The sequence below is a fragment of the Melospiza melodia genome, chromosome 29 (genome assembly GCF_035770615.1).
Source record: "Melospiza melodia melodia isolate bMelMel2 chromosome 29, bMelMel2.pri, whole genome shotgun sequence".
NCBI classification, from domain to species: domain Eukaryota; kingdom Metazoa; phylum Chordata; class Aves; order Passeriformes; family Passerellidae; genus Melospiza; species Melospiza melodia.
The window spans coordinates 2451252-2552828 of record NC_086222.1 but is presented as its reverse complement, the minus strand read 5'-3'; the positions used below and the strand labels follow the sequence as shown (position 1 = coordinate 2552828).

Below are 101577 nucleotides of genomic sequence, written 5' to 3'. Positions count from 1 at the left end.
TGTGTTTGGAACATTATTCCAAAATTCATGCAGGTGGGAGCAAACGACTTGGAGGAATTCCTGAGAACCGAATGGAATGGTTTGGAACAGAAGTCTACCTAAAATCCAACAGAATTTGGATTTTAATGTATCTTCTCAAGGCTCTAAGAGCATGGGGATGTACAGTAAATTGGAAATAGATTATTGGAAACAGCTGATTTAATTTTATTTTTAATCTCTTTTGATCAAGGGGCTCACAAACCTCTGCAAGCCTGGACTGAGTCATATAACTCTGAAGGCAAAATACAAATTACAGCTCAGCTCCCAGGAGTTAATTCAGGAATTCCTGGGTGAAACGTGCAGGCTGAGGTTATGAAGACAATCAGAGCTCACTGTTGAAATAATTGCTGATAATCTATGAAATAATTTGAGGTTTTCACAGTGGAAACGAGCTGGAAACTACAGCAGTGCAGGGGTTTGGGTTAATAAATGTCCTCGGTGATGGGTGGCAGGAGAATCAGTTGGGATGTTCATAATTTCCTAAATTCTGCAGTTTGGCACAAATTGAGCACTGGGAGAAGGAAATTGGATTTTCATCACCATTGCCTATCAGGGATCAAGTCCTTTCTCCAAAGTCATGCAGGAAGTAAAATAAGACAGAGTAGCCCAAAGGTTCAGATCAGTGTTTAAATTTGTCCTTATCTGCTAATCTTGAATACCCATATCAGCCAAAATTAATTAAAAATAAAGGAAAAATAAGAGTGGAATTGTAACCATTTGCTGTGAAAATTGACATTTCCTTTGGAATCTTATGGAATTCCCAAACACTTCCACACACCAACCTCAAGCAACAGTATGTGAGCACAAAAACAGAGAACAGGAAATAAATTCCTTCCAGCTCAAAGACCAGAGAGCATCTCAATAATAGCTTGTTATTATTTAGTATCAGATAAAACCCAATAAAAGAGGAAAAAAATTAAAAAGAGAAGGTCAAGACTCATTTTCATCCCATTCATTTGTGTAAATCAACACAAATCCCAATTTCCCCCAAGGTTTCCAGCAATAACAAGACCTGGACACAAGTTTTGCAAAAGACAATTTTTTTTTTTTTGGTTATTTGTTTGGTTTTGTTTTTTTTTTTAAAGGAAAAAATAAGAAGGCTCTAAAATACTTAATTAACAAAAAAAAAAAAAAAAAAAAAGAAGAAAAATAAAACAACAAAAAGCACCTTTAGAAAGGGAGCAGGAGCAAAGCAAGCGGATGGAGAGCCTTGGGGGCAAACCAAGGCTCCCACCCAGCCACGGGGCTGCGGTGAAATGAACTCAAACCTCGGCTCAGTTTGGGGGCTGTGCGTGACAGGGACAGCAGGAGGGACCCTCCTTCCTTTTGGGGACCTCTGGGACGGCAGTGGGGACAGAGAGAAAAGAGAGGCAGAGACAGAGAGAGGCGAGTCCTGCGCAGGAGCCCTGCCCGGGAGGATGCGGCGCTGCAAGCGGAGGAGCCATGCGAGGACAGCGGCAGGGACAGTGCCACCGCGGGGGCTTGGCCAAGGGGACAGTGCCACTCTGGGGGCTTGGGGAAGGGGCACAGTGCCACTGTGGGGCTGGGGAAGGGGGGCAGTGTCACTGTGGGGCTGGGCTGCAGTTTGAGCCCCGGCACAGCCCCGCTGCTGGCGGATCCTGGCGCAGGCGGCCGTGGAAGGCACTGGAGGCCCCGAGCATCACTCGTGGGTGCTGCACGGCCTGGAGGCACAGCTGCTCCTGCCCTCGCTGCTCCAGCTCTCAGTGGAGGTAGGTGGGCTGGTTCCATCGGTACCAGGAGCTGTGGGCAGCGTGCAACAACAAATAAATGAATAAATGGATAAAAAGTTCCATCTCGGAGCGAAAATCATCCTGATTCTCAACCTCATCACAGACATATTTTATGAAAAATCCTTTCACCAGATCTTTTCTTCTGAGAAGCTTCAGCTTCTCCATGTTTTGCTGCTTTGGAATGTGATTTGGAGAATTATTAAATTGTTTTTACTCAATGACCAATGACAGCCACCTGTGTCGAGGCTCTGAGCAGCCACAAGATTTTATTGTCATTCCTTTCTATTCCTTTCAAGCCCCCTGATGAAATCCCTTCTTCTATCCTTTAGTATAGTTTTAATAGATCATTTTCTTTTAATATAATATATATCATAAAATAATAAATCAGCCTTCTGAAAGATGGAGTCAAGATTCTCATCTTTTCCCTTGTCCTTGGACCCTCAAACACCACCACACAACCTGACCTTGGTCAGCACATCCTGCAGAAATCACATCCTGCCACTCCTGAGCATCCCAGAATATCCTCAGCTGGAAGGGACCCACTTTTTTTTTTTTTTTTTTACACAAAATCTTTCAAACCTTTGGTACATTTAAACCTGGCATTGCATTTTGCACAGAACCTGTTTTTCTAAGATGTTGGATCAAATTCTGAAGCCTGACCACTTGGGTCAGACTCTGAGAACTTTCACAAGAAGCAATTTTGGGTTTTTTCCCCTCTAAGAGTCACAAACTAATAGATTTTGTATGAAGACAGGAATGGGGACACTTCCTAATATTTAAAATCTGGATTACAAATCCACATTTTACAGGTTGGGTCTAGCCCACAATCCAAGTCATTTGGCAATGCTTTCTCTTCCAATCAAGATATCTAGCTCAAATCCAAATATCTTGTTCAGATATCACCAAATCCAACTTACATACCCCAACAACCCCCCCCATCCTGTCCCTGAGAGGTCACACAGGAACACCCCACACTGCTGGAATCCCTAAGGGTTTTCCTGTTCTTCCTGGAGATCCCGGTGTTTTCCCCGATGCCCTGCGTTGGTTTGGGTTTTTTTTTTTTTGTGGGGTTTTTCAGCCTTACCCTGAAGAGTTGAAGCCAGAGGAGTTCATGGCAGCTTTGGAGTTGCTCTGGGCTGTGCCAGGGCTGCTGGCATGGAGGGCACTGCCAGGGGACGAGGGCCTGCTGGAGTTCCCTGGGGAGCACGAGGATGTCACTGTGAGGGACAGAGCACCGTGAGCCTGGCAGCTCCTCCTGCCCCAGCACGCCCACCCCATCCCTGTGCCCACCCCGTGGCTCCTTGACTCCAGCCTGGGGAAGGTGGAGGAGACCCAGGAATGTCCCCTGTTCCTGTATCTGGGAACTTCTGGTCTCCACAGAGATCTGACGTTGACCCACCTTTATCTGGCTCCTCTGATTCCCTGGCCTGGGCAAGGTGGGGGGAACCCAGCAATGTCCCCTGTTCCTGTATCTGGGAATCTCAGGTCTCCAAGCAGATCTGACACTGATCCACCCTTTATCTGGCTCTGATTCCCTGCCCTGCCCTGGGGAACATGGGGTACCCCAGGAATGTCCCCTGTTCCTGTATCTGGGAATCTCAGGTCTCCAAGCAGATCTGACACTGATCCACCCTTTATCTGGCTCTGATTCCCTGCTCCTGCCCTGGGGAAGGTGGGAGACCCCAGAAACATCCTCTGTTCCTGTATCTGGGAATTTCTGGCCTCCAAGGAGATCTGACTCTAACGCACCCTTTTATTTGGCCCTCCTGATTACCTGGCCTGGGGAAGGTGGGGGGGACCACAGGAATGTCCCCTGTTCCTCTATCTGGCAATCTCTGATCTTCACAGAGATCTGACACTGACCCATCCTTTATCTGGCTCTGATTCCCTGCCCTGAGCAAGGTGGGGGGGATCCCAGAAATATCCCCTGTTCCTGTATCTGGGAATTTTTGTTTTCCACAGAGATCTCACTCTAATCCTTTATCCTTTACCTGGCTCTGATTCCCTGCCTGGGGATGATGGGGAACCCCAAGAATGTCCCCTGTTCCTATATCTGGGAATTTTGGTGTCCACGGAGATCTGACTCTAACCCACCCTTTATGTGGTTCCTCTGATTCCCTGCCCTGAGGAACCCCAGGAACATCCCCTGTTCCCCTATTTGGGAATCTCAGCTCTCCAAGGAGATCTCACTCTAACCCACCCTTTATCTGGCTCTGATTCCCTGCCCTGGGGAAGTTGGGGGACCCCAGGAATGTCCCTGTTCCTCTGTCTGGGTATTTCTATCTCCACCCTTTATCCTCATCCTTAATCTGGTCTCCACCCCTAGAGATCTGACTCTAACCCACCCTTTATTTGGCTCCAGTTGTGCCTGGCTCCCAAACCTGACCACCCCAGCCCAGGATTCTGTGGAAATGTCCTTTTGCCCGGTGTTTTCCATGGTTTCACCCCACCCCACAGCACAGCTGGGCTGTTCTAGCCACATCCCCTGGCCCAAGCCAGGGCTCTGACTGAGATTATCCTGCAGACGTGACCCAGAAATGGAGGGGTCAGGGAGAAGAGGACAAAGGAGGGAAGGGAGGGTCCCCAAGGCTCACCAGTCCCAGGCATGGTGCTGTGCACGGGATTGACGGAGAGGGGCCCCAAGGAGCCTGAGGTAGAGACCTGGGCAGGAACAGAGGCACTGAGAGGGGAGAAATCACACCCTGCACTCCCTTCGCAGCCCCCTGCATTCCAAAAGCCAGGAACTGCAGAATCTGAATTTCATCTTGGATTTCTGAAATTCTATCTCTTATCCACTGAGGAGGCTCCTGCCGCTTTTAAATGGCAAAGGCACCAAGCAACTCTTAAATGAAGCAGCAGAAAAGGAGCTAAATTGATATCAGTGCGTGCCATTCCTCATCTCCCATTAATTTGGGAAAGATTTCCTTCATCAATCTCAAGGGGAAAAGCTTTGGGATGGCATCATGATTTGACTAAATTATCTTACAATTAAACTAATCAATTCCTCCTAGGAAACTTGTCTTTTCTTTCCAGTGTTTGCAATAAACAGAATTATCGCTTAATGAATTGTTATAATTTAGCTGATTGTTTTCAATGGATGGAATAATAATAAATTATATTCATGTAAATAATAAATTATACATATATGTCATATCTATATTATATATATATAAAAAAAAAATTCTGAATGAGATTCCACTCGGGGCTGAATCCCAAGCCCCTCACCATCCCTTTCTTGGGAAAGATTTTTCTTCATTAATCTCAAGAGGAAAAGCTTTGGGATACCATCATGATTTGACTCAATTATCCTAATCAATTCCTCCTAGGAAATTTTTCTTTCTAGTGTTTTTAATAAACAGAATTATCGCTTAATGAATCATCATAATTTAGCTGATTATTATTCTATCCATTGAAAACAATAAATTATATATATATATATGGATAGCATCATGATTTGACTAAATTAGTTATCCTACAATTAAACGAATCAATTCCTCCTTGGAAACTTTTCTTTCTAGTGTTTTCAATAAACAGAATTATCACTTAATGAACTGCTATAATTTAGCGGATTGTTTTCAATGGATGGCATAATAATAAATTATACATATATATAATTAATAAATTATATATATCTTATATATATAATTAATAAATTATATATATATATATATATATATATATATATATATATATATATATATATATATATATATATATATCAAACACAATTATATATGTATATATAAATAATAAATTCTGGGTGAGATTCCACTCAGGTGGCTGAATCCCAAATCCCTCACCCTCCCTTTCTTGGGAAAGACTTTCCTTCATCAATCTCAAGGGGAAAAGCTTTGGGATAGCATCATGATTTGACAAATTATCCGACAATTAAACTAATCAACTCCTCCTAGGGAACTTCTCTTTTCTTTCCAATGTTTTCAACAAACAGAATCATCACTTAATTTCTTTTCTTTCCGCTTTTTTCAATAAACAGAATTATCGCTTAATGAATTGTTATAATTTAGCTGATTGTTTTCAATGGAGGGAATAAAAATAATTATATAAATAATTATATGAATTATATAAAATAATTATATAAATAATTATATATATAAAATTATATATATAAATTTTTATATATATATTATATATATAAAATGTTTATATAATTATATAATTATATAAAAATAATTATATAAATAATTATATATATAAAAATAATAAATTCTGGGTGGGATTGCAGTCAGGTGGCTGCATCCCAAGCCCCCTCACCAGTCTGGAGTTGTAGATGGGTGATTTGATGGGGGATGGCATGGGGCAGCTGATCCGCTTCTCCTTCTGGCGCCGGTTGCAGAACCAGACCCGAACCACTTCCTTCTCCATGGAGAGCTGCTCTGCTATCAAGGAGATCTCCTCTGAGCTGGGCTTGGGGTTCTGCTGAGAGAGACAAAAGGTTAAAAAGCCCCCAAAAAACCCCAATAAATCTGCTCTGAACTGGGTTTGGGGGTCTGTTGAGAGAGGCAGCAGGTTAAAAAAACCCCAAAGAACGCAAGGAGATCTCTGAACTGCAATCTCCAAACAGAGATCTCTCAGCTGGGATCTCTGGGCTTGGGGCTCTGCTGAGAGAGGCAGCAGGTTAAAAAAAGCCCCAAAAAGCACAAGGAATTCTCTGAACTGGGACCTCTGGGCTTGGGATTCTGCTGAGAGGGGCAGCAGGTTAAAAAAGCCCCCAAAACCCCCAACAAATCTGCTCTGAACTGGGTTTGGGGGTCTGTGGAGAGAGGCAAAAGGTTTAAAAGCCCCAAAGAACACAGGGAGATCTCTGAGCTGGGCCTGGGGTTCTGCTGAGAAAGGCAGGAGGTTTAAGAGCTCCAAAGAACACAAGGAAATCTCTGAACTGGGATCTCTGGGCTTGAGGTTCTGCTGAGACAGGCAGGAGGGTAAAACAAACCCAAAAAGCACAAGGAAATCTCTGAGCTGGGCTTGGGGTTCTGCCGACAGAGGCAAAAGGTTTAAAAGCCCCAAATAACAACACAAGGGCATCTCTGAACTGGGATCTCTGGGCTTGGGGTTCTGCTGAGAGAGGCAGGAGGTTAAAAAGCCCCAAAATTCACAAGGAAGTCTCAGAACTGGGCTTGGAGTTCTGCTGAGAGAAGCAGGAGGTTTAAAAGCCCAAAAAGCATCAGGGGCTGCCGGGAGGACAAGGGTGGGGTTGGCTGCGGGCTGGGAGGGGACAAAAGCCCTGTCTGAGTCTGAGGGCAAATATTTGGGTGAGAGATTATGTTCTGTGGAGCACGAAGTGCCTCAGGTTCCACATCAGCCCTCCCAGAGTCGGGGGGGGAAATGAATCACAGCTCCTGCCCCTGGTATTGCACAAATCTCTTCCCTCTTTGAGCTCAACAGCACCAAAATCAGAGCTGGGCTCGCCTCAACCTGGTGGCCCTGCCACCATCCAGGGGACAGGAGGTCACAAAAGTCACTGCCTGTCCCTCCCCTTTCTCATTTAGAAAGGGAAATAACCTTTCTAGAGGTTATTTCTAAAGAGCCCACCCTGCCCTGAGTCATTTATTTTCATTCCTTTTGGCTCTGTGGGGTTTGCTCAGAGTTGAAGCTCAGAAATGTCAAAGCCACCGGGCACAGAGGTGGATAATATAATCTACCAAGATAATATTCCCATTGCAGGAATTGCCTTCTACCAGCTAAAAATGAGCTGCTAAAATGATCTGATGAGGACTGAGCAAGTTTTGATAGGAGGGAAAAAACAAGGAAAAACAAGCTCAGGAACAGTTTTGATTTGAGAAGTTTCCAAGGCACAGTTTAGTCCTATTGATTAAAGCTCTCTTTGATGCCTGTAGTGATTTTTCCTGAAATTCTTGGAGCTTAAAAAGTAGAAGGGTTCAACTTTTGAATGGGTTCAGGAAAAACATTTGGAGCAAGAAGTTCTGGGGTCTCAGAAGAGCTGCTCAATGGGACATTGTGGCCACAGAGCTCCTGTGACACTTCTGCAACTCACACAGAACAGAACTGGGTGCAGAGATCAGCTTTGGCCCCAGTGATAATGGGGAAATATGGTGCTAAAATTGTAATTCCCTTAGAATAACATTCAACAGGGAAATAATTGGGAATTTCTTTAGGTTTAACACTTTACCTGTTAAGTCCTTCAAGCATTCTTTTAACCTACTCTCAAATAATTGGGAACTCCTTTGGGTTTAACACTTTCTTTTTGCTTCTTCAACCTGATATCAAATAAATACCCCCAAAAAACCTCTTTTCTTGAGAGGACTCAGTGTCCCAGGCTTGCAAATGCCAGGCTGAGGGAGAGAAGGATTTTCCCCTCACATCTTGGAATCTCTTCTCCAGCGTGGAGCGGATGTTGGTCTCAATGCTGGTCCTCTTCTTCCTTTTCCGTCCAAACATCTCGTTCACTGAGGGGTAGGAGTTGGGGGTGCTCATGGAGGAATCCAAAGGAGCAGATTCTGAGGGAGGAGGGAGGGGAAAATGAGATATCCAAGAAGATAATGAGTTGTTTTCATTCCCAGATGCTTCCTATGAAAGTAGCTGGTGTCTTCTAAAATAAATTAAATTAATTTAAAGGTGCCTTCTAAAATAGATTAATTGTGGATTGTGGATCCTCCCTCTGATGATGATTAAAATTGCTCCAAATCCATCAACGAGCTTGCCCAAATCAAAGAAGAAAAATGTTTTAACCCACACACTGTTTTTCCTTTGTGATTCTGATTCCCAGCCTGCTCTGACAGGGACACCAGGAGCGTTCCAATAAATTCATTTCTCACAGAAAAGGATGTGACCAAAGCATTTGGCTCGGGGTGGCTGAGATGTGACCGATGGCTCAGACATCCTGAAGGGTGAGGTCAGCACAGGACACCACCCCAAACCCTGCTGCCCCAGGGGATTCCCCTCTCACTGAAATCCTTCCTTTTCCAGCTGCTCCCCCTGGCCTGGTCCCTCAGCAGCTGCTCCCACAGCGAGGGGCTGAAGGGGTTTGAGGGTCCTGGATGGATCCTCTCCTGCTGCTGGTGATGCCTCAGGTTTCAGATTTTATATTTTTGATTTTCAGGTGTCAGCTTTTCTATTTTTCAGACTTTCAGGTGTCAGCTTTTCTATTTTTCAGACTTTCAGGTTTCAGCTTTTCTATTTTTCAGGTTCTGTGCTGCTTTAGTGTGTTGGTCTGGGTTCACATCAGGGGATGCTGAGCTCTGTGCACAGAGCAGGGAGACAAAACAATTCCTGCTCCAGCTGGGCACCAAGGACAAATGACCCAAATCTCAGCCCAGGAGCACAAACACCGTGGGCTGGAGAGAGAAAAACAAGCAGGGTGGGACTGCCTGGGCTAAAGCTCGGATGGGACAATGAACTGCAAGGTGCAAATGGAGCAGAACTGATCCCAGGGAGAGACCCCGGGAGCACTCGTGCATTTTGGGGCCATTTTGGGTCATCTTGGGTTCATTTTGTGACCATGTTGGTTCATCTCGGGTGCAGCCCTGGCTGGGCTCTTGTGCTGCCCCAGGTGCATCCATTGAGGAGATTTTAATAAATCCCTGCTTTATTCTTTAGCTCTGTCTAATCTCTGTTCCAGCTCAGCCTTCCCAAGGCACCAGTGGCATTTCTGCCCTGCTGTCACCCACCTGCATCACTGAGCCACTTCTCCAGCAGGGGCTTGAGCTTGCACATGTTCTTGAAGCTCAGGTTGAGAGCCTCGAAGCGGGAGATCGTGGTCTGGCTGAAGTCATTGCCGTAGAGCTTCCCCATGGCCAGGCCAACGTCCCCCTGCCAGGGACACCCAAACCCCACAGTGAGCACAGGGAAACCCCTCCCAGCTGTCCCAGCCCCAGCAGAATCACAGAGGCACACAATTAACCAGCCTGGAGAGGGCCTCTCAAGCTGAACCAAGGTTGGATATCAGGAAAAAGGTTTTAGAGAAAAACTGATAGAGTTCTGGAATGTTCTGCCCGGGGAGGTGGTGGAGTCACCATCCCTGGGTGTGTTTGACAAAGCCTGGATGTGGCATGGTTTAGGTGAGGTGTTGTGGCTGGGTTGGATTTGATGATCTTGAAGGTCTCATCCAACCTGGTGATGCTGTGACTCTGTGACCTTTGAGATCATTGAGTCCAACCTATGATCCAACACCTCCTCATCAAATAAACCCTGGCACTGAGTGCCACGTCCAGTGACTCTGCCGCTTCCTTGGGCAGGTGACTCCAGAGCCCAATCATTCTTTCAGTGAAGGATTTATTCCTCTTGTAGCCTAAACTTCCCCTCAGGCTGCTGCCAGCATAGCTTCAGCCTTGCTTCCATGACCTGCCTGCCAGGGAAAGGGGATTGATTCCCCCCAGGAGTCTGCCCCCACCTCTGAATATTGGAAAATGTGCAGACATCGAGGTTATGGTGGTGAGGTGCTAGGATGGGTTTTTCTCTTTGTGAATTTGGAAGGGAATGCTGCAAAATAACCCAAATTTACCTAACCCAGCCTTTCCTTCACCCACAGATGTCACCCTGTTTTTTTTAAGATTTTCTAAGCCTTCTGATATTGATATTCTTGTAGTGAACTTTCTCACACACTTTCTGTAAATAAATCCTTGTTTTGCATTCTTTTATGGAGGAGGAGAAAGTTGATGGACTGTTGGTTTGTCCAGTGTCATTGGAGAGGTGGCACTGTCACCCTCCAATCCACTATCACTCTTAGAAAACTATAAATGCTAAAATCAGAAAATAAACTTTCCAATCCACTGTCACTCTTAGAAAACTATAAATATTAAAATCAGAAATAAACTTCCCCTTTTCCTCACCTTGAGAGCAGCGGTGTGCGCTTGTGTTTTTTCGCGTCCTATAGCGACACACAGCTCTGCCCCAAATTCCCCCCATCCCCTCCCTCTCACCTGTGTGAACCCCAGCTTGATCCTCCTTTGTTTGAAAGTCTTTGCAAACTTCTCCAGCTCCTCCAGGTCGCTGGGCTCCTCAGATGCCCCTGCTGGGGCCAGGTGCTTTGCCACCTGCAGGTGCTGGGGGACGTCCAGGTGGGGCTCAACCGAGGAGCCAGGCAGGCCAGAGCGACCCACAGCCTGTCCAAAACACCCCAAAAAACATGCTCAGGGTCACAGAAATAAAAAAAAACCAGAATGTTTCCTGGGCCATCTGCCCTCCCTAGAGCAGCAGGGGGAGTTTGGCACGCCCTCAGGTGTGTTCTTATGTGACTGTGCTCACAGGGGTTTTCAGGTGAGGGAAGAGATGAGAATGTTGACTCCATGTTCAGAAGGCTTGGTTTATTATTTTATGATATATATTACATTAAAACTATGCTAAAAGAATAGAAGAAAAAGTTCTCATCAAAAGGCTGGCTAAGAATAGGGAAAAAAAAAGAATGATAAAGGTTTGTGGCTCAGACTCTCTGTCTGAGCTGACTGTGATTGGCCATTAATTAGAAACAACCCCATGAGACCAATCCCAGATGCACCTGTTGCATTCCACAGCAGCAGATAACCATTGTTTGCATTTTGTTCCTGAGGCCTCCCAGCTTCTCAAGAAGAAAAAAAATCTCAAGAAAAGGATTTTCATGAAAGGATGTCTGCGACATTCTTACCCACCCTCAGGTGTGTTCTTACCTGTGAGGCCAGGCTGGGTCCGGGCTGGGAGAGGAGGAGGCTGCCCTGCTGCTGAGGGAAGGAGAGGAGGTTTGGCTGCAAAGCTGAGGAGATAAAAAAAGAGACATTTCTGGTCAGTGAACACCCCCAGGGAAGCTCGGAGTGCGAAGCTCCATTTGTTATTTCTTGCCCAAAATATAAGAATTTCAGCCCTTAGGAACGTGTCTGGCTCTGAGTGGATTATGAGAAATAAAAGGTTCTTCCCGTGGCTTTTGAGCCTGCAAGGGATCATTACAATAATGGGAGAAGTGAAATATCTCATTTGCTGATCCCTGCGTGTCACTCATCACACTCAGGCATTTTAGACACCTCTAATCTTGATTTTAGGTGCCAAGCAGCAGAGAATTTTCTACATCCTTCCTGGGGATTTCTCGCAGTTCTTAATTATTGCAGCACTTAGAAAAATGGACATCTTAGTTCCAATATAAGCCCTTGTGACTCCAACTTTCAGCCACTTGATCTTGCTAAAAAAACCTTGATCCTCCAGCTAATCTCATGAGCCCTCCCACTCTGCTCTCAATTCTACATTTCATTTTCAAATGTCATTTGGAGGCCTTCTGACCCCTTCTTTCCTACCCTACTGTATTTCAAATAAATTGAATTTCTTTCAGAACGTCGCAGCTGACACGAAATGATGAAAGGAAGAAAGAAGGGAAATCCATAAACCCAACAAAAAATGGGATTTATGGAGAGGGTGTAATTGCTTCCTTGACAAACTGCCAAGTACAAGCCTATATCTCTTAGAGGGAATGTCCTACAGGATTAGGTTGTGTAGTTCCCCAGAAATTTAGTTGGTTTCAAGTCCATTGTGAGTGAAACCTATAGAATTTAGTGAGGATTTATAGCCTTGCACAGAGCAGTCAATATATTTAATTGATTATAACTGACAATTACAGGGAGATCCGTAGAAATTTATGGACTTCTGCTAATAAAAAGGAAAACAGATAATCTCCAAAATCAATCACTGCCCCCCTCTCTGCCTTTTCTTATTTAATTTAGATCTGATGTGCAAAATCCCATTTATTTACTCAGGCTGGGTTTGGAATAAGATTTCCCTAACGCTGGAACAACTTCAAATTTCACATCCAGGCTGGTAATGAGGTGCTCATTTTTAGCAGTGCAGGTAATTAATCACTGCAATGGCTTTGCCTTGGGACATGGCAGATGCTCTGTCATTTGGAGTCTTTAAAATCATGATTGAACACCTCAGCTCTGAGGGAAAATGAAGGCTGGGTTCAGGAATCACCGGTCTGACAGCTGAGATGGAGATTTCAGCAGCGACGTTCAGGCTGACAGGATTCCCAAAATCTCCTTGGCTGCTCATTCCCATCCTTACAGACTCTCCCACCCCTGACTCAGGTGTTTGGTTTCACTGGGAATAAGAGCTGGGAGTTGATCTGACAGCTTCAAAACACAAACAAACCGAAATTCATATTCTTGTGGGAAAGGTTCAGCCCCCAGCCAAGCCCCAAAATCCGTTTATGGACCCACAGTCCAAAATCAGGAGACACTCAGGGCATTCCCTGATGGCCACAGGGACAATTCTGGAATACTGGAAGAAGAAAACTCCACTTGAACCAAATTCCACTTCATTCCCTGATGGCCCCAAAGACAATTCTGGAATATTTTCTGCCTTTCTTCAGGAGGAAGAAAACTCCACTTGAACCAAATTCCTCTCCATTTTCACTCCCCACTGGCTGTGCATGCATGTGGCAAAAGGATCATTAAACCCTGGCAATCAGCCATACAAAGTGCACAAAAATCCAGCTCCTGGCCAGAATATCCAGCCCTGGTCAAGCCTGGAACTGGAAGGGGTCACGAGCAAACAGAGCTGCCAAAAAAAATCACTGAACAGATAAATTCCAATCTCTCCAAGGCAGCAAGTTCTGCTTTGCAGTAAAAGATGTTTATTATTCATGAATAAAAGCAAGGCAGCAATGAATAGATTGTCCTGACCATATTTCAAACAAACAAATTCAAAATTACTTGTAAATATACATCAAGTATCTTTATCCATCACTCAGTGTCATTTGGCAGAGAGGAGAATTTATATCCTGTCAGGAAGAAATAAATTCCCCACTTGCTTTTGGAGTGTGTGAAGCAGAGGGCTCAAGCTGCAGAGATTTAATGTTATAATCCTGAATTTTAGTTCGTGTGGAGGGAGATCTGTGCTGGGATAAATCAAAGCACGAGCAAAGGATCCAAATCCCCTTGGATCTGTCAGGTTACGAATTAAAGCCTGAAACATCCCCGGGGTGGGAGAAATGCTGGAAGAATATTGGGGGTAAAAACAGAATTACAGGGAGTTTCTCAAGCACACAGTGAGTCCTCAATGCCTTTCTGGAGCTGATTTTGGCAGCAGGGAATATCCAAATATCCAAACCTCTCCCTCTCATCCCAGAGCTGCTCCTTCCCTGCAATTCCCCTCCCTCCAAACGATCGGCCCGAGCTCTGATGAGCTTTCTGCGATTAATGAGGAGCGGGAGGGAGCAGCTCCTCGGCTGCTCTGCGGGAATTCCAGGCTGCGAGCGCTGCCTGGCCCCAAGGTGGCACTCGAGGAGCGCAAGAAGTGCCACAGCATCTCCCGCGTGGATTTGGGATCATCCCGGGCAGCATCACCCTGGGAAAAACCTCCACCAGAAGGGAGGTGTTTAAATATTTATCCATCTCTGTCGCTTTATATTTCTATGTTTTTATTTTCTATATTTTTATTTTCTATATTTTTATTTTCTATATTTTTATTTTCTATATTTTTATTTTCTATATTTTTATTTTCTATATTTTTATTTTCTATATTTTTATTTTCTATATTTTTATTTTCTATATTTTTATTTTCTATATTTTTATTTTCTATATTTTTCTATCCATTTGTGACCTGCAGTTCTTTATTGCATAGCTCTAAACTCCACACACAGTGGGAGCTGCTGCTTCCCCATTTTGGACAGACACAACAATTCCTCTCCAGGATTTCAGCTTTTCTATTTTCCTTCTATTTGAAAGAGATTATATGATATTTAATACTAATGCTACTACTACTACCAATAATAATAAATTATATTTAATGACAGTATATTATTATATTTTCTATCTACTTGTAATCCTGCAGTTCTTTAGTTTGTAACTCTGAACTCCATATCCAGTGTGAGCTGCTGCTCTCCCATTCTGGGCAGACACAACAATTCCTCTCCAGGATTTCAGCTTTTCTATTTTCCATCTATTTGAAAGAGATGATATTATATTTAATACTACTACTACTACCACCAATAACAATACATTATATTTAATAATAGTATATTATTATATTTTCCATCTATTTGTAACCCTGCAGTTCTTTAGTGTTGAACCCCAAACTCCACACACAGTGGGAGCTGCTGCTTCCCATTCTGGGCAGACACAACAATTCCTCTCCAGGATTTTAACTTTTGTATTTTCTACATGTTTGAAAGAGATGATATCATATTTAATATTAATATTAATACTACCAATGATAATAAATTATATTTAATATTTTTTTTTCCCCATCTATTTGTAACCCTGCAGTTCTTTAGTGTGTAACTCCAAACCCCACACACAGTGTGCAGTTTCCCATTTGGGGCAGACACAACAATTCCTCTCCAGGCCTGGCACTCAAGGACACCTCACTGCCTCAGGGCCCAGAGATGGAAACAAAAGGGAGTTGGGGGCAGCAAACTTGGGGTCAATGACTTCATCAGCTGAAGCTGGAATTGGAAAATTCACCCCCAAAATGCAAATGGACCAAACTTTATAAAAGTGCGAAATCCACGACCAATTCTCCATTTTTGGGTGGGTTTTATCTGCTATAGATTTACCTGAAGGCCCTTCAATAAACAGAACTGCTTTTATTCTCTCAGTTTGGTCTGACCTCTGTTTTTAGGTAGCCCAAAAAAGGAATAATTTCAACTTTTCCTTCTCTTACCTTGTTGTCCTGCCTGAGACTGGGACAGGAGGAACTGGGGGACTGACTGCATGTGCCCAGGAAGCAACACCAGCTGCTGCAGGGTGTGGAGAGAGCTCATGTCCTGCAGAAAAAAAGCAAAGGGAACAATAAAACTCAAGGATTTATGCTCCTCTCAAATCCACGCTGAATTTCTGCATTTTAAGGGGCTGCAGGACCAAAAGTTTCAGGTGCGAGAGAAGATTCTGTGCATACAGAAACCTCCATGTGGAGAATTGTCTGCTTTTCCCTGGAAAAGTTAACTCTTGGTGACATTTTTGAGCTGGAGATCCAAAGGTTTCAGGTGCAGGAGAAGAAATCTCACTGAGTTTGGGGAATTTTGGGGCTGGAGGTCCAAAAGTTTCAAGTATAGGAGAAGAATTTGGTGCATGGAGACATCCATGTGGAGAAGTGGCTGCTTTTCCCTGGAAAAGTTAACTCTTGATAAAGACATTTTTGAGGCAATCAAGCTCTGGTTGTTAGAACAGTGAGACCTCTCAGATTTCAGTTTTTTTCAGATGAAGCATTTCCAGAGCTTTTTCTTCAGATAAAGCATTTCCACCGCCTGAAATCACTCAGCAGATTGCAGCAGGCTGTCCCAGCTCACCAACACTGCTTCCCACAGCACTGTTCTGAAGACTGGGGGGAATTGAAGAATCCCTAAATTGTATCATGGATCTGAATACCCATGAAAGAAGAGGAGAAAGGATTCCTGAGCACTTCTGTGGCCACCTGGCATCCAACTCCCACTAGAATTTAACAAGAGTTAGTGCTGAACTCCACAATTTTTTACCTTAGGTAAAAAAAATATTCCCTTGAGGAGTTCAGTGCTGAACTCCACATTTTTACCTTAGGAAAAAAAAAATTCCCTGGAGGAATTAATTTCTCCCCTGGTGTAAATCAATTTGAGGCAACAAGAGGCTGAGATTAGGAGTTAATCTGGTGTAGAACCCTATCTCCAGCAATGGCATTAACCAGACACTCATGAATGAGGAAGAGCAGGGCCAGCATTATCAGACACTTCCCCACGGTGCTGTCTCAGCCTCCAATTATTCCCAGTCCAAAGGATTTCCTGACCATGGGGTGGTTTCAAACCCTCAGAGGAAATATCACCCCAGCACGTGCCCGGCCCAACTTTGAACCCACGAGGAAAAGCCGAGGAGGAGGAAGATGAGGATTCACTTTTCCACCTCAGTGTTCCTCACCCTTTCTGGCAAAAAGAATTTGGGGAGGGGATCAGGAGCAGCCCCTTTTCCTGGGATTCAGGTCACTCACCCCTGCAATTTGGCTCCCTGGCATCATGGATGATCCCTGCACGAGGTGCCCCGACCGAGGGGGGATGGCAGACTGCAAGGAGTCGCTGAGGTCCTCGGTTTTAATCTGCAAAAAGAGCAAAGGAATGGTGGAATTAGGGAGCAGGGGTGAGCAGAGGGCAGCTGGGATCCAGGAGGCTGGAGGAGGCTCCTCTCAGGGATTTTTGTGCTGTTTCCATCGCTGAAAATCAGGGTTATTCCACACTGCTGCTCCCCACTCTACCCCATGGACAGCTCTCCTGCTCTGCCAAGCACTTTGCTCAATTAAAACATTTCAGGAAAACAACCAATTTCAAGCAGCTTTTCAAAGTTTAAAGCCTTTTGTGGAGTTTTAGTGAAGTCAAGAAGCAATTCTCCTTTCCAGATCCCCGATAGGAGGGCTGGACATGGAAAACCTCTCATTTTCCCCTGAACAAAACAGAGAACGGTACAAGGGGATGGGAAAGGATGGGTCATGAAGGAAAAGACCTCAAAAAAGCAGAGTTATCTCCTAGAATTGAAAATGCAGCACTCCAGGCATCAAATTAATTTGTTCAATTTCTACCAAAAAGCAACAAGAAATTGCAAGGAAAATCTCCTTCCTCAATTACAAGTTGTGGAAAAATAACTGGAAAATTTCCACAGGTGTCCAGTGGTCTTTTTGAGCTACTTTATGTTCTTGCAAAGTTCTCATCCACAAGAAAATAATGATTTTAAAATCCATATTCTTAGAAAAAAATTTACCCTGGGACCAGAACTGAATCCTTGTTTCTGGTTTATTCCTCAATCTCTACATTCATTTCTAACTTTGCTAATGCATTTTAAAAAAAAATTTATTACGAAGTAATAATAAAAATGTGTTCCAATTATTGTAGAAGCTGAAGTCTTTTGGTATTGCTGACTGGGACAGGAGGGAGGGGAGGATTTTGGAAGTTTTTAGGTAAATTCCTGAAAGGTCAGTGAGGAGTGTCCATGCACAGGGGACAGGTAAAAGATACAGAACTCTCCTCCAAGAAAAGATTGACCCAAACCTTTTCTCAACACTGAACAAGGGTTACTCCTCATCACAGCAAGAAGAGCCTCTAATTCCCAAAAACTGGAAAAACCAGGAGGACTCTACCAAGGACCCAACTTGAAACTCCTGAAGACTCACCCTGTCTCCAAGGAGAGAACATCCCCAGGTGTTCCCACCAGATCCCTCCCAAAACATCCCCCAAAGGTGAGCAGGGTCTTTGCCCCACTGATGGGGCCTTGAGGCCCTGCAGCCTCCTGCCAGCAGAGGGGGATGAGAAATCCAGCTCCACAAACCCCATCCCGAGCGAGTATTTTGGGGTTGCAGGAGCTTTTCTGCCCATTTGAGCAAAGCAAAGAAACGTGCGGAATAATTCCGGTTGGAAGAGACCTCTACAACCATCGAGTCCAAGCTTTGATGGATCTCCACGAGGGGGGAAAACGGGATCACAAGAAGCTCAACAGCTCCAGAACAGGGAGCTGCAATGTTCCCCTCTGCATTTTGGAAGGTGCTGCTCGGAGGGAAGGTGATTACAACACCCCCTTTCATTACAACTCGAGCTCTGGCCACCGCCGAAACTCGTTTTGCAATAATCCCAGCTCCTTGCAGCAAGAGGTAGACATGCTACGAATTCCAGCTCTTTCCTACCTTTCAGGTTGGCATGATCATCCCTCTTAGCCTGGCAGGGCAGAAAAAAAAAACAGCAAAAAAATCAGGTGGAAAGATCTTCTCGATCGCTATCGGCAGCGATAAGTCACTGAACGTCAGGCAAAAAGGCTCAGGAGGACACCCCGTTACCCCTGAACCATCCAGTCACTGCAGGCACGTGGTTCTTTGCATTAAAAAGAATCCATTGGAGAAAAACAAGAAAAAAAAAATTAAAAAGTTGTTAAAAAAAAAATTAAAAATTAACTTTTGCCTGCTTCATCCAAGGCTGAGCAGTCCCAAGAAATTGAAGATTTTGGCGTCTCAGAGAGCCGGGCTGAGGATCCTGCCTGAGCTGTGGGGTGTTGAGGAGGCACGAGCCATTTCCAAACTGAAATCAATTTTTGCAGCTGCCAAGCGGGACGAGCTGGCGGCGCTCCAGGCACAAAGGGGTGTGTAGCCGCATCCCGGCATGGCTGGATGTGAGAACGGGAGGTGGGTTTGGCAGAGCACCGGCTCCCGACTCAAAAACAACAACAACATCTCCCACTGCTCCTTCCCCCGGCCCTGGAATTCTCCCTCCTGCGCAGTGGGCGGGAACCCGGGCTCTGGTTCTTGACAAATCCTTCTCCCCCTTGCACCTATTTCCATTGGGTTCAGGCTCAAATTTACCTCGCCCTCCTCTTCCTCTTCCCTCTGTGCAGCTGGCTAATTGTTCATTAGGAGGTCGGGATCTATCCAAAATTTTGGGGATGGTTTATGCAAATCCCACTCTTTTGGTTTTTTTTCCCTGGTTAAACCAGCAATATTGCCAAGTGCACATTAAAAAAAAAAAAAACCCAAACCCAAAAAAACCCCAAAAAACCACACACATTGTGGGCGAGGCCACTCAATATCATGAGACTCCCTTAAAATAATGTAAATTTCAAATTAATAAAACGAGGGGAGGAGTTGCCTCCTCCTTTCCCAGTGCATCTGCCTCAGATTTGCAGAAAATGCCTGCAAATATGGAAAGAGTTTACCTTGAGGAACCAAAAATTAAAAAACCAAGGTTGAAATGATGAAATCCTCAGAGAATCACCTCGTGGGGGTATTTGATGGGAGCTCTGCAAGTGAGAAACAGTGATTTGGGTAAAAGCAGGAGCAGATCCCACCAGGATTGCTCAGGATCTTGGTTTTATAGGATGATCATGGATGGGGAAAGGAGAACAAGAAAGTAATAGAGAGACTTTGTTCCCACCGAATCTTACTCGGAAAAAATAACAGGAAAGCAGGAAATTTAAGGAAAGCAACCTGGTTTGGTGGAAGCTTCATTGCCCATGCCAAGGAATCTTCCAACCCAAACCATCCCGTGGAAAAAAAACGAGCGGGGCAAAGAGCAGGACCTGCAAATGCCCACGGCTGGGGTGAGGTGTGGGGGCTCCTGGCTGTGAATCTCCAGCACCTTCCTCCCTTTGGGGCCCGAGGGGAGGCCCAGGGCAGGGCTGGGAGCAGGTAACGGCAGCTGGAGGCACGGGAGCTCCCCTGGGCCAGGGCAGGAATCACACTTGCAAATCTCAAGTGGATGTTTGGATGTTTTCACAGCCTCGAAACAGGGTCAGCCCCCGAGCAAACGGAATGAAAAACACAGGAAGGGTGACTGGCTGCAAAAGAGAGAGTCCCTTCCGAAGTTGGCTCGAACAGCTGCAAGGATGGATGGTTTCTTACCTATCTCTGGCCTAAACACAAAAACAAAAAGCAAAACAAACTAAGAAACACATTGAGGGTGATGGAAAATGATCAAAGCTCCGGAGCCCGCTTGCGTAACTGATTTGTGGAAGGTGTTTCATAAACATTTCATAAGAAGGAGAATTATGAAGAAAACATCTCCCAACCTGCCTGCAATTACTGCACAAACTCTTCCTTACCAGTAGGAAGAAGGGGAGAGGAAAAAAAAAAAAAAAAAAAAAAAAGAGAAAGGTACATCTGTTTTGTAACTGATCTGTGAACTTCTGGCAAACGCTCGGCTCGTGAAAACATCCTGCAGACATCTTGGAGAGCTCTGGAAAACTGGGAAATTGGGAAGAGCAGCTCTGCTTGAATTCCCTTCAGATTCCATGGGCTGGTGGTTGGATCCTGCTGGCTGGGCTGGAGCCCTCCATGGGGAATCCCAGTTTAGGGATAATCTCAATGTCTTCCCCACAAAACTCTCCTTGGGATGAGCTCCTGGTGTGACACACAGAGTGCTCCATCATCCTCCTCACTCGGCCACCAATTCAGAGCCTCCAATCCTCTCCCAATTCCAGGTCTGGATCTCTCCTACCCAAGCCCTGGCAGCCCTCTCCTCACCAGTTATCAGGCAGGAACCACATCAGTGGGAGATGCAGACACCCCCATTTGTTGTGAAGCTCCTGTTTAGCCAGTGACCTCTTTGAAACGCTCTTATCTGCCTCCACATCTGCCTTATCTCACAGTCAGAGCCGAGTTTGGGGGTTTGACTCACTCCCAGCCCTGCAGAGCAGAGGGGAGGGGAGGATCAGGTGCACACAGAGGGTCTGGAGCACCCAGAGAAGGAACAGCTCTGAGTCACCCCAAAACGCTTTGAGTCACCCCAAAGTGCTCCTCAGCACAGCAGGGCTGCCCCAAGCTGCCCCAAAACCCTTTGCCTGGGGCTCAGGGAGGAGGATTTAAGCTGGAAACAGGAATTAAGCTGGATCTGAGGCTCCTGCAGCTCGCTGAGCCTTCCCACCTTGGGATGGCGTAAGCGCTCCGCCGTGAATTACCCGCGCACGTGGGCCCCATAAAATAAAAAACACACTAATAATAAATTATGGCAATAATAATAGTAGTAATAATGGGGTTGCAATTACTATTTCCACATGTACTATCCTGCACATACAGCAGGGATTAACAGCCACCTGGAAAGAAGGCAGGAAACCTTTATGTCAGTGCCACGATATTCACCCTGCAACGTTTGTATCCCACTGAAAGCTGGGGATTTTTGGAAGCTGTCAGCATCACAGAGAGGAATTCAGCGTGGGATCAACTCCCAAACTGTCCTAAAGCTCAGCCATGGCAAATTCAAATGCAATCCCAAACCTCAGCACACCTGCATCGCCCTCCACGAGGCCTTTGAGTTTATTAATTGAGCTGAGATCTGATAGGGTTTGTCCTCAGCTTCAGCTTGGGATGGAAATGGCTGAGCTGGAGTCAAAGCAGGGGTGGGAAGGCAAAACTTCAGGAGCAACCAAGCTGCACGCTCGGCAGGAGAAAACAAACACAACCACATGCAGCTCTTGTGGGCTCTCTGATACAGCTCTTCCCTGGAAATTTTGCTTCCAAACAAACAGGGAAGGGAGAGAAAAGTCATCCCCACTTTGCTGTGCCGAACCTCAAATGATCACCTGTGGCGCAGGGAGAGGAGAACCACAGCAGAGGTGGGGAGAGCACCTGCCCTGCCTGGCCACGCTCAGGGTGACACCTGGCCAGAACCCCACTGAGCCTCTGGGTGCTCTCAGGAGCACAGAACTGCTGGAAAAACACTGAAAAAAAATCAACTTACAGCACTGTCCCTCTCAGCAGGGATACCGAGGCACGTGGTACCTTCCCTGTGGGCATCCCAGACTGGGAGCATTCAACAGGAGATGCCTTTTCTTGGTCAGAGTGGCCAGAACCTGCACTCAAAGCATGGGAAATGATTTTCCCACCATCAAGGCTGGGATTTCTGCCCTGTCTCCCTGCCAGGGCTCCCCCAGCCCTCTGTGGGTTGCAGCACTGCTCCCTGCACCTCTCTCTCTCCACATTTCACTTGCCCAACTCCCAAACCTCTCCAGGTTGGAGGGTCCTGCCCCACAGCCTGGGGAGCTCAGAGCCTCTGGGTGCTCTCAGGGGCACAGAACTGCTGGAAAAACACTGAAAAATCAACTTACAGCACCTTCCCTCTCAGCAGGGATACCCAGGCACGTGGTGCCTTCCCTGTGGGCATCCCAGACTGGGAGCATTCAACAGGAGATGCCTTTTCTTGGTCAGAGTGGCCAGAACCTGCACCCAAAGCATGGGAAATGGGATCTGCCCATGGATCCAGCCTGTCCAGATCCCTCTGCAGAGCCTTCCTGCCCTGCAGCAGATGAACACTGCCACCCAGCTTGGTGTCATCTACCAACTTGATCATTTATCAGATCACTGATAAAGACACTGAACTGTCCCCAGTACTGAGCTCTGGGGAACTCCACTCATGACTGGATGCCAGGAAGGCACAACTATTCCCCATCACCCCATGGTCCACCCATAACTTCATTGGACATGATGCAACACACATTTAAAACTCGGCCTAAAATTTTGGGAATTCATTTTTTTCATGTGTCATTATTTAAAAATAACTTGTGGAATCTGATGTCCAAAAAAGCAAGTGTTCAGTCAATCACTGTAAAATTGAAAAAAATGTTTGCAGCGTCTTAATTTGAATATTTTATGGTGGAGCACCATTTCCCACCATCAAGGCTGGGATTTCTGCCCTGTCTCCCTGCCAGGGCTCCCCCAGCCCTCTGTGGGTTGCAGCACTGCTCCCTGCACCTCTCGCTCTCCACATTTCACTTGCCCAACTCCCAAACCTCTCCAGAACTCCACCTCTGCCTACACCTCCGTGCTTATCTGCTCTGCTCCCACCCTGGGCTGCATCCCTGCCCCTTTCCTTATCACCCTGATTTCACACACACCACTCCATGGCTGCTCCCCTGCCCTCCTGCAAGCTCACACAGGTCCCCTGGAGCCCGAGCACGTTCCTGCTCCTCTCCAAATTTGCCTTATTGGGATTTTCTGGGCTGAGAATCTGCCCTGCATGAAATTTTTTTTTTTTTTAATTTGTTTTTTCCGTGCATCCCTTGCCCATGGGGAGGAATCTCTGCCTTCTGCAAACATCTGGCTCTGTGTGGGTATCCCTGGATTAATCACCCGTGGGGACAATGCCCACACTGCCCTTGGGTGGGGACACACTCCCCAGTGCATTTTAGGAGGAATTAGCTCAGAATCAGGCTGGGGCTGGCTCCATCCCAGCTCCACAGGCCTCTCCTGCTGCTCCCTGGCGCTTTTTGGCACTGGGAGCTGTGACAGGAGAGGAGCAGGAGAAGATTGCAATAATAACCACACCAAAAAGTGCAATTAGGAGAGAAAGGAAGAGTGAGGAAGATGAGAGAGTGAGGAAGAAGATGGGAAAGTGAGGAAGATGAGAGAGTGAGGAAGAAGATGGGAAAGTGAGGAAGATGAGAGAGTGAGGAAGAAGATGGGAAAGTGAGGAAGAAGATGGGAGAGCATCACACAGGGCTTCATTTTGAGTGGGGGGATGAAGTCCAAGGGTTGGGGGAGCTCAGAGCCAGCTCTCAGCTCCCAACCCCATGAATTCCATGGGCTGGGGAAGCAGCCAGGAGGGTCCCTGATGGATAAATCCACTGACGCCACAGGGAGCATCTCTGGGGAGGGAGAATGTGCTGGATAAACCCACAGGGAGCATCCATGAGGAGGGAGAATGTGCTGGATAAACCCTTTGATCCAGCAGGGAGAACCTCTGGGGAGGGAGAAAAGGCTGGATAAACCCATTGATCCCACAGGGAACACTTATGGGGAGGGATAAAATGTTGGATAAACCAATTGACCCCACAAGGAGCACCTCTGGGGAGGGAGAAAATGCTGCATAAACCCATTGATCCAGGAGGGTCCCTGCTGGATAAACCCATTGATCCTACAGGGAGCACCTCTGGAGCAGGGAATTTGCACTAAGATCTCTGGCTCTCCCTCTCAGGCAGATCTGGAGCAGGGAATTTGCACTAAGATTGCTGTGTCTCCCTCTCAGGCAGATCTGGAGCAGCTGTTCCAGGTGTTTTGCCAAGGAAACAGGTGTAGGAACCACGTTGTAAATGGAGTTTGCCCTTTAAGAGCAGGAGTTTGGGAACGGACTGCAGCTGGATGTTAAGGAACAGATAAAATGCAGCCAGCTCTGGGCTGCTGTCAACAAATTAATTCAGTGGTTTCAGCCCATCTCCTGAGAAAAACAATTAAAACAGCCAAATCCTTGCTCCTAATTGCATCCCCCTTTCCCTCACAATTCCCCTGGCCTGTTTGGGAGTTCATTCCCAGCAAACTCAGAACAAACCCAGCCTGAAGAAGGGGTTCCTCTGCATATCTGTCCTAAGCAAAGCAGGGCCAGATTTAGGCACAGAGGACTTTCCCTGGAGCCAGGGCTTTCTCTCTGATGCTTTCCCAAAGGGCTGCATCTCAATGAGGAACCTGCACACAAACAAATTTATGCAATCAGCCTGTCCCTAGGACAGAGCAGGGAGACTTCAAAAGGGAAAGGCCAGGGCAGAGCTGAGCTTAGATCCAGTGTCAGGCCCTGATTTCCAGCCAGGGGAGGCTCAAGAGATGAAAAGCAGATGCAAGAACTTAGGCTGATGCCCTGGGGCAACGGGGAGAAGAGAGAGTGAAATCTGAATTGATCCCCAGAGGGGAGAAGGAAGCAGGATGTGAACCTCCCCTTGAGAGGAGGGCAAAACAGGGCTGGGATGGAAATGTGGAGGGCAGACTGAAACCTGAGCTACCCAAGCAGGAACAGCAATGACATCCAGGGAGCACATGAGAGCAGGGGGAGGTGGGAATGAGAAACGATGAGAGAGATCCCCGGCGGGGAGGGAAGCCCTGGTGCAGTGAAATTAAATGTGCAGGGAGTTTTGCATCCCAGATATTAATAACAAACTACCCAGCGAGCTGGGCCCTCCTGTGCACCTTCAAAAGGACGGAGGGGAGGAAGAACTTGTCTGTGGTTGAGCACAAGACGATGAATCAGAGGATGGGAGTCCAGAACCCAGCTCTGAGCAGGGCCCTGGGTTCCAATCCAGCCCAATGTCCAGGGGCAAGCGGCCCACGAAGCATCCCCTGATCCCAGCTGCGATGACAGAGCCCAGCATCGCTGGGAAAAGCCAGGCTGTGTCTGCAGGACTCCTCCCCACCTCGCACAGGCACCAAGGGATGCTGAGCCCATTAGCAAAGAGCCCTCAGACGTGTGGGTGGAAGGTACCAAATGAGGTCAGGGCGCTCACTAATGGCACCAAAAAGGGATTTTCACATCTCAGTTTGCCCACTTTGAATCTCTCACATCACATGTGTGCCTACAGGACACCAGCTGCGGAGCCCTGAGATAACTCACCCTGCTGCCTCAAAGCTGGAAACCCCACACAAAGCTCCAAAATTGAAGTTTCTTTGGGCAGGGAGTCAGATGTGAAGAGAAGAGGGAGAGAAGTTAGACAAGGAGGTCCTGAGGGGAAGGAACCGCTTCAGCACCTCCTGTAAAATCTCGCACAAACCTCCAAAATTAAAGGTTTTTTGGGCAAGGACTGTCAGATACAAACAGAGGGAGAGGAGTTAGACAGGGAACGCCTTCAGCACCGCCTGACAGAGCAGGGCAGGAACACACAGGAGGCTTGACCTGCTTTTAGAAAGGAGGAATTTTCACCAGACCCAGCTGGAAAGGCTTTCTAGGAGGCCTGTTGGAAATCCATATCCTCACTCCATCCCCTGACTGGGCTGAACCAAAGGCAGCAAAGGACAGGAATAAAGAACCAGCACTAAAACTGAGGCTGGGCCCTGCTCAGGCACCTCAGAGCCTGTCTGTCCTAAACTCCGTCAGATCTCCCAGCCAGATCAGCTTCAGATTGATGTGATTGATGATAATGACAGGTTTGATAGATCAGCTTCAGATTGATGTGATTGATGATAATGACAGCTTTGATAAACAAATGACAGCCTGTCCTGCAGGGTCAGCCTCTTGTTGGCATGAAGAGCGCCTGGCACATTTGGGTAGGGAGCAGGGGCAGACCCTGCCCAGCTCTGCTCACACAAAAACCTGTCAGCTTAATTTCAAGGTGGACAAAAATCCATCAGCATCATTTCAAGGGGGGCAAAAATCTGTCAGCATCACTTCAAGGGGGATAAAAACCTGTGAGCTTAATTTCAAGGGGGACAAAAACCTGTCAGCATCATTTCAAGGGGGACATTTCCCCTCCCAGCTCTGGAGAGCAAGGAATACGGAAACCCAGAGCACTAGGAATATTTCTGTGTCTGCTCTGGGGTGCCCTGATCCCCAGGGCAGCACTGATTTTGGCCCTCATCCATGGAGAAAGTTTCCTAAAGACTTCAAGATAGATCAGAACCCACAAAAGTGTGAAATTTAGAGATTATAGAGAGAAATTTAGATTATAGAGAGCAGTGTAGGTGTATCACTTGCTGAGAAATTGAGGGTTTGGGATTTTTAGTGTGTTGTGGGTGGGAGCAAGATGGAGGGCACAGGGTTTGTCCTGGGTTTCTTCTTCATGGGTTTGGTGGGATTTTGTAATTAGGCAAAAAAGTCCACATTGAGGGCTCTGTGGGATCAGTTATGGGGTTAAAAGGGAAAATAATCCAGGTGTCTGCTCTTAATTGGATAGTTTAGTCTTAAAAGACCTTGGAACAAGAGAGACTGTTGGCCATTTTGTGCCTTGCTGCAGAACTCATGGCTGTGAGACTGTTTTACTGATAAGAAACAAACATCTGAGTCTGAACATGAATTACTGTCCCAAATGCCTTCAGTGCAGACCCAGAGAAGGCCACAACAAGGGAGAGCTTGAGGAGCTCTCATTCCCTCCCTGGAAGGAGGAGAGCTGATGCTGCATTCCTCCCTGGACCAACAAGGTGCTGCCATCACTTCCCTGCTGCAAAGTGCATTGTCCTGCATTGTCCCCATTCCCTGCACAGAATGCAGCTGTGCATTGCCCCCATTCCCTGCACAGAATGCAGCTGTGCATTACCCTCCTGCAGCGGTGCATTGTCCCCATTCCCTGCACAGAATGCAGCTGTGCATTGCCCTCCTGCAGCTGTGAATTGTCCTCATTCCCTGCACAGAATGCAGCTGTGCATTGTCCTCATTCCCTGCACAGAATGCAGCTGTGCATTGTCCTCATTCCCTGCACAGAATGCAGCTGTGCATTGCCCTCCTGCAGCTGTGCATTGTCCCCATTCCCTGCACAGAATGCAGCTGTGCATTGCCCTCCTGCAGCTGTGAATTGTCCTCATTCCCTGCACAGAATGCAGCTGTGCATTGCCCTCCTGCAGCTGTGAATTGTCCCCATTCCCTGCACAGAATGCAGCTGTGCATTGCCCTCCTGCAGCAGTGCATTGTCCTCATTCCCTGCACAGAATGCAGCTGTGCATTGCCCTCCTGCAGCTGTGAACTGTCCTCATTCCCTGCACAGAATGCAGCTGTGCATTGCCCTCCTGCAGCTGTGAATTGTCCCCATTCCCGGCACAGAATGCAGCTGTGCATTGCCCTCCTGCAGCTGTGAACTGTCCTCATTCCCTGCACAGAATGCAGCTGTGCATTGCCCTCCTGCAGCTGTGCATTGTCCCCATTCCCTGCACAGAATGCGGCTGTGCATTGCCCCCATTCCCTGCACAGAATGCAGCTGTGCATTACCCTCCTGCAGCAGTGCATTGCCCCCATTCCCTGCACAGAATGCAGCTGTGCATTGCCCTCCTGCAGTTGTGAATTCTCTTAATTCCCTGCACAGAATGCAGCTGTGCATCACCCTCCTGCAGTGGTGCCTGGATGCAGCTGTGCATCACCCTCCTGCAGTGGTGCCTGGATGCAGCTGTGCATCGCCCTCCTGCAGCGGTGCATGGATGCAGCAGTGCATTGCCCTCCTGCAGCGGTGCATGGATGCAGCAGTGCATCGCCCTCCTGCAGCGGTGCATGGCTGCACAGCTCCCTGAGCCGGGCTCAGCCCTCACACCACTCACACAAGCCCTGGCACCTCCCAAACCCATCAGCCCTGCGCCCCGGTGCGCTCCCCAGCCTGACACCTGGCTCTGCGCAGCAGCTACAAAAACAAACACAAACCATCCCGAATTTCCTACAGGGGAATCAAACCCCAGCAGAGACCGCAGCACCTGGGCAGGATCAGCTCCCATTGCAGCGCTCCCAGCCCTCATCCCGCTCCCAATTTGAGGCAAATTTTCCCCGTTTTCACTCAGATCTGTCCCTGGCCACCATGCCAGCCCGTCAGGAGGCAGATGATGTCCCTGTGCAGGCTGCCAGCAGCGAAGGTGAAAGTTTATTGCTGCGCCTTTGCATTTCCCTGGCCATAAACAGGAAACAAGCAGCGTTAGACTCGCTAAACAAAAAAAAGCCAAACCAGATAGGCAAGGCTGAAGATGCTGCTTTTTCCATCCACACCCTTTTCCCTCTCATTCACATACAAATTACTGTTGCATCCAGGTGGGAGGAGAGTTTGAAGAAGGGGAGGGAAAGGGGGGCAGAGCAGAGATGTTTGCCAAATAGGCTGAGGGATCAGAGGCAGCTTTCTCATAAAGCACAGGGCTGACCCACAAACTGCTCGAAAAACCTCAAAATCCACAAGAGTTTCCCTCCCTGCCCCGTTTGCAGGGTGAGAGCAGCCCCAGCAGGGAATTGGGAGGCAGGTTTGGGGTCTAACCAGGTCACTCCACCCTTCCCATCCCGCCTGGAGCGCAGCTCGGCAGGGAGGGAGGGAAGCAGACCTGAAATGTAGGCCATCTACAAAGGCTGGGGGAGAGGCTTGAACGATGTGAGATTTATGATCTTCAAAGTGATTAGGGCCCAGCACTCCAAATAAAGGCAAAGAGAGCTCCTGCAGTCAGTTTGGAGTTGGGTTTCAAACCATCCTGCCCTGGCTTCGGTTTGAAAACTTGAATTGCAAGCTAACGAAAAAGCAAAACCCATCCAAAACCAACCTCAAACCCCAAACCAAATTAAAAAACCCACCAACCTCCACCCCTAATGAAAGAGCACAGCACCTGATTTTACATGAAAACACTTTGATATTTCCAGCTCTCCTCTCTTCCTTTTTTCTCGTCATTTGAAATCTATTTGCTGAATTGAGGATGAATTCAGCAACAGCTGAGGTCAACCCTAAATGTGAGTGTGGAGCCCGTGTGCATTTGGGCTCCTGCTCGTTTAAGAGAACAATTTAAAATAATAATTATTATTTTAAATAACAATACTTTCAAATAGCAATTATTATTTTAAATAATAACGATTTTAAATCACTCCGCCCATGGCCTTGGGAGGGCCAAGAGAGGGAGACAAAGAGCCTTGCACAGCTCTGTGTCCACTAGGGATTGTTACATCCCATCCCTGGCATCACTGCAAACCCCCTTGGTGGGCTCTGGGCAATCAGAGCAGATTAGAAATAAAATAAAACAATAAAATGAGCTCATTCAGAGTATTTTGCTTTTTAAACCGTGCTAAATCCCCAGCTAAGTTGGCTACTCAGTTACACAGACAAGCTGGAGCAAATTAATTGTATTTTGTGGCGGCGTTTTGGTGGAAGGAGGAAAATAAAAGCGGAAATGCTGCAAAAAATAAAAAACAAACAAAAAACCCAAAAACTAAAACAAAACCCAAAAAAAAAACCTCAAAAAGAAACAACTAAAAACAAAAAATAACCCAAGCCCCCCCAAAAAAACTCAAAAAACCCCAACAAACCCCCTCAAAAAAACCAAAGAAACAAGAAAAAAACCAAAAAAGCCCCAAAAATAACACAAAAAACCCCCCAAAAACCTAAAACAACAACAAAACAAATCCCCCCAAAAACACTAAAATAAAACTGAATGTAAACCCACAATTTCTTTTTAGGAGGAGGATATCTCTACTGCCTGCAAACCTGGCTGCCCCCACAACTTCCCCAGCATCCCTGGCTAAGACCAGCAGTGGCTGTAACTCAGCCCTGCTCCACCACCTTTCCTCAAAAGGAAATTATTATTATTATAAATTAAATTATATCATAAATATAAATAATAAATTATACAATAAAGGTTGGATCCTGGTCGGATCCTTCTCCCTGCAGACACAGAGAGCTTTTTTGTTTGCAGCTGGGGATTCCAAACTCCTGGAAGATGGCTGAGCGTGTCAGGACACCTTTGGTAGGAAAAGGGAGACCCACCCAGAGCTGCAGCAGCCAAAGCAAACAAACAAACAGAGCTGGGGCTGACATTTGTCACTGCACTGCCACCAAGGCAAGCTGGAGGCGCAAAAAGCCACGTGCGGAAGGTGCTGCTGCCCACAGGGAGCTTTTGGGAAGGGTTGGAGCCCTGGGATTTGGGGGAGATGCAGAAGGGAAGAGGTTGGGAGGCTGTGCCAACATCAGCCTTGAGTCCGTGCATGGAGCTGCAGCCCCTTGTGCATCCCAGCTCTCATCCTGCAGCAGGGCAGGGTTGGATCTCCAGGCTCCTCTTGGCCTTTCGGAGAGCATTTTCCTAAAATCTCAGAATTATTTGGGCTGGAAGGAGCCTTAAAGCTCCTTCTCTTCTTAAATTCCGTTCCATCCCACCCCTGCCACGGCAGAGACACCTCCCACTGGCCCAGGATGCTCCAACCCCATGTCCAGCCTGGATCTGGGCACTGCCAGGGATGCAGGGGCATCTCCAGCCACTCTGGGAACTCTGTGTCTCCCCACAAGGGCCCCAGAGAGCTGTGACCTCCTGATGTGACATTCAGGGATTTTCAGGAAGGTCTGCAGGCACTCAGGGAGCCAGAGAATTCTTTCATCTGGACAAAGCAGCACCCACAGCAGGGCCAGAGCTCCTCAGCTGCTCTTTCTGCAATTGGGGTTTGCTTGTCCCATATTTTATCTGCTGCCTTGCAGACAGGAATTTGACTCCAAAACCTCCAACCAGCTCATTTTTGGTGCTGGCTGACACTCCTGAGGCAGCCCCTGGCCTTTGTCCCTGCCCACCATGCTGCTGCCACTGTCCCAGCACTTTGGGGATGGATTTGTACCCTTGCCACCATCACTGAGGTGCTTTTAGTTTCTAAACAATGATCTAAAAAACTGTAAAAGCCAGAAAACCCCTCGAGCAAAAGGTCATTTAAACGAACTCTGTAATTAGCTGAACTTCTCTGAATTAGGGAGAGGGAAAGCAGAGGTGCAACCTGTCATTGTATCCCACAAAGGGAACTGGGAAGAAATTCTGTGGGTTTTTTTCTGACCTAACAGTTTTTATCTCTTTGCAGCATGATGAGCAAAAAAAAAAAAAAAAAAAAAACAGCCATTCCAGAAAGGGGAAAAATAAAAATAAATAAAAAATAAAAAACAGCCAGGGAGCATCTTACCTGCCTGTTAAAGTCCAGCCCATTCTGTTCATTCCCTACAAGGAAACAAAGAGAAAAACATCTCAGTGTTAATGACAGCACTGGTGGGAGCTTTCCAGAACTTGGGACACACATAAGCAAAAACTTGACCCTGGGAAAGCAAGGAGAGGAGGAGGAGGGTGCAGAAATGGAAGGATGAAGGCTCCTGCAGCATTCAGGTGGTGCCAGCCTTTTTGCTGTGGGATAATGAAAGTGTTCCTGCCTGGGAGAGAGCTGGCCAAGGGTGGGGGAAATCACGAGGGAGATTCCAGCAGAGGTGAGCGGGAGGACATCACAAACGCGCAGGGGAGCCCAGGGCTGAGTGTGGGAAGGGCCAGCAGGGAGGTGGCCAGGGCTGCTCACCCAGGACCTTCAGGAACCGGGTAATTGTGGCGACCTGGAGGAACACAGGGTGCCGTGGGGTTGCGCTCCAGAGGCGTCTCCTTGATTCCAAAAGAGATTGGCAGGCACAGGGGGAAAAAAAAAAATCAGACAGGTCCCAGCCTGAAGGTACCGCACAGGCCCTCACTCATTCCCCTTTGATGATAAACATCCCCCCCCCTCCCCATCACACCTGCCAAATTCATCAAGAACATCACAGAGCAAAGGTTGTGCTCCCCACAGATCCTGTTGAATGCTGGAAGGGATTCCACGAATCTCTGGAGCTGCAGAGGCAACCCCAAGACACCCCTTTGTTCCCCAGGCCTTCCCCTGCCAGTCCAGCCCAGTTTGTGATAAAGGGCCTGGAATTGTTCTCATCCCACTGGCACAAGCCCCCAGGCCTCCTGCTCCTGCTGTTTTCTCCAGGATAACCTTCCCCACAAAGCACAGCCCTGGGATCTGATCAAGCTCCAACACATTTTCCAGCAGTTCAGGGCTCCTACAAAGAGCTGTGCCGGCAGGAGAGCAAATCCAGCTCTGCCATGGACTTCGTCAGCTGAACAAGGCCTTTTTCCTTTCCCAGAACACATTTTTCCATGCACAGAGCATTCCCAGGTGAATCAGCCTGGATGCTGAGGGGGAGTGTGCTTGGTACAATTATCCACGGATGGCAAAACATTGGAGAGTCAGGGATAACAGAGCTTGGTGGCTGCTCTCTGCTGTCTAGAAACAGCCCTGGAGATTTAATCTGGGACATTTAAAAAGCACTGGCTGTGGAAACAGAACTGTGGGACTGTGATATCGAGCAGGGCCACGGCAGAACGAGCTGCTGCCCCCTCAGCTTGACATCTGCTCACCCTCTGCATGCCAAGCAGCTCTGAGCTTCCCTCAGTCTGAAATCTCCTCACTATCCACACCCCAACCAGCTCTGGGCTTCTCCCCCAGTTTGAGATCTCCATCTCCTCACCCCCTGCACCCCCAACCAGGTCTGAGCTTCCCCCTCAATTTGAAATCTCCCTCTCCTCACCATCCACACCCCAAACAGATCTGAGGTGCCTCCTCAATGCTAAAATCTCCTCCATCTCCCTGCACCCCAACCCTCAATTTGAAGTCTCCTCACCATCCACACTACAACCAGCTGTGAGCTGCCCCCTCAGTTTGAAATCTCCATCTCCTCACCCTCTGCACCCCAACCAGCTCTGAGCTTCCCCCTCAATTTGAAATCTCCATCTCCTCACCATCCACACCCTAAACAGATCTGAGCTTCCCCTCAGTTTGAGATCTCCGTCTCTTCACCCTCTGCTCCCCAACCAGCTGTGAGGTTGAGGTGCAGAGGGTGAGGGAGATGGAGATTTTAGCCTCCCCAATGCTAAAATCTCTTCCATCTCCTCACCCCCTGCACCCCAACCCTCAATCTGAAATCTCACCATCCACACCCCAACCAGCTCTGAGCTTCCCCCCCAATTAGAAATCTCCATCTTCTCACCTTCTGCACCCCATCCAGCTCTGAGTTTCCCCCCCAGTTTGAGATCTCCCTCTCCTCACCCCCTGCACCCCATCCCCTCTGAGCCCTCTCCCCAGCCTGACTGCATTTCTGCCCTGCTTTTCCTGCCTTCCTCCCACCCTGCTGTCTCCCTCCCCAATCCCAGCCCCTTATCTCTTCCCCCCCCCCCCCCGTGTAATTCCCTCACTCCAACCCCCTCTGCTCCCTGTCCAGCTCTCTCCAGCTGCTCCCTCCCCAGGAATGGGGCTCATTCATTGCCTTCCAGCTCCATTCCAGCCCCAAAAGCCAAGGAGGGCACATCCAGCGATGGGAATGCTGATAGCGTTAATGGGCGATCACAATCAGCATCCACACACCTGAGCAGGACCGCGGGAGCATCTTCAAGGCCCGCAGTTTCTACCTTTGGAACCCCCACGGGGTGTGTGTGTGTGTAGGGGGGGTGTTTGATTCCATCTGCAGGCAGCAGCTGAAGGGGAGCAAAGCCAGCAGGGAAGGAGGAAATAAAAGTTCCCAGCTGCTAAAATAGAGCAGGAAGGAAAAGGTAATCTCCGGGTTTCTTGGAGACAGGAGTTTCACTCACGTTCGGCGGTGATGAGGCAAGATTCAAAGAGCTGCAGGGGAATCCCTGGTCCCAGTGAGTCACCAGCACTCACCCCAAAACTTGGAACCTGAGAGGAGCAGCTGGAATGGAGCTTCCCTGCTCAGCCCCACATCCTACAGCACAGCCTTTCCCTGCACAGAATTTCCCTGCACAACTTTTCTTCCCTGCTCAGCCCCACATCCTACAGCACAACCTTTCCCTATTGCAGACATCCTTTTATGGAAAATCCTTTCCTTAGGATTTTTCCTCCCGAGAAGCTGGGAGGCCTCAGGAACAAAATGTAAACAATGGTTATCTGCTGCTGTGGAATGCAACAGGTGCATCTGGGATTGGTCTCATGTGGTTGTTTCTAATTAATGGCCAATCACAGTCAGCTGGCTCAGACTCTCTGTCTGAGACACAAACCTTTGTTATTCATTCTTTCTTTTTCTATTCTTAGCCAGCCTTCTGATGAAATCCTTTCTTCTATTCTTTTAGCATAGTTTTAATGTAACATATATAATAAAACAATAAATCAAGCCTTCTGAAACATGGAGTCAGATCCTAGTCTCTTCCCTCTTCCTCAGACCCCTGTGAACACGGTCACATATCCCTGCACAGAATTTCTTCCCTGCACAGCCCCAAATCCCCCAGCACAGCCTTTCCCCCTCTCCTGCTTTTCCCTCCCTCCACAGGCCCATGACACGCCCAAACCTTTTCTTTGCCCTTACAAAGTCACCCACAGCATCCTCCAAGTCCCTGCAGATCAACATGGGGGGATTTGGGAGCCCCCCAGCAGGAATTCTGTGCCAGATGGGCAAATATTCCAGAGCCTGGCACTCTCTGGGGTGTCAGGGACAGACAGAAGGAGCAAGAGGCAGCTCCAGAGGCCATTCCTGCCCTATCTGAGCCACCCATCTCCCTGGCACCAATGGCCCTCTGGAGATGGCAATTCCTCCTGGCTGACTCCAAAGGGACCCAGGGGCAACCAGTTCAGCCTCAGATGTCCAAGAGGGAGAGATTTAAATCTGGGAGGGGTGATTTGTGCTGCCAGTGGTTATGTAAATGGGAGCTAGATACACAAATCACCAGTGCTTGGGCACAGATTTATTTGCAAACAAATCTGGTCTCTTTTTTTTTTTTTTTTCCTTTTCTGTTTCAGTAAATGTAAGAGTCAAGTGATCGCAGTTCTGAGCCAAGGTTTGGGTGCGATAGGGATAACAACTCTCCCCTTTCAGCTGAGCTGTAACTTTCTTACAAATGCTTTATAAAAATAGCCTCAGCTTCCTCCCAGTTTCTGTCAACATCAGGACTCGCACTGCCGCGCTCATTCCTCTCCTTAAAGGAACGAGCTGTTCAAACAATCTGCACTTAAGATTTAATCTTTTCTAGCTCCAGGAGATAAAAAGAAAGAAAAGTGTAAGTGGCAGCAGATTCTCTCTGCTGCTGCAAACTGCCAGAACTCCACTCATTTTCATGGAGCTTCGGCCCAGCTAACAACTTGAATTTTTTTTTTTTTTTTTTTTTTTTTTGCTGCACCAGCCAGACCCAATGGCATCCAGAACCTTCAGAATCTGCTAGATCAGTCCTCCCCTTGCTGAAATTCTAGACCCAATGGCATCCAGAACCTCCAGAATCTGCTGGATCATTCCCCCTATGCTGAAATTCCACAAGGCTGGGGAATGAATCCCTGTGTCACAGACGACTTTTATGAAAAATCCTTTCCTTAGGGTTTTTCCTCCTGAGAAGCTGGGAGGCCTCAGGAACATAATGTAAACAATGGTTATCTGCTGCTGTGGAATGCAACAGGTGCATCTGGGATTGGTCTCGTGTGGTTGTTTTTAATTAATGGCCAATCACAGACAGCTGGTTCAGACAGAGAACGTGAGCCACAAACCTTTGTTATCATTCTTTCCTATTCTATTCTTAGCTAACCTGCTGATGAAACCTTTCCTTCTATTCTTTTAGTACAGTTTTAATGTATTATATATCATAAACTAATGAATCAAGCCTTCTGAAACATGGAGTCAGACCTTCATCTGTTCCCTCACCCAAAACCCCCTGTGAACACCATCACATCCCTGGGATTTCAATGGGGAAAGACACAAATTCCCAGCAGCTCTCCCATCCCCAAGGCTTCACCCTGCTGCTCTGGGTGCCTGGAAAAGCAGAGATAAGCTCAGCTGGCTCCCCAAGCCAGCAGCCCAGGGTTGTGCAGCTCTCCTTGGTTCACCTGGCAGCTGCTTTGCATAGCCCTGGCACCAGATCTGCTGCGAGTTTGCCTGGGGAGGTTTCTCTGGGGATGGGCAGTTCCCCCCACCCCGCTGCCATTCCCTGGAAAAGGCAGGCACAGGGATGGATCCACGGGGAGCTGCAGAGCCAGTCCGGCCCTGCGGGATGAAAACAACCTCGCGGGGGAAAAGGAAAATCAGGGTGGCCTTCATCTTCACACGGGTCACCTGCGCTGAGTGACAGCAGCAGGGAGGGGCAGCAGCAGGGCTCATCCTGTGCTCTGCAGGGACAGGGGGTGAGGAGGGGATCCCTGGAGGTTCAGACGATGAGGAGGTGATCCCTGCAGGGACAGGGGGATGAGGAGGTGATTTTTGCAAGGACAGGAGGATGAGGAGAGGATCCTTGGAAGGAGAGGGGATGAGGAGGGGATCCCTGGAAGGAGATGAGGAGGTGACACTTGCAGGACTAGGGGATGAGGAGGTGATCCCAGGAGGTTCAGAGGATGAGGAGGTGATCTCTGCAGGGACAGGGGGATGAGGAGGTGGTTTCTGGAAGGACAGGAGGATGAGGAGAGGATCCTTGGAAGGACAGGGGTTGAGGAGGGGATTGATCCCTGGAGGTCCAGAGGATGAGGAGGGGATCCCTGGAAGGAGATGAGGGGGATGAGGAGGGGATCCCTGCAGGGATATGGGATGAGGAGGGGATTGATCCCTGGAGGTCCAGAGGATGAGGAGGGGATCTCTGGACATACAGGGGGATGCAGAGGTGATCATTCCCTTCAGGGATCCCCTGCTCATCCCATCCCTGCAGGGACAGGGGGATGAGGAGGTGATTTCTGGAAGGACAGGAGGATGAGGAGAGGATCCCTGGAAGGAGAGGGGATGAGGAGGGGATCCCTGGAGGTTCAGAGGATGAGGAGAGGATCCCTGGAAGGAGAGGGGATGAGGAGGTGATCCCTGGAGGTTCAGAGGATGAGGAGGGGATCCCTGGAGGTTCAGAGGATGAGGACGGGATCTCTGGAAGGACAGGAGGATGAGGAGGGGATCCCAGCCTGCAGCAGGTATTGGGAATTCCTGCAGGGACATCTGGGAGGGAAATGGGGAGCAGGGCCAGGCAGACAGCAGGCAGGGGTTTCAGCTGCCTGGGCGGAGATTCTGGAGCTCTCAGGTGCCAACTGCTGCAGGCTCCCCTTGCAGCCCTGCAGAGGCAGCAGCAGCTTCCAGAGGGCAATTCTGGCCCCGAGATGGATGGCACAGGGGTGAATCACCCTCTGCAGGTCCCCGCGCCCTGCCCGGGGTGAGCAGCTCAGGCTGCAGCCTCAGAGCAGCCAATATCTAAAATTCAGATTAATCTCACCTCTCCTGGAGATTTTAGCACCCTGTCTGAGGAAGGAGGATGCCACGGGAGATTGGCAGAGCAGGCTGGGTGCAGGGGGCATTTCAAGGGGTAATTCTGATAAATTCACTCATTCCAATCTCTCACCTCAGACAAGGTGTGAAGTTCAGAGATTGCCCAAGTGCTGGTAGAGAGAAGAGTGGTAATTACTGTAACTACAACCAGTACTCTAAATGAAGCCAAATGCTCACCTGCACTGAAGGAATGAGCAAAACAAGACATTCAGCACAAAACACTCCTCAGGATTTCCACTGATTTTGGAAATTCAGGCTAAACCCAAGGCAGTGCCTTCAGGCTGCTGCTCCCAGCAGCCACACCAGTGATCTCCCCAGAGGCAGCAGGCAGCCCTGAGCTCTGGGACCTCCCTTAAATCACCCCCATGGATTGGCCACCCTGATTCCCTCCAGCTGCTCCCACCAGCATCGCAGGGAGCAGAAGCTGCAGCTGAGCGGGCACCGGGCAATTCCCTGGATTCCCACACGCCCTGCTGAGGTGCTTGATGCTCCCAAGGCGCTTTTAAAAAACTGCTTTTTAAGGTGTGAGCAGGATGGGGAGTTTCTGAGGCAGCCAGCTAGGGCTGCAGTTTTAATTTGCTCCAAAAGCACAAAAACCTCCAAACCACCAGAGCATCTCCATGGGAAAGCCAGGGCTGGGGAGCAAAAGTGAATCTTGTGCTGACTCAGACAGCTCCAGACTCCAGGGGCAGCTTTCACTGAACACCCGAGTGCTTCATTTGGCTGCAAAGCCCTGGGTTACAGAAGTGCCTTCCCTTTGTCAGCAGCGCCCCAGAGCAGCCCCTGTGCAGCCCCTTCGTGTGGGGCAGGCGAGGGGAGAGCGGGACAGCCAGTGTGGGAGACTTGGGCACCTTCCAGGAGGAAACCCGAGGGCAGCAGTTGTTCCCACGGAAAACATTTCACCTGCAGGTGCTGGGAGAGGGCAAGTCTCTTCTGCTAGACCAGAGGCAAGAGGCAGATCAGACCAGCTCTTCCTTTGCCCCTCTAATTCAAGTCAAACCAGCCTTTTGTTCCCCTTTCCCCTCCCCATCCTTTTTTATCCTCTTCCATAATGGGATGTTTAAGAAAAAAAAAAAAAAAAAGAGAAATAAAATAACCCAACCTCAAACCCTAATCACCTTCATTTGAATTTCAAATATCCCCCTCCTGGCCTCCCCCACGCCCCAACTGACTTGGAGCTGGGAATATGGAAATTTCTCCTGCTCGCCTTAAATGTGGCTGCGCTATGAAAATCATCAGCCCTATGCAAATCGCGAGCAGCCCCGATTGCCACGGCAACCAGCTGTTTCCAGCCCGACCGCTGCAGCTTTGGTTCGCCAGGGCCTTGTCCCGGGGCTGTGCATGGCTGCGGGGGGAAGAGAGCACAGGAATCCTGCAGGCTTTGAGGAAAGTTTCACGAGGGAGAGGGAGAGGGAGAGGGAGAGCCAGCCTTGGGGAGCAAAGGCGTTGCCCAGCGCTGAGCTCAGCGTGGGGCTGGGAGAGGCCAAGTTTCCTCAAAAGACTTTGGCCTGGCAAGCTGCTTCCAGCCCGGGATGAGGAGGGAACTGCAAACGGCAGGAGGAATGAAAGCTCCCAGGGAAAAAAAAATTAAAAAATGAAAAAAAAAGCGGCCAAGGTGGGAGAGAGCACGGGCTGAGCAGCCCAACGTGCCGTCCCTCACCTGTGCTGGTCCTCTCACCTGAGCTAGGGGCTGAGACAGGGGCTGGAACATCCAAACCTATCCCAGCATGATCCATCCTCCGGAAGGATCCCTCCTTTGGAAGGATCAGTCCTTTGGAAGCATCCATCCTCTGGGAGGATCCATCCTCTGGAAGGATCCCTCCTTTGGAAGGATCCATCCTTTGGGAGGATCGTTCCTTTGGGAGGATCCATCCTTTGGAAGGATCCATGCTCTGGAAGGAGCCATCCTTGGAAAGAGCATCCTTTGGAAGAAGCCATCCTTTGGAAGGATCGTTCCTTTGGGAGGATCGTTCCTTTGGAAGGATCCATGCTCTGGGAGGATCCATCCTCTGGAAGGATCCCTCCTTTGGAAGGATCATTCCTTTGGGAGGATCCATCCTTTGGAAGGATCCATGCTCTGGAAGGAGCCATCCTTGGAAAGAGCATCCTTTGGAAGAAGCCATCCTTTGGAAATATCCATCCTTTGGAAGGATCCATCCTCTGGAAGGATCCTTCCTTTGGAAGGATCAGTCCTTTGGAAGGATCAGTCCTTTGGAAGCATCCATCCTCTGGGAGGATCCATCCTCTGGGAAGATCCATCCTTTGGAAGGATCCATGCCCTTCCCCTCCAGCTCCCAGGCTCAGCCACAGAATTCACAAAATTCACAGAATCACAGAATTTACAGAACTCACAGAATCACAGAATCACCAGGTTGGAAGAGACCTTCAAGATCATCAAGTTCAACCCAGCCCCAACCCCTCAACTCAACCCTGGCACCCAGTGCCACATCCAGGCTTTGTTAAACACACCCAGGGATGGGGACTCCACCACCTCCCCGGGCAGAACATTCCAGAATTTTATCACCCTGTCTGTAAAAAACTTTTTCCTGATATCCAACCTAAATTTCCCTTGGCACAGCCAATCCCCCCATCCCAGATGATGCCTCAGGTTTCAGCTTTTCTATTTTTCACATTCTGTGCTGCTTTAGTGTGTGGGTCTGGGCTCACATCAGGGGATGCTGAGCTCTGTGCACAGAGCAGGGAGACAAAACCATTCCTGCTCCAGCTGGGCACCAAGGACAAGTGATCCAAATCTCAGCCCCAAGAACATAAACAATGGGGAATTTAAGAGAGAAAAACAAGCAGGGTGGGACTGCAGGGGCTAAAGCTGGGATGGGACAATGAACTGCAAGGTGCAAATGGAGCAGAACTGATCCCAGGGAGAGACCCCGGGAGCGCTCGAGCATTTTGGGGCCATTTTGGGTCATCTTGGGTTCATTTTGGGACCATTTTGGTTCATCTTGGGTTCATTTTGGGGCCATTTTGGTTCACCTTGGGTTCATTTTGGGACCATTTTGGTTCACCTTGGGACAATTTTGCAACCATTTTGGGTTCACCTTGGGTTCCTTTTGGGACCATTTTGGTTCATCTTGGGTTTGCCTTGGGCTCATTTTGGGTTCACCTTGGGCTCATTTTGGGACCATTTTGGATTCACCTTGGGTTCCTTTTGGGACCATTTTGGATTCATTTTGTGACCATCTTGGGTTCTTTTTGTGACCATTTTGGGTTCATTTTGGGACCATTTTGGTTCATCTTGGGTGCAGCCCTGGCTGGGCCCTTGTGCTGCCCAAGGTGGATCTATTGAGAATATCCTTTTAACAAATCCCTGCTTTACTCTTTAACTCTGCCTCCCCAGGACACCCCAGGAGCCACCCAACCCCTCCCCACACGTGTCCCACAGGGCACCCCACATCCCCCCTGAGCTGGGGTGCCCAGCACAGCCAGCCCTGCTGGCAGAGCCCAGCTCCTGGGGTTACAGGGTGGGGAGGGAAGATGCTGGGGCCGCCTGCAGCTATTCCCTTCCCCGTGGTTGTGTTTGAAGCGCTTCCCTATCGCCCTTTTTGTAAAAGCCTTGGCTTCCCCCCCATAGCCTCAACAGATGAAATCAAAGGGAAGCAGCTCTGCTTGGTGTAACCTGTTTTGATGGAGGAGATAACCGGGGAACAAGTGTCTGACACAAACAAACAGACAGACAGGGGCAAGTCCCACCTCAGCGTTCTGTTGCATCAGATATCAGCGCTTAGATAAACCACAAGAAGGGGGAGATCTCTGCCCTGGGGCTGCAGGACCAGGGGCGACACTCAGGCACTGCCAAGCCCCCACAGTTCCCATCAAAAAAAAAAAAAACAGCGAGGAGCTCGCTGGCATGGCTTTCATCAGTTGGGGGAAAAAAAAAGAAAATAAAAAGATGAAAAGAGCTCCCAGCCAAGCAGAAAACTCGCTGCTCTTCATTACCCCCCATGGAGGCTCAGCACCGGTGCCAAGGCTCGGGATCAGGCAGGGAAAGGGGAAAAGGAGCTGAAAAGCAGAGGGGTAATCCCTGCTCGGCCTGCCCCGCACCCCTGGGGTGATGGGGATGGCAAAGCAACCCTCATGGGGGCAACTGGTGCCTGTTCCCCCTCGCACACATGATCAAAAAATTTCTGAGCTGAGCAGTTAAGGGAGAGTTAATATTCACAGAACTGGGCAGTGAGAACCCTTAGAAATTATATTTTTTAAAATAATAGTTTGTAAAATGGCAACATTTCACCGTAATTGGTGGATTTGGGATCAAAAACCTGCAAATTTCTGGAAAACAAAATATTTTCCTTTTTTTAAAAGCCCTGCAACAGCCCCAGTGCCAAGGCTTGGGATCAGGCAGGGAAAGGGGAAAAGGAGCTGAAAAGCAGAGGGGTAATCCCTGCTCAGCCTGCCCCACATCCCTGGGGTGATGGGGATGGCAAAGGAACCCTCATGGGGGCAACTGGTGCCTGTCCCCCCTCATATGATTTAAAAAATTCAGAGCAGAAGTTAAGGGAGGATTAATATTAATATACCCTTAGAAATTATGTTTTTTAAAATAATAGTTTGAAAAATGGCAAAATTTCACTGTAACTGGTAGATTTGGGATCAAAAACTAACAAATTTCTGGAAAATGTCCTTTTTTAAAAGCCCTGAAACAGCCCCAGTGCCAAGGCTTGGGATCAGGCAGGGAAAAGGGAAAAACATCCTAAAAGCAGAGGGGTAATCCTCTGATTAAATTATTAAAAATTATTAAAAATGGTTAATGATTTAAAATTTCAGACCTGAAGTAAAGGGAGGATTAATATTCACAGGGCTGGGCAGTGAGAACCTTTAGAAATTATATTTTTTAAAGAATAATTTGTAAAATGCCAAAATTTCACTGTAACCAGTAGATTTGGGATCAAAACTCCACAAGTTTCTGGAAAATATCTTTTTTAAAAAGCCCTGAAATATTTTCTGTGGAATGGTTGTGGATTAAAAGAATTAAAAAAGAACAAAAAAAGCACTGAGCTCTTCAAACCTCCTACGAAAGGTTGAACAATTTTAACAATTTTCTCAAAAAAGAAAACCCCCACAATTATTTCAAACACTTTCAAAGGTGAACAATGCCCCAAGTTACCCCTTTCTTTTTTTTTTTTTTTTCCCTTCTTCTAAGCCTGGAATTGGCGGGGATATGAAAGGATGAGATTATGCCTCTGCTGCTGCCACTTCCCATCAGATCTTCGGGCATCAGTTTGAGATCAAGGGCTTGGTTTACAAAAGAATTTTGGTATTTAATTCCTTAATTTTTTCTTTCTTTCTTTTTTTTTTTTTTTTCTTTTTTTTCCAACTTCTTGGAGCCAGCCTTCATTTTTGGTGATGAAAAACCTGAACCTAGGAGGATTTCTAGGTGTAATATTCTTAATTTGGTAAGAGATCTCTCCTTTTTTGGGGGGGAAGGAGCTGCGTGGATTGGCTTAATTCGGTAGGAAACAGGAAATTTAATTAATGAGTCATCAGCAACCACTCTGAGCCTTTTCCCACATGAAGCAGGGAAGCCAAACACAACATTATTTGTAAATATTCCTCTAACAATGCCTGCAAAGAGCACAAAAACTTCCCGGGAAGCTCGGCACAAAGGGAGTTTTGTTGTTTATAAACAAGAAAAGAGCTGAGAAAACAACGTGGGAAGGGTTGGGGAATACCTGAGCTGCACCTTGCGCAGGTGAGGGATGGGTGGTGCCACCCACGAGGGTCCTGCAAGGTGTCCCCAAGGGTGACAAACTCGGCTGGGACCCCACAAAGAACATCCCGACACTCTGCAGCGTCTCGTTTCCCTGATGAATCTGAATAGATCAAGAAAATCATCGTGACAGCCTCAGAAAAAATAAAAAATTATTAGAAAATCACTGGGATAGTCTCAGAGAAAAAAAAAAAGGCACAAAATATTTAAAAAATCACTGAGGCAACCTAAGAGAAAAAAAAAATTAAAAAAATCATCACTGGGACAGCCTTGGAAAAAAAAATTTAAAATCAAAAAATCATTGGGACAGCCTAAGAAAAATAATCAAAATATAAAAAAATTACCGGGACAGCCTCAGAAAAAAATTAAAAAATTAAAAAAACACCAGGACAGCATCAGCAAAAAAAAAAAAAAAAAAAAAAGATTTAAACAGGTTCTTTGTGCCGCTCTTTGCAAATGAAGGAGATTTACTTGTCCTGATTTCCCTGCTTGATTTGAAGGCTCTGAGCCACCAACGCTGCCACGAATATTTTTTGTTATTTTCAAACAAATTGACTTCACTGTTCTGCTTTCTTTTCTCAATTACCACTCGAAAGAGGCGCTGCAGCTCTCGCTAATGGCTGTCTGGGATGCATAAACTGGAAAAAATCTGAATTTTATCCAACCAAATGTGCTGCCAGTTTTGGTTTAACACTTCTGACTCCCACTACGTTGAATACCAAAACTAAATCCCCATTTTCCTCAATCTTGATTAATCCTGCCGCCCATTAATGAGCACCAAATATTTCTGGGGGTTCCAGTTCCTTATTTAAGGCCCTGTAAGAGCTCTCAGGGGCTTTTGGAGGAGCTTGGGGTGTTTGGGATTTGTTTGGTGCTGGTTTATCCCAAACCCCAAATTTGGGGTGATTTGAGAGCCCTGAGCAGAGGCTGGACTGGCCAAAGTCAATCAGAGTTCATGGATGTGAACAGAACCAGATTTGATCTCTAGTTTAGATTCTGTCAAATAACCCAATTATTTGGATTTCTAAATCAAGGGGTGGGGTTAGTCCCTTTAAAACCTGGAGTTCTCTTGCTTACCCAAAATCTCATTTTTTTTCCTAAATTATCTCAAATTTTATAAGAGGGAAACCATTCCATGCAAAGTTTCCACATCCCCTTGGCCCAGGCTTAGGGCTCCTCATTATTTAGAGAATTTTTGATTCCTCTACATTTTCTCCACCAGTTTTTGCTTCAAAATGTGTTGATTTCTCTTGCCTACCCAAAATCTCATTTTTTTCCCTGAGTTATCTCAAACTTGCTTGTGTTCTCTTGCTTACCCAAAATCTCATTGTTTTCCCTAAGTTGTCTCAAATTTTACAAGAGGAAAATCATTCCATGCGAAGTTTTCACCTGCTCTTCCACACCACTTTGGCCCAAGCTCAGGGTTCTTCATCACTCAGAGAATATTTGATTCCTCTACATTTTCTCCACCAGTTTTTGCTTCGAAAGGTGTTGATTTCTAAGCCTTTTAATGATCTTAATTTGCTGCACCTAGTGGGTGCTAAGATGATTTCTCAGTGTTGCTCATTTGCCTACAAAGGGATGTGACCACGGCCCTTTGGGAAATTACAGGGCCTTGTAAATGGGATTCAAATCCCAGCGATCCAAATCTCACCCCAGGCAGCCCCAAAGCACAAACCTGATTTTTCGGGTGCCTGTTACACCTGGTGGTGGGCAAACCTGGCAGGAATCGGTGCTCACAGCATCACTGGCACCTTCAAAGGATCCCCCTGAGCCTCAGATTTCCAGATCCAAGGGACTTGGGGGCTCCATGAGGAGCTGGAGGTGAAAAACCCAATCACGCCTCTGCACCCGCTGCTGCTGGAACTCCAGACTGGATTTGGTTATTCCCAAAGTCCCTCCCATTTTTCTCCACACGCACACACACACAGAGCCCAAAAAATGTTGTTTTCCTTATGGAAAAGCTCCTGGCACAACCCTGTGGATACAGAGCTGAGTGCACCAGGACGGTTCCAAAGCCATCACTGCTGTGGCAGCGATTTTCTGATTCCATTTCAGACCCGCTGTGGGCACTGGGGAGGCACTCTTTGAGCAAATTTCAACCTCAAACTCACTGGGGACACTGGGGAAGCACCCTGTGAATTGTGGGGACATTGGGGAGGCACCCTGTGAGCAAATATCAAACTCAAACCCACTGGGGACATTGGGGAGGCACTCTGTGAATGAATTTCCACCCGAAACCCACAGAGGACATTGGAGAGGTACTCTGTGAGCAAATTTCAAACTCAAACCTGATGGGCACCGTGGTGAGGCACTCTGTCAGTGAATTTCCACCTCAAACCCACTGAGAACATTGGAGAGGCACCCTGTGAGCTGGAGAACATTGAGGAAGCACCCTGTGAGTGAATTTCCCTGTCAGAACTGCTGAGGACATTGGGCAAGCACTCCGTGAGTGGATTTCCACCTCAAACCCACACAGGACATTGGGGAGGCACTCTCTAAGCAAATTTCCATGTCAGACCCACTGAGGACATGGGGGAGGAACCCTGTGACCTGGGGACATTGGGGCAGGCGCTCTGTGAGTGAATTTCCATCTGAAACCCACTGGGGACATTGCAGAGGCACCCTGTGAGCGAATTTCAAACTCAAACCTGCTGGGGACATTGGGCAGGCACTCTGTGAGCTGGGGACACTGAGGAGGCACTCTGTGAGCAAATTTCTATGTCAGACCCACACAGGACATTGGGGAGGCACTCTCTAAGCAAATTTCCATGTCAGACCCACTGAGGACATTGGGGAGGAACCCTGTGACCCAGGGACATTGGGTCAGGCACTCTGTGAGTGAATTTCCACCTCAAACCCACACAGGATATTGGGGAGGCACTCTGTGAGCAAATTTCTATGTCAGACCCACACAGGACATGGGGGAGGCACTCTGTGAGTGAATTTCCATGTCAGACCCACTGAGGACATTGGAGAGGCATTCTCTGAGCAAATTTCCATGTCAGACCCGCTGGGGACATGGGGGAGGCACTCTGTGAACAAATTTCCACCTCAAACCCAGAGAGAACATTGGAGAGGTGTTCTCTGGGCAAATTTCCCTGTCAGATCGCTGGGGACCCGGGGGAGGCACTCTGGGATTCGCTGCTGTCACACAGGAGGGATCTTGCATGGCTGATCAAGATACCAACGCAATCCTAGCCCAGAGCACATTCCTGATCAACTGCCAGGCTGCAAGAGCAGCAACAGGAGCCCAGAAAAAGCACGGGGGAGAAACTTCCAGCACCCGCATTTCCCTTTTTTGTTATTTTTTCCTTTTGTTTCCCCTCCCTCTCGTGGCCCTGCCACCCCAGACCCTCCTTACCTGGCTCCACCTGCTCAGGCTCGTGCCGGGTGTCTGTGGAATCTGCAGCATCCCCGCTCATCTTGATCTCTGCAAAAGGAGGCACAACTGATTTTAATAACAGGTCACAGTCCCAGGCAACAGGCACATGTGGCTTCCACTAAACAGCACAAATGAATGTGTGTAATTATAATAAACCATCAGACTTTCAAATTTCTGATTCCTCAACATCCAGGCGCTGGAATATTCATCAGCTCTGAGGATGCACTTTCCCTCCTGTTGCTCTTTGCAGCCCCCCTCACTCCTGTGCCCCCTCCCCAGTTTGCTGGGGGGTTTTTTTGTGGTTTTCACCCTCCTCATCCCTCCTCACCCACGGGATAGAGGGGTGGATTCAGCACTGGGAGCTTCCCAAACCTGCTGTGGTGCTCAGGCTGGGACAGCACCTCCCACACCTGCAGAGATGGGGATCCCTCCAGCTTTCTCCCAAATCCTTCAAGGTGGCTCAAACCCAACTTGGTTTTTCCAAGTGCCTCTATCTGCACTTTATTTCTCCTCTTTTTGTCACTTGCAGGTGTCCACAACCCTCAAAAGCCACCCAAGATCTGCCTTGCCCCAAAGTGCTGTCCCCTGCATTTCCCCCTATCTTCACCCAGGCCAAGAAATTTTGTCATTTACCCTTGAAGTGATGGCTGCCACCACACCCGGGGCCACTTTCTCCTTCGGGGACAGCTGCAAGAAAAGGTGGGAATGGTCAGCTCCACACTAACAGAGGCCAAGGACACAGAGGTGGGAGAAGGGGAGATCTCCATTCAAATCCAGATGGACACCCCTCAGCTTTTCCCTTTCCACTGGAATTTTAGCTGTTTCCAGACTCGTTGCAAAAAAAAAAAAAAAAAAAAAAAAAAAAAAAAAAAAAAAAAAAAGGTAAAACTGAGATAATTTTTTTATTATTTGAGTGATTTGCATGTGCTTCCTGCAGCCAATCCCGGCCACAGACTCTCCCCATTTGCATGGGGGAATAACAACAGCGGGGAAGCTGGGCCAGTGTTTGCTGTGGTTTTCTGGGCTAGGGAAGGCAGGTGGAAGCCACCTAAAAGCACCATGCAAACCCTTTTCCTCTTCCCCAGATCCACCTTTTGTTATTCCCAAACAGATGAGAGCGGCCCCGTTGGATTTTTATCCCCATTTCCCTCTTTAGCTCCCACCAAAACAGGCAGGGCTTTGTGTGTGTGTGTGTGTGGTGTGTGCAGGTTTTCTTCTCCCGTATTCAAAGCTGCCCTCGTGTGCAAACAGCAGATAATCTGCTTTTCTGGCCAAGATTTCATAGCTTTGATCAAGTTGAAAGTCTGTAACTTTCTCCAGCAAATGAATAAAGGTAGGAAAAAAAAAAATCAGGATTTTATAGCAGAAACTTTCACATACTTCAGAAACTTCCTTTCCTTAAATTAGATTAAGGATTGAGGGGGGAGAAAAGAGTTGTGGGATTTTTTTCTTTTTTCCCCCCTTCAAATAAACCCTCTGCAATTAAGACATGAACGTTTAGTGGGGCTTCTAAGCATTTCTACTGCAGGAAGAGTAATTACCATCAGCTATAAACATCTTCTTGTCTTGTACCACTGCCAAGGGACCCTAACTTAGGCAATCTACAAAGCACAAAGTTTTGCTGGCTGCCAAAAAGTATTAAAAAAAAAAAAGGCAAGTTCTCATAAAATAGAGGAAGAAAAAAAAATCTAAAAGCCTGCAGAAATTTGGGTGCTTCCTTTGGTGAGAAAGCTTGTTAAAAAAAAATAAAATTAGGGAAAGCAAATATTTAATTCCCAAGAGGGAGAGAGCTGAGGAAGGACAGACAGAAAAGCAGAGCATGAAAATCTCTGTCCCCCCTGCAGGAGTGACCCCACACCCCTCTGCCATTAAAAACTGGGATGGGTGGGGAGGGGAGGAGGAATTGCTGCTGCTGCTGCACCTTGATTGCATATCACACGTTATCCACCAGGTAAATCCCCTCCTCCTGCACCTGGGAGATAAGAGATGCCCTGGGATTCCCATGCACAGGAATTTCATTTTCAGTGAGATTCAAAAAAAAAAACAACCCTATAAATGTGCACAAATTATTACAGTTTGAATATATTGAATTTTATTTTCAGAGAAATTCAAATCCCCCCTATAAATGCACACAAGTTATTACACTTTGAATATTTTGTCAGGAAAAAGAAAATAAGAAGGGAAAAATAAGCAGAAAGAAAAGGAAAACTGCTGATCTGAGAGGTTTAAGGTTTAGGACAGATTTTGCATTCTGGATCTGTATTTAGGATTTTTGTAATTAATGCAGATTTTGTGTCCCTGTGGGTGACAGGGCAGCCCCAGCACCCTCCAAGGGATCCTTGGGAACAAGGAGCAGACACACAGAGCAATCATTTTCTAATCTAATTGCGCCCAAACCCCTTCCAGTGCAACCAGAGCAATGCAAACCCATCCTTTACCCCTGCTCCATCCTCAAAAACAACTTTCAGACAGGGCAGCTCCTTCCACACAGCTCTGCCAGCTTAGCAATACGCACAGGATAATCAGGCTTGGAGAAAAAAATAAGTAAAAATAAATAAATAAAAAAATTAAATAAAAAATAAATAAAAATAAATAAATAAAAATTAAATAAATAAATAAATAAAAAATTAAAAAAAATAAATAAAACCTCTCTGGGAAAAATAACCCAGCTTAGGACAGCCTAACTGCAAACCACAGCCCTATTAGGAGCCGCCAGTGTGGCCTGGGCCATATTAAAAATGTGCTGCAAACAGAGCAGGGGCAGGGGCAGGCGGGGTGGTTGAGCCAGACCAAAGGAGCTCTGCCCGTGCAGACACTTCTCCAGGACATATCTGCATCTCTATTTGTGCTGAAACAAACGCTGTCAGCAAACCAAGCCTTTCCCAAGCCGCTGCCTGAGCCGGCCCGATGGCTGCACAAGGGGAATCTGCTCCTGGAGCAGGGGGAGCTGGGCTGGCCTGGGAGCATCACCCCGGGTCTGAGGTGTCTGAGCCCCTCTGGAGGCTGCAGGCAGCTGAAATATCCAGAATTTCCAAATGAAATATCCAAAATTTCCAAATATATAGGGAGCTGAAACATCCAAAATGCTCCGGGAAGGGGTGGTGGCACCAGCAGGGAGGTGTCTCAGCAGAGAGGAGGGTGTGAGGGGCATGGGAGTCCCCCTGTGGGCTGAGTCTTCTCTTAAAATCATTGAAGTTGGAGGAAAAAGCCTCCAAGATAAAAACTGGGGTTAGAGCTGAGCTCAGGCCTGCACAAAGGTTACAGAGGGGCCTCAAAGCCGCTCAAGTCTTCTCCTAAAGTCATTAAAGTTGGAGAAAACTTCCAAGATAAAAACTGGGGTTAAAGCTGAGCTCAGCTCTGTTACAGAGGGGCCTCAAAGCCGCTCAAGTTTTCTCCTAAAATCATTAAAGCTGGAAAAAAACCCTCCAAGATAAAAAGTGAGGTTAAAGCTGAGCTCAGCTCTGTTTCGGAGGGGCCTCAAAGCCGCTCAGGGACCCCAAAACTGAACGGCTTTTGTGGAGGGGTGGAAAAATCCCCTCCCATTGTGCTTGGGCTCCAAAGGACTCCTGGAAGCTCCAGCTTTTCTGTCAGCACAGGGGGATGATCAGGGGCAGTGGGAGCACAGCCCCAGCTCCAAACCCTGCCCTGAGAGAGGGCACAGGCTCCAGCTGGGGAATGTCCCCGTGAGGAAAGAGTCACCTGGAGGGCTGGAGGGGTCATTTTTTTTACCTTTCCTTTTTGCCCCCCTCAAGGAGTCTGGAAGCAGTTAAAATTCCCATGGAAAGGGAAAAGCTGAGGGGGACGGATAGATGGGGGGATGGATGGATGGATGGATGGATGGATGGATGGATGGATGGATGGATGGATGGATGGATGGATGGATCATTTTTCACCTTTTCTTTTTGCCCCCCCCCAAACGAGTCTGGAAGCAGTTAAAATTCCCATAGAAAGGGAAAAGCTGAGGGGGTGTCCATCTGAATTTGATGCCGGGCTGGGTGGATGGGTGGGTGGGTCGTTTTTTTTTACCTTTTCTTTTTGCCCTCCCCAAACGAGTCTGGAAACAGTTAGAATTCCCATTAAAAGGGAAGAGATGAGGGGTTGTCCATCTGAATTTGATGGCTGGGTGGATGGCTGGCTGGCTGGGTGGGTTGGAGCCTGTGGGGCATGTGTCCCCCAGAGACACCGACCCCAGCACACCCAGAGCAGTGCTCCGACCAGCCAGGCTCACACCCTGAGCCAGTTCCCTCCTTGGCAGCCTCTCCTGGTGTCCAGGGCTCCCCAGCCCACTCAGGCTGCCCACAGAGCCACCCCAGAGCCCTGCAGGGGTTGGAGCAAAGGGCTTGGCCACCTTTGAGCCTGGCTGGGGTGGGACATTGCTGCAGCTGCCCTGCAGGCCTGTCTGTGAGCCCAGGGGCAGGCAGGGCTCGTGGAGGGGCTGCAAACCCCCAGGTATCCCCCAAAGAGCAGCACTCCCACAGGGGTGCCCAGGGATGGACGCATCCTCCCTCCCTGCAGAGTTTTGTGCTGCGCAAAGCCCGGGGCAAAAGTCACCAACAAATTATCATCGGGGTACAGGAGCTCTCGGGGTCCGGCTGCTCAGCTCCAGCATGGCCCCCAGCTCTGTGCGCTCTGGGGGACGGAGCTGGGGCAGGGTGAGCCGGGCTCGGCACAGCCCCGGGGGTCGGGCAGGGGTCGCTCCGGCTCCCCGCTCGCTGCAGGGCAGGGGCTGCTCGGGGGGGGGGTGTGAGGAGCTCAGCCATCCCTCCGGAAGCAGCTCCTGAGCCTCGCTGCTCATTCATTCCCGACCCAGCCCAGCCTCCCTCAGCGCCCTCCTCATTCATTTCTCCCTCCTTTGTCACGAACTTTTCTCCTTTCAGCGCGTGTCCCAGCTCTCTCTCCCGCACACCTCCCTCCAGCTTTGCCGCATCCCTCCGCGGGTTTATCCCTTCTCCCTCCTCCCACTGACAGGAGGCACGGGCCGGGCACTAAATTCTCATTTTCCAGGCACCCGAAAAGTCTCATTTTCCAGCACTCTGCGCCAGCGCTGCTCCCACGTTGTGGGCATGGCTTGGCAGCCCCCTAAACAGACCCGGGCAGCATCCATCCATCCATCCCCCGGCAGGAATGTGGGCACCTCACCAGCGGGAGAGCAGAGGAGGGAAAAGAGCGAGGAAAGGTCACGGCAGTGGGATCAAACCCCATTTCCTGCCCGAGCCCACGGCCCCGCTGCCCCGCGCTGGGCTCCGTGCCCTTTACCTGCGTGCACGGACTCCAGGTTCACCATCCTGCCGGCGGGGGGAAATCCGCGGTGTGCCCAGCCTGCTGCCGTCAGCCCCAGGTTGCCAGGGGCTGCCAGTTTGCCCTCCCTCCTCTGCCACCCGCTGCCTCTGGAAGCGGCCGTGGGTCCGCAGCCCAAGGCTCCTAGAGCTCCATTGCCTGTTGCCATGCAGGGCCAGGTGAGCATGCGGCGCTGCCACGCCTCGCCCCACCTCCGGCTCCCTCGGGTGCCCTGACACCCAGCAGCCTGGCGTCAGGCCCATGCAAACGCTGCCATTTGCATATTAGTAACTGGGGGAATGGATGAGTCCCTGCAGCGCTGCCAGGCTGCGGGGTGGGGTGGGAAGGAGGGCAGGAAGGAAAGAGCAGCGCTCCGCCCTCGGCACAGCTCGGGAAGCACCCGCAGCACCTGCCCCGAAGCCCTGCCCGAGCCCCCTTTGGGCACTGAGCTGCTCCGGGTGGGCATTGCCGCCAGGGGAAGGTGGGCAAGTGAAGGGACAGAGATTTGGGGTCATTCTGTGGTGTTGTGTCTTCTCAGGCTGGGTTGGATTAGCCCCAAGCACCTCTGGATGGGCATTGCCCCAGGGGAAGGTGGGCAAGTGAAGGGACAGAGATTTGGGGTCATTCTGTGGTGTTGTGTCTTCTCAGGCTGGGTTGGATTAGCCCCAAGCCTCTCCAGGTGGGCATTGCCCCGAGGGCTGGCGGGTGAGAGAAGGAACAGAGGTTTGGGGTCACTCTGTGTTGTTGTGTCCTCTCAGGCTGGGCTGGACTGGCCCTGAGCTCCTCTGGGTGGGCATCACCCCCAGGGAAGGTGTGTGAGTGAAGGAACAGAGCTTTGGGGTCATTTTATGGCATTATGTGCTCTCAGGCTGGGCTGGATCCGCCCTGAGCTCCTCTGGGTGGGCATTGCCCCCAGGGAAGGTGGGCAAGGGAAGGAACAGAGATTTCACCAAATCCCAGAATGATGAGGTTGGAAGAGACCTCCAAGATCATCCAGCCCAACTTATGCCCTCACACCTCAACCAGACCACAGCACCAAGTGCCACGTCCAGTCCTTTTTTAAACACATCCAGAGATGGTGATTCCACCACCTCCCTGGGAAGAGCATTCCAGTGCTTTATTATTCTTCTTTCAGTGATTTTTTTTTTCCCCTAATATCCAACCTGTCCCTTCCCTGCCATAGCTTGAGCCTGTGTCCTCTGGTTCTGTCAGAGACCAACCCCAGCTGTCTGCAGCTTCCCTTCAGGAAGGTTTAGAGAGCAATAAAGTCAGCTCTGAGCCTCCTCTTCTCCAGGCTAAACACCCCCAGCTCCTTGGGTTGATAATCCCGTGGCCATGTGTCCTCTCAGGCTGGGTTGGACTGGCCCTAAGCACCTCCGGGTGGGCATCACCCCCAGGGAAGGTGTGTGAGTGAAGGAAGAGAGGTTTGGGGTCATTCTGTGGCGTTGTGTCCTCTCAGGCTGGGCTGGGCCTCGATGCTGAGTGAAACAGCACGAAAAGGAAAGTGAAAAGCATCAAAGAAACCCGTGCTGGCGGGAGATAAAGAGCAGGGTTAAATAATAAATAATCGAGATAAAGGCTGGCACATGGAGAGCCTGCTCTCCTGACATGTGCTCCATCTCTATCCCCTAAGGAGAGGACAGAAGTGGCAGCCAGCCTCTTCCTCCTCATCCTTGCTGCTCCAAGCTGTATTTACCAACTTCCAGGGAAGCCAGGCAAGAAAAAATCCCCTAAAAATCCCCCCCGCAATGGCTTCTTCTGCAGAAAGAGCCAGAGGCCAGAGCCTGGGCTGTGACAGGGACCGAGCTGCTCCCTGTCCCTGCCATGCGCCACCCTGGTGACCCGGGCAGCCCTGGGGACACCGGTGTGACAGCGCCGAGCTGCTGAAAGCGTTAACGCTCAATTAGTAGCTGCCAGGTACGAGCTATCGCACATTCATCTCTCCCTGGCTGGGTAATTCGCGTTCCAGGGCTCTCGGCTTTCCCACACGCCGCTCTCCCTCCCTCCCTCCCTGGAAATTCAGGTTTCTCCCAGGGGATGGGTGGGTGGGCGAGCAGGATCTCCAGCCTCACCTGCAGCCCGGCCCCGCGGCATGGGCAGCGAGGACATCCCCGGGACAGGGCGGGGGAGCTCAGTGAAACCCTAACGAGGAAAATCTGGAGGAAAACCGGGGCTTCCCGGCTCGCCCTGGCATTTCTTTCCAGGGCAGGGATGGGGTTTCAGCCTCCAGGAAGCAGCGAGGTGGCACCGGCTTGGCACGGGCAGCTGCTGCTGGACTGATGCCACCGCTGCAGCCACCGAGCCCTGCGGCGTTCCCGGGCACTGCCGCCCTCTTCTCGTGCGTTTTTCTCTGGGTTTTCCCATCCCGAAAGCCTGACGCGATCGGGTGTCTTCACTGCGTCAAACAGGAATTTATTTGCTGGTGGCTCCCGGCCAGCTTGAGAGGCTGGAGACCACGGGAGCTCTGCTTCCCCCACATCAGAGCGGCTTTTGTTCGCCAAGCAGGAGTTTCTCATCTCTCCCTGCCCTTCCTGGCGCTTTTCCCGTTCTCCTGAGCCCACCAGGAGGGTTCTGCCGGTGGCACCTCCAGCCGGGCAGGAATCCCGGGCATCCTTTGGGCAGAGATGCTGTCCCGGCCACGGGCAGGGCACCAGTGCCCTCTCCTGGCCCCAGACACGGCTGGGAATTGCTTTTTCTGGCTGTTATTTTGTGCTCAGCGGGAAAATTTGAATATATAGGTGGTTTTCTCCCCAAGCCCATCCCCCTAAATGCCTTGAGCTTTGAGAGAACACACCATCCCTATGAAAATCAGAGGATGGATCACAGTATCACTACTTCTTTCTGCTGTGGAAATGAAATTATCAAGCAATACAGGATTGGTTTTACTCTGATCACTGCTAAAATCACTCCCAGACACCACCAAACGCGCTGCCCTTTCTTTTCCGTGTGCTCACCATGACCTGTCCACTCCCCTCTCACTGCAACACCGTGTTTTTCCTCTCCTGCTGCTCCAGGTGCCTCTGGAGGGAGATGAGCTCTGCAGGCAGCACCCGATTTATGGGACAGGGCCTTGGAAGCACAAACTGCAGCGAGACGCTACAAAAATCCCCAATTCTATTTATTTATTTTTTAATTATTATTTTTGGGAGGGCTGGGGGCGTCCTGCGATCCTGCAGGGACCACGAGCATCCCTGTCCCGACATCCCGGCAGCGCAGCCGCGCTCCGCCAGCACCCACTGCTGGAGGCCGGGGAACCGCACCGGCTACGGCCGCTCCAGAGCCTCGGGATTCCGAACTAAAACCCAAGGAGGCTCCTGGAGATGGGGCCCGATGCTCCCAGAGCGAGCCCGTGTCCGTCCCGACATCCCCGACATGTGGGAAGGGGCAGCAGTGCCTGGAATCCATCCCCACTCCGCTCACAGCCCGCCCCAGAGCCGGGTGTAATTCCCGGGAAATAAAACCCCACAGAGAGCACAGAACAACGCCCTGCTCCCCCTGCCCCGGAAAAGGGTGAAATGTTGGTGGGTGAAGAGGAGAAAAGCTGGAATTGCTGGTGCCATCCCTGCATTCCCCACACTAGAGGGAAGCAGAGCTCCACGTTTCATTTCTCCCTCCAGCAGCTCCGGGCTGGCCCCAAAGCGCCGCCCTCTTCAGCTGGAGCTATGTTAAATTTAAATTTTATCTATTTTAAATTTAAATTTTCCTGGAAGAATTCACCAGGAATATTTTCTGTATTCACCAGGAATATATTCTCTATTCACCAGGAATATTTTCTGTATTCACCGGGAATATTTTCTGTTTACATCAGGAATATTTTCTCAATTCACCAGGAATATATTCTCTATTCACCAGGAATATTTTCTGTATTCACCGGGAATATTTTCTGTTTACATCAGGAATATTTTCTCAATTCACCAGGAATATTTTCTCTATTCACCAGGAAAATTTTCTCTATTCACCAGGAATATCTTCTCTATTCACCAGGAATATTTTCTGTTTACATCAGGAATATTTTCTCCATTCACCAGAAATATTTTCTATAATCATCATGAATATTTTCTGTATTCACCAGGAATATTTTTTCTATTCACCAGGAATATTTTCTGTATTCACCACTGAGCCCAAAATTCCTGCATGTTCTCCCCCCGTCCATGGCTCTTCACCAGATGCAGGTTTCAGATTTACACATAAAGGAACAAATCTAAATTCATACACAGAGTGTCATGCACAAACTTCTAGGCCAAGGATGCTTTAAAAAATCAGTTTATTTTTACCTTACAAATGATAAATAATTTGTCTTTTTTTTAAAAAAAAATTATTTCAAGTGTGTTTTACTTCATGTTCCAATATTAAAATACCTTTCCCTTCTCCCCCCACCCCCTTAAGTGATCGATACAAAAATAATTGTAACCAAATTATTTTTCTTCTTCTTTTGCAAAAAATTCCTGTATTTTAGGCAAAAAGGCACATTGTGAAGGCTTTTCACCAGGAGGCACAGGGGCTCCTCAAGAGCCCAAGAGCTTCTCTCCCCTCTGTGCTTGTCCTAATTTAGCAGAAGAGGACACAGACCCAAGCAGCACTTCCAGTGCTTTGTCTGGTCCCTTCTGGAACATTCCAGGGCCAAGGACAACTTCAGTGTCACCCTTGTTTAACATATGGGGGAAACCAAGGCACAGCAAAGCAGTACAGTTATTTAAGAGCTTCTTGTGAATAGCTGGCAGAGCAGGACAGAAAACTGGACGCGGATGTAGAATCCTGTCTGCTTCAGAACCCACCAGGGATCCTCCTCTCCCTTTCCATCACAGGGTTATGGTGGCAGTCACGAGTCTCTAGATGTTTCTTTCTTAGTGGAACAGTCACAAGGCCAACACAAAAAGTTGGGCCTTCACTAGTCTAGAGAGGGATTAATTAAAGCCCTAATTACCAGCCCTTCAGGGGCATGAGATGCTGGGTTATTCCCCCTGGTGTCTCTTCCATCCACAGGGGGATATAACCAGTCAGGCACTAGGAAAAGCTAAAGGCAGGCTCTCGCTTTGGGTGGGCTTCAAAGCCTCCTTGTTCAGGGGCTGTGGTCCCACAAATCAGCTGTTTCCCCGTGGATGTGTCACCAGGAGGTGGCGAAGGCAGCAAAGGGGGTTCTTCAGCAGCAGAGATGTCAGGTCAGCAAATCCTCGCCCTGCCCGCTCACCTCGAGGCTGGGAAGTGCCCCTGTGAGCTGCAGAGCAGGGCAGCACCCCATTTCCCTGTGCTTCACCCCAAAACCTGCATCTCCTGCTCCAGGGAGCCAGGGGCAGGGCCCCGTGGGGAGGGAGGCCAGGACAGGCCACGAGGAAAAGGCACAGAGCACAAGGCACCGCTGTGAACATCATCCCTTCTCCAGAGCAGCCAGCTCCTCGCTGGGGCAGACAAACCACCCCCGGCAGGCCCGGCCTGGCTCTAGGTTTCCTCATCCCAGAGGCAGAGCTGCTTTTGAGGCACGTAGAAGTGGAAGGTGTAGCCCTTCTGGCAGCTGCGGATGCCGCACTTGTAGGAGCTGAGCCTGCCCGCGGCGTCGCGGCTCTTGCAGTACTTGAGCATGCAGGGGTACCACTCGATGCTGAGCGAGTAGCTGCACATGCAGGGCCTCCAGCGCTCGGGGCACTGCCGGCAGCGCTGCAGCTCCGGCAGGTCTGAGCCCCGGGGGAGAACCTCGAACATGGAGCCGTCCACCCCTGTGGGGGCAAACACACACGGGATCAGGGTGGAGGGAATGGACACCAAAATCATCCCTGGACAATGTTTCCAGGAGTTGCTAGGATTTAAATCTGAGTGGGAGCTGTGGGAGAGTGAAAGACCCCAAGAAAAGCAAGGTCGTGCATGTCTGAGCCCCGGGGGAGAACCTCGAACATGGAGCCGTCCACTCCTGTGGGGGAAACACAGACAGGATCAGGGTGGAGGGAAGGGACACCAAAGTCATCCCCACACAGCTTGAGGAGGTTGGACAACGTTTCCAAGGGCTGTTGGGATTTAAATCTGAATGGGAGCCATGGGAGAGTGAAAGACCCCAAGTAAAGCAAGGTGCTGCAGGTCTGAGCCCTGGGGGAGAACCTCGAACATGGAGCCGTCCACCCCTGTGGGGGCAAACACACACGGGATCAGGGTGGAGGGAATGGACACCAAAGTCAAGCCCACATGGCTCCCACACTGAGGAGGAGGTTGGACAGAGTGTTTTCAGAAGCTGTTGGGACTAAAATCTGAATGGGAACCACAAGAAAAATAAAAAACTCCAAGAAAAGCAAAGTCCGACAGGTCTGAGCTCTGGGGGAGAACCTCGAACATGGAGCCATCCACTCCTGTAAGAGCAAGGACAGACAGAGCGCAGGATGGAGGGACACCAAAGGACAGAGCTACCAAAGCCATCCCAACACGGCTCCCAGGGTGAGGAGGAGGTTGGAAAATGTTTCCAGGAGTTGCTGGGATTTAAATCTGAATGGGAACCACGGGAGAGCAAAAGACCCCAAGGAAACCAAGGTCCAGCAGCACCTCAAACAGGCATCCCTCAGGGTGAACAGAGATCCCTCAGGGTGAACAGACACCCCTCAGGGTGAACAGACACCCCTCAGGGTGAACAGAGATCCCTCAGGGTGAACAGAGATCCCTCAGGGTGAACAGCGATCCCTCAGGGTGAACAGACACCCCTCAGGGTGAACAGACACCCCTCAGGGTGAACAGAGATCCCTCAGAGTGAACAGCGATCCCTCAGGGTGAACAGACACCCCTCAGGGTGAACAGCGATCCCTCAGGGTGAACAGACACCCCTCAGGGTGAACAGACACCCCTCAGGGTGAACAGGGATCCCTCAGGGTGCTGCTATGAGATTAAGCCATAGGAGACAGCCACCAAAGGCAGCTCTGGTATGTCTGCACAGTCCCCAGGTCAAGGAGGAGGTTGGACAGAGAATCTCCAGGGACTTAAATCTGAATAGGAACCACAGGAGAACAAAGGACCCCGGGGACAGTAAGCCAAAAGACACAAAACCCTCTCTCCTCTGGGTTTGTGGAGGAGGTGAAAAGGTTACTTTTAAAATCCCAGATTAGGTTCACTCAGGGAGCGCCAGCAGGAGGAGCGAGATCTGCTCACACACAGGCAGGGTGACACACGTGCCTCAGAGCCAAAACAATCAGCGCTGATCCCCAGGAACCTGGCAGGAGCCAGCAGGGCACCGTGCCAGCCCACTGACAGCAGCAGCTCCAGGGAAATCACCTTTCTCCAGCCAGAACTTGACATCTTCCTCCCGGGTGTAAATGGCCTCCCTGGCCTCCGCGCAGACGTTGTGGATGTGGGAGCTCAGCTGGGCTGCCTTGCTGAAGTTCACGGCCACGTCCATGCTGAGGTGCTCCAGGCCTCGCACCTCCTCTGCCTGCCTCACTGTCCGCGGGTTTTTCTGCAGAGGAAATCAGCACAACTTCAACCCTGGGTGCACCTCCTCCCTTAGAGCACAATGTGATGTGGTAACACCACCAGATGTGAGAACAGATGTGCACCTGCACCCTACCTGGGTGAGTAAAATGACCTGCTGGTACTGAAACCACGATGTTTTACCCTTGCCTGTCATAGTTTCTCCAGGTTTTGTCCTGATAAAGGTCCCAGATCAGTCCTGGCTTCATTGGGGCAGGGATTTTCACATCCCTGACACAAATTAGGCTCCACTAAATCTGGATCAATACCATTGATAAACTCAGTTTAATACCAAACCCCTCAAGCAGGTGCTTGCTGAGGTGCTCCAGGCCTCACTGTCTGGGGGTTTTTCTGCAGAGGAAATCATCACAACTTCAATCCTGGGCGCACCACATTCCTTACAGATATGAGAACAGATCCTATAACCTGTTGGTACTGAAACCACGATGTTTCACCCTTGCCTGTGGTGGTTTCTCCAGGAATGGTCCCAGATCAGTCCTCGCTTCATTGGGACAGGGATTTTCACACCCCAACACAAATTAGGCTCAACTAAACCACGATACCAGTGAGGCTCAACTAAATCTGGCTCAATACCACTGACAAACTCAGTTTAATACCAAACCCCTCAGGCAGGAGGGGTGGTCAGGGGTGGTGTGAAAGGCTGAGCAGCCAGGGAACAGCCTGGGGAGGGCATCCAGGCAGGAAAACTCAGAGGATTCCTGGCTGGAGGGGAGGAGGGAGCCGGTACCTGGCGCAGCTTGGCCATGGACTCGCTGGGGATGATCTCGTTGCGGTGCAGCCGGGTCACAAAGCACAGGGCCTGGAACTGGCTCTGGCCCCTCTCCAGCTCCCCCAGGATTAAGGCACGGAAAATCTTCACCTCCTGACACAGAGAGAGAAATAACAACAGTGAGAGCCACCATCTTCATGCCTTACTGAGTAAGCAGCTCCAGATTTCCTCTGCTGCCTCCCCTCACTCGCTCCTTGACAAGTGGAGAAAAAGTTACTCATCCCTGAGTGTGTGGAACAGAAATAAAAATGGAATTATTAAAGGCAGAAGGAGCCATGATCAGCTGCAGCTGACTTCCTTTTCTGTCCAGGTCACTAATTTTGTCACTTTATATGACATGGATTGCAGTCCTTTCCAGAACCAACCTGGGAATCAGTCACAGTTACTTCATGTAGAGCTGCAGAATTCCTTGGCCAACAGCAGGACCCTGTGTGCTGCCCTGGCACCAAACCCTGATTGCTTTGCAGGGATCAATCCCTCCCTATTTAGGGGCATCAGTGCCCTCTGTGGGAATCTGCCACCCCTTGGTGCCATCCCATCCTAATCCAAGGGATGGGACAGGAAAATCAACCCCTGCCTTTGGCACCTCCTGCAGCCAAACCCCTGCACAGAGAGCTGGGCAGGGCTGGAGAGCAGAGCCAGAGATCAGACCCCTCTCCTCCTGAGCTGTTCCTGCTGGATGCCTCACTGCCCTGGCCTCTGCCAGCCTCCCTCTGCCCCAAAAGGAGGCATTTCCCCTTTTCCATCCTCCCTCTGCCCCAAAAGGAAGCATTTCCCCTTTTCCATCCTCCCTCTGCCCCAAAAGGAAGCATTTCCCCTTTTCCATCCTCCCTCTGCCCCAAAGGGAAGCATTTCCCCTTTTCCATCCTCCCTCTGCCCCAAAGGGAAGCATTTCCCCTTTTCCATCCTCCCTCTGCCCCAAAAGGAAGCATTTCCCCTTTTCCATCCTCCCTCTGCCCCAAAAGGAAGCATTTCCCCTTTTCCATCCTCCCTCTGCCCCAAAAGGAAGCATTTGCTTTTTCCAGCTGATCCTCTGCCCCAGAAAGGAACATTTCTCTTTTCCAGCCCCAGAAAGAAGCATTTGTCTTTTCCAGCCTCCCTCTACCCCATGAGGGAGCATTTCTCTTTTCCTGCTCACTGAGCCCCCTGTTTATTCCCTGCCTTCTCTCCCATGCCCAGAAGAACAGCGGGAATGCCATTCAGTGCACATCTGGACAGCTGCAAGAACAGCATTTTTACACCCCAGGATGGGAGGAATCATCTTGCTGCTGCAATTCTTGACTGCACAACGGCACTGAGAAGAAAGAGATTCCAAAAATTCTTGTGAAATTGCTGTGGAATTTTTACTTTTTTCCCCGAGAGATTTAACGGGGAGGTGTCCCACTGAGTCACTGGAACAAACCACATTCCCCATCCACATCTGGTCCAGCTGGGAGCTCCCCCAGCATGCAGGGCCCATGGATGAGTGGACTAAAACCAGCAGCTGACTCTGGCATATTCCTCAGCTGAGGGTTTAATTCCAATTCCCTTTGAACAGGCTGGGAAAAGCAAGCAGGGAGAGCCACGCTTTGCATTCAGGCTGAAAAACCTCCACAGGCAGGAGATTAAAAACAGTGCAGCACTTCCCAGGTTGGAGGCGATTTTTGTAAAATGAGAACGTGCTGAGCAGCTGATTAATCCTCCTGATCCATCCATTTAAGAATTAGCCTTCAGCCAGGCAGCTCTTTCCTCCTCAGGGCTGATGCAGATGAAGAATTCTTAACTCCCTGTGCCCAAACTCCCAGAGGTGACACCAAGGGTGATGCACTGGGACAGGCTGAGTTGCCAGCATTGAAACAGCTTAAAAAACCTGCTTTTTCAAGGATATATTTTCAAGGATATATTTCCAAGGATATATTTTCAAGGATATATTTATTTTCAAGGATATATTTTCAAGGATATATTTTCTGGCTCCTGAAGCATTCTAAGGGGGGAAATCCCACCTTTAGCTGGACCTTGCAGTTACCACTCTGTCCTAAACAAACCCAATTTCTTCTTTTCCCTGTCTTGTCCCAAACCCCTCCCTGGCTTTGGTCCCTCCGTCCCTGCAGCCCCAGGTGGAGCAAGAACCAAACCAGGCTGCTTCAAAAAGATTCCAGAGGGAAAAGAGCTTGAATAAGCAGACAGGACTCAGTTTCTTCATGCACAAAAGCCCCTTCTTTAGTCACAAAGCTCATATTTATGGGAAATATCAGAAGGAATGTGTAAGACTTAATTGGCTAACAATACACTTATTTATTTGTGTGTGTTGGTCAGTAAATGGCCAGGCTGTATGTCTGTCAAATCTCTATATTTGGTTATAGAGAGTTAGTTAGTTTCTATATTTTAAAGTTATAAAGTTTATATATTATATATTTGAAGTTATTATATATTATATATTTGAAGGCATATGTTATTATTTATATATTTATATAAATACATAATTAATTATAATTATTTATACTAATATATAATTTATCTAATATCTAATATCTAATATATAATATATACTATATAATATATAGTATATAATATATAATAATGTGTATAGTTATATTTATATATTACTTTATCTGTTTATATTGATATTGTTATTTTCTTTGTAAAGTTTATCTATTTAAAAGTTTATATATTTTATAGAGTTAGTTTGGTTAGTTTACATATTTTCTCCGCTGATTCTCATGGGGCAGATTTATTGTTTATGCAGGTGTAAACTTATTTTTCTTACTAGAATAGGTCGTTAACTGCCTTTATTCTTATGATTTTTCCTTACGGGAACTTATAAGGAACTTATAAGCTAAAGCTAGCTTAGCTAGAATAGCAGGGTCGAAACCATATTTTATAAATATAAATATGAATATAAATATGAATATAAATATAAATATGAATATAAATATAAATATAAATATAAATATAAATATAAATATAAATATAAATATTTATTAAGTATTTATAAACTAAATATATAAATATAAAATATGTATAAAGTAAATCTAAATAAATATATTTATAAAATCTATTAAATTATAAAATGAATATATAAATATGTAAATATATATAAAAATATATTTATATTAATATATTTATATAAATAACTACATAATATATATATTAAAATATAAAATGTAAAAAATAAAGATTAAAAAAATTAAATATAAAATATTATTTCTACTTGTCTGTAACAAAGAGCCACCAAAGCTTTCCCCAAAGCTTGGAGAGCACCTTCCCCTCCTTTTCCCAGCAGGAAGAGCAGTGAATCAGTGCCAAGGTGGGTACCCAGCCAAGGCAGCAAAACGCACCCTGAACTCCAGGTTCCTGCAGAATTTCCCAGCAGGGAACAAGTCCCAGCACAGCAGGGACTCTCCAGATAACTCAGGGTGGGGAATCCTCAGCCCTGAGTGGGGCAGTGACAGCTGGGCTTGGGGTTTGGGTGACAAAAATGGGGTTTGGGGACAGCCAGCCCTGCAGCAAGGCCACAGCAGATCCTCAAGGCAGGAGGGAAATCAGTGCTCCAAAAATCCCATTGTTACAGCAGGGAAATCAGTGAGAGATATCCCAGGGAAATCAGTGCTCCAAAAATCCCATTGTTACAGCAGGGAAATCAGTGAGAGATGGCCCAGGGAAATCAGTGCTCCAAAATCCTGCTGTTACAGAAGGGAAATCAGTGAGAGATATCCCAGGGAAATCAGTGCTCCAAAATCCTGCTGTTACAGAAGGGAAATCAGTGAGAGATATCCCAGGGAAATCAGTGCTCCAAAAATCCCATTGTTACAGCAGGGAAATCAGTGAGAGATGGCCCAGGGAAATCAGTGCTCCCACTCCCAAAATCCCACTGTTAAACCATGGAAATCAGTGCTCCCAAAATCCCATTGTTTCAGCACAGAAATCAGTGCTCCCATCCCAAAATCCCATTGTTTCAGCACAGAAATCAGTGCTCCCACTCCAAAATCCCATTATTTCAGCAGGGATATCAGTGCTCCCACTCCAAAATCCCATTATTTCAGCACAGAAATCAGTGCTCCCACTCCAAAATCCCATTGTTTCAGCACAGAAACCCCAGTGCTGCCTGTCCCTCCAGCTCCTTCCCTCCCATCCATCTGTGGGGTGAGAGCAGCTCAGCCCCCGCTGACAGCCCGGGGTTTTTTTTCCAGCAGGGATTTACAATCCTGTGTGGTCCAGCTCCCAGCCCAGCAACCATTCCCAGGGAAATAAATCACTTCAATAAATCCTGCAGCCCTCCTGCCAAATTTCTCTCCCCTAAGGACACGGGGGCTGCTGTGGGGACCCAGTTTTGTCTTTGCAGTGGCACGGGAAAAAAAGGAGAATGTGCTGCTGGGGGACAGGGGGTGACACCAGCTCTGCTGGGGCCAATTCTGCACTGCTGTCAGCACCCGGGGATGCAGAATTCCCGGAGTTTGCACAGCACAGGGAACTCGGTGCTGCATCCACGCCCGGGGTCCAGCCAGCTGAGCTACCCTGAATGGGTGGGGATTACGGATTTTAACCCCTCTGTGCCTGGAAGTGGCTGGGATGGAGAATTTGGGTGTGCTGCCTTTTATTATTCAGGTATCTGAAAAGGCAAATCAAGGATGTGCTGGGAGAGGGAGAATAAAAAGCAAATTTTCTGAGCAATAAACACAACTCTACAGAGTAAAAAACACCAGGGTATTTTAATGACCCCTCCCAAAGGCTGCTGAACATCCCTCATTTCCCACTTTTGGTATCAGTTCAGAGAAGAAGCTGCTTTCCAAACCACACAGATAAAATCTGAGCTCAGATGCCTTCTGTGCCACCTGGTGATTTGTCACCCAACACGTGTCCCCGCTGGCATGAGGAAATTCTGACACCGGCACCCCAAAACCATCACACAGCAGCTGTATCCACACGGGAAGCACTGGCAGTGCAAGGGTTAAAGCACTCCCCAGGCTTCCCCGCTTGTGTTTCCAAGCCCAACTTTTCCAGCAATGGGAAGGGAAGGGAAACTTCTCCCTATCTTTGTGCTGACCTTGAAATAAACCCACCCACTTTGTTCCCAGGCCATGTTTAACAACTGGCAACCTCACTCCACTCCGATCAGACACAGCAGTCAAGGTTGCTGAGCCCCCTCATTATTTTTTTTTCATACAAAATTTGATTTTTTGCAATAGGAAATTTGATTTTTTGCAATACGAAATTTGATTTTTTACAACACAAAATTTGATTTTTTGCAATACATAACCCTATGCCTGACCACGTTAAAGGAAGTGTTTTCATTCCCTTCTTTCAAACTGCAAGAAAAGAAAAGGTCACCCCTGTTCTGCTCAGAAAATCAGTCCCAGTTTGAGCTTGCACTGCCCAGTTTGTGCTGCACCAAGGAGAAAATAACCTGGTGTGCTCTGAGGACACAGCTCCAGCTCTGGAGGGCAGGCAGGGATGGAAGAGAAAAGAAAACCCCAGAAAAGAAAATCCCAGCCCTGTGGAAGCCCCAGGCATTGCTCAAGTCCCACCAAAGCAATGAACAATGATCTCATTTAGCTCCTTTCTTCTCCAGCCCCTGGTCTGGCAACCACAAATTGCCAGCAGCAGAGAGAAAAAAAAATAATAAAAAAAAAATAGCAAATAAACCCCTGACTTTGGACAAACCCCCTGCAGTTTAAGCCAGAGGAATGGAAAACTCATTTGTGGAAAAACCCCAGCATCCTGGCCACATCATCAGGCTCAAGGGCAGCAGACAACAACCCCAGCTGCTGCTGGGAACACTCAGGGCCCCACGACCTCCAGAGCAGGCAGAAATTGTGTAATTTGGGTAATTTGGGCAGAACTGGGAACTGTCTGGGTGCAGCTGCAGCAGGTCAGGCAGGGGGGGATGCCCGGCCAGGCTGCTGCCTGCTCACACATTACTCACCTCACCACAAAGCACCTCCTGCTCCTTTATGTTCCCCTGGCTTTTCCCAGCTGTTTTCTAGCAAATCCACGGAGCAGACAGAGTCAGGCCCCAGCTGCCCCAAAACTGAGGATCAGGAATGCATTTCTGCAAGCGGGAGGCTTGCAAAGCCCTCCAGGGACATTCACTTCCAGCAGGGGCTCGGGATTTAACCCATGGACCCAAAACACCTCCAGAAAACCCCAATCCAGAATAAACTCAGCCCTAAAACTGAGGATCAGGAATGTATTTCTGCAAATGGGATGCTTGCAAAGCCCTCCAGGGACATTCACTACCAGCAGGAGCTGTGGATTTAATTTATGGACCCAAAACACCTCCAGAAAACCCCAATCCAGAATAAACTCAGCCCTAAAACTCAGCATTAGGAATGTATTTCTGCAAACGGGATGCTTGCAAAGCCCTCCAGGGGCCATCACTTCCAGCAGGGGCTGCAGAGCTCAGGATTTAATTTATGGACCCAAAACACCTCCAGAGAGCCCCAACCCAGAATAAACCCAGCTCTAATAAGGATGGGAGGGAGAGAAGATGTAACACACGCTCAGTTGGGTTAGTGGGTGAGCCCTGAGCTGTCAAGAGGAGCTGAAGCAAGTGAGAAATGCTGAATAAAACCACCAGGTCACATCCCAGGTTCTGCCTAGAGGATCTGCAGTGAGTCTGGATTTCCCTGGCCTGGGAATGTGCAAGTTTGCAATCCACGGATTCAGAGCCCTTCCTAAACTCCCATGGCTTGCAATTATTGAATATTTTCTTTAATAGGAGTCACAGGACTGCTTCCCTGCACATGTGCTGGAGTATTTGAAACATGCCAGATTTGAAATATGCCACATTTGAAACACGCCACCACTTCCAACATCACCATGGCTTCTGCTGGCCCCTCAGGGAGGAAAAGGGACATCAGGGAGACTGGGATTGAACAGGGAAGAGGCACCAGAACAATCTCTGGCAAAAAGGCTCCAAGGTTCACAGCACCTTCCTATCTCATGGCTCTGGGCTTCCTCCTGCTGCAAAGCAAAGTCCACCTGAGCAAAGAGTCAGGATGGGGGGTTGGAATGAAGATAACACAGCCATGGCAGCCTGAGCAAGCTGTGCTTCCCTGGGCTGTGGGAGTTCTCTGCATCCAGCCAGGACTGGCATCTCCATCCCATGGGATGTGTGGGATTTGGGGCTTCAGCTCAGAACTGACAGCTGCCAGTCCCACAGGAGCCCCCAAAGGCAGCAGGAGCCCACCTGAGGAATCACCTGCACCCCATGGCATCGTGGAGAGAGATATCCCAGAGATACAGCAAAGCATGGACACCTCCACAGCAGGAACCCAAAATCTCCCCAGCCCTGCCCCTGCTCCCTGCCTGGCTGAGCTGAGCTGAGCCTGCCACGCAAAACTCTGAGGAATTGGGCAAAACTGTGAGGAATTTGTGCAAAACTCTGAGGAGTTGTGCAAAACTGTGAGGAATTGTGCAAAACTGTGAGGAATTGTGCAAACGGTGCTGCTCACAACTCAGGCAGGAGCACCCGAGCTGCTGCCTGTCCCCACCGGGATATTCCAGCTGTTTCCAGCACGGAGGCAGCCCCGGGCACAGGTGTGACAGCGGTGGGCACAGCGAGCCTGGCTCACGCTCCTGGAGCTGTGCGGGAGAGCTCAAACAAAGCCCCCGACGGTGCGAGAGAATGGATGGGCTTTTCCCTGTGCATTCCCAGGGCCCTTCCATGCCTCTGGAACAGTTCTGGCTCCCGGACACCCAGTCAAGATTCTCCAGCTTCCGAGCAGGGATGGACTCGGGTCTGGAAGGAGGACACGAAGATCGCCATCCCCAGCGCTCATCCCGCAAGAAGCACTCATGGAGTGCACGAAAAGCCCTGACCAGACCCTACAGCAAGCGCCAGGGGCCAGCGCTCCCATCCCGCAGCCTTCACCCTCCCCCGGCCCCGCCGGGACCACGCGGCACCCGGGGATGCTCTTATCCGAAACCCTCGGGGATGGACCCGGCTCGGTCCTTGCCGAAACCCTCCGGGAACGATCTCCTCGCTCCATACCGCTCTGAACGCCCCGGGAATGTTCTCCCAATCCTGCTCTCATCCGACAACCCCGGAGATGCTCTCCCCGGCTCTCTCCCTGCCCGAATCCTCCGGGGATGCTCTCCCCATTTCGCTCCCTGCCCGAACCCCCCGGGGATGCTCTCCCCATTTCGCTCCCTGCCCGAACCTCCTGGGGATCCTCTTCCCAGCTCCATACCGGTCTGAACCCTCCGGGGATGCTCTCCCAGCTCTGTCCCTTCCCGAACCCCTCGAGGATGCTCTCCCCACCTCTCTCCCTGCCCGAATCCCCTAAGAATGCTCTCCCAGCTCCGTTCTTATCCAAAGCGCCCGGGGGATGCTCTCCCCGGCTCTCTCCCTGCCCGAACCCCGCGGGGATGCTCTCCCCATTTCGCTCCCTGCCCGAACCCCCCGGGGATGTTCTCCCCAGCTCCACACCGGTCTGAACCCCCCAGGGACGCTCTCCCCCAGCCCGTACCTGTCTGAAATCCGCCGTGAGCGTGACGAGGGCGCCGTCGGCCGCCCTCAGCTCCAGGCTGACGCAGTCGGCGCCGCTGTCGGCCTGCAGGCTCTCCTCCGTCACCTGCCCGCCGGGCAGCCGCACCCGCACCCGCAGCTCGGCGCGGGCAGCGGGGCCGGGCAGCGGGGCCAGCGCCAGCCAGAGCAGCGCGGGCAGCGCCGGCAGCCGCGGGCCGCGCATCCCCCCGGGCCGGGCTCAGCGCATCGGCGGCGGGGAAAGGCGGCGGGGAAAGGCGGCCCCGCCGCGCCCCCGGCCCCGCGGCGCTGCCTCGCTCGCCGCGCTCATTCAGCGGCCCTCGCTCCGTCCCTCCCTCCCTCCCTCGCCGAGCGGGCTCGGCCCTCGCCCCCCGCCCGTCACTTCCCCCCCGGAGCCGGGACGGCCCCGCCGAGCAGCGCCCGCCCCGGCGTTAAAGGAACAGCGCCGGGCACGGAGGGGGAGCGGCGAGAGGCGGCCGAGACCGGGATGAGCACATGGAGCCATCAAACAGACCTGGATGTGCGCATGGATCCATCACAAACAGACCTGGATGCACATGGATCCAACAAACACAGACCTGGATGCACATGGATCCATCACCCAGAGGCATGGATGTGCACATGAATCCATCACAAACAGACCTGGATGCACATGGATCTATCAAAGAGACCTGGATGCACATGGATCCAACAAACACAGACCTGGATGCACATGGATCCAACAAACACAGACCTGGATGCACATGGATCTATCAAAGAGACCTGGATGTGCACATGGATCCATCACAAACAGACCTGGATGCACATGGATCCATCACCCAGAGGCATGGATGTGCACATGGATCTGTCATCCAGGGCCGTGGATGAGCACATGGATCCAGATCCCAGGCTGTGCACATGGATCCATCAAACACAGCCCTGCATGTGCACATGGATCCATCAAACAGCCCTGAATGTGCACATGGATCCAGAGCCCAAAGCCCTGGCTGTGCACATGGATCCATCAAACAGACCTGGATGAGCACATGGATCCATCAAACAGCCCTGAATGTGCTGATCCATCACCCAGAGGCCAGGCTGAGCACATGGATCCATCACCCAAAGCCCTGGATAAGCACATGGATCCATCACCCAAAGCCCTGGATGAACACATGGATCCATCAAACACAGCCCTGGATGAACACATGGATCCATCAAACACAGCCCTGGATGAACACATGGATCCATCAAACACAGCCCTGACCCCACAGATCCATTATCCCGAGCTCCAGCCTTGAACACCTCTAGGGATGGGGCAGCCACAGTGAAATACACTCCGAGTTTTCTGAACGTGTTCTTGCTGCAAGTCAATCGATATCGATGTGATTCCTCAGGCTCCCAGTGCCACAGGACTGGTGTGACCCACTCTGGAGGCATCCCTGTCCCTGAGGATGTCACTGGGACACTTCAGAGCCCCTCTCTCCCAGAAATGAGGGACCTGTGTGGCTTCAGAGCCTGCACTCACTCCCCAAACACCCCCAATCTGCCCTTCACCTTCCCGGGTCTGTGATCATTTCCAGATGGGCAGATGCTGCTGAAGGGCCCCTTTGATTTCAAAAGGTCTCTCTGCGAACACAAAGGTCACTGTGGCAGCAGGATCAGGGCCTTGGAGAAAGAGCTTTGTGAGGAGGAGCACAGAAATAAATGGAAATAACCATTTAAAGCCACGCTTCCAGGCAGGGGGATCACTCTTGTCCAAACAGTGCTTTTTGTGTGACCTCACACAAGCTTTAACCTTAAATTTTCACAGCTCCCCTCAAGCGAAATTGGCTCCTTGAAACGTTTTTCAGGACAATAGCAGTGCTGAAAATAAGAGAAGGAAAAGTTAAGAGGTGGAAAGGAGGGAGGAAAGCAATGGGTACAAAAAGAGAGGGAGGGCCCACAAGGTAGGAAAGGCACAGAAAGATCCTCAGGACAAAAGCTGCAAAAGGAGAAGGCCCCACTCACACAGTGGATTTATTCAGAGGAGATTATGCAAAAAACCAGGAGGATCCCAGCAGGGGCTGGAGGGAAGAGCCATGAGGTCAGTGGGCACAAAAAACCCTTAGAGAGCATTCCCTCATCCCAAATCTGGAATCCACGTCCCTGTGGCAAATTCAGATTTATCTGAGCCCTGGATCCCAGGGTGTGAGAGGTGATTCGGGAACATCCCTCTCTGTGCTGCTGCAGCGTGGGAGTACAGGGTGTTCTTTTCCTCCTGGTGGCTCCTAGAGCAGAGGAAATCATCAGTTTGGCTCAGCAGCTTGCCAGGAATGCTGGAGTGCTCCTGCAGATTGCAGCTCTGACTTGGGAGCTGTGGGTTTGAGCCCAGTCCCAGAATCGAACGGACGCACAGATAAGAAATGCAGGCAGGAGATTAAAAATGCTGGCAGGAAACAGAATTAAAGAGCAAGGAGCTGTTTGGGAGGTAGCAGGGAGCAGAAAAACAATCAGGGAGCGCAGGAGGGACAGCTTTGCTGAGGTGTGGAAGGGACTGGAAGGTGCCAAGGGACAGAATGGTCAGCAGGTGACAGTGAAGGGAATTCCTGAAAAGCAAGTGCAGCTGCACGGCTTTGGGACAGCTCTGAGTGGCCAAACCAAGGGTTTTCTGCCTTTCTGCCTTTGCTGTTTGCTGTGTGGATGGAAGCTCCTCTGCAGCCCAGGGAAGGTGAAACATTCCCCGCAGCTCAGTGTGGATCAGCCTGACTGCGTGTTAATGACCTGCGCCAGGATTTTCTGGTATGCGAGCACACTGCAGCTTTTTCACCGGGAGAAAACTTCCATTAAAATACCTCAGCCACGAGGCTGAGGGGGGAAAAATGTGCTGCTGAAATCCCAGCTGGGCTCTGCTGGGAAGCTGCAGTGCGTGGGAGCAGGGAGGTGCAATCTGACCCAGCGCTTGCCTTGGTGCCTCTGTCATCCCTGGGGAAAACCACGGGGATTTGGCCAAGCTCCAAATCCTCGCTGCCTCTTCCTCACTCAGGGCTGGGTGTGCAGAAGCTCCTTCCAGCCCTGCTAACTGCTTGCACAGATGGAGTTCAGGGCAGGAATGGGAAGGCAAGGGGAAGGAAAGCCAGAGTTTTGGTTGTGCTCTGCAAACCCCACTTGGATCCGAAGTCTTCCAAATGAAAATCCTCCCAGAACAAGCTTTTACTGCCTGCTCAGTGCCTGAATTTCTCATTTTGTTTACTCTGCTGTTAATCCCAACTCCAGTTGCTGTAACTGAGGTCAGGGGTCGGGCCCAAACGTTCTGCCTTGAGCTCTTTAATCTCCCACCCTTCATTTTTGGTGCCAAACCACTTTTAAAGCTACACGAAAGCCCCATCAGTGCTTTTTGAAGGATTCAATCAGGACAAGTATTTTGGGGAGCTGAACACACAAAACCCAGCTATTTGCCATTGTTCCCAGCACTACAGAACTGAAAGAGCTCAGGGAGAGTTAATTGGATTTTTTTTTTTTTCACTCTCCTGGTCCCCCAAATTGTAGATTAAATCCCAGCTATTATCAGGAATATTATTACCAGGGACCTGTGGCTTGAACTGAAGCCCTGGGAAAGGATTTGTGTTGTGGTGTTCAGTGGAGACCTTACTGTTGCAGAAAGGAATCAGCCTTCGAGTCATTCCTCATTAATTAAAAGCAATTCCACATCCCTTCCGAGAGTTCCCTGCTGCCCCTCCTGAATGCCCTCCTTTCCTTGGCAATTACATAAACCAAGCTCCTGAAAGGGGGGTGAAAAAACAGCTTTGGTGGCTTAGAACAATGGCCAGCATCTCCTGGCTCTGACCTGGTTACCACCCCATTCTCTGTCCTGGGCAATTAAGGGCTCGAGCAGTGCAGCAGCCTGGGTGTAATTAAACGGGCAGAGCGCTGGGAAGTTGATGGAGCGCTTTAAAGCTGCTGCAGATGCCGGCGCAGAGATGTTGCCCTGATTAGAGTCACGTTAATTGGGGTTCCACGCTCTTTGATGCAGCTGCAGGGAGGGCGGGGAGGGGAAGGGCAGCAGTGGGGGGAGGTTTTTGGGGTGTGCAGGGGGGGGTTCTGCCCCTTTTCTGTGCTGCTCCCACGGCCCTGCTCCTTCCCTGCACATCTGGATCCAACTAGGCAGCAGCAGGATCTCTCTGCAGCACATTCCTCCCTCCCTCCCTCCTGCCTCTGTGCTGCTCACAAACACAAAGAGGGGGAGGTCAGAGAGAGAAAAAGGAGAGCAGGGCATGATGAATGCATTGAGAGATTAAATATTTTTTTTTTCTTTTCCTTTCCTGGATTCAGCTCTCGGCCTGTGTGGCTCTCAAATGCTGCAGGAATTCAGGAGTCCCATTAAACACCATTGGAAAAAAAATCTTCTGAAGCTGCCCCCATGCCTGGAAGTGTTCAAAGCCAGGGTCTGGAGCAGCCTGGTTTGGTGGAAATGGGACAAAATGAGTTTTAATGTCCCTTGTAACCCAAACTGTTCTGCAATACCATTAAACGCTACTGGAAAAAGCTTCTGAAGCTGCCCCCATGCCTGGAAGTGTTCAAAGCCAAGGTTTGGAGCAGCTTGGTTTGGTGAAAATGGGACAAAATAAATGACTTTTAATATCCCTTGTAACCCAAACTGTTCTGGGATCCTATGAAAGCTGCCCTCAATGGGCACAGGGAAAAGCTGGCAGGCATTTGCAGGGATGGAAAGGTTTGGGAAGGTTTTGGGAAGGTGGAAAGCTCTGCAGGGATCTCCCCCAGCCCCAGTGCCCCACTGGGGGAGTGCAGAGCCCTGGGCACACACAAAGCTCCGTGCTGGTTTTGGGAATGAAGCAATCCAGGAATTCAAAGTCCATTAAAGTCCATCAGTGCCCTCGGTGTTTTTGGAGATAAAAACAGGCAAGGTCTGGGAGCAGGAACTGCTCAGAGCCCTGGATGGCACATTCCCATGAAAGCAGCCACATCTCCTGCTGGGAACATCTGAACCAACAGCCCCAGGGACAGCCTGCATGGGGGAAGGAGCTTTCCTGGCTCCTGCAACCCAAACCACGCCAGCATTAAAGTGCTGCCTCTCCAGGTGTCCCTGCGCTCCTGAGGAGCCGAGGCAGGGCATTGTCACTGACATATTTTAGGGAAAATCCTTTCGTTAGGATCTTTTCTCCTGAGAAGCTGGGAAGCTTCAGCTTCTCCATATTTTGCTGCTTTGGAATGTGTTTTGGAGAATTATTAAATTGGTTTTACTTGATGACCAATGACAGCCACCTGTGTCGTGGCTGTGAGCAGCCACAAGATTTTATTGTCATTCCTTTCTATTCCTTTCAAGCCTCCTGATGAAATCCCTTCTTCTATTATTTTAGTATACTTTTAATCTATAATTTTATTTTAATATGTATAATAAATACAGAATATATATTTATATATAATATATAATATAATATAATATAATATAATATAATATAATATAATATAATATAATATAATATAATATAATATAATATAATATAATATAATATAATATAATATCATATCATATCATATCATATCATATCATATCATATCATTACAATATAATATATACAACATACAATACAATATATACAGTATACAATATACAATATACAATATAATATATAATATATAATATATAATATAATATAATATAATATAATATAATATAATATAATATAATATAATATAATATAATATAATATATATTTAGTATAATAATAATATAGAATAGTATATAATAAATAAAATATAATCATATATAGCGAAATATAATATATAATATGTAATAAAATATATAATATATATTATATAATATATATATTAAAATATATAATATATAATAAAATAATAAATCAGCCTTCTGAAACATGGATTCAAGATTCTCATCTCTCCCCTCATCCTGGGACCCTGCAAACACCACCACAGGAGATGCTCCCCACCACATCCCTGCTGCTGCTGGCATGGGAGGGGTTAATTTAAACCAGCACAGTTTAGATTGGAATGATTCCTGTGGAAATTAAAGGGGAAGAAACAAAAAAAACCTCCAAGTGGTGAATTTTTAATTGGGAGGCTGACCAAAGAGCAGATAAAGCCAAAGTGGTGTTAAAATCCTTTAAAACAAAAATGATGTGAATTTTCTGTGCCTGGTGTGAGAGATATTATAAATCTCAGTGAAGCCCTCAAATTCTAAAAGGATATAAATCTAATTAAAGTGATATAAATCTAACAGGGGAAATAAACTGTAAATCCAGCCAAAGTGATATCCATCTAAGGAAAGCAATGCAAATGCACCAGAAACACCATAAATAAAATCAAAGCCATATAGGAGATGTAACGGGAGCAATCTGAACCCTAAACCAAGTGCTATAAATACAGCAGGATGATCTAAAACTAATTAAAGTGATTTATAAAATGGACATTTGGAGAAGAATCACGACCCACAGAAGAGGAGAGGAGCAGGAGAGGTTTATGAGCAATAAAAACACAAAGAATCAGCTAAGGTTAATGAGGTGCTGTGCTCCAGCTGCAAAAAGGGTCAGGGAAGCTCCTCTGCCCACAACTCTGAATCCCATTTTGAGCCACATATTATTTTTCCAATAATATATTGGAAATTATATTTATTATATAATTTCTCCAATAACATCCCATATTCTGAGCCACATTTCACAGGTCAAGGCAGCGAAATGGGAGAGGTTTAGTGGGGTAAATGGTGACAATAATGCCATTTTTTGCATTTTTTTGCATGCAGGAGAAGCCAGAACATTCCAGCCCAAGGTCCTGGGAGCTGTGGGGGATCCTGAGCCAAGCAAGGATTTTTTGGAGGTCAGGAGAACTCAGCCAGCACAGCCCTGACATTTCCCCCTACTCATTCCCAACCCACATTTTCCTGTGTACAGTGAAACAACAAAAACAAAATTAAGGATTTGGGGATTTTCTCCACCCCCCTTCCCCTCCTGTGTTAAATAGCAGAATTGTCCCAAATCTGCTGTCACAGTAGGGACTATTTTTGCCTCCTTAAACTGGAAAAATCTCATTTGTAGTTTCCATTTTCCTTCACTTGCACATAAAATAAATTCCTAAAGGTCCTAAGGTCCTTTTTTAAATTTTCTTTCACTGAAGTGATGCAATAATTGACCTAATCAAGCCACAATCCAAATAATCACAATCAATAATGCTGTTTGTCTTTGGGGGAAAAAAAATATCAATCTCAGAAAATAACCACGTCTGCTTAAAATTCTTGCTGCCTTTAGCAAAAAGAAAGTATTTTCATTCTGAATAATAAAACACCCTCAGTTCAGCTTTGCAATTGTACTTTTCCCTTCCAATCTTCCTCCAAAGTGCCATATGTTTTATTCTTGCAATTCCAACATTTTTTCGTGCTTGAAATTCATTTGGCATTTGAGCATCTGCACATCTGCAGTGGCCTGAATTTCTTTTTTTTTTTTTTTTTTTTTTCAAGAGCAAAAGAAAATATCTATGCTGTGGAAACTCACTGGGAAGCAGCAACCCTAAATGCCCAGCTCCAACAATTTATGTTCAAAAATCAGCCTGGAGGCTCCCAAACCTGCTGTAATCCCAAAACCTTTTTTCAGCTCCCAAACCCTTTTCCAGCTCCTAAGCCTGCTGTAACCCCAAACCCTCCTGCAGCTCCCAAACCCTTTTCCATTTGCCAAACTCTGCTGTAACCCCAAACCCCTTCCCAGCTCCCAAACTCTGCTGTAATCCTAAACCTTTTTCCAGCTCCCAAACCCTGCTGTAATCCCAAACCCTTTCTTAGCTCCCAAACCCTGCTGTAATCCCAAACCCTGCTGTAATCCCAAACCTTTTCCCAGCTCCCAAACCCTGCTGTAATCCCAAACCCTTTTAAAGCTCCCAAACCCTGCTGTAATCCCAAACCTTTTCCCAGCTCCCAAACCCTGCTGTAATCCCAAATTCTTTTAAGACTCCCAAACCCTGCTGTAATCCCAAACCCTGCTCCAGCTCCCAAACCATTTTCCATCTTCCAAACCCTGCTGTAATCCTAAACCCATTTCCAGCTCCCAAACCCTTTTCCAGATCCCAATCCTGCTCCAGCTCCCAAACCCTGCTGTAATCTTAACCCTTTTCTAGATCCCACACCCTGTTCCAGCTCCTAAACCCTTTTCCAGTCCCCAAACCCTTTTCCAGTCCCCAAACCCTGCTGTAATCCCAAACCCTTTCTCAGCTCCCAAATCCTTTCCCAGCTCCCAAATCCTTTCTTTTTCAGCTCCCAGCCCCTTTCCCAGCTCCCTGCTGACATTTTCCCTACTCGTGGCTCCTGTCCCCAGCCCAGCCTCCCCTTGTCCCTGTCCCCAGCCCAGGGCTGATGTCCCCAGGGGCAGGACATGGAGTCAGGCCAGGCACAATCTGTTCCTCACTGAGCTCATCCTGCTCTGTGCTGCTGATGTGGCGTTTGGGGGATGGAGCGGAGCAGAACCAAATAAATAAATCATCCCTTCCTCAGATAAAGCAGGGGAAGCGCGAGGGCAGCCAAGGGAACCAAAACTGTTCCAGGTGACCCCTTACCCTGCTCCCACAGCACGGGGGGAAACCACAGCAGCTCCAAATGGACGCTGGAACTGAATTTACAGGGATATTTTTCATATCTCCAGTCAGTCTTGGCAGATAGTTATTTTTATTTTCTTTTTCTTTATTTTTAAATTTTTTTGTTTGGGGTGTTTTGTGTTTTTATTCTTTTTGGATTTTTTTTGGGCAGTTCTTTTCAATTTTTGGTGTTTATTTTTTTTTTGTTTTGGTTTGGTTTTTGTTAGTTTATTTTGTTTTTTGTTTTGTTTTGTTTTGTTTTTGCTTTGGAACTTTTTTTGTTTGGGTTTTTTGTTTGGTTTTTTTTGGGTTTTTTTGTTTTGCTTTGGGTTTTTGGTTTTTTTTTTTTTTTGATTTGTTTTGTGTTTTTTTGTTGTTTTTGTTTTTCTTTGGTTTTTTTTTCTTTGTGTTTTTTTTGCTTTACTTTGGGGTTTTTGGGTTTGTCTTACTTTGGGTTTTTATGTTTTGCTTTGAGTTTTTTGCTTTGTTTTGTGGTTGTTTTTTTTTTTTTTTTGTGTTGCTTTGCATTTTGTGTGTGTGTTTTTTTATTTTGCTTTGTGGGTTTTTTTGGTTTTTTTTCCTTCGTGGTTTTTTGTTTTTCTTTGGTCTTTTGGTCGGTTTTTCTTTTTTTTCTTTTTTTTCTTTTTTTTTTTCTTTGTGCATTTTTTTTTTTTTTTTTTTTTTTGCTTTGTTTTTGGGTTTTTTTTTTTTTTAATTTTTTGTCTCTCTCCCAGCCCTTTCAGAGCAGGGGCTTCCCCCAGCCCTGCTCTCCAGGCTCTCCCTGCTCCCCTGCAGCCCAGCCCAGCTGCTGCTGTGTCATTTCCACCACCCACCTCCAAGCAAAGCGCCGAGCTCAGGCACTCTGTCGGGTTCTGGTGAAAAATCCCAGCTGCTGAGAATTTCCTGTTCCCCTCTCTCACCTCCCCCCTGAAGGAGCTGGGGGAAGCAGGAATGCAAATTCCAGAGCTGGGAATAATTTTTTTCCCTTTCTGAGGCAGGTGAGAGAAATCAGCAGCACCTTTTGAGATACCACCCCCAAAAATGGAGACTCAAATCCCAGAGCTCCCAAACCTCACTCAGGAAAGCCCCAAACTCTGAATTTCAGATGCTCCAGAGGCTGGAGGGGTTTGGCTGTGACTCTGGAATTTGGGATGTGTTTTTCTGCAGGGTAAAACCAGTGGGCTCCAGGGTGTGCTGGTGACTCAGGGAAGCAGAAAAAGCAAGAAAGGAGAAAACAAGGGGGCTGGAGAGCTGGAATCAGACCAAGCTGCCAGTGGGAATCTGTGACCGTGTTCACAGGGGTTCGAGGATGAGGGAAGAGATGAGAATGTTGACTCCATGTTTCAGAAGGCTTGATTCATTATTTTATGATATATATTATATTAAAACTATACTAAAAGAATAGAAGAAAGGATTTCATCAGAAGGCTGGCTAAGAATAGAATAGGAAGGAATGATAACAAAGGTTTGTGGCTCGGACTCTCTGTCTGAGCCAGCTGTGATTGGCCATTAATTAGGAACAACCACATGAGACCAATCCCAGATGCACCTGTTGCATTCCACAGCAGCAGATAACCATTGTTTGCATTTTGTTCCTGAGGCCTCCCAGCTTCTCAGGAGGAAAAATCCTAAAGAGAGGATTTTTCATAAAAGGATGTTTGTGACAGGAATCCTCCTTGGTTTGCCCAAAGCACCGTGGCAGGAGCTCAGGGCTGGATTAAGGACAAGGCAGGGTGCTCCTGCTTGGGGCTGCCAACACTGCCAGGCCAGGCAGAGCTGCCACTGCCAGGCTTGAATCCTCCTGAGAATCCTCCTGCTGCTGGTGGGTGAGGAATTTCCTCCTGGCTCTGAGGAATCCTGCGGCCCAGGATTAGCTGAGAGGAATCACATCAAATTCCCTTCACAGCTCAGGGCCAGGAGTGGCAGAGAATTCCTGGCTGGAATGGGGGCAGAAGGGTCAGGGCACTCCTGTCAAGGAGAGAGAGACCTTCTGCTGGAGATAAGAGGCATCAAACACAGCAGGAGGGAGGCAGAGCCTGGGGCTTTGCTTGGTCGGAGCAGAGACAGGAGGGAAAACACTCCTGAGGCTCATGGAAGAGAAATCTCCCCTTCCCTGCTTCCCACCACACTCCTGAATCTGCTTTTGGGATCATCTGGGATTCCCTGGCCCTGCCCAAAAGCTGCTCCAGCCCTCCCAGGAGGTGAGGAAGGAATGACCCCATTGTCCAGCTGCAGGACACCACCCCAGCAGCCCTTGAGGAAGGAATGACCCCATTGTCCAGCTCCAGCATCTCCTGAGGAAGGAATGACCCCATTGTCCACCCCCAGCAGTCCCTAAGGAAAGAATGACTCCATTGTCCAGCTCCAGGACACCACCCCAGTATCCCCTGAGGGAGGAATGACCCTGCTGTCCAGCTCCAGGACACCACCCCAGCCCAGCAGCCCCTGAGTCAGGATTTTGGCAGTGTGGGGGCTGCCCCGTGCCTGCTGTGCTCATCCCAGCCAGGATGGGGCTGGGGGAGGTGGGAGGGGATGGATTCCCATCCCTGGCTCCAGGCAGGCTCTGATTCAGCCCTGGAACCACGTGCAGGACAGGAGCCAGAGCCCTTCCCCAGCAGCACGTGGGGAACGTGGCTCCGTTTCAAGGGACAAAGTGCAGGAGTTTCTCATTAACAGGGAATGAAAAGTTCCTGCTGGGATCCAGCTGGGCCAGATCCCAAGGAGGGAGGGAGGGAAAGAGGGGGAAGAAAGAGGTGGAAAAGGAAATTAGAGCAGCACAACTGCACTCAGAACTCTGAGCCTCACTGTGCTGTCCCTGCAGGACCCACGCTGAGCCAAGCCTGTCCTGCTCCCCAAACCTTCTGGGGGATTGTCACCCTGATTTTTTTAAGCTTTTCTAAGCCTTCTGATGTTTACATTCTTGTGACGAACTTTCTCACACACTTTCTGTAAATAACTGATTGTTTTGCATTCTTTTCTGGAGGAGGAGAAATTTGATGGGCTGTTGGTTTGTCCAGTGTCATTGGAGAGGTGGCACTGTCACCCTCCAACCCACTGTCACTTTTGGAAATCTATAAATGTTATCTATAAATGTTGGAGTCAGAAATTAAAATTTCTTCTTTTATCTTGGGAGAGCTGCATGTCTGTATTGTGTTATTTTGTGTCCTACAGGGGATCACAGCTGGAACAGCCCCAGGAAAACCTCTCTGCACAGGAAACATCCACCAGGCACCCAGAACCTGCCCAGGGTGTTTAGGAGCAGAGGACAGGATGAAGAGGAGCAGCCCCGCACTGTTTCACTGTTTACATCACCTACAAAAAGAAGAAGCTGAACTGTGATTCCCCTGAGACAGCTCCCAAGGAATTTACCCAACATTCCTAGAAAAAAAAACCTCTTTTTTTTTTTTTCCCTTTTTTTCCCACCTACAGAGTTGGCTGCAAAAGCTCATTCTCACTGCACAAGAGGAAAAAAGCTCAAACCATTTTGTTGGGGAGAGCCCAGTCCTGCCAAAGAGCCTGGCCCACGTGGGCCAGGCTGTGGGAGCAGGAGTGGGACAGGAGAGAATAAAGTGGCTCTTGATGTGGTGGGGCTGGGGGTGATGCACAGGCAGCAGAAATGGAAAGGTCAAGTTTCCCAACAGCCCCAAGAGAGGGATCTCCCTTCTGGGGGAGCTAGAGGGGGAATAAGGAGGAGAATCTGAGCAGCAAACAGGGAGATGGTCCCTGGGAGCACTGGAGAACCTCCTTGGGCAGCAGCAGCACATTCCCAAGCCATGGAGGAGGCCACATTCCCTTTTTGGAGGTGAAGGAGCAGAGATGGGGATGGCTGTGGGACAGATGGGGGGAAAGGAGGGAAAAAGCTGAGTTTAGATACAGCAGGAGCCTTTCCCTTTCCTCCCTCATTTTTTCTGCACCAGAGAACCCCAGCCCCAGCAAAACTCAGTTTTGTTCCTGGTGGAGGAAGGTCTGCTTTGCTTTCACCCCACCAACATCCACCCCTCAGCTCCTGCAGCCCTGCAGGGTCCTGCCTGCCCTGGAGAAGCTCCAGGAGCAGAACAAGTGCTTCCTGCCCTTGGTTCTGCCCATCAGGTGCTGGTGCTGCTGCCCAGGGTGCCCTGCCCATCCCTGTCCATCCATCCCATCTCTGCCCATGCCTGCCCACCCATCCCATCTATCCCATTCCTGCCCATTCCTACCCATCCTTGCCCACCGCTGCCCATCCATCCCTGCCCACCCCTGCCCATCCATCCCATCCCTGCCCACCTCCCCGTGCTCAGGGTGCAGGGCAGGTTGCAGGGACACAAAGCCCCAATCCCATCACCATGGAGATGCTCACTCAAGCCGAGTTCAAAGGAAATTGTTCCAGCTAAAGCCAAGGCTGGCAGGGGAGCCTGGCTGGCAGCTGAGAGGGGCCAGCTCCTGGTGAAAGGGGGAAGGAGGTGGGGTCAGAAAGGGGCCCTGCTCCAAAGAGCTGCTCCAGAGAGCCCTGGAGAGCTCCCTTGGAGCAGAGCCTCCCCCAGCAGCACAGGAGGCCAGGCAGCATCCCCAGAACACCCAGGACAGAGAGAAGGGCAGAGAGAGGGGCAAGACACAATGCAGGACAGAATGCAGGACAGAGAATGCAGGACGGAGGAGGGCTGGACAGACAGAAAGGCAGGACAGAGAGAGGGGCTGGACAGAGAAGGGCAGGACAGAGAGGACAGAGCAGGGCAGGACAGAATACAGGACAGAGAATGCAGGACAGAGTAGGGCAAGACAGAGAGGACAGGACAGAATGCAGGATAGAAGGGTCTGGACAGAATGCAGGACAGAGCAGGGCAAGACAGAGAATGCAGGATAGAGAATTCAGGATAGATCAGGGCAGGACAGAGAGAAGGACAGAGAAGAGCAAGACAGGGAGAAAGGCAGGACAGAATGAATGACAGAGAAGGGAATTGATAGGGGTTTTTTAGGGTCCTTTCAAGCATGACAGGCTGGGGGCAGCTCGAGGGGCACTTTGGGGGCTTGAGGGTGGCGGAGGCTGGGAGCTGAGGGAGGAACAGGGAGAGGGGACAGTGGGTGACACACAGAGATGCTGAGGGTGGCAGGGGCAGCAGGAGGGTGGCACCGAGAAGCTGAGGGCTGAGGAGCAAAGGAGAGGGATTCAGGGTGACACACAGGAGCTGAGGGGCAGCTGAGAGGGGGCTTGAGGGGCATAGGGGGAGCTTGAGGGTGACAGACAGAGCCTGTGGGCTGGGGGGCAAAAAGAAAAGGGCCAGCGTAGGTGTTCAGGGGTCTGTGGCCCAGTGGCCAGCTGCTACTGGCACTGATGTGTTTGATGAAAATCCTTTCACTGGGATTTTTCTCCTGAGAAGCCTCAGAACAGAAATGGAACCAATAAGGACCTGCTGGAGTGGAGTGTGGGCTGGAAATGGTGTAGCAACAGGGGCATTTTAGATTGGTCTCCTGTGCATTGTTTCTACTTGATGACCAATCACGGGGCTGTGAGCAGTCCCAGGTTTTTATTATTCATTTCTTTCCAGCTTTCTGATGTCTCCTTGTTCTTTTAGTATAGTTCTAATATCTCATTTTCCCTTAATATAATAGAGATCATAAAACAATAAATCAGCCTTCTGAAAGGTGGAGTCAAGATTCTCATCTCTTCCCTCGCCCTGGGGACTCTCAAACACCACCACAATCACAGGCTTGAGCTGGACTGGGCAGCACCAAATGAAATGAAACAAAAAAAAAAGCGTTAAAAATAGAAAAATTAAAAATAAAAAAAAAAGTAAGTTGAAGTTAAAAAAAATTAATTAAAAATAAATGAAAAACGAAAAAAAAGGGTAAAGTGATGTAAAAGGTCCATAAAAGGGGGTGCCGTAAAGCGCGACGGTTGTGAAAGAGGCGGTGCTGTAAAGCACGACTGTTGCAAAACTGCTGTAAAGTGCAACTGCCGTAAATATTGTCGTAAAGCACGACTGTCGTAAAAAAACTGCCATAAAGCACGGCTGTCGCAAAGGCGTCGTAAAGCGTGACTGTCGCAAAGCTGCCGTAAATCACGACTGTCGCAAAAGGCGACGAAAAGCACGACTGTCGCAAAAGGGGTCGTAAAGCACGACTGTCGTAAAACATGACTGTCGTAAAAGGTGTCGTAAAGCACGACTGTCGTAAAACATGACTGTCGTAAAAGGGGCCGTAAAGCACGACTGTCGCAAAACTGCCGTAAAGCACGACTGTCGTAAAAGGCGTCGTAAAGCACGACTGTCGCAAAAGGGGCCGTAAAGCACGACTGTCGCAAAACTGCCATAAAGCACGACTGTCGTAAAAGGGGCCGTAAAGCACGACTGTCGCAAAACTGCCGTAAAGCACGACTGTCGCAAAACTGCCGTAAAGCACGACTGTCGCAAAAGGCGTCGTAAAGCACGACTGTCGCAAAAGGCGCCGTAAAGCACTACTGTCGCAAAAAGGGGCCGCAAAGCACGACTGTCGCAAAAGGGGCCGTAAAGCACGACTGTCGCAAAACTGCCGTAAAGCACGACTGTCGTAAAAGGGGCCGCAAAGCACGACTGTCGCAAAACTGCCGTAAAGCACGACTGTCGCAAAAGGGGCCGTAAAGCACGGCTGTCGCAAAACTGCCGTAAAGCACGACTGTCGCAAAAGGGGTCGTAAAGCACGACTGTCGCAAAACTGCCGTGAAACACGACTGTCGTAAAAGGGGTCGTAAAGCACGACTGTCGCAAAAAGGTATCGTAAAGCACGACTGTCGCACAAGGGGTCGTAAAGCACAACTGTCGCAAAACTGCCGCACAGCACAACTGTCGTAAAGAGGGGGGTGCCGTAAAGCGCGACTGTGGTAAAAGGGAGTGCCGTAAAACGCGAGTTTCGTAAAAGCGGGTCTCAAAGACGTTTTGGACACAGTTTTTTAAAGCACTTTATTGTATCTCCTGCCGGGCCATGGAGCCGGTCCCGGCTCTCCGGGCGCTGCTGCAGCTGTTTGCTGCACAGGGGATTCCCGCAGCAGCCGCCCCGCTAAGCTCCGCCCATGCTGCCACCCCGAGTTCACAACGGGACAGGCCCCCATCTCCCCTTGGCCCCGGCCCCTCCCACCGCCCCCGCCCCTCGATCCCGCTCACCAGCGTCACCGCGGCCCCGCCCCCTTCTGTTCCCGCCGCTTTCCCCCCGCTCCCTGCGAGTGCGGCCGCTCCCCCAAGTCCCCCTCGCCCCCGCGGACACAGCGCCGGAGCTGGCCCGAGTGCCGCTGCTGCCGCGTGTCTGCATTGCCCCGTGGCTCCCGGCTCTCCGGTGCCGAGCCCGCCTAGCGCGGCCGCGCTGCGTCCCCGGCGCCCCCTGTGCGCGCTACCGCGGGAACCCTGCCCCTCTCCTCCGGCAGCGTTCCCGAGCTGCCCACGGGCCCCGCGGCAGCGCAGACAACACCCACGGCAAACGCTGTCCCTGCCGCCGTTTCCGCCCAATCCCCCGGGCCCGGCACAGAGCCGGTTGCGCAGGCATCGGGGCGCCCCAGCCCCTCCCGTGCCGCCGCCGCTCCAGCCGAGCCTTCCGCGCCGGCGCCGGGCCGGCAGCTACCGCAGCTCCCAGCGGCCGCACGCCGCGCTGCGGCCGCCGCCCGTGGTCGCCCTCCCGCTCCTGCCGCCGCCGCTCGGCACCGCGGCCCCGTGCCGAGCAGTGCCGTGCCCCACCGCGGCCCCCCGGCTTCAGAGCTGCCGGATGGCGCGGCTCCGCCACCTCCTGCCCGCCATGCGATCGCCACGGCTCCCCACGCTGATCTAGCGACCCAAGCTGCGCGTGCGCAGTTGCTACACCCCCCCCCCCCCCCCCCCCAACAGCGGTATCACTGCGCGCCGCCTCATCCAACCACGGCGCTGCTTCCGGGATCAGCCGCACGCATGCGCAGTTCTATCCCCACAGCCCCGCCGCCGCCCCCCCACTGCTTTTGCCGCAGTTTTGGTGCAGCCCGGTCCCGGTTCTGAGCCCGATTCCGGTCTCGAGACGCTGCACGCTGCCACGCTGCTGTCCGCTCATAGCCGGCATCCCTGTGCCCTGTCCCGCCGCTCCTGCCGCCACCGGGTCTATACACGGCAGCACAGCAGCACGCGCCTTGCGTGTATCCTCCCGCGTCTCTGCCTCTGCCGGAACTTGAGGAGCCGGGCACGGACGCATCACCGAGAGATCCCTCCGCAGCGCGTAACTCTGCACAACCGACCCCTGATATCCCTCCGCGTTTTTGCCTTCCGCGCTCCCAGCACCGAGCGGGACTACTTTGTGTCACGACTCTTCCGCACAGCCACATCCACGCACACCAACCGTGCACCGAGGAGGGGGAGGCTGGAACACGACAGCTGCTTTAATAAATACAGCACAGACAGGGAATTATTTTGCCCCTGCAAATGCCAACCCTTGGATCCCAACACAAAAGAATTTCGAAAAAGAACTGTTCCCAAATAGCTCTGTGAAAAATGCCTGTATTTTATGAGTGGCTTTTCGCAAATATTAAAATGAATATTGTATGTGTTGTGTTAGAATGTAATGCTGTATTAATTCTCTTTAAGTACTGTGTTAAATCTAGTTTTAGGTTATAAAAATTGTTAAAATAGTAAGCTTTATAGACTCTTTTTACAGCATGCCAGGACTTGGAGGATTCTCAGTCTAAAGCTCTGCATTGCTCCTTTTACTGCACATCCCTTAGGGGAATTGTGATTATTTCAGATCTGGTCTGGGGGATCCTGCACTTCATCAGAGAGGTGGACTGCCTTTATACTAATAACTATGTATGTTTTATTTAAGTAAATTATTTACAATAATTTTCCATTTAATTACATTATTTACAATAATTTTCCAATGCCTATCACCTGTGTTAGACAGTCTGTCTCTACTATAAACTAATTTAGAAGTGTCACCATCACAGCAGAAGATGGAGGACAAGAAGAAGGAGAAGAAGGATGAGATTTCTCCATCTTGCTTCTTGAACCTCCATTCTAAAACCCCAAAATTCTACATTTTCACCCTGTGATAAATTCACTAACATTCTGCTCAGACTCTTGTGGCTCACACAAAGTTGGGAATTGTTTCCATGGGTTAAAATTGAAGCACAGGTGATTTTGCCTCCGTGCCAAGGTCTCTGAGCCTCTTGCCAGGGTCTGGAGCCCTCCAGGGCAGCCAGAGCAATGTCCTGGGTTCCAACAGAGCAGGACTTGGAAAAGCTCCTGGAATTGCTGCCACCAGCTGGGAAACTAATTTATTTTCTGTTCTTTGCCCCTTTCTGCCCATCCTCTCTCTTTCTCTGTCCCAGTGAGGGAGGAAGGCAGCCAAGGGCTCTGCTCCAGCCAGGCTGGGGCGTTCAGAGGAGGAGGAAACTCCAGGGAAAGCTGGAAGGGCTTCCCAAGCCGGGCTGAGGGTGAGGAGCTCAGAATCCCTGCCAGGTCCTGGCTGGGTCCTGCATTACCTGGGGTGGGGTGGAGCAAATCCCAAATCCCAAATCCCACAGCAGGGACAGGGGATGAATGAGAGAGGAAAGAAGCAGGGACTGAGCACATTGAAACAAATATTTACATTTATATTTATATTTATATTTATATTTATATTTATATTTATATTTATATTTATATTTATATTTATATTTATATTTATTTATATTTATATTTATATTTATATTTATATTTATATTTATATTTATATTGTGCTCTGTCACACCTCTGCATCCCCATCTCCTCTCTCCATGTCCTTTTCTGCTCTCTGCCGTGCCCAGCAGCAGCTCTGTCACCTTGAGCCAGAAGTGACCCAGACTCTCCAGCAGGCTGGTTCCACAGCAGCAGCTTTGATAGGGAAATTCTTTTATTTTATCACATTCTACTTGCTTGGCTCATTAACAAACCATCTTTCTCACGAACAGAGAAAAGAACAGAAAAACAGAGTAGGAAAACACCACCTGCAGGTCGTTTATACCAGTGTCCTGGGCTGACTATATGATGCTTTTATCCTCAGTCGTCTTGTTCTGTTTATGCTCAATAATAAGTTTTGCACCTCCCAAAATTCTCTCCCAAATTTACCCTAAACCAACACAAACACATTTAGAAAGTTATCATGGTTTCTCTACCACTCCCTAAAAAGCCTCACACATCCATTGTGAGAAAATAAATCCCGATTTATCTCTTTCTGACCAGGCTGTCACACCCGCACAGCTCCAGGATTTTGTGATCCCAGTGTTAAAAATGAGAGCAGGCTCCCGGTACTAAAGTGATTTCAACATTTATAATAAATAAATTTATAAATAAAATTAAATAAATTTATAATAAATGCTGAAATCACTTTAGTACCGGGAGTCTGCTCTCATTTTTAATATATTCATATAAGAAAAAATATTATTATAAGAAAATTAAAGTCCTAAAGCAAGGGTGCCTGGATCAAGCAGGAGCATTCCCATTGAGGATGCTGCAGAGATGTCCCTGAAGTTCCAGATGGAGCAGCACAAGATTCAGTGGGTCAGAAGCCTCTTTTTGTCCTGTTTTTTGTCCCTTTGGATTGTTTTTCTTCATTTGCATGAAGCTTTAATGGGCTTGATTGGCCCATTTCAGTTCTGTCCCAGCTGGCTCGTGTCCTGCACTTTACTGAGGTGTGTTTCCTATTTCCTTCCATATTTCCTATAATTTCCCATTTAACCCCTTTTACAATATAACAATCAAATAAAGAGTACATGCTTAATGATCTATCAACTATTTCAGAACAGTTTTTAACCCATTTTTAACACCAGCACAAGGAACCCCTTCCCCATTCATCCCTGGCATCCCTGGTGGGAGCTGCTGTGCCACTGGAGGTGCCATCCTCTGCAACAAGACATCAGAGTGTACAATCCCTCCCTTGGAGGGTTTTGTTGTCCCTTTGGATTGGTTTTTGTTTTTTGTCCCTTTGGATTCGTTTCTGTTTGGATCCTTCATTTCCATGAAGGTTTAATGGACCTGATTGGCCCATGACAGTTCTGTCCAGGCTGGCTCATTTCTCTGGGGGCGTGATGCATTTTACTGAGCTGTGTTTCCTATTTCCTACAACTGCTCATTTCACCCCTTTTACAATATAATAACCAATCTAACAGTACATGCTTAAAGATCCATCAACAATTTTAGAACAGTTTTTAACCTCTTTTTAACACCAGCACAAGGAACTCCCTGGCGCTCCTGGCATCCCTGCTGTGCCACTGGAGGTGCCACCCTCTGGAACAAGACATCAGAGTGTAAAATCCCTCCCTCGGCAGCTCCCGCCCGCCTTATCTCCCTCCCTCAGCCAAATTCCAGCTCACAGCGGCCCTGATGAGCTGCCAGGATTTTAATGAGCAGCTCCCACAGACACCTTCAGCGATGGAACTCCGAGCAGGTGCAGGAAAAGGAGCTCTGTTTGCTGCTGGCGTGTTCGAACAGCAGCAGGTACAGGAATTCTCCCTCTCGAGCATCACTCGAGCCGGGAAGTGGATTTGTTTGGCGAGGAAATTGTCGTGGAGAGCGCTTTGCTGTGGGGATGTTTACACGGTGCTTCGGAGGGGATAATGGGTGTGCTGATAAGATAAGGGAGCAGCCGGGGATTTCAGCAGGGAGGGAACACCGGCATGGCAACTGCCGGGTTGTGGCCGTAATTCTCTTTGATTTATTAAAAATATGGATATTGATCTAGTACCGATATCCAACTGTGATGGACAAAAACTCTCGAACAGTTTAGAGTTTGAAAGTTCATGTTTATTGTGGGATAACTTGCAAATACGCATCGCAATTTATAGGTGATTACAGAGTCCTTTTGTCTATACACATATTGAATATTCAAAATACAAATATTCATAATTTTGGTACATCCCATTCCCAATATGGATATTGATCTGGTACCAATATCCAAAAACTCTCTGACAGTTAAAAGTTAGAAAGTGTGTGTTTATTGTGGGATAGCTCCCAAATACACACTGTGATTTACAGGTGATTCCAGAGTCCTTTTGTCTATACAGTACTGAATACCCAAAATACAAATGCATGTTCATGACTTTGGTACATCCCATCCCCGGCTCCTATGGTAATTAGTTCAAAAGCTATTAAGCATGATAATTAGTTCAAAAGCTATTAAGTATGGTAATTAGTTCAAAAGCTATTAAGCATGCAGAGTTTGTTCCTTGAAATGGATCAGTGGTCCCTTTCACGGGGAGGGGCCCCAAAATGAGAAGTAAATGAAGTCTTCCTCGTTCTGACCTCTCTACCTTTTCAATGCAAATCTGACAAATGAACCCTTGGTAGAACTCCCATTCCCATCTTCAATTGGTTTCAGAACAGAGGGGGCCACAATTGTCTTGTGTTCCTAAAAGCTCTTTATCAGTTTCTGTATTCTTCATTATAAACCCAGCTAACCCAACATTGTGCTGACAAACAATCAATTATTAGTTAGCTACCAACTCTTAACTTCATCAAGGCCTACCCATTGATTTTGATTAATTCCAATAAAGCTTATCTCTAACTAAAATCTCAGCTCCTCTAAAATCCCTAAATCCCTTAAAGTTGATGTTTCATACTCACAAAGAGCAGCAGGCACAAGGTTCCTAGGATTTCTCCTGGGGAAGGCAGTGAGAAAGCTCAGTGGAGTGCTACAGAAATTATTACAGAAAAATTGTTTTTCTCTTTCTCGGAGCTCTCTTTCTCTGAGTCTCTCTCCTCCCTGGAGAGGGACTGACCTGCCAGGTTCTGGAGGGATTTCCCAACACGCCCAGATTTTTTTGGGGCCCCTGACACCCGTGCGTGGGCCAGGGAGGACACCTAGTGGCTGGTACCTGTGCGGGGTGCCACCCCACAGCACCTCGTGTGCTGGCACAGCTCTCCAGCCTCTCCCCTCGGCATCCTCGGCATCCTCATCTCCTCTCTCCGTGTCCTTTTCTGCTCTCCATCCCCCCTTTCTATCCTCATCTTCCTCTCCACGTCCTTCCTTCATGTCCATTTCCTCTCTCCATCCTCACCTCCCCTCTCCATCTCAATTTCTCCATCTCCCGTTTTTATCCTCATCTTCCCTCTCCGTGCCCTTCCTCCATCTCCATTTCCCCTCTCCATCTCAATTTCTCCATCTCCCCCTTCATCCTCATCTCCCCTCTCTCCATCCTATCACCTCCATCTCCGTCTCCCCTTTCCATCCTCATCGTCCCTCTCCATGTCCTTTCTCCATCTCTCCTCTCCGTGCCTTCCTCCACCTCCATTTCCTCCCTCCATCTCCATCTCATTTCTCCATCTCCATTTCCTCTCCTCTCTCCCCTTTCCATCTCCCCTCTCATTTCTCCATTTCCATCTTCTCCTCCATCTCCCCTCTCCATCTCCATCTCCATCTCCAATCTCCATCATTTCACCATCTCCATTTCCATCTTCCCTCTCCTTTCTCCTTTCTCCTTTCTCCATTTCCATCTCCCATCTCCATCTCCATCTCCATCTCCATCTCCATCTCCATCTCCATCATTTCACCATCTCCATTTGCATCTCCCCTCTCCATCTCCCATCTCCATCTCCATCATCTCCATCTCCATCTCCATCTCCATCTCCGTCATTTCACCATCTCCATTTCCATCTCCCCTCTCCGTCTCCCCCTCTCATTTCCATCTCCTCTCTCCTTTCTCCATTTCCATCTCCTCCTCCATCTCCCTTCTCCCATCTCCATCATTTCGCCATCTCCATCTCCATTTCCCCTCTCCATCCTCATCTTTCATCTCCACCTGCCCTCCCCAGTGTGTCCCCAGTGTGTCCCCAGTGTGTCCCCCTGGAATGCAGGGCCAGGCCATTCCCTGCTCCTGGAGGGAGCTGCAGTTTCCTCTCCCAACCTTCCCCACCCCTCCCTGGGTGCCAGCCAGCCCCAGGGCACCACTCAGGGCTGAGCTGGGACTCCATGGAGCCTCCAAGCTGAGTGTAATTAATGTAATGAGGGCTGGGCGGGAGGGCAGGCTGGGCTCCCTGCCTTGCCCTGCTCCAGGTGCTCCCTGCCCGTGCTCAGCATGGACAGGGATGGACAGCAGGGGTGGACAGGGATGGACAGCAGGGGTGGACAGGAGAGATGGACAGGGATGGACAGACAGGGATGAACAGGAGAGATGGACAGGGATGGACAGACAGGGATGGACAGGGATGGACAGGGACGGACAGAGATGGACAGACAGAGATGGACAGGGATGGGCAGACAGGGATGGACAAGGATGGACAGCCAGGGATGGACAGGGATAGACAGGGATGGACAGGGGTGGACAGGACAGATGGACAGGGATGGACAGACAGGGATGGACAGGGATGGACAGCCAGGGATGGACAGGAGACATGGACAGGGATGGACAGCAGGGATGGACAGACAGAGATGGACAGGGATGGACAGCAGGAGTGGACAGGGATGGACAGCCAGGGATGGACAGACAGTGATGGACAACAGGGATGGACAGGGATGGACAGCAGGGATGGATGGACAGGGATGGACAGACAGACAGGGGTGCAGCAGGTGGGCACTGCTGTCCCACCCTCAGCCTCACTGCCTGCCCTGACTCAGAGCCAGCTCCTGCTGGGGGTTCCTGGAGCTGGGGAACGTTCACAGTTTGGTTTTCCTGGGTGGGAACAGCTTTGTCTGCCAGCAGAGCAGGCAGCAGGGAGGCAAAGAGGCCTCAGGATGGTGGAGGCTGCTGAGGGGACTCTGGGCTGCAGGAACTGCCCAGGATGGAGCCCCTGGGGCAGGCTGAGAGCTGAAGGCCCTGCCACACCATGGTGGGGCTGGAAGAGGCACAAACAGGTGCTGAAGGAACCATGAGCTCAGTGCCCCTGACGTCAGAGCCGTGCTCAGCTCCCTTCCAAGGCAAACATCAGACATTTTCCATCCTGCTTCCCTCAGATGCCAAATTTCCCTCCCACCCCTGCAAGCCAGGGCTGGTGTCCACACGCTGCTGCTGGCTTGCAGATCCCTTCCTGTCACTGTAGGACACGAAACAACACGAGCACACACACCTCTGCTCTCAAGGTGAGAAAAGGGAAGTTTAATTTCTGATCCAACATTTATAGATTTCCGAAAGTGACAGGGATTGGAGGATTGGAGGGTGACAGTGCCACCTCTCCAGTGATACTGGACAAACCAACAGCCCATCACATTTCTCCTCCTCCAGAAAAGAATACAAAATAATGAGATATTTACATGACACAGACACGCAGCTCTCTCAAGGTAAAAAGAGATTTTTTAATTTCTGAGTCCAAAATTTATAGATTTATAGATTTATAGATAACATTTATAGATTTCCAAAGGTGACAGTGGATTGGAGGGTGACAGTGCCACCTCTCCAATGACACTGGACAAACCAACAGCCCATCCATTTTCTCTTCTTCCATAAAAGAATGCAAACCAATGAGTTATTTACAGAAAGTGTGCGAGAAAGTTCATTACAAGAATGTAAAAATCAGAAGGCTCAGAAAATCTTAAAAAATCAGGGTGGCACCTTTCCAAGCCTCCACCACAGAGCAGGCAGGGCAGATAAGGGAGATGAGAAGAGGAGCTGTGTCAAGGACTGCCTGATCCCATTCCCAGCTAAATTCCAGCCACCAAACCCCCTCCGTGTGCTGCTGCCTGCAGGAAAGCAGCCTCGCTGGGCTGGCCTGCTGATCCTGCTGCATTTCCCTGCAAAAGGGGAATTACACACTCAGAGCTGTTTCCACCCTGAAGCCGGAGGGTGGGATGGGGCTGCAGAGGGATAATGCTGAGCCAGGGCTGCAAGCCCAGACACGGCAGCTCAGAGCTGCTGCTGCTGAGTAAGAGTGGAGGATGCAAAACCCTCCCTGATGTCTGGTGCTGACCCTCACCTGCCTCAGCTCCTGTCACCTCAGCCTCAATTCATTGCCATGAGTAAGGCAGCTTCAGGCCCCAATTCATGCTCTTATCTAGATTTCTGATTTATATTTATATTCACATTCATATTTATATTTTTAATATAATTTAATTTTAATTTTTATTGTTAATTTAACATTTATTTTTACTTTTAGGTATATTAATATTTATATTCATATCAATATTTATATTTTTAATTTAATAGAATTTTATTTCTATTGTTAATTTCAGGTATATTTATATTTACATATTTATATTTATATTTATTATTTAATTTAATTTTTCTTTTTATTGTTAATTTAATCTTTATTTATAGCTAAATTTATATTTGTATTTATATTCACATTCATATTTATATTTTTAATTTAATTTTATTTCTATTGTTAATTTAATATATATTTTTATGTATATTTATATTTATATTTTACATTTACAATTATGTTTATATTTATCTCTGATATTTTCAGTCATTTTCCCAGTGTTTTCCCTGCTCTCTCCCCCCATGCCCCTGTCTCGTATTTCTCTTGCTGCCCCATTTTTTCATTCTGTATTTACAGTGGGAAGGGAGAGGAGAATAAATCAAGAGCCACACGTGCACGCTCACACATGGGCTGGATGTTTGTCTTGCTCAGTCACAGGGTGAATAAGTGTCCTTGTTCCAACACGTTTTCCCATTTCACTTCCCAGGGCTCTGCAGAGCCCCAATTCCTCTGCACAGCCACACACCAGGCTCAGCCTTTGCTGCTGGCCCCACTCCTCGGGGTTTTCCCCTCCTTTTCCTGATTTCCAGGCACCCAAAGCCCACCCAAAGCCTTCCTGGATATCAAGAAAAAGTTTTTTACAGCCGGGGTGATAAAGTTCTGGAATGTTCTGCCCGGGGAGATGGTGGAGTCGCCATCCCTGGGTGTGTTTAACAAAGCCTGGATGTGGCACTGGGTGCCAGGGTTTGGGTGATGTGTTGGGGCTGGGTTGGACTGGGTGATCTTGAAGGTCTTTTCCAACCTGGTGATTCTGTGATTCTGTAAAGGTTCTCCCTTCCCTTCATGGCTCCCTGTGTGCCTTTGCTGCTCCCCACGTCCCTCAAGCCCAACCCAGCTCCCTGGTGATGTCAGGGAGTGCAGACAGGGGAGAAAGGAGCAGGGCAAGCAGCAGAAAGGGCAGCAGGGCGGGCTGGAGGGAGGGGGAAAAGGGCAGCCAGGTGTCAGCAGAGCCTCCTGTGAAATCCTGTGAAATCCTCTGGCTTTGGCAATCCCAAGCCAAGCATCCCTGAAGGCCCTGCTCCGGCCAGAGAGCTGAGCAGGCAGCGCTCCCTGCCCTGGGGACAGAAACTGAGCCTCTGTCCCTCCTGAGCCACCCAGGGTCACTGGGCAGCCTGGCACGGGGCAGGGACACAGGAGAGGTGAGGATGAGGAAGGGGCAGTGCTTCCTCCCCTCCTCGTGCTCCCAAGTTGGAGTGGCAGAACTTGGAATGCAATCCATGAAGTCCCTGATAGCAGCTACGCCTCAGGACCAAACGTTTTTGTGGAAATAAAACTTCTTTTTGAGCAACCAGATCTCAGTCAGTCGGTTCTGCCAGCTGCAGGATAAATAAAGGACAAATAAACAATATACAGAGCAGAATGTTTTGTAAGATTTCTACAGCCCCCACAAAGCAGGAGTTTCTATAAACTATCAATTTCACATAAATAATCTCCCTCTCTTGCAGCCTGCTTTGTTCCCAGAGATCCCAGAGCACTTCAGCCAGGCTGGAGAAGGGCAGAGTCTCCATCTCCCAAGCTGGAGTGGCAGAACTTGGAATGAAATCCATGAAAAGCCTGGAAAATGCCACTGACCCAAGAAGCCAAAGGAGATGGCAGGAAACCTCCGGCGCTCCTTTTCCAGCCCAGATGAGGAATATGCCCAGCTGAGCTCAGCTTTGGAGCTGGTTTTAGTGCTGAGCAGACCCTGAGAGGAGCTGGGGATGTTGGATGTTGGATTTGGGGCCCAGCTTTGGGGTCTTACAGTTCCTTCCCTGCTCAGAGCACGTGTGGTGTTCCCCAAATGTTCCTTCACCTCCTCCAGTGGGATCTGACTGCTGAGACGGCTCAGAGGGCTGAGCTGCATTTGGGGTTCCAGTGCTGAGCTGGATTTGGGGTTTTAGGGCTGAGCAGACACCTGAGAGGAGCTGTGGATGTTGGGTGTTGGATTTTGGGCCCAGCTTTGGGGTTTTACAGTGCCTTCACTGCTCAGAGCACATGTGGTGTCCCCCAAATGTTCTTCACCTTTTGGAAAAGCCTTCAGTGGGATCTGACTGCTGAGAAGGCACAGAGGGGTGGGCTGGATTTGGGGTTTTAGTGCTGAGCTGGATTTGGGGTTTCAGTGCTCAGCAGACACCTGAGAGGAGCTGGGGATGTTGGGTGTTGGATTTGGGGTTTCAGTGCTGAGCTGGTTTTGGGGTTTCAGTGCTCAGCAGACACCTGAGAGGAGCTGGGGATGTTGGGTGTTGGATTTGGGGTTTCGGTGCTGAGCTGGTTTTGGGGTTTCAGTGCTCAGCAGACACCTGAGAGGAGCAGCCAGCCTCACCCAGCCTCCCCCTGTGCACCAGGCCAAGCTCCAGTGAGAACCAGGTGGGAAAGAAAACAAAAAGCTCCAAACCCAATGACACAGAAACCAAATGAATCATCAAAGTGTGTGTGGGGGGGATCCTTCCTGGCCTCAGCAGGCAGCCAGCAGAAGCCTTGAAATGCAGCTTTAATTAATTAATTATAAACAATGCGAGCGTGGTGCAAACAAGCCCTGTGAGCACGTGGAAGGCATGCAGGATCCCTGCACAGTTATGCAACTGAAAAAAGAAAAGATTATAAAGTTGTAAAGAAAAAAAAAATAAAATCTCTATTCTCAAAACCCCTCAGCCCCAAAAAATAAATTTTAAAAAAATAGTGAATTTTTTAAAAAAGAGCATTCCAAAAATAAAAAACTATTACTTTTTTAAGATAAAAATAAATTTAAATAAACAAAACATCCTTAAAAAAATCCTAAAAGCAGTTCTAATCCATGCACAATAATAAAAGCACTATACATAAAAAAAATCACAATAACAAATATTCTCCAAGCAGTGCCACGTGTGACATAAAACCACAAAATTTTCAGCTATATTTCCTAAAAAACAATACCAAATATAAATAAATATAAAAAAAATACAAAATACCTATAATACAAAAACCCCTCCTCTCTGCTTAATAAACTAAAAATTAATTATCCAAAAAATAATAACTTAATTGAAAATCCAGTTTTATCTCACTATTATATGCTATATTAAAATTTAAAAAATAAAATATATATATTTAAAACATATAAAATATATAATATATTTAAAAATTATATAAAATGAATGAATATATATATACATATATATATATAATGTGGGAAGAAGAATGTTTTAGAGAAATTTCATTCTAAATTATGTGTGTATTCCTTTCTCCACAGCAGTTTTTCCACATGTTGATGGCTGCAGAATCCTGGGGGTTGGGGTCTCAGGCTGCTCCAAAGCCTGGCCTCTGCTCCTGGGGTGCTCCCCTAATTCCCAGAGTAAGATCTTTAATGAGTAATATCTAGATTTTAATGGCTAAAATCTAAATTTTAATGAGTAAAATCTAGATTTTAAATGAATGAATTCCCCCTTTTTGATCTGGCATTGCCCTTTAACTCAGACTCCCCTGTCTCTCCTCTGATTTAATGCTGAGCTGTGTTTTTCCCTTTTCCAGACTCAGCAGAAGCCCTGGGAAGGGGTTGTCCCCCAGGCTGCACAAATCCTCCGTGCTGTCACACCCTGGCACTGCTGGGCCTCGCCCAGTATCGCTCTTACACAACAGGGCACTCGTGTCCTGCTGCCACTTCTGCCAATAATTAACGCTCCCCATGGTCCTGCTCATAGCCTGCAGGCCTGGTTTAAGCCCTGCAAAGGTGTTTGGCCTCTGTGGTACCCTGGAGGAGCTCCTCGGATGCTCACAGCACCCAAAAAGTCCAAATTTTGGTGCAGGAAGCCAAATCCTGAGCAGGGCTTGACCAGAACTGAACCAAATTCATCCCCTAAATTACTTCATCCTGTTGGTTCAGCTTTTCTTCACTTCATCCCCCAATCTGAGACGCAGCTGGTGGGAAAATTGTCACAAATATCTGAGCTTCACTTTTTGAGTCTGTCTCATCTAAATTGAGTCAATCTCCTCTAAGGTGAGTTCATCTCATCTAAGTCGAGTCCATTTCAGATAAATTGAATCCATCTCATCTAAATTGAGTCCGTCTTGTCTAAGTTGAGTCTATCTCACCTAAGTTGAGTCCATCTCCTCTGAGTCCATCTCATCTGAGTCCATCTCCTCTAAGCTGAGTCCATCTCATTTAAATTGAGTCCATCTTGTCTAAGTTGAGTCCATCTCCTCTGAGTCCATCTCATCTGAGTCCATCTCCTCTAAGTTGAGTCCATCTCATTTAAATTGAGTCCATCTTGTCTAAGTTGAGTCCATCTCACACAAACTCTGCATGAAGGCTCCAGGGACACCTCCCCGTGGCTTTCCAGGGTTAAGGGGGTTTATAAAGAGTGCAAAGACGGACTTTTTAGATGGGTAGATAACAACAGGACAATGGTTTTACACTAAATAAAGGAAGGCAGGGCTGGAACAGATGTTTGGAAGAAATTCTTCACTCAGAGAGTGGTGAGCCACTCAGCTGTGGCTGCCCCATCTCTGGAAGTGTCCAAGGCCACAGCCTGGGATAGTGGAAGGTGTTCTGAACATGGCAGGGCTGGAATGAGATGGGATTTGAGGTCCCTTCCACCCCAAACCATGAAGTCACAGCCCAGAGCGTGTGCAGAGCTGCCCTCTGTGCCAGGAGAGCTGGATGTGCTGCTGCCTGGATGTGATCAGCAGCAGGGCGCCCTGGACTCGTTCTGCCAGCTCTGCTTTCCTGCCCTGCCATTGCCCAACACTCCCCAGATGGGATCTGGGCTCATCTCTGAGCTCCCCAGCAGCAGCAACACCCCGGCTGCTCCTCGGCGTCGCATTTTCTGGGCCGGGGATTTATTCCGTGTGAAGGTGGAAGAAGTGAGAAAGGGCTGGAAATATGCAGGATGTGCAAGGCTGTGTGGATTAGTGGGCAGAGCACGGAGCAGCAATTATCAGGCAGGTTCTCTGCTCCTGCTTGGCTCAGAGTTGTTGTGAGAAGCAGGGCCAGTGAATCATGGGCTGGTTGAGCTAATTCTCCCTGACTCCCCATGACTTCATCACTCGCTGCTGTTTGAAAACCTGCTCTGGAGCCTGTCTAAAGGAGTGCCCTGGGGTTGGCTTAACTGTTTCTGTTCTATTTAGTTTGAAGTGGACCCAGTTTCTTTCACTTTTTCATCCTGGGGAGATTGGTTTCCTGTCACTATAGGACACGAAACAAAACGACGCGAACTCACTGCTCCTTTCACGGTAAAAAAGGGACTTTTAATTTCTGACTCCAACATTTATAGATTTCCAAGGTGACAGTGGAATGACAATGACACTGGACAAACCAACAGTCCAACAAATTTCTCCTCCTCCATAAAAAAAATGCAAAACAATAAATTATTTACCAAAAGTGTATGAGAAAGTTCATTACAGCAATGTAAACATCAGAAGGCTTAGAAAAACTTAAAAAATCAGGGCAGCAGGTTTTCCAACAGCAATCATGTGCAGCAATGTTGCAGAGTGGAAATGTTTTAATAAAACACCCAAACTTTCTGGTACAGAGACAACAAAATGAAATTCTAAACAACCAACAGCAGCGTCATGAGGTATTCATAAAAAAGAGCAAGGAGTTAGAGAGGTCACAACCATGAAAAATAAGAAGATGTGAAAGATGAACAATAAGAGAAAGCCAAAAGGCTAAACAGAGACTTCAGGAGGAAAAAAACCTTTCATTTTGCTGAAAAATTTGCCAGCTCCCCAGTGCATGCCTCAGTGTCCCTAATTGCTACGTGGGGTTACCAGCCCAGACCTATTTTGCAAAGGTGTTGTCAGGTTTAATTTGCGAACCTTTGAAAAGCTCTGCCGAGTCCTGGAGATGAAAGGCCCTGCAGATGCCACCCGTGGGTGTGTGCTCTGAGTCACAGGCACAGCCAGGGCCCTGGCTGCTGGGACAGGGGACACTTGTCCTGAGCAAAAATCCCAAGGGATGCTCCTGCAAAAAATGAACTCATGCTGGAGGCAGCAGGAGCCACCTCTGGGAGGGGCAGAGATAAGGAGATGGCCAGGCTGGGCTGTGTTTTTGGCTCCTAAATTGCCTGGAAAATGTGTGTGTGCATAAATTGGCACCTGGAATATGAGGTCCCCAACACAAGGAGGACGTGAAAGTGTTGGAGCAGGCCCAGCATGAAGAATTTCTTCCAAACATCTGTTCCATCCCTGCCTTCCTTTATTTAGTGTAAAACCACCGTCCTGTTGTTATCTACCCATCTAATAAACCCCTTTCCCCTCATTTTATAAACCCCCTTAACTCTGGAAAGCCACAGGGAGGTGTCCCTGGAGCCTTCATGCAGAGTTGGTGTGAGATGGTTCATAAAGGGGCTGGAGACAGGCTGAGAGGTGGGAATGTTGGGAATGGAGAAGAGAAGGTTGTGTGGAGACCTCAGAGCACCTGGAATATGAGGTCCCAACAAAAAGAGGATGTGGAAGTGTTGGAGCAGGTCCAGAAGAGGCCACGAGGTTGATTAAAGGGCTGCAGACAGGCTGAGAGGTGGGAATGCTCAGGCTGGAGAAGAGAAGGTTGTGTGGAGACCTCAGGATCTGGAGGGGAAGCTGGAGAGGGACTCTGGATCAGGAACTGGAAAATGGGAAATGGATTCAAACTGCAAGACAGGAAGTTTAGGTTGGATGTTGGGCAGGAATTGTTCCCTGGGAGGGTGGGCAGGCCCTGGCACAGGTGCCCAGAGCAGCTGTAGTGCCACCCTGGCAGTGCCCAAAGCCAGGTTGGAGCACCTGGGACAGTGGGAGATGTCCCTGCCCATGGCACTGGATGGGCTTCAATGTCCCTTCCAACCCATCCCGTGATTCTGGGATTTATCTGCATTTGCATCAGTAAAACCAAGATCTAAAAACTCAATCCTTAACCTTTTAACTGCCTTACCCACCCCAAAATCTTATCAAAGCATCAGGAAAACAAACCAAGGCCACCTTTGTGGCCAGACCTCTTCCTTGGGATGTTTTTTGCTCCTCAAGGATTAACCTTGGCTGGAGCAGCTCTGCTGAGTCTCCTCAGCACACGTGAGAACAGGAGCCTCCACCCTGCAGTATTTTTAATTACTTGGAGACTTACAGGAGTGTTGATGTTCTAAAGAACGGCTCAGCCCAGCAAGCCAGGGGGAAAAAAATGCATTGATGTCAGTCAAATTCTTCCTTTATGAAATCGGGTCTTAAAAAACGGCATTGCCCTTTCCTGGGCTGGGGAATGAATTCTGACTCATGAAAGGCTGTGGGCCTATTAATAAAAAAATATTAATGAAAGAAATGTTCTTTCCCAACGACTACTACCCAAAAAAATGCAGAATGCCAAGGCATTTCTCATAAAGAGAGAGTTGTGAAGAAATGTCTTTGAGCATGTCTGTGAGCCAAGAAAAAGAATTTCACTTTCTTTTTCTCTCATTTTGCACAGACAAGACCTTGAAAAATTACATTTGTAAGACAGGTTCTTTCCTTCTCCTATCAGATCCAGAATTTATGCTGTTCCTGCTTTGCCTCTGCTTCCTCCACACCTCAGAAAAAGCTGGAAAATGCAGAGCTGGATTTTTACTCAAATCCCTTCCAACAGGGGGTTCTGGTGGATGTTTAAGATTTTTTACAGGTAAAAATCACCTCCAGCAGCACCACTGGGGTGTTCTCAATTAAGCACAAATCTCTGGCGTGGTTAATTTGCACCCTGGGCATTCATCTCAGAGAAATCTCACTGAAATTCCGAGTATAATCTGAAGGGATGTGAAAGGAAGATCAATCTCATCCTTTAAAGTCGCTGGAATCCACCAGTGCTCAGAAAGAGATTTTTTTCCTCCTGAAATCATCTGTGATTCCAACAAGTGAACATCTCCCAGGAATTCAGCTGCTGGAGACAGATAATTTTTAATTCTTTTGCCACTTATTTTCTCTGGCAAGAGATATTTTGACCATCTAAGCTGCACCATGTTCCTCTTCCAGGTGTGTTCCAGTTCTGAGGGCATTTATGGGAAGAGCTACATGGGATACACCTATCTCAGAGCACACAGTAGAGGTTTTGTTTCACCACTCATCTTTTGGAGGTTGCCTGGCCTGTGGGAAAAGCAGGCCCAGCCAATTTTGACCTGTTCTGATCCGTGGCTGGGTTATTTCCAGGTCTAGATGGACAGACCTTGCACAAACCCAAAATAAAACCAAAATAAAGATAATAGGGCCGTTTAAACCCAGCAATAACCATGAATTTCTCCTCCCTCCTGAACGCAGCAAGCCCTGGGGGGAGCC

The 101577-nt window shown here is 48.7% G+C and overlaps 2 protein-coding genes and 1 long non-coding RNA gene across 3 annotated transcripts; 1 reads left to right on the top strand and 2 right to left on the bottom strand.

Moving 5' to 3' along the window:
* Positions 1–1140: 1140 nt before the first annotated feature.
* On the bottom strand, positions 1141–52277 carry POU2F3 (POU class 2 homeobox 3). Its single transcript, XM_063178448.1, is given in 15 exon segments — positions 1141–1800; positions 2875–3007; positions 4385–4451; positions 6063–6224; positions 8130–8266; positions 9437–9578; positions 10688–10870; positions 11411–11493; positions 15387–15489; positions 16680–16784; positions 31504–31538; positions 46717–46785; positions 47371–47424; positions 51994–52205; positions 52207–52277. Coding segments are annotated over 15 exon segments (1596 nt in total). The 3' UTR covers positions 1141–1760.
* Positions 52278–56261: 3984 nt separating this feature from the next.
* On the bottom strand, positions 56262–68913 carry OAF (out at first homolog). Its single transcript, XM_063178404.1, has 4 exons — positions 68692–68913; positions 60200–60334; positions 59257–59437; positions 56262–57725 (listed from the first exon to the last, which is right to left on the bottom strand). The coding sequence occupies exons 1-4, from the start codon at positions 68911–68913 to the stop codon at positions 57451–57453; spliced, it is 813 nt and encodes a 270-aa protein (XP_063034474.1). The 3' UTR covers positions 56262–57450.
* Positions 68914–69208: 295 nt separating this feature from the next.
* Positions 69209–82290, top strand: LOC134430655 (uncharacterized). The gene is made up of 3 exons (XR_010030885.1): positions 69209–71465; positions 75442–75515; positions 80426–82290. It is a non-coding gene; the product is annotated as an uncharacterized LOC134430655 (long non-coding RNA).
* The last annotated feature ends 19287 nt before the right edge of the window (positions 82291–101577 follow it).

Bases quoted from the DNA above. Each gene is read 5' to 3' on its own strand.
- OAF (XM_063178404.1), bottom strand. From the start codon at position 68,913: ATGCGCGGCCCGCGGCTGCCGGCGCTGCCCGCGCTGCTCTGGCTGGCG. The intron at 59,438-60,199 runs GTACCGGCTCCC...TTTCCTCTGCAG, and splicing joins CCATGGCCAAGCTGCGCCAG to AAAAACCCGCGGACAGTGAG. The intron at 57,726-59,256 runs GTGATTTCCCTG...TTGCCCCCACAG, and splicing joins CAAGTTCTGGCTGGAGAAAG to GGGTGGACGGCTCCATGTTC.